The sequence below is a fragment of the Indicator indicator genome, chromosome 1 (genome assembly GCF_027791375.1).
Source record: "Indicator indicator isolate 239-I01 chromosome 1, UM_Iind_1.1, whole genome shotgun sequence".
Taxonomy (NCBI): Eukaryota; Metazoa; Chordata; class Aves; order Piciformes; family Indicatoridae; genus Indicator; species Indicator indicator.
In genome coordinates this window covers 46,800,757-46,939,336 of record NC_072010.1, presented here as the reverse complement: position 1 = coordinate 46,939,336, position 138,580 = coordinate 46,800,757, and the positions used below count along the sequence as shown (strand labels likewise).

Genomic DNA, 138,580 nt, shown 5'->3' with positions numbered 1-138,580 from the left:
ATGGGAAGTGAGGTTGCATCAAAATTTTCAGAACAGTAACATGGAAAATGCCACATTAATACCTCTATGATGCCTGTTCTATCAATTTGATCTCATATTTGGAATTTTAAGGCATTTTTAATGCATTTTAAAACAGTTTTACATTAGTTCACAATATGACTAAAGTAAACTTTGTATGTCACACATGTAAACTATCACAGCCTGATGAACTATTGGACTAGTCTATTGCATTTTTAAATGTTGTGCCCATAGCAGTAGTAATAAAAGCCACTGAGCACTGATGGAAGTATTTTTGCCTTTTTTTTTTTTTTCTGATGTGGACTTCAGTTCATAGCAATAGAAGTTTGAAATACAAATCATGCACTGCTCACACTGATGAAATTATGAAATGTAATAAAAATACATGTAAGCATTTATCAAGTGGTATTCTTAAAATGAAGTTCTAGTGAGAAATGGTTTTGAAATTTTATATTTTTTTTACTTTAATGGTAATTTTAGTATTTCGTAGTTTTAAATTTTGTAACTTTTGTGACCATTTTATATTAATAGAAAAGCTTTTTCCCCAGGTATTTGAGAATTTTGTATTTTGACAGGATATTGAAACAGACTGTGATGTGTGAAAAGAACCATGAAAGTGATAACTCTGTTTCAACCTCCATAGGTTATAAAGGTGCTTCCTGTAGGTGTAACTACTAAAATTGTCTTGTTAAATCCGTTTACCCAAATTTCGTCATGTTAAAGAACAAAGAGTTAAAGAATATGGCAAACTCCTTAATATTTGCAGCTCATTACTTAGTATCTTGGAAGCATTTAATCTTTATAGAAGTGTTTATACTTAAGCTGAGGTATTTCACTTAAAAATGTCTTCATAGGAAAAACAATGTATCACAAAATAGGTGAAGTTATTAGATATATGTTTACTTACGTAAATTATACAAGAGTTCAACATAAATTATGTTTTATTTGACTGAAAAAGAATAAATTGATATTGTAATATCATAAATACAAGTCAAATGCATTTAAAAGACTCATAAACACATCTGTACATACATGGGGTTTTTTGCTGTGTTTACATACATATGCAAATATGCATACATTTCATAAGCTAAAATGTTGGTCACAGTAAAAGAAGCACAAAAATAAAGAAGGTATAATTTGGAGTAGAAATCCCAGCAATTTCTAGTATATATGATTTGCCTTTACCTACTCAATAGCTTACAGCGTTCATAGAAATGACAGTCAAGTTTTCCAATTCTGTGTCTGACCATGATTACTGCAGACTTTCCAATTAATTTTAAAACCAGGAGTACAATCATATTTCATGGCACTCCTACAAAAGAGCAGGATTGCCAACTGTGGGCTCTTGGCCAAATTCCATTTCAAATAATTGCAATCTGTTTCCTCTGTTCCTCTCTCTTCCCATCAACTGCAGCGTGGCTTAGAGGAGCATACCGCCCTGTTCTGCAGTTTTGCACTTTGCATGGAGACATCTGCTCTGTCTCATGCCAGAGGTGACTGCATTTCAATGCTAGGAAACAGGAGCTTTCCAAGCCCTTTGTCAGTTTGCAGAGTATTTTGGGTTGTTCCAGAATGAAAGCAGAATTCAAATGTAAAATCAGTATCTCGACGCTCACTTTCTTCAGTGTATGTCAACTCAATGTTAAGTGGATCTAAATCACTCCTTTTTTTTTTTTTACTGACTGTTAAGGAGTTTTATAAACACACGTTTTAAAAGGCTTTTAAATCTTTGTATATCTTTTATTTACGTAGTTAGAAAGATTTATTATGATCTGGAATCCATTAAATAGTACTCAAGTACTATGAATAGGCATTAGGCATGTCTAGAAGGTTGAGTGTAGAAAACCATGAGCTGCAGAGTTCAGTGAGCACCAAGCTCAGGCTTAAGGCAGTTGCATTGCTTCCACAGCAGACCTGTCTAACTTCTCTTCAACTCAAATCTTGGGTAGAGTGAGCCAGTGTCATCTGCTTCCATCCATGCAGGTGGATACTAAGTGATGTGTAACTAACTAAGCCAAGACTAAGTGTTTGAACCATTAGACTGTAAAACAAGACCATCACCATTTATTTGCTTTATGAAGAAAAATAAATAAATAAAAGGCTTGCTTTTAATTTCAGAATCCTGAATGGAAAACAAAGAATTTTCCATCCAGTCATATTTGTGAAGTAAAAGGTGGCTTAGAAAGGAACTGGAGAAACTTCTTTACAGTGAGGGTGACAGAGCATTGGAACAGGCTGCCCCGGGGGGTTGTGGAGCCTCCTTCTCTGAAGACTTTCAAAACCCACTTGGATACATTCCTGTGCAGACTACCCTAAGTGATCCTGCTCTGGCAGGGGGGTTGGACCTGATGATCTCTTGAGGTCCCTTCCAACTTCTGATATACTGTGATACTGTGATATTTATTTGAAAGAATCAGCTAAGAACTGACAATTTCATTACTTGAATGTACTTTTGGAGCATCTGAAAGACAAGAAGTTGAGAGAGATGGGGCTGTTTATCTTGGAGGAAAGAAGGCTCAGGGAGGATCTCATTGATGTGTATAAATTCCTAATGGAGAGGAGTAAAGAAAACAGATCCAAATGCCTCTCAGTGGTGCCCACTGAACAGACAAAAGGTAGTGGGTGCAAACTGAAATACAGGAAACGTGATTTATAAGAAAAGCGTTCTGTGGTAGAAAACCGGAACAGGTTACCCAGAGAGGTTGTGGAGCCTCCATCCTTGGAGATACCTAAAACCTGATGGGGCATAGTCCTCAGCAGTTTCCTCTGTAGGTGACCCTGTGTGGAGTAGGGAATTAGAGATCTCTGTAAATCTCTACCAATTTCAACAATTCTGTGAGTCAAATGTAATCTGTAGGGTTGTTCCTGAGAATTGTAAAACATATTGGGCCTGATCCATCAAGTCCCACCACGGTGAGCTGAAATACAAACTGACAGACCAGTTTGCCAGGAGTGACCACTGCTGCAAGTGTACCAGAATGGCCTTGATCTGCCAAACCAGTGGCTATTTATTGAGAGGTTTGTACATGCTTTACTTCACTTTCCCACCACTGACCACCCTCCCTACCACCACCCACCCTCAAGCCCACTGATTTGTGTTATTCTAACACCCTTTTTTCCCGCAACTGCTTTTCCCATTCGCTTCAAAAATAGAGCATTTCATTATCTCCACCTCCCATCCTTTCTCACACAGTTCCAAGGTACAACATCCCTTATCACCCCCGGGCTCCCACATTGACATGAAGACTAGCTAAACATTCCATTAACTATTCCCTTGGGTCCCCACAGTATTCTATCAAGTATGTAATTCCTATATGAACCTAGAAATGCTGCCACTCTCAGAGAACGGGTGTATGATCAGACAGACAAGCTACCACATTAAAAAAAGTGGAGAACCCATTTTTGCCTTTACTTGTTCCTCTATAGTGCTGGTAAAGTCTTTTTGTTAGTCACTCTTTTTTTTTTTTTTACTAAAAACGTACTGGGAGATTATAGACTAAGAATTGATGTTTTGATGTGCTGGTTTGAGGCCAGACAGATCCTCTCTTGCCCCAAGAGGGACAAAAGAATGACACTCACACAAAAAGGATTGGAGAGTGATGGAAAGTTTAAATGGAAGAGCAATTGGTGATATTATAAAAACTACAAGCATAGTGGCAAAGACATCCCAAAGCATACAGAGTCCCTTACACAACACCCAAAGACCTCCCAACTCTTCCCTTCTCCCCACCTGAGGGTATACCCAACACCCCCAGGGCTCTTTCTTCCCCCCCACTGCTAGGCGAGTCTCAGGCTGGCCAGGTCAGAGACTGCCCCCACCCCCACCTTCTCCTCCTGGCATTAGGTCTAGACAGGCTTAAGAGGCCTAAGATACTCCCCCACCATTACCTGATAGAGAGCATCTCCCACAGGAGCAGAGAGGGAAGAAAGAGGAAGAGAATGACTTTGCAGATGGATTTATAGGGGGCAGGATTTCTGGGTAGAAATACGCCGTTTCCTGTGTCCACCTTATTGGGTTGGACGCTTGGGACACTGGAGGAGTAGCTTATGTGGCAGTAACAGGAGGCATCCAGCCTGAACTGCCACAGATATGTAGCATTAAGTGAGAATAGATGCACAACAGCAAGAGTCAGAGGAAATTTAGGAAAGCTTGCCTTACAGTGCATCAAAACTGACCTCCTTGCAGAATAGCTGGACCACCAAAGTCAATGGAAGTTTGCCAAGCAAATGTGTGTTGATGTGGAGAACTCTTAGAACTCTTAGAAAAGGCCCTTCAGGGCCATAATGTGTTTAAGGGTATCACGGGAGGGCTGTGCTGTGGTTGACATGCTGATTTTATGAGAGGAACAAGCTGAATTCCACTGATTGATTATTTATTTATTTATTTATTTATTTATTGTAAACAAATGCATGTCAGGTATACTGCTAATAATACTAAATATGTATGTTTACTTTTTAGTTTAAAAAAGTCTGCATGTCTTTCTGCAGACCCTAGCATAGGTGGGATTTACCTATCCTTTTGTACCCTTCAACAGGAATTAAGTTATGATTGCGTCTCTCATTGCATTAACTCACTATACAGTAAATATGAAACCATGATCCCTTGAGATTTTCAGAACTACATTTTTCTGTAGTCTTATTTAAATAGAATCATAGAATCATAGAATCAGTCAGGGTTGGAAGGGACCACAAGGATCATCTAGTTCCAACCCCCCTGCCATGGGCAGGGACACCTCACACTACATCAGGCTGGCCAGAGCCTCATCCAGCCTGGCCTTAAACACCTCCAGGGACAGGACCTCAACCACCTCCCTGGACAACCCATTCCAGGCTCTCACCACTCTCATGGGGAAGAACTTCTTCCTCGTGTCCAGTCTAAATCTCCCCACTTCCAGCTTTATTCCATTCCCCCTAGTCCTATCACTACCTGATAGCCTAAAAAGTCCCTCCCCAGCTTTCTTGCAGGCCCCCTTCAGATACTGTAAGGCCACAAGAAGGTCACCTCGAGCCTTCTCTTCTCCAGACTGAATTGCCCCAACTCTTTCAGTCTGTCCTCATAGGAGAGGTGCTCCAGCACTCTGATCATCCTGGTGACCCTTCTCTGGACACATTCCAGCATGTCCATATCCCTCTTGTAATAGGGGCTCCAGAACCGAATGCAGTACTCCAGGTGGGGTCTCACCAGAGCTGAGTAGAGGGGGAGAATCACCTCCCTTGACCTGCTGGCCACACTTCTTTTGATGCAGCCCAGGATCTGGTTGGCTTTCTGGGCTGCAAGTGCACATTGACAGCTCATGTTGAGCTTCTCATCCACCAGCACCCCCAAGTCCCTCTCCTCAGGGCTGCTTTCCAGCCAGTCACTGCCCAGCCTGTATTTGTGCTTGGGATTGCCTCGACCCAGATGCAGGACCCTGCACTTGGTCTTGTTGAACCTCATAAGGTTGGCTTGTGCCCACCTCTCCAGCCTGTCAAGGTCCCTCTGGATGCCATCCCTTCCCTCCAGCATGTCTGCTGCACCACACAGCTTGGTGTCATCAGCAAACTTGCTGAGGGTGCACTCAATGCCACTGTCCATGTCACCGACAAAGATGTTGAACAAGACTGGTCCCAGGACTGATCCCTGAGGGACTTTGCTTGTCACTGGCCTCACCTGGGACATGGAGCCATTGACAGCCACTCTTCGGGTGTGGCCACCAAGCCAGTTCTTTATCCATGTCATGGTCCACCCATCAAACCCATGTTTCACCAGTTTGGAGACCATAAGATGAACCTAGTGCATCTTTCAGAGGGCAAGAAGTAGAAGAATATCTTATTTGTAAGGTGACACACTAGTTATGATGTATACTCTTTCCTCCATTTTGTCCCATTAACAATTGTATGCATTTAGAGTGACCTTGAGGTAGTAATTTTGTTGTTCAGAAACCTTTGATTTTGCTGGGCTTCTTGAAAAGTAGGAAGGAAGTTGTGAAACACATCATATATATACAGATGTTAAATACATTCAGTGAAGATAAGCAGATGCATTCCTTAATAGAAATTAAACATGAGAAGGCAACACATTTTCCACTCTGATTAACAGTTTTCAAGGCTCCCTACCTGACAAGGCATGTCAGTTCCTTAGCTTCATGTATGCCATATGCTTTTAAAATTATTCCTTTAAATATGCATCACATTACAAACAACACCAGATTCTATACAATACAGTATTATAGGTTTGCAGCTGCAACAGCAATGTCAATACTTAAGACTGTGACTTACTTTAATGCAACAAGTTAAAAATAGACCCTGGGAAACTGCTGCATGGTATCCAAAAGATATTAAAATCAAAGTTATCTCACACTGGAAATATAAAACATATTATTGTATGTATGACTCTCCTTTTAATATGTCTGAGAATGAGATTTTTCTCTTTTTACAATGGTAAAAAAATTAAATAATCTGGAATCACAGAATCTGCACTTTGATCTATTGCCACTCCCTGATCTTCCTTTTATGAAATTTCGCACCCTTGTCTGCATACCACCATACTAGTCTCTGATTCATGAAGACAGTTTTGAATTCTAATATCAGCTCGTAGTGTGCTTTCATTTTCTGTTTCATATGAAATTCATTGTGTATACTATCTATAATCAATCCAAATGAATGGTAAAAGTACTGAGCAGATGATCTCTAAGGTCCCTTCCAACCTAAGCCATTCTACGATTCTATGAACAGAACCATGATTGCAAATGATCCTTGCAAGGTCTTACTTGAAATGATCTACCAACCTGACAGAGGTAGCTCCTATGTAAGGATGGTTAAAACCATAGATGGTTTTAAAAACATGTGAATTTAGAGGAAACTTAATAGTGAAGACTTTCTAGATAATTCATCATCTCCTTGGTCACCGTTGCATATAGAAGGTCTCTTTCACAGACCTTATTCCTGTTCATGCTGTTTCCAAGTGATACTGTGGTGTTTTCTGTCAAAACTGCATTCCTGCTCTGAGTTTGGACAGCGTAGATTGTAAAACCTATAGAGCTTGGAAATCTGTCATCAGGGCTGACACATGAGCAACTCACTGAGTGGCTGAAAATACAATAGAAAAACTTTCTTGGGGGGGGTGGGGGGGGATGGGGAAGAGAGGGAACAGTTTTTGATGTGGCTGCTTTGTAAATTATGTCCGGTAGCTCATGGCTCTGACTTTAAAAGGCATGTCTGTCCTTGCTATCATGGAACATAGCACTAGGTACAGCACAAAACCTACTTTGCAGTGCCACAGTATCTCTCATTGGCATTCGACTGCCATATGTCTGTTAAATATGCATTGAGAGCTGTGTGATGGTGTGGGCTCCATAGGTTCACATGCTAACATCTCCATCAAACACTGGAGGACACTTTGAATAGAGATGGATTTCCTTTCTACTTCTACTTTGAAACCACTGAAATTGCTCTAAGAACCAAACCAAATCCCAGCTAGTGAAGATAACCAAGGGGTTTATTTTAATGCCCACCCTACTGCTCTGAGCCAAACTGCTGCAGACAGAAACGGAAGCATTTAACTTTAGGAAGACTGATTCATGAGGCACATAAAATATAGATACAGATTACTTCCTTAGCCTACCTTGATTCAATCTATGTATGCCTTCATTGGTTTTATATCCATCCTCAGCTTTTTCTACTTTTTTTTTTTTTTTTCAGATTATGAAAGAGTTTCTACACTTGCATTTAATGAGTGAGCTGTAATTTTAATTCTGAGTGTTCATTGCATATTTATATATTGGGATTGCTTATTTGGAGAAAGCTTTTTAAAAAGATGTTCCAAGTGTTCTTTAAAAAGAAGTTCCAAGTGACTACAATATCTAGGAAAGGCAGAATATATAATATACATTCCTAGCCCACAGAGGTAGCATGGGATCAGAGAAGGTGCCTGGAAAACCCCAGGGATGAGATCCAATAATGCAAATAGTTGCTTGCATGTTGCAAAAATTTATTTGAGTAAATAAAGAGTGAGAGAGGTTCTGGTGCATTGACTCACCTACTGACTGAGATGATAAACAGTTACAAACAACTATGAAAAGGTCTCAATTAGGTTTTTGGGTTTTCACAGTTTTTCACAGAAGAATTATTCATTTTCTTGTCATTGATTTCCTGTTCTCAGTATAAATAATGTCACAATAAACCCTCTGTTAAATGTTTCTCATTAAATGATACAAGTAGGAACATCATGCACATTAGAGCTGAAAAAACAGCTAAGAAAACCAGGAATAGTATGTCATAGTGTGTCTAATATGTTAAAAGAAACAGACAACCTGTAATGTCTCAGCTATCACTGGTGTCCAGATACATAAAACAGTTTAAAACACCACAATGCAACTTACAGTAATGGCTTTATCTTCATTACTTTACTGCAACCATGTTTTTAATGCATGAAAACATATTTGCTAAGAGTCTATACTGAAATGTATATACATCAAACAGCTGCACAGCCCTGGTTGGTGTAGAGCCAGTTCCACAAAGGGAAGCAGCATAGTCATGTTACCACAGATGATTGACCACCCCTTCTGTGTGACATGGTTAATTAGCCTGAGCTCATCACCAAAACAACATTGCTGTACTGCTTATCAGATCTAAGGTGGCACCATTCATATGTCATAGACACAGATACCAGGTCTCTCAGAGCACAGTGAAGAATGGACATATACATACAGTCACAGATAAAGGGTAGAAGGGCTCAAATATTGCTATCCAGGCTGATATCACCAGTGACAGAGTCCACAGAGTTTCACAGGGTTATTTCTGCTTCAGGGTAAGTAGGCTCCTGGAAAATGAAAACTTTTCTTTGGAGAACTGTCCAATCTAGACATTTTAAAAGCTGTCAGTGTTGCTACACCTCTCTGGGGAGTGAATTTAGCCACTAATTTGATACATGCTTAAGAAAAAAGTGCTGTATTTTTGTTTGAATTTTTAGCTTCACCTTTTTGACAGAGGAGCTTGTCAGACCTCTGACTGAGGGATTTAAGAGCTCTTCGCTATTTGTCCTGCTTTTGTGTACTGTGACAAGTTATTCTTGAGTCATCACGTTGACAAGCTAAGTAGATTGAACTCCTGGAGACTTTCCAGGTCTTTAATATTCCCATGGCTTTTCTTTGACCCTTCTCCAAATCATTCACATCCATCATGAATTCTGAGCACTGAACACGCAATTCCAGTAGCAATTGCTTCTCTGCCAATGCAGCAATGACTTACCCTTCCACTCCTGTCCAGAAGTTACACCTAAGGATAATATTTTCCTTTTTTTGTCTATGTGGTCTCAATAAAGGGTTGTAACATGTCACATGTTCGTATATAACCCTCCAATCAAGGCTTATAACATGCTCTTTTCAGAATCGTTGCTTCACAAAAAAGTCCTCTCCCCTGCTGGATGGCTTTCATTTTTGTTCCTATGTTAGACCCACTATTTTACTGTACAGAAACTTCATTTGTTCATCTATTCTTGCTTATCTGGTGTCACTGGACACTCTTTATCACTGACCTGTCTTTTCTTAATTTTTTGCTCCTGATATCTATGTGCCATCACCAAATTTTTCAGACAAAATGCTGTGTTCCTTTCTCCAGTTAGTGGTAAAAATGCTCAATGACATAGAGGCAAAAATAGTTCTTTTGGCATCTCATGGTTAATAGTCATAGTTAATCAAACAAGGCATACATGTTCTTATTTACAACCACATATGGAAATAAACAGGTTTTCATCAATGTCATGTGTGATACACTGACCAGTGCAGTGTTCATGAATGTGTCATGCAGTATAAAGTCAATCTACCAGAAGTCTCTCAGTTCTCTGGTCAAAGGTGGATCTTCATTCAAAATATTCAGTAACTTTGGAAAGATCTATTTCTCTTGATTTCATTGATTGAAATTAATCATAATAATATTCCTTAATATTTATTAATCAGTACATGCACAATCATCCATTATTTAGCCTAATACTATGGCCTGGCTGCCAGTCCTGCATTATCCAGGCCTGGGGTTTTATTCATTTTCTGTCTTAAAATAATGGCACAGTGTTAGCTTCTCTCCAGTCCTCTGGACATTCCAAAGCTTCCTGAAAATAAACACCAGAGGCTCTTTGTATTAATCTCAACACTAATCTCGAGAAAGGTTTAGTTATACAATTATTGGAACTGCTAACTTAAAATCATACGATACCTTGCACCTGCTAGCTATCCTTAGTGCCACTGGAGGATATTAAATCATCACCACACAACAGGAAGACATTATTTTTTCTTCCCAGTCCATAATACATAACTCTAACACAGAATCCTTCTGCCTTTTCTGTGTCAGCCGTTGCAATTCTGCTAGGATCATCTAGGCTTTATTATTGTTAGTATTGGCTTGCTATGGATCTACTCAGAAAATATTTTATCTGTAACTCAGAGAGTCAAAGCCTTCCTCTTCCATTTCTGAATCTTCTTTCATAAATTTTCTTTATGTGCTGACTTCTATGCTGTTCACTGATATCACTCATAAATATCTTTTTAATTATTTGTTCTACCCTGATTTCCCTTATATCCAGACTGCTTCTTTTCTTAGATTCAACCCATTTTCATCAACTGTAGCTTTTTCAATGTCTAGTAAAGTATTTCTAAGCAGGTCCTAGTTATCATTCACATTTCTTCTTACTGTATATGCATATTATATTGAACGCAAAGATACAATACTCTGGACACAACTATGATGCTTAGGCTGTCAGAGGCTGTCATTCTTAGATGAATTGGACATCCTGTCGCTTCTACCATCTGGAGATGGACCAGCAATGGTTTAATGGGAGCAAAGAAACTCAAAAGGATCTACTTATCATTGTTTTGTACATAAAGCAATGAAAGCATCACCACCACCACACAACAGTACCACCATCATGTATGCAGACAAAGACATACAGGAATGTTATGTTAAGACTAAGAGACTGAATTCACAAATCTATGGCGTTCAACCTAACAGCATCCCCAAGACCAGTGTCAGACCTGAAAACAATTTTTATTTCTGTTAAAAGACAGTTGCAGTCCTTGGTAGTCTTTTTTAATAAGATACAGTATTTGTTCCTGCTTAAAACATGTGTTCACCTCTGCAAGGAAAAAAATGGCAACTTTGTTATTTAGATTTATTGCCTTCTTTGAGGCATATAGAGGAAGCAACAAAAATAAATAAAAATAAAACAAAAAAAAACAACAAAAAAATCTTGCATAAAATATTGGTTTGGGTTTTATTTTGGTCATGGCAAGAAGATGCTTTTACTGTGCATGTTTGGATATATATGTGGAGGACAACTTGCCTTGCTGTCTGATCCCAGGAAAGGATCCTTTCTTTTTTTTGGCTCCAGACACTTAGGCTACCAGCATGTACATTTCCTATATCACCTCTGCAAACGTAATTTCAAGGATTACAAATCCCACTTGTCCTTTTGATGTGCAACAACAGTGTTCTTTCAGTTATCTTTTCATGCTAACTTGTTTTCTCAGCACTGGCTTCATGGCAGACTGGCATGGTGACAGAGGCCAGATACACCAGGGGGAATTAATCTCCACTAACTTTAGTTAGATGACTGCAGTATTTTCAGTAGTCATACTAGGTTAGACTCAGGTCCCTTCTACCTGTTTCAAGGATCTGTATAAGAACAGCAGAGGGGGCCTACTGTTCTCCAGCAATATAGTTTGTATTTGAGTAGTGAAGGGAGTTTAAGAGGAATAGCTCAGATGCAGATGTTTATATTTGGTTCAAAGATATCACTGACAGCAGTCTTACAGCTGCTTTAGAGGTAGATGAATGATTTTCTTAAAATATCAGAGCTGTGAGCCTTAGGTCTCATTCCTCTAGTGTGTCAAAATCTTACCTAACCCTGCACCTGAGCTTCTGTGTGCAGCTTGAGTTTTGCATTTAGTAGGAACACAAAATACAATAAGTTTTTCTATAGGGACAAAATATGTTGCTCTTTTTTAACATGAATGGAAGTTTAATATTGTATAAAAATGACAGAACTAAGATCAGATTCGGCACTAGTATTTTAAAATGTAAAATTTTCTGAAACGTGTCTGCATTTTCCTCCTCACACCTCCAGCTAGGTGAGTTATGCCTCAGATTTACAGCTTCAGCAGTGAAAGTTTTAAACCCACAGTTTTTGTTAAACTTAGAGTGTTTTATTTTGGGGAAAAAAAAAAAAAAAGTTGTGCATATACAGAAACTCTGAGATTCTTAGCACAGAATACCTACAGTGATAACTGTTACTAGTGACTAGGATGATTTGGCAACTGACTGATAAGAAAAACAGAATAAACTGAAGCTTAAACACTTGAAATAATAAAACTGCAAACTAAACCCCCTCGTCTTTTCTGGTACATGATAAAATCTATCAGTAAAATAATTTCATGTCTTTAAAAAAAGCACAGAATCAGAGAATCACTGAAACATTCAGCTTGGAAAAGACCCTCAGGATCACCAACTTCAATCAGTAACCCTGCTCTGCAAGGTTTGCCCCTAAACCATATCCTCAAGCACCACATCCAAATGACCTTTAAACGCATCCAGGGTTGGTGACCCAATCATCTCCCTGGGCAGCACATTCCAGTGCCTGACCACTCTTTCCATGAAAAGAGTTTTCCTAATGTCCAGTCTAAACCTACCCAGTCACAGCTTGAGGCCATTCCCTCCTGTTCTATCACTAATTACCTGGGAGACCAGCACCAACCTCTCACAACGTCCTTTCAAGTAGTTGTAGAGAGCAATGAGGTCTCCCCTCAGCCTCCTTTTTCAAACATCCCCAGCTCCTTCAGTTGCTCTTCATAAGATTTATTCTCCAGGCCCTTCACCAGCTTCGTTGCCCTCCTCCGCACTTGTTCCAGCACCTCGACATTTCTCTTGCCCAAAACTGAACACAATGCTCGAGGCCTCACCAGAGCTCACCACCTTCCTACTCCTGCTGGACACAGCATCTCTAATACAATCCAGGATGCCATTGGCTTTCTTGGCCACCTGGACACACTGCTTGCTCATATTCAGTTGCTTGTCAATTAGAACTCCCAGGTCCCTTTCTGCCAGACAGCTTTCCAGCCACACTTCCCCAAGCCTTCACAAAGGGCTGCGCATCCATCCCTGCCAAACTTGGTTAACTTCCTTGCAACTGAACTTCTTCATACTCTGCAGAACTTGGCACTGAAATAGTTGAAGAACATTAACAGGTTTTAAAAGTTATATATTTATTTTGCCTTTTATATATATGCCTTATATGTGTGCCTTATCTACATACATGCCAGCACTTCCAGAGATTCCTTCCTCTGTTTTAGTGACCCGCGGACACTCACTACTCTGCCTTTTCTCACACAGCCAGTCATTTTATTATGGAAGCTATTTAGACCCCTGGTAAATCACATTCTTGTCCTCCACATGTCTGCAAATGGTCTCTAGGAGGATGTGCTCTGTAACTTCCCCACAGACTGATGTGAGACTGACTGGCCTGTAGTCTCCTGGATCCTTTCTTGCACTTTCTGAAGATGTACATGGCATTTGTCTTTTCCACATCTTCAGGAACCTCTTTCATTCTCTATCACCTCTCAGAAATGATGCTGAGGAGCATCACAATGACGTAAACCAGATCCTTCAACAATCTTTCATTCTGTCCAATTTGTTGCCTTTCCTATCTCTCATAAGGTTAAACTCCACCCAGGCTTTGGCTTTCCTAACCTCACCCCTTCAAGCTTAAGCAATTATTTCCATACTTCTCCCTAGTCTGTCCTTGCTTCCACTTTCTGTGTATATCCATTTTGTATTTTAATTCAGCCAGGAGTTCTCTGTTCAGCCAAGCTGGCTGCCTGCCACACCTGCTGTTTCCTGCACAGCCGGATGGTCCTCTTGTGCTTTGAGGAGCTGTCTCTGGAGATCACTGGCCTGCTCTGTGCCTTTGGGCTTGCTATGGAAGGCACTGCCAAAGATTTTAGCATGTCGACAATTCTTCTAGAAGAACAGCTTATATTAGAATTTCCTAATCCACTTCAGACAAAGCAAACCAGGTAAACTGCTTAAACTGAAGAAATCAGTCCAAGTAATTTTTCCTGAAATGAGTTAAGGAACACTCACAAATCACTTTAATGGCTGGCTATAGAGAAGTAAATAACATAAAAGTCGTAACAAACGGCTGGAAGGAAACAGACCTCTGTAACTCAGTGAATATACATCTTTAAACCAAGCTTGCATTGTTAATATTTAGAGCAAAACCAGGAAAGGTTGCTCTAGAGCCAATCAAAGCAAACATTTTTCAAGTTAGGTCTCAGAACCACCACCCTCCACACAAAAAATCTAGATACATATTTATATACATGCAATAGCTGAAAAATTTTAACATCATTTTGATATTTTAAATTCCTTGTGTACCTCTGGGATATTCTGATATTTTCTCTTAATGTTTCTTCTTGGCACTGTTTTCAATTTAATACATCAATATTAACTCACCAAACAGATTTTAAGACAAATGAGTGGCAGGAGTTCAGATCATCTCAGACTAGGATAATATATTGAAGTTACAATTTTATGATCTGGATTATGAGACAAGCCTTCAACTTTCAGAAAAAAAATAGACTCACTTTTCCTTCTGTTTTTGTATGAATAAAGCCCTGAAAAGATCTGCAAACTAAAAATTATCCTTATAATTACTACTTACTCATCTTGAACTAGTTGTGTCCCCTCCTTGGCGTTCCAGAGGACATCAGTATTGCTGGAGCTAAGCAGGAAATTACTCCAGGAGTGACTGTAGTGATTTCTAGTTGTGTTCACCCTGCCAGCAGGCTTGGGAAATGTGAAGAATAGCAGAGGCAGAAGAAACTCTCCACAGGTAGAAGTGGGCCTGTGCAAAAGTTCCTGGACTTTAATATGTCGATGCCCTATAACTGAAAGTGTCTCACTAAGAGATGTGCCCGACTGATCATCACTGTCAATTTTGTCATGTTCTCACTTGGGAAGGGTTTCTCCTATACCCTTACCAGCCATGACTCAGAGTTTTTACCAAACCCTTGCTGGTGCACTTTCTCCATGAGTGGGCTGAGTGTCAGTTTATTAGGACGGTGGTGGCTGTCATGGTAGGTAAAGGTTGGTGGTCCCCCTGGGTTTGGGCATATGAGCCCTTTAAGAGACCTCTGCCAAAATCTCATGAGATGGCCAGGGTCCTGATCTATCTGTTAGCAATTAAATATATGTTAAATTTCCAGTTAATTTCAATATCTTGCAAATAACCACACGGATGGGGCAAAAATATTATTTGGTTATAGCCTTATATTTATTGTAATGCCTTTTATAACATTCAGCCACAAATCAAATATAAAGAGCGCTGCTTTGGAAAACAGTTAGATGTAGCAATTTTTCTCTTTATTTCAAATGCATACACTTCTTTTTCAGTTGTTGCCTGGCTAAAAAAAAATCTGATGTTCTCTCTGCTTTTTTTTTTTTTAAATGATTTTGCCATTGTTAAGTCTCCTCCCCTTTACTGGAAATAACATTTCATTTTTCCCTCTCTTCAAACATCCTAGTCTGCAGATGAGCAGGATACAGAAAAAGACACACCTACATACTGAATCTAAACATGTTTGAGTTATCATGACATCTTCAAAGTGCTCCTCTTCCTTCCACTCTGTCCCCCACCCTTGTTGCCACATACATACTACAATTGCTTTTGATGTCAATGTGTCTGGATTCCTGGTTCTAGTGTCAGCCATCATCTAGGATACTTAAAAGAAAAATTGAAAGAGGAAGAACAAGTCAGACTAGGTCTATGTTTTGTTGTAGGAAGTCTTGAGAACATGAATCATTTTAGGCATGGGAATAATTGGATTAAAATCAGGGGGTTTTAAACCATTTGTCTTTAGAAGCTGTGAAAATACCTTACAGGACCAAAGGCTACTCTGACCAATTTCAGCCTTGCAAAATCCCAGGTGGTGATTTTCAGTTGCCTAAACACAGGTGACTAGAATAATTTGAGATGTCCTTCACTCTGCTGCTTTATCCCAGTGGCTCTTTTTATGTACAATGTTGATGTGCTCAGATTGCTACTATTTTGGCACAGCTAAGTATCTCAGCATATATCTCACATTAATACATAAAGAAGATTTAACATTATGCCTGTTTCCAATAATCCCTGTCTGGCAGGCAGACTCTCTGCACACATGAAACACTTATAAGGCATGAACTCCATGAAGAATAATAGCAGTCTTGACCGTATTCCTTGTAAAATTCAAAACCAGGGTATTTGCTATGCAAAAAACCTGTATTTACTATTCAAAAGAATAAAGGTTATTCACTGTCTTATTTATTCCCCTCCAGTTAACTCAACAGATATAGCAACTTCTAAAAAGCAGTGGTGGGGACCCTTTTCAGTTGCCTGTTTGCTTTTTCTCACCTCTAAAAAGTGTACCAGATATCAGGCTGCAGGCTGCTGGTGTCAAGAAGCAAAGACTATCCTTCTCTGCTGTTCATCTCTGTCACTATACAAAAAAAAAAAATGCAGCCAAGATTAATTAGTCTGGAGAACAAGCAGAAAAGTGATTACTCTAGCAATTAGGACACTCACAAATGTGAGGTTCTCATTCCTATGCCAAAGTCTGACATGAAGCAGTCACCAGTTAGCAGGAGCACTGAGTGCCTTCATTATTTCCTTTTCTTGCTAAATTATGAAAAGCCCTGAATGTGAAGAAAAATCCCCAATAAATTCTGTCTTCATCAGAATGAGAATATCTCATGAAGACATTACAAGTCACCACAAAAAAATCTGGATTTGCTATCTGTGACTAAATAGCATCTATTCAAATTCTTTATTTATCACAGAATAATAGAATGGCTTGAGTTAGAAGGGACCTTAAAGATCATCTAATTCAAACCCCCCATGCCATGGGCAGGGACACATCCCACCAGACCAGGTTGCTCAAATTCTCATCCAGCCAGGTCTTAAACCCTTTCAGGGAGGGGGCATCCACAACATCTCTGGGCAAGCCATTCCAATGTCTCAGCAACCTCGTAGTAAAGAACCTCTTCCTAAAGTCTAATCTGAATCTAACCTGCACTAGTTTAAAATCATTGTCCCTTGCCCACACATGCCCTTATAACTAGTCCCCTTCCAGCTTTCCTGTAGGCCCCCTTCAAGTACTGGAAGGCCACTATAAGGTCTCTCTGGAGCCTTTTCTCCTCCAGGATGACCGGTCCCAACTTACTCTTAGGAGAGTTGCTCCAGCCCTCTGATCATCTTTGTGGCCCTCCTCTGGACCCCCACCAACAGATCCATGTCCTTCTTGTGTTGGGGGCTCCAGAGCTGGACACAGTACTTCAGGTGGGGTCTGCTCACAAGATCAAAGTAGAGGGCAGAACCACCTCCCTTGAGCTGCTGGCCATGCATCTTTTAATGCAGCCCACGATATGGTTGGCTTTTCTGGGCTGCTGGTGCGTGTTGCTGGCTCAGTGTCAAGCACCTCATCAACCAGCACCCTCAAGACCTGTCCTTCCATTCAGGGCTGCTCTCAATCCAGTTGTCACCAGCCCATATTTGTGCTCGGGATTGCCCCTACCCAGGCGCAGGACCTTGCACTTTGCTTTGTTGAATTTCATGAGGTTGGCATGGGCCTGCCCCTCCAGCATGTCAAGATCCTTTTGGGTGGACAACGAGGGTAAGGCCACTGCGAGTCAGTAGTCAGAAGTGCTAATTCAGAGATCAAATTATTTTGGATTGCTATTTGTATTTCTTGTTATATATGAAAAAGAGCAGCAGTCCACGAAGCTGTAACTTGTGAGGGAGGCTAGAAGTTAGTTTTAAATTTAGATTTATAGTGTGGCATAGCTGGCAAAAATACATCAGTGTTAACATTGGCACAGATACCCACAAATCTGAGATTGCTGATGGGCAAAATCTTTTCTTCTACCAAATGGCAGATAAGACTGAGTCTAAATGAATATCATATGAAAGATTACCTTGAAACTCTGGAATTTCTGTCATTGTAATCATGTTTGTTTGTTCTTCTGCACTTAGAAGATTTTCTAAAATCTGTCTGGGGGTTTTAATATGTTAGGTCTCTACAAGTACAGCACAGAAAATATCTTGTTTAGTAGGCCAGGGTTGAAAGGGCTCCCTGGGAGAATCTGCATTGTGGTTCATTCATCAAAAAATTATGTAATTAATAATTATTAATAAAAAGTGGTTGAGGAATCCCAGCAGAACAAAGATGAAGCCAGGATGCCCTCCTTTCACGAATTTCTCTTCTTGCAAGGATTCAGAGTTCAGGGACCTAGCTGACACATGCTACCTCACAGACTTTTTCTTTACAGAACCACAGAGTTGCAGAAAGTTTGAAACGGACTCTGGAGGTCATCTAGTTAGCTGCCCCTGCCTGAGGAAGGCCACCTACAGCCAGCTGCTGAGGACCACGTCTAGAAGGCTTTTAAATATTTCCAGTGAGGAAGACTTCACAATCACTGTGGGCAATATGTTCCAGTGGTCAGTCACTCTCACAGTAAAAAAGTTTCTTGATACTTCAGTTTGTGCCATTGCCTCTTACCTTGATCCCTGCACAGTGACTCAGCTTTAACAGCAAATGAATTCTGTCCCTTGCATATTTACTTTGGCAGTAATTATATTAAATAACACCTATGGCTTCAAAGTGCTCATAAAAAGAAGGACATGCAAACCAAAGCTCCCACTTTCCAACTATTTCATGAAAGCCATGTCCTGCCTGCAGCTACGTCATGAACTGAACCCTGTGTTGTCCATATGCTCGAGGGAACATAGGCATCTATCAACTCCAACTCCAACAGAATTTCTCTTCATGTTGTGCAGTTATCAAAGGACTTTCAAAATATATAGGTGTTCACAGGAGTCCCTTCAGTACAAATGGCAGGCTTAATATACCTTTACATGTTTTCTTTGGCCTGTGAATTGATCAAAGAATGCATGAATAGAAGACAAACATTCCTTTACAGTATCAATGCTGAAAAGTACCTTATAAAATAGTATCTAGTAAACACATCATGTCTTAAACACTATCTTACTTTATTGGAATGTAAGAAAGATTAGAAGATAATTAGCAATTATAGTAATAATTTTGTTTATTGCTTACTGAGTTACTTCAGTCATTCTGAATGAGACTAAATAACCAGTTTGACAAGTCTGTCTGAAAAATGGATAATTAACATTTAACAGAAGCAGTATTAGTTTGCCCTTTAATACCCCCTGTACTTGAAACCTGACAGTAGTTCAGCATTCCACCTCCTCTGCACTCAATCTAAATCCCATTAAAGTCAATGCAAGTCTCTCCCATTTTAATGGGATTTAAATCACACCTTTAATCCTCAGTGTCTGTGTCACTGAGAGACAAAATTATGAATGTGGTTTTGTGATGCAGATACTGATGCAATGGGAGGTGAACAGTAGCAATCAGTGCAGATTGTATGAAAAAAATCTCTTTGTGTATCTTCCCTGTTGATGAGACCACAAGATCTCATGTCCTTTAAGAAAAGTTAAAGCAAAGTAAATATTTAAGATATAAAATTGTGATGCCCTTCTCTCTGCCAAATCTACACCTCTGAAGGAACTTATCTCTCTTAATGAACCTGCCTAAAAATTGGAAGCTAATCTTTCAGGTTCCCTTCACAGTAAAAGGAAGAGTCACCTCCAGAGGGCAATTCATCTGATCTCTTAGACATGTATTTTCAACTGAGATGAAGTCTTCTTCTGATGCTTGTTTCTTGTTTCTGATTATACTGGGAGGTTTGGATAACTGAGACTTAGATATTTAATTTTTAGCTACCTTATAATTAAGGCAGATATTTCTCACCCCTTACTGTTTGTTTTCTTTCTTTTTTTTTTTTTTTCTTTCTTTTTTTTTTTAACTGTGAGAGGTACCCCTTAAGCCTGGAAAGTAAATAGGTCACATCTACTGGTGCTGGTGTTCAGTTCCATTTCTGAGGACAGATGCATGCTAGTTTGACTTCCCTAAGTAGGTTTTGGGGGTTTGTTTGTTTGTTTTTAACTAGAATATATATTTTAGTCTAAATCAACTCTTCTTATATACATATTTAGAATTATGAATATACCATCACATCACTTGTTAGATTATCACTATAACTAATCATCCTTACTGTTAAACATATTATCCCAGCTCTGGCAGAACTTCATCATTTCTTTAGTGTCTTATGCAAATGCTCTCTAATGTTGTAGTTCACAGTCCATGTGTTCAAGGCTGGCATTAGCCCTTTTAATCACAGCTGTATGTGAAGAGCTCAGATAATTTGATGTTCACTGAAGGTCCTTAGTGATTTCAGGCACATTGCTTCTCAAGGCACATATGCTTGAATAGAGCCTGTATGCACTTTTCATACAGTGAATGTTGCATAATTAGCTGTATTATAAATCTGTGTCTCTCCAGTAAAGAGATTCTGTGAATTTGCTCTGCTGGCAGAGCTGTTTTAGCAAAACAATACACTAAAGAATTTTTTCCACCAGTGTATCTACCACACCTACTTTAACGACTAGCCAAGACAAAATTAGGGCTGCTTTTTGTGTGAAGAGATATACATGTGATTAGAGCACAGGACTTTTTCCCCGGCTCAGTGGAGACATCACACCACCAGAAAAGCTTTCTAGAGCAGACACATATGTCAAATTTTGTCCACAGAGCCTTACTAATAGAGTTATTGTAGGGAAATAAACCCATCCAAATAAAGAAAATGTAACTTAAACATAGCTTTTCAGCAAGACGTATTTTGGGGCATACAACTTGGCAAGCTGCCCAAGCAACCACACTTTATTCCCATGTCACACGTTTACACATTGCAATAGTGCCTGATTTCTAAGTCTCTTGTTGTTATAGAAGTGCCATCCCCTAATATCAGTCCCTTGTTGTTACCACAGTGATGAAGTGTTTAAGACCTGTTTGAGCCTAGCTTGCAATATGACCTGTATGAATGACTTTTATCTTTGCTATTTAGTTGTTAATTCTTCATGTTATTGCCAAAATATGATTTCTATAAAAAATTACTTTTGTGAGACTTCAGATGTAGACTGCATGATGAGGTTGCTTTGATGTAATTATTGAACCATGAACTATTTTGTTCTTTTTCTGCTTTGTATTTGAGAAAAAAAATACCAAAATATTGAAGTTAGGGTTGTGTAGAAGGATGGTATGTTTTTCATGGATTTTTCTGAAAGTATGAAAAATACATGCCTAGGACTGAATTCCCACTTTTAGACTATACACTGGAATACATCTTAAAATAGAAAATTACATAAACCTTTGAGTCACAGAGAAAATATATAGTTTAAGCTAAGGGAAGAGTTATGATGACATAGAAACTTAAGAATCATGAAGAAGTGAGCAATTTTACTACAATGAAAAGGTCTTTTTTATAACTCAGAATAAAAAGAAGGGTTATGTGTGGTTAAAAGGCTCGAAGGTCTTTTTAGTAAAATGATCAACCAAGCTAACCCTAGGAATGAAAAAACAAACAAACAAACAAACAGAAAATAAGAAAATGAACAGGAACAGCAAAAAGGGAAAGGGAAGGGGAAAGGGAAAGGGAAAAGGAAAAGGGAAGGTAAAAGGAAAAGGGAAAAGGATCAAGGGGGAAGGAAGAAGGGGGATGAGAGAGGGAGAGGAACAAGTGGGAAGAGTTAAGTAAAGAAAATTCAGAATCAGGAGACAAATTTTAACTCCTGGGACCGCTCAGTGCTTACAGCTATCCAACTGGCAGATGTAACCACAGCACTAGCACTAGGTTGCTTGTGCCTTGTCATTACAATGCTTCCTTTTGTTTGACAGTCATTAGAAAGTCATCCAAGGAAATACTTCCTTTCCATGTACAGGATCCTTGTCGTGAATCTTTAACACTGAGCTTTCTCAGTAATTCAGCTATCATTAGCAAGAGAATAGATTCTTACAGCCTGCCTCTGCCCTCGAGGGTCTTTTATAGGAGGACAGAAGCTCTTTGTTGTCACCCCTTCACACGTTATTAACAGAGGTTTAACAGAAAGAAGAGGGGCTTGTTACATGCCCGCTGCAATTTGTCTCTTCTTTCAGTTCATTCAGATCTTCATCATGTCCAACCATAAAATGGATTAACCCAGATCCAGGGTGACTGTTTCCATACTAAACAGAAAATGAATTTGAAAAAGGCAGACAGAATAATCTCCCCTTGCAAAGGACCAGCGAGACAGTGGATATTCCTGCATGTCAAACATTTTTATAAAGCAAACTGTTGTTCAACAAATGAAAGCAAATTTCACTAATATGCAGATGCATTGTCTTGATAATTTGTCTCTGACGCCTAATTCTTTCCATACTACCTACACGCACAGTCCGTGGCTGACCTCCCCCTAATTGTCCTGCACATAGCACTAATTTTCAGTGATCGCTTCTAATCCTGTTGCATTCGGATCTGCAATCTGATATCTGTGATGAGGCTGTCAGATGGTGTAAAATAGGATTGCTGCAGTCAGGCTGACTCAACGGTAGTTGAGCCTCAGCTTCCTCATTTCTGCCTTTGGCAAGGTCCATGCACCCACAATGACTTGCCACTCTTTACAATTCTAGCAATACTTTTGATGAATTTGGGACCATGTCAAGTATGAATTGTAGGCAACTCTCCAGCACTGCTGCTCAGGACAGGAAGTTGTAGATCTTTCCATAACGGCCCAATGAGTCACTTAGCTTTCTGTGAAAACTGCTGTTGGTTCAGAATTTCATAAAGTGATGATGAATACCAAAGAGACACGTGCATACAAAAAGGATTTCACAACATGGTAGCCACTGCCACACATCCTTCTGATGGACTGAAAACCTCTGTGACTTCCTGAAATTCAGGAGCTCTCAGCGTAAGAAATTCTGAGTGCATCTAAATGCTGAATTTAAAGTTCACATTGCTTAATCACAGCTTATCTAGAAAGTAGTTCATAACCTATCCTTTTCTTAGAGTCCTGCTCACATGATTCATTTAAAAGAAGTCTTACCCCCTTCTATCACTTGATCCCACTCTCCATTGTAGTTATTTGCCCTATGCTGTGCTTGGAAAGCATCACAGAGGTGTGCCAGGTGTCTACAATGAGCTAGGTTTAAAACGAGGCAAAAAAAAAAAAAAAAAAGGGCATACCCACTCCTACCCCTACCTCCTACTAAACAGCTATTGTGGTTTTGAAAAAAAGATGAAGTAGGAGAGCAAGCAGCTGTGGGTGGACAGGAAACTTTCAAGAGAATTTCAACACCATAAAAAAAGAAATCTGTAGTGTCTAACTATGATTAAAGAAAAAACCCAAAAGCGTATCTGTATAGAAGGAGCATTTAAATATTCTCTATCAAGAATGGTATGGGGCTACTGGTCTAGATCACAGGGAACAAGTAGTTAAGGGAAGCTCTTTCCTTACAGAAGAGTTCTTCCAGATATCTGATAGTTTGAGTAACCTCTTCAATTAAAGTAGTTTAACATTCTCAGAGCCAGCACAATTTGGGTCATGCATGTGCAATTCAAGACATTTGTAAACAGCCTGACAAAGACAGCCAGTACTGTCTTTGCATGGTGTAGCCTCTGGATGATACGAAGTCATTTGCAGAGGCAAAGTGCAAAGAACCACAGAAACACCTGAAACATATAAGCAGTAAAACAGCAGGTGGAATTCAATGCAGACAAATGTGAAGTCATGAGGGAAACCTTTACTGAAAAAAAGAAAGATCTTAGTACCACATATGAAAAGGTGATTATATACAAAATGAGCTGACACATTCTGGGAAAAGATCTTGGGGTTAGGCTTGATAGCACTGTGAAAGAGCCAATTTGGTGATCGAAAGCCTGGTAGAATATTAGGAAACATTAGCAGAGGAATACTACACAGGACAGAAGATATCTTTATGTCATTGTTTAAATCAATCATTCACCAGTGTCTTGAATAAATGCTGTATACAGCTTTGATGCCTTCATCATAGAAAGGATATTAGGAACAGACAATGACTTACCTTGGTTTTTCCCTTCCGTCCACGTCCCACACAGAGACACTGCTAGGGCAGGGTACTGTGCTAGAGAGAGACTGTGAACCATTCCTATGCCATTACATGTATGCAGAGTCTATTTTATGATTGAGCTACTGCTAACAGTTCTGAGAAGTGAGCATTGGCAGCCAGTTCCAGCAGAAAAATGCAATTTGGCAGTGGCTTACCTGTTGTATACTCAACACTGTACCTCTATGTGAGGACAGAGGGGATTAAAACTTGATTACAAAAGGAGCATTTGAAACACTATACAGATGTGATCACCTCAAGTATAAACAGCAATTAGTCTGAACAACTTGCTATCCCACCTATACAAAGTTGAATGCTTTTGCACATGGAAGCAGTGCTATTTCTATTCACTAACTGCACAGTACTCTGACCAAGGTTAAAATATGTCTCAAATGTAGTTTCAGTGTCTATGACCGAGACACAGATTATAACTGTCTAAAACATTGCTTTAACTAGGTTATAAAGTATGTTAAGGCTGCTACACAGACAAGGCTTTTGACACCATTCTCCCATGCCCAGCTCAAGCCTACCCCAGCTTTCCCACAGCTGCATCTAATGCCAGCAGTACACCACCAGTGCTGGAAAGCTCACAAGTGAATTTGTTTGAATGCTCAACTATTAACGGTTGCAAATCCCACAAGAAGCTGATTATATCCTCTTTGTATCAGCAATATTTACTATGTGGGAAAGTACAAGCAATTAAAATGATATATTTCTGCTGCTGAAAATAAAATGTCATTTTCAGATCTCTGAAAATATCACAGACTCCAGTAACACCAACAGTGCTCTATTGTTGGTTACAGATGCAAGTAACACATGCCCCATTCACTTGACTCCTCAAACACTAAGGGACATATTCTCCTCTTCACTCTGCTTCCCCTCCACTCAGCTGCTAAAATGACAAAAGGAGGCCAGCTGAATGATACAGGCATTTTTGTGGAGTGTAAAACTAATGCCTCCACATGGTTATAGGCTAGCAGTAGCACAGACACAGCTGCTTCAGAGCAACTAAGCACTACAGAGCTACAAGTTGGACTAAGAGAGATCAGCATCAACTCACATCAGCACTGTGTCTACACTGTCTGCACTGCTTCCTGATCATGAACACAAATGGAACTGATACTGACGACAACATCTTCCTCAAATACATTACTTGGATTAGGAGTCACAAGCAGTTTGCGTAGCTGGGGTCACCGAGTACGGATATTTTGGGTGCCAGCTGGAAAATAGGTTCAAAGTTAAGCAGGGCTTTTATCAAATCAGTAGTGAGTTCTGGTGAAAGAAGGTCTAACTGATATTCAGCAGCAGGGAGAGCAGTTTTCCTAAAGTGGGACCTATGTGAAGTATTTTTTTCAGAAACGAGGAGTTTGCACAATAAACATCAGTAACCATGATAAACCTTCAGCTATATATTTTTTAAAAAGCCCTGCTGTTAGCAAAAAGCAACAAAGTGCAAGATATGTAAAAATTAAAACATCCAGAATAACTGTAGAAGAGATAAGGACAGTTACCTCTGTAACATCATTCACTATACAGGGATCTTAGGCAATCTGACACGCTGAGAAACGAAAGTGCAGCTAAGAATAAAGCAACAGCCTTGATTCATCCTTGTAATGGTGTCTAACCCAGAAATGCACAGTGAAGGGACAGGAAGCTTCCTGATGCACAAGAAGCTGGTCCTAGTGCCAGGAACAGAAGACCCAAATTCTGGGATATCTTCAGCCTCAAAATGTTTTTAGGCACTGCCACCACCTTCTTCTTTGTGTCTTTTCAAGTTAAATTAGTGCTCTCCATGTGGGTCACCAATCTGATAACTGTACATCAGCCCTGATCAAAATTTCTTGAGTTCAGGTTCCCACAGGTCTAGAATAGTAAAATTCTGAGGATACATGGGATACTGCATTTTCCTGTCTAGGAAATTCTACACTACAAGTTTGATAGAATTAGATGTTTTCAAAGGCTATGTATTGCAGAAATCCTTAAATTATCTTTTGAATCTTGGCATCAGAAATCAACATAAATCTAGCTGAATTAATCTCAGATCCCATGTGAACATTCTAATTTGACACTGAAAGTGCTTTTATGACTTTGAGGGTAATCCCAAATTATACCCATTCTCAAAATGCATTAAACCAAAATAGCATTTAGCAAAATAGCAGAGCAGGTGGTATATATAAGATCCTTAGGCGTGCTCTGCTTGTGCTTTTCTCTCTTCCAGGATGACAGAGTTTAGAGAAACCCACCTTTAAATTATTTAATTTGACTGGGTGCCTGAATCTATGTGAAATAAATCCAGAACATATGGCCTGGACAACAGGCTGTTCACAATGAACAGTATCTAACTGAAACTCCATTTAAATATCTTCATGAAGTCAATTGTGTGCCATGAGTACTGTTCTCCAATATCTGTGGGAAGCAGAAACATTCTTTCTACAGAAAAAATCCCCAAACAAAATCTCATTAAAAGCAGAAGCAGGTCATCATAGCAGGCAAAGCGTTCAAGTCTGAACTCAGAAGGGAAAGCATGAAATACAGCAGCAATGACCTCCCTTTTATACTTTAGGAAATACTTCTTTGGAAGAGTTGCATGAGAACATACAGATTTAATGTTTTTGGTTTCTTATCAGGCTGGACCAAGCTCAAACCAACGACCCCAAGGTTAAAACCCCACATGTCTTTTCCATGTTTCTAAACAATCCAACCCTTCCTACTAATAAAATGTCTTTTTTTGTTTTAAGACTACACCACTGAATTAAGGCTAGACAACCAACTGACAATCAGACCATCAAGACCTCAAACAGAGAACATGAAGAAAAGGAGTCTGACAATCAGCTGCTCTAAAGTCTGAGGTTGTGAGGTGATAATTGACAAAAGCAGATAAGGGTCTGGTATTTGGTGTTCAACAGTTTGCGTGTTTTAAGGATAGATCATTTATTAGGTATATACATAGGAGATGTTCCAGAGTGTCTGTTCTTGAATGAGCTATGAACCTCTTAAATTACCACGTCACTTAACATTTTAGCATTTCAGATTTTCCTGTCAGAGATGAAAATGAAACTTATCTTTACCACAGAAATGTTGAAACTTTCATGAATGCTGAACAGAGGTGTGTTTCCTACGGTGCTATTCAATTTTTGTTGAATAATTCTCTTACTGTTTGTGTATCCTTTTTCCTTCCTGTATTTATCACTGATGATTGTCTGATATATGAATCACTGAATTCTGATCTGGATAAACTACTTACTTGTAAGTTGAGTAAGATGTGTTGGTCAAAATCCTCTTCCTTTTGGATACATAAGCTGATCAAATGTTTGAGCTCAAACATATTTTCCCTCCATCAGTCCCAGCACTGTGTGTGAGTCTTCTCTTATGTTTTATGCAGACATCATAGAGAGGTGAGCATTTTTTGCTCCTCCTTTTCCTTGCAACCACGGGATCCCAGATTATGAAAGACTCAGGGAAAAGATGAAAGAAGGAGGTTATGTATCATATGAATACAGCACAAAAACTCTATTCACAGTTAAGTCCCACCTCTAAATATTTGTTCATTCCACTTTGGATGACCTCAGAACCTACAGGTGTGTCTGAGGTCTATGTGAGCAGGGAATTCCTTTGCCAAGAAAAAGGGCTTGTATATGGATACAAGAGCTAGGCCAAAATCCATTTTGGAAATGTATAGTGGGCATAACTAGCAAGGTTTAAGTAGCAGGGGACGACAGGAGTGACTTGTGTGCGAAGAGGCCATGAGCTGTCCCGTACAATTACAGTCAGTTCCAATCAGCTCCTCAACCAACCCAAACTGTGACAAAATCTCAGCTCATCAGAGGTGCACATGATGCCTCTGCTCATATATATGCAAGCAAGGGCAGTAGCTGTTGGTGGCCCAAAGGAAGGCACCTGGATAATGTCATGGTGTCATCTTTCTTCAGCTCCCCACTTATGTGGAAAACATACAAAGTTTCACCCTTTCTAGAAGGAAAAAGGAAAGAAGATGGTGGAAAGGCTATACAGAGTGAACTGCCCTTGTGGCATGACAAGGAAGCCAAGTCCTGGCTGCAGCACTTGTTTCTTTTATATTCAAATGACTTACTGTCACAAATCTGGCATTCCTGTCTCTGTAAAAGGAGAACCCCAACAGTTCAGAAGTTTGACAGAAAGGATATTTCTCTCTCTATCCCAATCTAGGAGCCTCCTGAGGGTGTTATTTTATTTCTGAGCATGATATACAACAAGCATTTATATTCTTTTTCCTTTTTTTTCTTTTTTTTTCTGAAGATCAGCAATGGTGTGAGAAAGAAGGATGAAAGAGATGAGACAACATCTGGCATACAGCCTGGATGTATGTTTCCATTCATGTGTCTTCCTCTGCATTGGCTTCAAATTTCTGAGTCTCCAGTATTTTTAACCTAAAAAAAAAACCCGAACAAACAAACAAAGCCCAAATCAAACAAAAAAAACCCCAACCAAACAACAGAAAAAAAAAAAGGCAGAAGAAAGGGGTAGGGGACTGGACTGTTCTCAGTATGAGTAGTTTAGACAGAGAATATAAAGAGACAAGTTACTATTGTCCATAGCAACCCACAGACCAAGATATCCTGGATGAATCCAAAACACTCAATGTCACTGTAGCATGAAAAAGTACATCAAACTATACCTCATAACAAAGGCATCTCAGAGATAGGGATTTAGAAAAGGTTAAAAGAGAAATTGTCTTTATATAACTCTTTTCCAGGTAGCCACACAAAGAATTCTGACCATTTTGTTACACCAATTAGCTTGACAATACTACTGGGTAAATTACAAAACAAGTCTTCTTTGCATTGCTTTCTCCATACCTGAGTTTATCCTGTAATGGAGTCACTCACTGAAGCATATACTTCATCTGAAAATGTCAATATTTCCATTTTAGTGAAATTATTGTTTTACTAATTCAGTTCTCTGTGTTTGGCTGTAAACACTGAGTGTATTAACACTGAATATAGTTTAGATCAAAATGTTGTTTAATTACCTAAAATGTTACTTTATTACAAAGAAAGGTAGTTCAATATACAGGAAAATGAATGTGCAATTACTAAGATGCTATAATCATCATGATGATGAATGAGCTGAGGGAATGACATTAGCATTAAAGGAACACATTCCAAAAGACATTAGTTGAAAGAGCTTTGTGTCATTAACTTTATTGGGAGCCCTTCCAAAAGACTGAAGTTGAAAGAACTCATGCCATTAATGTTACTGTGAGTCATTCCAAAAAACAGTAGTTGAAAGAGCTTCTTGTAGGATGATTTATTTGTTGGTTTAAGCAGATAAGTTAACTCTTTTTGTATTAGATGGTGATTTTAACAGCAATTCACTATATTAATGGCTCTTGTAAAAGGGAGCTTAAGTATCCTGGACTAATATTTGGTAAATGCTGAAGTTAACTACTTGAAAACAGAAAAGAGTTTTCCTGTCTCCTTCAAGTCCCTTTAAATATTTTTTAAATATTATTTTTAATTACATAAATACAAACTTTTATTTTTCTGGTCCTTCACAGATTTATTCTTCTCTGTTCCCTCTGTCTTGTATTTATCACTGACATGTTTTTATTATTACTTTTTCATTTGTAGTACTCTTTTTCTGCCAGGACAGATCATGAGCCCAAAGACAAATTCTCTTTTTTTTTTTTCTTTTACTTTATTGGGCAGTGCTTCTGCACTGATAGCAGTTTGAAATGCTCACTTTTCTTCCAAAAACACAGTCTTTGCATGACTGTCTCACACAGGGTGCTCTCTGTGTACTGCTATGTGGATCCAATACCAGGAAATTTTTCTGTCTCCTACATGGTGAGGGAGATAGCTTGCATATTTGTAATGCTGGATAACAGTGTGTCATAATTTTATTTCTACTTTTCATACCCTTCCCTCAGCTCTTGTCCCAGATAATTCTGGGACAGGGTCTGTGTTTTCTATGCTTGTTAACAGAGCACTGAGTAAAGAAGAGTTCTGGCCATTGCAGAATTCCAGATAGTTTTGTATTTATACTGCCACATTGCTATGCCCCATGTTTCACATTCAGGTCTTAGCCATTTGATCTTCCTGGCTACACACATGTTATTTATCACCAAAGATCCCATTGTGGGGTTGTGTTGGGCTGGCAGGAGCCTAAACATCTCCCTTGTGAAAAAAAATATTGCAAGCATGAACTGGAAAAGAGTACCTGCCAAGGTTTTGTTCCTATATAAAATACCAAACCGAATCCTGGCAGATCTGGCTTCTTCAGCCTGCAGGCTTCATGGCCTTGTGTGCTCTTTCTGATTCTCATGCTATAGATCAAACCAACATGACTTAGCCTTGGCAATAAGCTTCAAAACATTCTTGCTTTAGACTGTGAGGCAGCCTTCTCATTTGTGTCCATTACTGAGTAAAACAGTGCTAAAGAGCATTTAATCAACTGCCAGTTGGAGGCAGGAGGAGATGAATGCTCATGTTTTCATCAGTTCAAATTCAGAAAACAACATCCTAGGCAAAAGAAAGAAGCTAGAATTTGAGGGAAGTTTTGGTATTTTAAAAACGTACACAACAACTTGCACAGAGAAGTAACTTACCAATATGCTCACAACACCATGTGCTCAGGCAGAGACCTATACAGAGGTATTAGGATCCAAGAGATAGAGATAGGGTGTCTCAGCATCTCCAGACGCTCCAGGGGCCAGCTGTGCAGCATCCCATAGAAGAAGCCTTCAGATGATGGTATCCATGGTTCTGACAATCCTAGGAAGAAGCAGACAGGCACGTGGTCATGGCATTCGTTAATCTCCTCATTCATAAATCATTCTCTACAGGAGGACTGAGGTAACTATAGACCGGTCAGCCTCACTCCCATCCCTGGAAAGGTAATGGAACAACTTATCCTCAGTGCTGTCCTCAGGCATACCAAAGATAAGAGGGTCATTAGGAGCAGTCAACATGGTCTTATCAAGGGGAAATCATGTTTGACCAATCTGATAGCCTTTTATGAGGACATAACCAGGTGGATAGCTGATGGTAGAGCAGTGGATGTGGTTTATCTTGATTTCAGTAAAGCATTGGACACTGTCTCCCACAGCATGCTTGCAGCTAAGCTGTGAAAGTGTAGTCTGGATGATCAGGTAGTGAGGTGGATTGAGAACTGAAGACTTCAGAGAGCTGTGGTCAGTGGGATGGAGTCTAGTTGGAAGCCTGTATCTAGTAGAGTCCCTCAGGGGTCAGTTCTGGGACCAGTACTATTTGATATATTCAGCAATGACCTGGATGAGGGCACAGAGAGCACTGTCAGCAAGTTTGCTGATGACACCAAACTGGGTGGAGTGGCTGACACAGCAGAGGGTTGTGCTGCCATTCATTCAGTGGGACTTGGACAAGCTGGAGAGTTGGGCAGGAAGAAATTGAATGAAATTCAACAAGGGCAAGTGTAGAGTCTTGCACCTGGGAAAGAGCAACCCCATGTATCCGTATGGGTTGGGGACTGACCAGCTGAAAGGGGAAAAGGACCAGCAGGTCCTAGTGGATGGAAGGTTGACCATGAGCCAGCAATGTGCTCTTGTGGCGAAGAAGGCCAATGGTATCCTGCGGTGTATTAGAAGGGGTCAAGAGTAGGTCAAGGGAGGTTCTCCTCACCCTCTGCTCTGCCCTGGTGAGGCCGCATCTCAAATATTGTGTCCAGCTCTGGGCCCCTTAGTTCAAGAAGTACAGGGAACTTCTTGAGAGAGTCCAGCACAGAGCCACAGAGATGATTAAAGGAATGGAACATATCCCTCATGAGGAAAGGCTGAGGGAGCTGTGTCTCTCCATCATCATTACATGTGTCATAAACAGAATATTTACAACAGATAGCATTGACTAAATTTCAAATTACTATTTTCAGAATCATAAAATGATTGGGGTTTGAAGAGAGTTTTAAAGGTCATATAGTCCAATGTCCATCTTTAACTACATCGGGTTGCTCAGAGCCCTGTCCAACCTGACTGGGAATGTTTCCAGGCATGCAAAGAAATGGAGCATCGACCACCTCTTTGGAAACCTGTTCCAGTGTTTGACCACCTTCACTGTAAAGCATTTATTCTAGTCAAGTCTTCTACCCCTAGTTTAAAACTCCTTGTCCTAGTACATCAGAGTTTGCTGAAGTGTTTTTCCCCATCTTTTTTATAGGCCCCCTTTAAGTACTGAAAGGCCAACAGGATGGCATTTATCAAATCCAAGTGCTGGGCTTTGGCCACAACAACCCCATGCAGCTCTGCAGGCTGGGGTCAGAGTGGCTGGAGAGCATTGCTTTACAGTCTTTCAAGGGCAAATGAAACCAAAGAAAACACTTAGTAAGCCATTGTGAATAATAAGTGACTGTGTAATTTATTTTTCCAACTGACTGCCTTTTCCTCCTGAGCCAACAGGCAATACACCCATCCATATCTAAATTACAGATTGCACCTGAATATAAAGTTCAGTAGTCAGGTCAGAGAAATGCTCGTCAGGAAGGGAAGTAGTAAGTAGCAGCATGAACACAGGGATGTGAAATGTTGTGTGAGTTTTAGAATAATTTCTAACAGGCTTTGCATTAAATTACTTAATTCTCAGGAGGGAGGTTGTGGAAAGTGAAACAGCAAAGGCAGTGTGGGGTAGCAATGAAACAAGTTCAGGAAAGGAGAGCACAGACCTGATACAGACACCCATACTCCTCCTTGCTACAGGCTGGAGTCAGAGTGGCTGGAGAGCAGCCAGGCTGAAAGGGACCTGGGGGTACTGGTTGACAGCCAGCTGAACATGAGCCAGCAGTGTGCCCAGATGGCCAAGAAGGCCAATGGCATCCTGGCCTGCATCAGGAATAGCGTGGCCAGCAGGAACAGGGAAGTCATTCTGCCCCTGTACTCGACACTGGTTAGGCCACACCTTGAGTACTGTGTCCAGTTCTGGGCTCCCCAATTTAAGAAGGACATTGAGATACTTGAATGTGTCCAGAGAAGGGCAATGAGGCTGGTGAGAGGTCTGGAGCACAAGCCCTATGAGGAGAGGCTGAGGGAGCTGGGGTTGTTTAGCCTGGAGAAGAGGAGGCTCAGGGGAGACCTTATTGCCATCTACAACTACCTGAAAGGAGGTTGTAGACAGGTGGGGATTGGTCTCTTCTTTCAGGCAACCAGTGGCAGTACAAGAGGACACAATCTCAAGCTGCACCAGGGCAAGTTTAGACTCAAGGTGAGGAGAAAGTTCTTCACAGAAAGAGTAATTGACCAGTGGAATGGGCTGCCCAGGGAGGTGGTGGAGTCACTGTCCCTGGAAGTGCTCAAAAAAAAGATTGGATGTGGCAATTGGAGCCCTGGTTTAGTTGTCAGGAGGAGCTCGCTACTAGATAATAGGTTGGACTTGATGATCTCTGAGGTCTTTTCCAACCTGGTTGATTCTGTGAGTCTGTGAATAAGGTCTCCCAAAGCCTTTTCTCCTGCAGGCTGAGTATTCCCAGCTCTCTCAGCCTGTCCTCACAGGAGAGGTGTTCCAGCCCTCTCATAATTTTTGTTGGTCCTTTTTTGGTTTATGTACAGTACTCTTCCTTGTGGTAAATCATTCACCATACAAGACACATTGTGACAAATAATATATGTAGCATGAGATTACAATCTTTCAATGACAATTTACATCTTGGAATAATTTTCAAAGGAGGATGCAGATATCTGCAAAGTTAAACATGAAATCCTGTTCTGTACTCTGTTTTTCAAGGCCAAAGTATATTTGCAGCTGTATTCAAATAGGAGATGCATTAGTGATAGCCCTAAGATTAATCATGTGTATCAAGACATAAGAACACGTATCAAAGAAACAACTTTTTGGTGTCCAGGATGTAGCAAAGTGCTGCTTTCCCTTTGTCATCACAATCTCTGACACCATGCTTTCCCCCTCAAAGTTGAATGTTGGTATGCATATGATTGGCATGAATATACTCTTCAGACCTAATATTAGAATGTCACACTCTGCCATAAGAACCATTAAGAAACATGGAATTTACCTTAGTTGTATAAATATATAATCAGAGAAAGTTTCAGGACCACAGAACACAGAAAACATATACACGACAGACAGTAAAGTAAGAATATGGGAGCACAGCAAACAATGAGCTAAGAGAGCATATTAGCTCTGTTAACATTGTTGTTATTGGCTTCATTTGTTGCTTAAATATTTTCAGTGGATTTCTGAGAGAAATTAGGTAGGTGGAAAACCAAAAGGATAGGGGTAAATCTGTGAAAGCAAATGGCAAATCTGTATGGACAACACTCTATACAGAGTTAAGACAGTGGAAATAAGTTTTTAAAGTCATCACTGGCTTAACGCTTTAAGCTTCCACAGTTTCTGCAGTGTCTCTGTCTCTTTGGCTGGCTCAAGTCTGCTTCGTCTTTTGTAGGTCTTAAAACCTGTATGGCAAAGGAAGGCAGAAATCTAAGCTCTGCCCAATTTGCCACCTGGATGGGCAGTGCTGTACTCCCACAGTGTGTTTAAGCACAGTAACTTCTGCTGGGCCCTCGTTCTTAGCTTTCATTGCCATGTAAACTGAGAAAGCTGTTGTATTTTTGCCATCTCAGCCCTAGACGCACTTCTAGCCCTGGTCATCTAGACATAACCCTAGTGATTCCTAGTGGTGGTAGTTTTAGACCATGCCTCTAAATTTTTCACAGACTTTGAACAGAAAAGTAGTAAAACGCAAATAAATCACTATTGGGTGTTAAAAGGAAAATAAAGATGATTCTAAACAATTCCATTGGCGAGATATCTACCCTAAGATCTGGCTCCCAAAACAATCCTGGGAGCTGTTCTCCGCTCTCTTCTCACTTCAGGCTGGGAGATACTAACTGTGTGCTTCTGCTGGCTTCTGCTTGACCCTGGCTGCCAGGTTTTGCCTGGTATGAACTTCTCTGCTTCTCTCTCTCTTCCCTTGTATACAGGGGAGTAAGGGGGAGGCAGGGAGAGAGAAGCTGTTGCAGATCCCCTGGTCTTTGACCAGGGGGGTTCTAGTGGTGTTTGTTAATTGTAAATACCTGTAAATATTGTAAGTACTGTATATTTTATATATATTCATTGTATTCCATTGTTGATTGCAGTTTTGCCTGTAAATACAGCTTTCATTTGCTTCCACTGAGCTGGTCTGGCAAAGTTAATGTTGGGGGGGTGGAATTTGCAACCCACCACACTAGTCCATAGTTTTCAATTTGGAATGTTCTTCAGATTATGAACAAAAAACAAACAACAAAAAGATTAATACTAGCTAAGGATAAGACTTGTTTTTTTTTTTGTTTTTTTTTTTTTAAATGGCAATTAGCAGAGGGTGGTCCCACCAGCCAGTTCAAGTGGGACATTCACAAACAGACAGAATTTTAACTTAAGGATAAAAAAAAGGTCATTCTTGCACCCTTGCTTAAATGACCATCCAGGTCATTTAAGGATTGAAAAATCTAAGAAGAAATGCTTTATATTGGCTCAGATGAACAGAGATATTGAGGAAACTTCTGAGATGTGTTGTACATGCCAGAAGAAGGAGCCAAGTCAAGCAAAAGAGCCCATGTTGGTGGCACAGAAAAAAATGTTCTCCTGGAGCAACATAGGCTTAGATTTGTTTAGATTGGCCAAGAAAATAAATGTACTTTTTTTTTTTTTAATTGTGTGGACTAAGTTTACTAAGAAGCAGCATTTTGTGATGTGTGGGTATAGACAAGTTACTGCTAGAATGCCTTTAGTCATAAGCTAGCAGTGACTTTGAAAAAGTTTACTAAAATTAAATTGCAGGATATAACAACTAAATGCAGGTTGCCACTTGTGGGTATTTATTTTAGTAGACAGGGAGAATTACAGAGTTTTCACGGATGATAGAAGTTGATGTCAGAGTTTTGTGAAAGTATAAATACAGCTATATGTGATATGACCTGATGGTCATGGAGTTCTCCATAATCCCTTCACCTGAAGAACCATGTATGCACATGATGGAGATCAATGATCAGAAAACAATGGAGATGGAGGAAACACAAAGTCCAGTTAAAAGTGCCTTATATTATGCACTCTAACCATATGACAGTTGACCACATTTTCCCAAGTTCCCATCTCTTCCTATTTATACTGTAGTTAGAGGCGTTAGAGACAGCCCTGTAAACCTCTGATACAGTTATTTCACATGATTATGAGATTGACATCAACAGACAAATGCCAACATCTCCACTTTCAGGAGAGAAGGTAAAAGTCACTCATTTTGAACATTTCTTTTTCTTTGAGATAGTCATTATTAGTGGTTGTTACAACAGATAAGGTAGCTAGATCACAGGTCCTTCATACTATGAAAACCAAGCACTTACAATTTTCTATTAATAGCACTTTCGATATTTCAAGGGAGACTTCCTAGTGAAAGGCACATCAGAGACTAGTCTGGTTATTAATCTCAGCACATGATAACCAGATTATTTAGTAGGCTGATTACAAATACTTGGAAGCAAATGCTATACATGTTGTTCAAGGATCAATATTTTAAGTGTGTTGGTCAGGAGGCTGAGAAAAGATAAGCCTTTAAGAGAGCTATGCATGCATGGAAGGTCTCTTACATTAATGCCCCTTTAGTGGCATAGAGGAAAAAAGGAGGGAAGCTGGAAGAATGAATCACTGAGCATGCTCAATGAACATGATTATGTTCATTTTGTGCTGTGTATTTATCTAAAATTCATACAACCAAAAATACAATGTAACTGCAACTCTAGTAAAAAGCCTTCTATACCTTCACTTGACTTGAAGTAGCAAGAGAATCTTTGGAAGCAGGCTCGCCAACTTAATCAGGACATTCAATTAAAGTTCTTAGGGGGCAGGGTTCAACATGGTAATGTGTGTGCCATTGCAGCCAATGGGAAAATAGACCAGACCAATCACAACAGTAGCAGGAATCACCATGGTGGCTCTTACTCTTCTCCAATACCACCTTCATACTTCATTAAGTCTCTGAAGTGTCCCTGTGCCAATGCGAGAAGCATGGGGAATAAACAGGATCAACTAGAAATCTGGGTGTGGACAAAGGGCTACGATCTCATCACAGTTTTAGAGACATGGTGGGATAGAACCCATGACAGGAATGTTGTCATGGATGACTACTTTTTAGGAAGGGCAGACTGACGAGGAGGTGGAGTAGCTCTCTGTGTGAGTAAGCAGTAAGAATGCATTGTGCTTAACTCAGAGTGGGGTAAAGAAAGTGGTTAAAAACTCTTACGGGTAAGAGATAAAGGACATCCAAACACTGGGGACACTTTTGTGTGTGTCTACTACAGACCACCAAGCCAAGAGGAAGTTGTTGATGAGGCCTTTTATAAGCAGCTGAAAGTAGCCTCATACCCTTGTATATTAGTTGGGAAGATCACACAGCCAGGCACACTCAGTTCAGAAAGCACCTGCAATGCATTGATGACAACTTCTGATGCAGGACATTGAAGAACCAATGAGGAGAGGACTGATGCTAGACCTTGTATTAACAAAGAAGGTCTGGTCAAGGACTTTAAAGTAGGAGGCAGCTTTGGTTGTAGTGACCATGAAATGATAGAGTTTAGTATTTTTAGGGAAAGAAACAGGGCAAATAGTAAAACTTCTACCCTAGAGCTTAGGAGTGCTAACTTTCTCCTATTTGAAGAACTACTTAAAAGTATCCTGTGGGCTAGGACTCTAGATGTTAAGGGGGTCCAAGAGAGCTGGTTAATATTGAAAAACCACTTCCTCCAAGCTCTAGAAAAAACATATACCTTTGCAAAAAATACAAAACAAAAACAAAAAGCAAACAAAAACAAACAAAAACAAACAAAAAAACAACAAAAAACTAGTAGAGGAGGCAGAAGACCTGCATGGATAAGCAAGGAGCTGCTAGAAAAAAAATCAAATGGAATAGGGAAGCCTAAAGTAAGTGGAAAAGGTTCTGGGCAAGTTATCCATGGGACAGCAATGTGTCTTGGTGGCCAAGAGGGCAAATGGTGTCCTGGGGTGCATTAAGAAAAGCATGTCCAGTAGGTCTAGGGAGGTTCTCCTCCCCCTCTGCCCTGGTGATACCACACCTGCAATATGTGTTCAGTTCAAGAGAGACAGGGATCTGCTGCAGAGAGTCCAATGAAGAGCTATAAAGATGATTGGGAGACTTGAACATCTCTCTATGAATAAAGACAGAGAACTGGGGCTGTTTAGTCTTGAGAAGAGAAGGCCTCATGAGAGGGGATCTCATTAATGTCTATAAATATCTGAGAGGTGGGTGTCAAGATGAAGGTGATGGACTCTTTTTGGTGGTGGTCAGTGATAGGACAAGGAAGAATGGGTACAAGCTACAGCACAGGAGGTTCCACCTAAACAAGAGCAGACACTTCTTCTAAAAAAAGGTGATGGAACACTTTGGACTAAAAGTGGACTAAAAAAAGGTGATGGAACAGGCTGCCCAGAGAGGTTGTGGAGTCTGCTTCCCTGCAGACTTTCAAAACCTGCCTGGATGTGTTCCTGTGTGGCCTGCCCTAGGTGATCCTGCTTTGTCAGGGGGATGGACTCAATGATCTCTAGAGGTTCCTTCCAGCTCCTAACATTCTGTGATTCTGTAATTCATTCTAAACTGGGAGATATAATAGAGCCCTGGTCTTGACACCTGGATGGTCCAGATGTAAATGAGATGAAATCAAAAGTCAGAAGCAAGTAACCAGAGCTCTAAAACTCTTGCTTGAAAGAGAACTCAAACTTGCAGCTGTGTACTTCAGGGAAGGAGCTGTGCATTGTTCCTGCTTCTTTGCTTCCCATCCCTCCCTTCCTCCTTCCCCCCTTTCTGCAAATCAGTTTTAAATTAATCTATTAATTTGTTTGATTCATCACATACATATGCAGAAATATTTGTACAGACAAAGTAGCTTTATTTTCCCAGGTTTCTAGGTCAATATTTAAATATGTTTTAGAAAAGAGACTTCTAGAAACTTTTTGCTGCTGCCATTAAGGCCTGACAAAAGATTACTATCGTTAAGAATTATCTGGGAAAATAAGCTGTGGTGTATGAATTCTAACCTTGAAGGGGTTCATCCTGGGAAGGGTGTCACAGATCACAAAGGCTCTAACTCCATTACCACAGACCCTGAGGTTATATCTAAACTGCTCAATAAAGTCTACTATGGTGGCTGGCCTGAAGGCCAGGTGGCACCAGCTTTCTTGTCTCAAGCTGGCTTAAGATTAACCTCCTAGAGATTTGTCTTGCAGACAGCTAGTTGATGCAGCCAAAAACAAAGCTAGGAAATGAGGTAGGAATTAAGTGACATAGAACGTCTTGGGTATGGTGCCTGAGCTCCTTCCTCAACTGTCTTCTGTTCAGCAGTGATGTCTATGTCCTACCCTCTTCTTTCAACATCTACCATGGAAATGACATGGCACTAACATACAACTAATGAGTGCCTGTATCCTTTTAGACAAGGCTCAGGACAGACTGGTAGGTCTCACCACCTGCCAGAGGGTTTGGGCAGACATTGAGTCATAGAGTTTCGTTTTGTGCTGCAGGACAGAAAAGCAAAGACAACAAAAGGAGCATAGTTCAATGCTGCACCTGAGGTATTAACCAGAAATGAGAGCAAATCCAGCACCAAAATCTAGAGTGTATCAAATGCAAGAGAGACTAGATTCTGTCCAAGCAATGTGGGAAGATTGATTACGAGCTCATACCACCTTGAGGCATCATTGCCAACTGCAAAGAGTTGCAGTGATACAGGTCAAGAATGCAGATGAAGTCACTCAAACTAGGAAAGAACAGAGGAGCTGTTTCAGATGGCTCCTCAGAAAGCTTTGATTATTCCAGGCTATTACCTGAACAGAGATCCTAGTATATGACACTTAACTAAGGCTGTCAGACCACAGCTCTGCACAACTTTTTACTCCTCTGTATGCAGTGTGCTGCATCATTCACAGGACATACAGCAAAGTCCCAGGCAGTCTCCTGCAAGTAGTTCTGTAGAAGCTGACACTGACACAAAAGTTCCTGAGTTCAGTTAGCAGGAATGGCATTGACAGCTCTTTGGACAGGTCTTAAGATTAAGGATCCCAAGACTGTCAGCCGCCCTGCCCAGAGCTGGCTTCAAATGATCCCATTGCATTTGTCTTTCTAGGTCACCTTCTGATAGATAGTTTGTTTATCCAGATAGTCTCTCTTTGAGGGCAATTATTCTGTCAAAGTGAGGAAGTGACTAAACTGTCACCTCAAAGCCTGTGCTATACTGGAACTCTTGGTTTAATTCAAATTAAAAAAAAAATATTTCAGGAACCATAGAGCATCTAAAGGACTTCTAGGCTGTAAAAGAGCACATTTCTGGACCAAAAGCTGCTGGAAGTAATACAGTTTGCTTTAAGTTTCTATCCTATGGTATTTTTTTTTTTTGAGACAGAAACATAGAAACAACCAACCAAACAAAACCCAACCAACAAGCCAAAACCCTCTGCTGTGTTAGCCATACTTCTTCCAGACATTATTAGCTGTCTTCTGTGACAGAAAAATATCTTTCCTCATGCAAAAGTTTCTTACAAACATGACCTAGAGATTTTTTTTAACTAAAATTTTATCATGACTTCAGCCATTACCTTTCTACAACAGTTTTGCAAGTACAAGATGTACTTTCATGTCAGAGAACACCACCTGACTAGCAGTAAAAATAAACCTCTGTCCTGCAGAGCTGATTGAGGCACTGCATAGCTTAGTATAAACAACCTAACATATATATATATATATATGCACTGATTAAAACCTACCACTTAAAATTCAAACAAATACAAATAAAGTGATCATGAAAAAAAAAAAGTCTTATGAGCTAAATAAACCCAAAGCCACTGTTGTTTAGAATGAACATGTTCAAGTTCATCTAACTGGTGCTAGATCGAGTACCTGAATGCAGAGCCCAGGTCTGCCATCTATAAACAGGTTGAAAAGTTTTCTTAATTAATAATTCCACCTCTCTCAAATGAGACTAACCACTACAAAGCTCCTCCATATGCCAGCTAATAAAGAATTTGTCTTCCACAAGTAAGGCCAAAAACTGTTATAATCATTGATTCAATGATTCATTAAATAATTTGTTTTCTGAAAAATTTCTATCTAGCTCTCCAGACACCATTGACAGTAGTAATTAAATGTGCTTTGATTATAAAGGGAGCAGAGACAACCAGTTTTCAAGAAATACATTCAGGCATCTACACTCTAGTACTAAATCCCACTCCTAAATGTCTTAAATGGGGAAAACGTGAGAAGTTAGGATTCCATCCAATAGCTTAAATACAACAGGGCACCATGCTGGGCCTCCTGCCTTCCATTAGGGAAGAGTATAGGCCTTCCATATGTTCTGTCTTTATCTACCAGTTTCATATGGATGGCTCAAGACACTCTATGTCAACAAGAAACTACATTTAGACAACTGAATTAGTTCCTCCATGACAACCTCTAGATGAGATGGACAATGTCACACAAGTGCCTGCTTCTTTCTACTGAGTATAGAGGAAGAATAGCTGGCAGCTCAGGTATTAAAACTGAGCACAAGAATCCCACTGCAGAAGATTTCTGTAAGAGCAATGGTTACTCAATTGCAGCTGGAGGACAAACTTTTCCCATCTGAAAAATCCCAACATGGAGGTGGGTAAGTAAAGTTCACCTCAGTCTTTGCACAGATCCAGACATATACCTTGTCTTGAAGGTACATTGAATGTACCTCCTTGAAAGGAAAACAATGTAATTTCCTATCTGTGGGTCTCATCATGGAGATAGAGGACTGCTCTTATTACCAAGCTTACAGTTTCCAGGTACTTTTGAGCATTTCCATGTGGCAGTAGCCATGGATTACCTACTGCTGTACTGTTTTCCTGTCATGTTTTCCCTGGACTTATAGGATGACTGGTCCAGGTACTCTTCAGGTGTAACCTCACACCAAGGAACTTGGTCTTGAGCCCAGGCAGCCTGTGGTTTCCAAACCTCAAGTCTAACAGTTAAGAATATATATATATCAGAAGAGCTCTGGGGAATTACTGTTGAAATTTATTGAAAATAAAAACTCCAAAACCACCAATAAGCAAGTGACTGCATCAGCCATATGTAATTTCAAAATAGCAAATGTAGCAAAGAACTCATACAGACATGTAAGGAACACAGTAAGATGGGTTCTGTGGTGTGCTATATCAGAAATCAGAGGTTAACGAGGATGGAGAAATCACGTATGTTTGTATGCACTGAAAGAAGCTAACAGCTTTCTCACATTCATGGAAAAGCATCATGAAAACCAAGGTAAAGGGGCTGGGAAAATGTGGGTTTCACAGTAAGAACCATAGTTATAAAACTCACAGTTAAAAAAAATTACAAAAATAATTCATTCATCTGATAATTAACATCTCGTGTTAGTCCCCATGAAATTTGATGTCGAACCTTCCTTTTATATCTTGACACCTTTTTCAGATTATGGTTTTTGAATTTGCTTTAACCTAACTGCCAAGACTTTCCATTTTCTAGAATTAGTCTTTGTGAGGAGAATTAAAATTCCAGCACTGCTTTTTCTCTCAGCCCTCATTCCCTCCTACCGTGACAGAAAATTTGTTGGCTTTCATTGCTCCCAGTAAAATCTCAAGGGCCATCATCCCACCCTGGAGCTATTTTGTGATGTAGAATTTGTCTTGATTTTGCTTCTCTGTTTCCTAAAAATAATTCTGTTTCCTCAGGCTTTTAATCAATGGTTCTTTCATCTGTAACAACATCATGGATAATGTAAAGTATTTCTGCATTCTCTCTCTTTCCCAAGTCCTGTCTGCTGTTGTTTGCTTTGAATTCTCCAAGTTCTCAAGGCATATGATAGCAGCTACATTTTCCATTTTCTTATCTGGCCACCCTTGACCTACAATAGATACAGCACTTTGTCAGAATATGTCACATAAAATCTCAATATACAATAACTGTGAAGAATCATCACCCATAGTTATGAATACTTAGGTGAGGAAACTGAGGCAGAAATGTGAATATTTGATGCTTATCTGTAGTCAATGGAGAGAAGTAAGCATTTCAGAAAGACTGAATTACCTTCCTAATGTGTACTTCCTTCCTTTTATTGACCACCTAAGGATATTACATTCGTATTTTGAATACTGTAGTTAGATGCCTGACTTCTATGGGTATGCATTAAAACCAAACCAAAACAACAACAAAACCAAACCAAACCAAACAAACAAACAAACAAAAAAACCAACAAAAAAGCCTTTTAATATAAAGTAAAATGATCAAGTTATATCTATTTATTTATTTTGCATATATTACAGTAGGCTGAACATGAGCCAGCAGTGTGCCCAGGTGGCCAGGAGAGCCAATGGCATCCTGGTCTGTATCAGGAATAGTGTAGCCAGCAGGACAAGGGAGGTTATTCTTCCCCTGTACTCAGCACTGGTCAGGCCACACCTTGAGTACTGTGTCCAGTTCTGGGCTCCTCAATTCAAGAGAAATGTTGAGGTACTGGAACGTGTCCAGAGAAGAGCAACGAAGCTGGTGAGGGGCCTGGAACACAAACCCTATGAGGAGAGGCTGAGGGAGCTGGGGTTGTTTAGCCTGGAGAAGAGGAGGCTCAGGGGTGACCTCATTGCTGTCTACAACTACCTGAAGGGAGGTTGTAGCCAGGTGGGGGTTGGTCTCTTCTCCCAGGCAACCAGCAGCAGAACAAGAGGACACAGTCTCAAGTTGTGCCCAGGGAGGTATAGGCTGGATGTTAGGAGGAAGTTCTTCACAGAGAGGGTGATTGCCCATTGGAATGGGCTGCCCAGGAAGGTGGTGGAGTCACCGTTCCTGGAGATGTTCAAGAGAAGACTGGATGAGGCACTTAGTGCCATGGTCTAGTTGATTGGATAGGGCTGGGTGATAGGTTGGACTGGATGATCTTGGAGATCTCTTCCAACCTGGTTGATTCTATGATTCTATGAAAAACAAAGTGATTGTACTGCTGTTAGGCTGAGGTAGCTGGCGTAATTAACATCAAGCCTTGAATGTTGAGTTAAGATCTTAAAATATTTTTTAAAACTCTTTTTATGAAAGACAGAAAACTGTAAATTCCTAGAGGTATTACTAACTTCCATATGAAATATAGACTTCTGTATTGTCTGGCTCTTCCTCTTACATAAATATGAAGTAGATAATTATTAGGTTTTGTGTACTGAATTTGGATAAAATAAAAACTCAGTTCCCAGAAAACTTCTTTGCAGTAAGGAATAAAAGGTAGATAACCTGATTGTATTCTCTCCCTCTTTCTTTATTTTTTTGTTGTGAGTACTGCTTCTTGTACATAGCTGTTATTTTTGTAAAGACACTACACATGAATATAAGATGTGTCCAATTTATATCTATTTAGGAATGCACTAGTGACTTTATCTTCTGGGGAAGCAATTGGCTCACATAACTCCAGGAATTAGAAGTAAACAGTCTGCAAGCAGAGACCATGGAGGAATGTGCCTGTGTGGTGGAGAGGAACGGGAACAGCAGTAAGTGATGATATTTTGACATTTAAGGAGAAGAGTACAAATTTGGCAGAGCATTGAAACCAGGAATATGATTAAATTAATCTAAGGACAAATGTCTTACTGCTGCTTAATTAGTATGATGAGTGCCTCCCCTGTTGTCTATCAGCACCTTATTTCTGCACAAATTCTAGTGGTTACATGAATAGCTACAATGCATCATACTTGCTTTAATCTATCTAGAGTAACTTAGCAAGTGTGATACTTCAAGCATAAAATATTTACTATGCAAACAGTATAAATATTATATGTGAGTACCTGTACAGAGAAGACAGAGGAAGTTTATCTTCCAGTGCCATTCAGGTCTTTCCAAAATTGCCCACGGGCACATATCAGAAGATACAAAATCACTTATTTCAAATGTATAAACCCACTTTCCACAGCTGTCACTGGGAATACAAGCAGCATTTGGATAAAATGTACCTTCAGTATGACAAAAAAAAAAAAAAAGAGTAGTTTAATTCACTTAAGAGCTATTGCGCCACTGAATCTTGAAAGCAGGAGGGGTTAGACTCGAGGATCTCTTTGGTTCCCTTCCAACCCCTGACATCCTGTGATCCTATGATAACAGTCTTGCAATTGTCCCAGATGCCCTAAGAAATGGCAGGTGCATGTTTTTAAATTGAGGGTAGGATTCCTCTCTCCACTAAGTCTGGTCTGGTTGTCTGGGTCTTCTCTTTAACAGAGAGAGAGACACTGACACCTCCACAAGGAAGCTGATCGGAACAAAGGTCTTAGTAAAAGAGAAATATCGCTCCAATGAAAAACTTGTCTTTTGGATGGCTAAAGTTAGCTTAAATAAATGATAACTTTGGGAATTATATTTTTTAAATAAACACTGTTTATATCTCAGAAAGAGTGAAGAGCAGAGGATAGAGAAACGTTGATTCACCTCTAATGCCATTGCAAGAGCGGGGAGGGCAGCAGGCCATGCAGGAACCAGCAGTGTGTGCAACCTAGTTGTTCCTTATCAGTTGCTCCACTTGCCAGCTTTTCTCTCCACTTAAATTAATAAATCAAATACCTAAACCATCCTTCTTGTTTTATTACTTGTTTGCAGTGTTTTAGGCTTTTACTGGTGCTGAACTCTGAAAGCATGAAAGCAACAAAAGGGCAGACACATACAGTGGGCAAACATTGCAAATCAAACCAAAGAGAAAGGCCTCTTTTGTATTTGAACAATACCCTAGAAGCAAATTTCATTTTCATACAGAAAGATATGCTGCTGGAAACACCTTGTCATATTTACTAGGCAGTTTGTGCTCTAGCGAGGTTCAGATGTTACTGCTGGTGACTGCTAAAACTAGTTTGCATTTCCACCAACAAGCTGATGGTTTTGGCAGATTTAGGTCAAATCATTGAGGCCATAATTCACACCCAGCCTGGAGAACTGAACAAGCTAAGAAATACAGAAGAAAACCAGCACCGTATTTAAACTAAGGGTCTGGTTTTCTCAGTGCTGTTGTGGTATGCTCACTGTATTAGCAGTCATGCACAAGACACCTGCCTTCTCAAAGACAGAAGAGTTTTCCTTTCTACCCTTTACATTTTAAATCTAAATTTGCTCAACTGCTTTTCCTGGATTTGGAGATTGCTTTGTTTAATCTATTCAGGGTTTGATATAAATTCTTAAAACTAATAAAAACAAATATTACTCAAGAAACATTAGACACATAGAAGCAATGACAATAAGCACACCAAGTTATCTCCAGCAATGGATTTCCTATATTCCTGTGTCTGTCTCATAAACTCTAGGATACTCACATCCAATGGTACATTGCAATATGCATAGAGGACATTGTAAATGCAAAACATATTGCTTGTGTTAAATAAAAAATATTCTGGTACAGTGCAGAAGACCTGTAGGTCCTCTGATACATTCATGTTTCAACTGCAGAGGACTCAGATCCCCTAAGTTCCCCTAGCCCAAATCCTGTGCCCAGAACAGGATGTAAAGTTCAAGCATTTTCAGTGCACGAGAAAAAGCAGGCACCAGACCATCTAAAAGACTCCCCAGACTCTCAAGGCACTCTTTAAACAACTTTGCTCTTCAGCTGCACCAGAGTTGAAAGAACTGAGCTAATCAGAGCTGTGAGCACTGTGCTTCAGCCAAGCTGCAGGTGTTCACTTTACACGATCCTTGTTCAGCCAGCCAAGTGGCTGTGTTTTGCTCTAGCTGAAGTTCCCAGCACATCCCTACTGAGAAAGCTTTCAGTGCCACAGCCCATCACAACAAAAAGGGCATTACTGTGGCGAGATCATTGCACCAAAATTAAACACACTGACAATCCTCTAGAAAACAGAGTATCTCTTTTGTTTTTGTGGCTGTCAGATTAGACCTGAGGCATAAAAGTTAAAAAAAGTTTCAACAATTTACCATTGCTTTACAGTCTTTCAAGGGCAAATGAAACCAAAGAAAATACTTAGTAAGTCAATGTGAATAATAAATGACTGTGTAATTTAAAGAATTTTTTTCTAACTGACTGCCTTTTCCTCCTGAGCCAACAGGCAACACACTCATCCATACCTAAATTACAGATTGCACCTGAATATGAAGTTCAGTAGTCAGGTCAGAGAAATGCTTGTCAGGAAGGGAAGTAGTAAGTAGCAGCATGAACACAGGGATGTGAAATGTTGTATCAGTTTTAGAATAATTTCTAACAGGCTTTGCATTAAATTATTTAATTCACAGGAGGGAAGTTGTGGAAAGTGAGACAGCAAAAGCAGTGTGGGGTAGCAATGAAACAAGTTCAGGAAAGGAGAGCACAGACCTGATACAGACACCCATACTCCTCCTTGCTACAGGCTGGAGTCAGAGTGGCTGGAGAGCAGCCAGGCTGAAAGGGACCTGGGGGTACTGGTTGACAGCCAGCTGAACATGAGCCAGCAGTGTGCCCAGATGGCCAAGAAGGCCAATGGCATCCTGGCCTGCATCAGGAATAGTGTGGCCAGCAGGAGCAGGGAAGTTATTCTGCCCCTGTACTCAACACTGGTTAGGCCACACCTTGAGTACTGTGTCCAGTTCTGGGCTCCCCAATTTAAGAAGGACATTGAGATACTTGAACGTGTCCAGAGAAGGGCAACGAGGCTGGTGAGAGGTCTGGAGCACAAGCCCTATGAGGAGAGGTTGAGGGAGCTGGGGTTGTTTAGCCTGGAGAAGAGGAGGCTCAGGGGAGACCTCATTGCTGTCGACAACTACCTGAAGGGAGGTTGTAGTCATGTGGGGATTGCTCTCTTCTCCCAGGCAACCAGTGGCAGTACAAGAGGACACAATCTCAAGCTGCACCAGGGCAAGTTTAGACTCAAGGTGAGGAGAAAGTTCTTCACAGAAAGAGTAATTGACCAGTGGAATGGGCTGCCCAGGAAGGTGGTAGAGTCACTGTCCCTGGAAGTGTTCAAAAAAAAGATTGGATGTGGCACTTGGAGCCATGGTTTAGTTGTCAGGAGGAGCTTGGTACTAGATAATAGGTTGGACTTGATGATCTCTGAGGTCTTTTCCAACCTGGTTGATTCTGTGAGTCTGTGATTCTATGTTACAACTTCTCTCTAGCTTTAGAAGAGCTAGAGAGCTGTGGGGCTCAGGTGCTCCAGATGCAAGCGACCTGCACAAGATAAGAGGAAAAAGAAAGTGGGATTAAGAAGAAAAGAGAAATGCATAAGTAAGTAAATGGTTTAAGTAAATTTATACCTCAAAGAAAGGAAAGAAGGTACACAGAATGTGCAGAGTGTTTTGCAGTAAAGGAAAAATTTAAGGATGCAAGAGAACTTGTACCCAAACAATCTCAGTGCCACTGAAAAAAACCATTCATGACAGCCTGTAAAGGGCAATGACACAGTTAATTCCCTTTAGCATAATAAAGACAATACCCTCCAAAACAGGAGGGAAGACAAGCTTTAGTAAAGATTAAAAAAAAAAACCCAACAACCAAATAAAACAAAGAAAAAAAAGCCAAAAACTACAAAGCAAGTCACTTTTCCTGTAGTTTTGATAGGAATACTCCTTAAATTGAAAATAAGGAACCACACACCAGTGTTTTTGGGTTTTGTTGTCCCTTGATGGTATTCACTATTGAGAAGCATTTGTTAGATGCCTTAAAATATACACGTACTTTGGCTATTACTGTCCAGGACTAAATGTGCTTCATTATAGCCTGTTGGGTACTACTTGGGTATGTATTATTTTGGGAACAATACCGTTCATTCTGCTCAGATATTTGACAAGCTACCCCCTGTCCTAAAGGAAATGTGATTTATTTCACCAAGTATGAAAGATCTGCAGACATACCTTGAGGCAAATTTCACCATTTGCAGAACCACTGAGGTGGGAAGAATACCACAACCCTACAAACCCTATAGCTTTTATTTTCTGTACACTAGGAGTTTACTAATCCAAAGAGGAAGGAGATACGTATTTTAAGTGTTAGGTGGTAAAGTATCCTATTATCTCAGCATCAAAATTATAAAACTTGTGAGTGTTTACTCTCCCTCCCATCCTCTGCACAAACAAAATGCAGGGCAGTTTACCAATGCTCTGGGGAATGTGTGTCATGCACAAAGCTTTAAAAGTTCCTGTTTATTCTGAGTGGACATTTGAGATCCTGGGACATGGATCATAAAACCAGGCTTTTTCTTTCATACTTTGCCAACAGATTGCTCACTCTCTGTGGTAGCATGCATACATATTTTATATACTTTTATTTTTATATATAAGCTTTTGGATAATCTGAAAATATGTAAATTTAAGTTGTAAGGAAGGTAAATTTGAGAGTCACGTATAGCTTGTTTTACTGTAAATTATGATAGCTATCTACTTAGAGAGTAAGACTGTAAAGATTCTTATGAGCAAATCAGTTCTTATTAAAGCATCCACAGACAGCTGCTTGTATTAAAAAAAAACAAAACCAAACCACCAAAAAACCAAATCCACAATTTCCCTGTGCAGCACTCGTAGTCCTAGTAAAAAAACTAACGCAAACCAAACCAAACCAAACCCATACAAAACTAACAAACCAAAGCCACTAAAGCTTTGCAATATTACTGAGTCATATGTTAGTGTGACAACTCCTGTTTATCTTAACTGCAGCTTAAACATGAAATCTAAGAGGGAGGAAGCAGGAAGACAATTTAGCAGTCAAGAATAGCTGGTGTGAAAGGAAGGGAGGGAGCTTTCCCCTTGAGCTGTGAAAAGATAATTTGCAAAGTCTTGCTCTTTCTTTTTAAATGCACTTAAAATCTGGAATGGTGATTTACTGAATAGCCAGATTCTGGTATTTAAAAAAAAAATATTTATGCCAATAAATGTTTTTCTTTCAAAAAACAATAATCTGCTTTTGTTCCAATTTTTTTTTTTTCAGAAACAGGTTCCATGGGTGAGCTATGCATATATTTAGAATATATAAATCTTATTTTATGTTATATTTTCTATAACAATTTTGAAATTATAGTGGTGCCCAGTAATGGGACAAGGAATAATGGGTAGAAGCTAGAACACAGGAGGTTCCACCTCAACATGAGGAGAAATTCTTTATAGTGAGGGTGACAGAGCACTGGAACAGGCTGCCCAGAGAGGTTGTGGAGTCTCCTCTGGAGACTTTCAAAACTTGCCTGGATACATTCCTGTGCAGCCTACCCTAGGTGATCCTACTTTGGCAAGGAGTTTAGATTAGATGATCTCTAGAGGTCACTTCCAACCCCTAACATTCAGTGATTCTATAGCTCACAATAGCATAAAATGGTAAGATGAACTCTCTTGGAGTTCAAGTAAAATAATATAATAATTTTTTTAAAAGTTTTGTTTCCAGTTCTTAGTTACAATGGTTTTAGAATTTTTATGGTTTTATTTCCTTCAGGGAAGGGAGAAAATATTCTAGTATTTTAGATAGCAGTGCAAATCTCCATTCCCACTTTCCCCCACACCTTCACACCCCCCTTTTTGTTTGTTTCTTTTGTGTTCAGTAGTAGCAACTAGGAGTAAAAATGATCCAGTTGTGCTGCGTTGTACACACACGGGAAGGCATGTCTCTCCTCTCCTTCATGTAACAAGCAACACATACTGCAAGTGGAGCCAGTGTGAGAAAAAAAACATGGAGGTGCTATAGCCCTTCTCATCTTTGCATGAGGACCTAGATGGTATAAATTTGTAATCTGGCCATCAGGTGGAACCATATTTTAGAGTCATGTGCACTCACACACACAGAAGCCACAGGAGCCACCACTGGCAGCCGTTTTCCCACTACAGTAACAGATTTACACACTGTTGTAGCACATCCACTCCAAAATTCATGTGCATAGCTCAAAATGAATCCAGCATGTGATTAAGCAAGCTGATATTTGCAAAAGAAAATTTGGAGCTGCTAGAAAAATGCTCTATGGTTATTTTTATTGGTGAAAAAGCCATGCAGTAATATAGTACTCATGAGAGATGTCTGAACATTTCTTCAGCATTGGTTTTTGATTTATATAGACGCTCACAGGTAGACATTGTGTGATTGTTTGATGGTGACCTCTGATATGACTGCAGCTTTTCCAGAAGGCAGAGTGCTTGGCACAAGCCCAAAAGTCATGAGACTTGCATGAGACTTGCATGAGACTTGAACATTACTATCTGTACCTCTGACCTCTTTTGTAAAGTAGCAAGAACTGCCACTGTTATCCCTTGAATGGTTGCTAAAAAGCTTAACTAATCAGTGAGACTTTCTCACAACATGAATATTTGTTCTCTGGGGCAGAAAAACATAGAAAAAAAAGAGGTATCTTAATGCAGAGTACCGATTCCATCTTTATTTTTTTTTAAGCCTACTAAGACATTCATTGTAAGACTACTAAGACACTCCTCAGAAGAGCCACTTCACTGAAGTCTGATGAAATAATTGAATGCATCTCAGTAAAAGATGTGGTCCTCAGTCTTTAAGAAGAACTGGAAATTAACACATGAGCTCTTTGGCTCTTCAGATTCAGAACAGCCCATCCAGAGAGAGCAATTAAGTGCTTCTTACTCGAATATACACTGTAATTAATGATGGGTACCTATTTACATGCATTTCAGAATAGGATTGATACCAGTGTTCTTTAAGAGCTTTCTCAGTCAGGTTACAACTGCAGTTATTAAAAGAATTAGGTAGGCAGGATGGTTTCAAAGGCTCCCAAAAGGAACTTCATGTCCCCTGTGAGTACAGAAAGATTATCTACACAATGTTCAGTTCACAGAGTACAAGCTCCCTAAACTATTTTGGCAACTGCATTTTCAGAGTGTTCATTTCCCTGGCATCTGGAGTGATTAAAGAGCCCTACTCATCTGCATCAAAAGTAATAATGTTTTTGGCAATATGCTGAAACGCCATTCAAAATACATCTTGAATAAAGGTTCAAAAATGTATCCTCAGGGTAGTTTCCCTTGTTACTGGCAAATACAGCTAGCGTGTGTCTGACAAAGTGGTTTCAACTACAGAAGTTTAATACTGCAAAGAATGTTTGATGATGCTACGACATGCCATCTGACAAACTCAGAGCAACTTACCATCTTCCTAGTACTTGCTACTGAGAAAATCTTGTCAAACATATGGAGATGGATGCCCACTTTCTTCACCTGGCTAGTGACTGACATTTGCAGTCCATTTCCCAACTTCCGCCTCCTACCCTTGTTGGAAAGCCCGAGGATTGTTATTACTTTGTTTTTCTTACTAATACAAGATACAAAACTCCCTAAACTATTTTTAACTGAATTATCAAGATGGTGGTCAATGACTTTTACAATACTGAAGTGAGAAGTAAGGTATGTATTTTTACCAGTAGAAATGGCCACTAGCAAAAGAAAACTTTATCAGGGAAATTATTTCATATCTTTCTCTCTCCCGAGCACTTCAGATCACAATTAGACAAATTCTCCCAAGATTCAGCTAAACAGAGAGGTCAATGGTAAGTGGGTAAACTTGTAGAAAACAGGAAAGATTTTAATCAGCATAGAGTCATTAAAACAAAGCAAAGCAAATCAGGGCAAAGGAATGAAAGTAGAAAGTATGCTTAAATCCATATCAATCCATATCGGATGAACAGGAGGACTCTACTCTCAGAAACGTCCTTTCACAACAAGCTCTGTAATTGTCACTCCAAGTGACATTGTGCAGTATGTAAAGCACTGCCCAGGAGAAAAGAAACTGATCTGGTAATGAAAGATACCTCAGACACTGGAGGCAGGATGGTGGACAGTGTAGGTATGGTTTCTATTTATGGAATTCTAATAGGAATTCTATAAAAACCCATGAATGATATCTCACAACACAGCATTTTAAGTTGTAGCATTCATTCTGTATTCCTCTACTTGTGAAACTTCTAGTTTTCAAAATCACAAAGATTCCTGATGTCCTAATAGTGACTGCTACTGATAGCGTCAGAACCATGGATAAAAGACATTGTGGAGAGGCTGGTGCTAGTCTCTTCTCACAGGTAATTGGTGATAGAACAAGAGGGAATGGCCTCAAGCTAAGGTTTAGACTGGACATTAGGAAAAAAAAATTTTCACAGAAAGAGTGGTCAGGCTTTGGAATGGGCTGGTTGAGTCACTAACCCTGGATGTGTTTAAAGGTTGTTTGGATGTGGTGCTTGGGGATGTGGTTTAAGGGTGAACCTTGTTGAGTAGGGTTATCGTCTGGACTTGGTGATCCTGAGGATCTTTTCCAACCTGAATGTTTCTATGATTTTGTGATTCTGTGATAACAAAAATAAAACCTTTTCAGTTTCATTATTCTTTTGGCTGCTGAAACATTTAACTATTTTAACTGAGAGACAGCTCTGCTCAAAACAGACAACTGGGATCATGCTAGATGACAACCTTATGATCAGCAACAGCTCAATTTCATTAGGCCTGATTTGGATCCAGAGGTGACTCTGCATTGCTGCGTGTAGTCTAATGCTCTCTAATTTATTCAGGGACAAAGAAACTGCTGACATTTTTTTCCTTAGAAACTCTTCAAAACCAATGCATACTAAAAACCTCAGAAAATAGAGCATGACCTTTTTAAAAAACTACTCTATAAAAAGTATTTGCAAAATATTTGTAGATGAATATATTCACCCATGGCTATTACATTCCAGTTTTCATCTACAGAGCAATAGAAAGGAATATGTTCATTTTTGCATGTGGCTTTAAGTATGGCAACAAAACACTGAGGCAATTAATACTAAGGTTTCAGATTGCTAATGTTCCCTTCTGTGATCTTCCCTCTTCTGGTCACATTTTGAAAGGCTAATTCCAACTCTTGTAAGCTATGTCCAGAAGAAAACCAAAATAACACACAGAAACCACAGGCTCTGTCTGCTGATGTTAGTTACTAACATCTGCATAGAGGTTTACTATGCTGAGTACTTCTAAGAGCTGCAGACTCTTCCAGGAAAGCAGCAGTCACAAAGATTATTACAACAAATGCTTTTCAGCCTCTCCTGCAGAACATGATCCTTTCTGTGATAATATACACAGCCTGCATCTATGTCTTGCACACATCTGGTACCTACATTTCTCATCAGTGCTTTTCATATTTGGTGATTTTCTTCAAAGCCTATTTTTATAGAAATGGAGACAATAAAAGGAACTACAGGCCTATAGACTATGTGGCAGTTCCTGTATATAAGAACTATTTAATCTAAAACATGGAAATAGCCCCAGGAAAAAGCAAACAAACAGACAAGCAAACCAAAACCAACACAGTGTTTCCTCTCCCTTAACCACTAGCATTCAAAGTTAGGCAGCAAGCTATGTTCTCTTTCTGGCCTGAAGTTTTTTGTAGGTTTCTTCTGTCCAGTTTAATATGAGCAGTTGAGGGAACCTTGTGTCAGGGGCACTCTTTTGGGACACAAGCTGTGACATACCAGGGACCAGGTCTACTGCTTCTTCAGGAAGCATTATAACCATCAATAGGTATATAGAGGGTTGCTGTCTTAGACTCTGTTTTTAAGGCTCATAGTCCTGCTCAAATCTTACAAGGCATACCTTTACTGCTAAATAAAAGAGCCAGAAATCTAGGTTAAGCAACAAGTTCCCAAGTCACCTGCAGTACTTAAATGTGACTTTATGAACTGGGTCCCTTTTGAACTGCTTCCAGTAACATTCTCCAAGATAAATTTTGTTCCAGAGGGAGCTATCCCTCAGCTGTGTAGCCACGAAATAGTTTGTGCCATTTGGTTTTGAGGTCAGGAATTGGCTCAAGGCCCCTTTTTAATTAGAAGCATAAACATGGCTTTAAAGAGCACACATGGGTGTCAAACTTCATTAGAGGATTTGTGGTTGTGAATCCCAAGTAAGCAGAGTAATTTCTGTTGTAGACTTCGTTCAAGCACCTGCAGTCTAGAAAAGGGGAAGGTTTAGCCTCAAGAGGTGCACTCCTCTGAGGTGTTTCTCTGTGGCTTGGCAATTACAATGCTTCCTTATTAGGATTTTGGATTAACTCCTAGGAGGAAAGGAATGTCCAAGGTAGGTACTGCATTTTATACCATATAGGCACCCACCTCCACAATCAGATCCACCCCTACAATACTTCATGGAGTTTTTCTTATTTTGTTTGTCTTAGACTTAATCTCTGCTCATGCACCCTCTGCTGATGCCAGTTCAGACGAAGAACAGAAACTTCCTGGTTAGGAACCCAAGTAGGCCAGAAGCTCACATGTTAGGAAAAAAAAAAAACACATCAGAAGATTTTAAAACATCAAATAAAAGCATCATATTCCTTTGCTGTTTTTCAGGTCATCATAGATGCTGTCACTCTTGCTCTTTCTTTCCTTTTTAAGGGGTCAGCACCAGCTCAGGGATAACAACAGTCACTGACTCCCACAGTCCTTGTTCTCAGATTTAATACTTCAAGACCATCTTCTGTGGTAAATCCAAATAAAGAGGATGACAAAGAAAGTTGCCAGAAACATTTCCCTTTCAAGGGAATCTAAAATACATCTGAACTGCTCTACAGAAGTACACACAGTTTGTTTTATTTAGCATTATGTTGGCTTTTTCCTTTCCTTTTCAGACTCTTAAACTCTCCAAGGCAGGGACTTGTTCTTGATTTGATCCAGTCTTACCTCCTTAGCAATGCCATTTGCACAGCAGCTGAGCAAGAGGCCTGATTCTGAAGTAGCAACACACTGAACATCAGAAAACATAACGATAATTTTGTTTACAGTCATTGGAAGACCACACACAAAAATACTGATGTGTTTGGTCTGTGATGGAGAGGGAAGGGCGTGTATAACTAACATACCCCATCAGAACATTGAATGTCCTAGCCCAGATGCTCTCTCTCACACACTTGTGAATCGCTTTAATATAATGCAATATAATAAAAAATACATATGAGCTACAATTCTCTCCGTTTTCTACCAGCCTTTCTCTTTCCCTTAATCTTGACAGCTGGATTAACAGCTGGCACAAATAAGAGTGGACACTAAAGGATGATAATTTTTCCTCATTTTAGACAAAAATTTTCTGCTACCTCAATTCCAGTCATATCTGTATCATCCTGTCTCTGCAACATCCCAGGAAAGTCCATCCTTTATAGGAATCAGTATGCATGAGATAAGAGTGAGATACATAGTACCATTTATAGTGCTTTTAAGGTCTCTGGGGATCTTTTAAGACAGCTCTCTGTTTACATCTTAAAGGAAACATCACAGGGTCAATAATCTGGCTCACAGCTATTACTTTTCTATTAGAATTTAAACAACAACATGAAAAAGCTAAACCAGAAAAATATATGGCTTGGGAAGTAAAAAAAATTCAAGTTCCTGCCCCAACCATACTGGTTCTCACTGTTCAGGGAATAGTGATAGGGAAAATGTTTACTTTTCTCCTGTACAGAACTACTTTGGCAGCTATGAAGTTGCTACAGAATCCTGAAACATCATTTCTTCTCAGAAACATGCACTTAACATAAAACCACAAAGGACTTGGAAAGGGGAGAGAACAAACAGAAGGGTTGCTTTAAGCATCCCTTTTTGTGCTGGGATCTGAATGTACTGAGGAAAACTCAAGACTGTGGCTGCACATGGGAGATCAGTATCTACTAGGAAGCCACTGTTCTCATCATTTGGCTTTGTTTCTGATTTTCTTTCTCCCCTTTCCTTCTACTTGTGTTTGTCCTGTTTTGTTCTATGACATGAAGATATGACATCTTCATCAGCCGACAGAATAAAGAATAAAACTGAACAAGCTGTACATAGCTGTACATAGCTGTTTTTTCCTTATGAATACCTAAAGTTGCTACAGAGCTTTTGCTCGTTAACTAAATTCATCGATAATACAAAATAATCTCATCTCCACATTATGCACCTGTAGATGAATTTGTTTTCAAATTTGAATTAGAAAATTCTATTTCCCTGCTTCTCCTAATTTTAAAATAGTTACCTGTGTTCAACAGCATCAGGAATTATTATTTGCTTCAAGGTAGCTCCCTTAAAAATCTAAACAATAACTACATTACACAAAGCTCTATGAGCACATTGCAAATTTGTTAAAGCAAAGACGTTGTTTAAGCAGAGACTCAATTAGGAAAGAACATACAGCCAGCTGAACATGAGCCAGCAGTGTGCCCAGGTGGCCAAGAAGGCCAATGGCATCCTGGCCTGCATCAGAAATAGTGTGGCCAGCAGGAGCAGGGAAGTCATTCTGCCCCTGTACTCAGCACTGGTTAGACTACACCTTGAGTACTGTGTCCAGTTCTGGACTCCTCAATTTAAGAAGGACATTGAGATACTTGAATGTGTCCAGAGAAGGGCAACGAGGCTGGTGAGGGGCCTCAAACACAAACCCTACGAGGAGAGGCTGAAGGAGCTGGGATTGTTTACCCTGGAGAAGAGGAGGCTCAGGGGAGACCTCACTGCTGTCTAAAACTACCTGAAGGGAGGTTGTAGCCAGAAGGGGGTTGGTCTCTTCTCCCAGGCAACCAGAACCAGAACAAGAGGACATAGTCTCAAGCTGTGCCAGGGGAGGTTTAGACTCAAGGTGAGGAGAAAGTTCTTCATGGAGAGAGTTGTTAGACATTGGAATGTGCTGCCCAGGGAGGTGGTGGAGTCACCATCCCTGGAGGTGTTCAAGAGGGGATTGGACGTGGCACTTGGTGACATGGTTTAGTGGTCATGAGGTCTTGGGTGACAGGTTGGACTTGATGATTCTTGAGGTCTTTTCCAACCTTATTAATTCTGTGGTTCTGTGATAAAAATGAGCAGCCCTACAAAAAATGCTACTGGAAGACAATCCTGGGTTTCTGATTTCCAGTTTACTACCCTGTCCCAGAATCAGTTTCTTAATTCTGTTGCAGCTGGAAGACCTTTATTCATATGACAAGGTATACAAATGGAGCTCAGGCAACACCCTCACCTCGACTGCCAGCTGCTTTGGACAAGGCTTTTTGGGTTTATTGCATAAAGTCCAACTTCCTTCCAGCCCACAGACACAAGCACAGCACAAACATTGAATCCTGTTACACAAGCGCAGGCATGCCAGGCAGATTTTCTGTTAGTACTGAGGGTTTTAGAAAGTGTGTTCATTTTCATTGCTCTGTGGTTTTGTCAGCACGCTAATACATGTCATGAGACAGGTTTTCCTGTATCTTTTTTTTTCCCAGAGGGAAGGTGGGGAGGGGGGGAAGTGCTATTTCACAATAAACTTATTTGCACTGTGGAACTAAAGAAAAGTTTCAAAACTGAGGGCAAAACTGCAGTTTATGGCTTCACAAAGGATTAAAGGAATACACAGGAGATGTACTTTATAAGTTCTCTTCAAGGAGATGGCTTGCTTTTATGTAAACTGCCTTTCATCTTATCATATATTGTTCACAGTGAGGATATAAAGTAGACAGGATATTGAGTGAGGCTACAAAACGATGCAGAAGGAAGCAAAGCTCTTTCCAGAAGTTTATATTCTGAAATCTGACCGAAATGCTCCAAGATTTCCACATCTCCATTTCTTTCTTGGAAGTATACTTATGCTTCTGTAAACCCAACAAGCACCTGTGATTTATATTTTGGAACAAGACACGAAACTTCTTAAGCAAACAGTCGGTGCGTTCAGTAGGGAAGCACTAAGCCTACTCTACCACATTGGAGTCCTCTGCTACATAAATGACCCTTGGGCATAGTTTTTCTGTGCTGCCTTACATAGTCAACTGGGACTTTTATGAATACCTGAGACTTTTTTAAGGAATACTGGAATTTACACTCAATTCTGTATAAAGCATTGGTGCCGGGGAAAACTCTCCTTCTGATTATCTGGAATAACTTGCCAAATAAATAGCACTTTTCTTCCTGTTTTCTTTGGGAAACTTCTCCTTGACGATGCAAAACAATCTAAAACGTTATTTTTAACAGAATGTTCTGTGCACCCAGTTTGGAATTCCACAAAAATGTGGAATATCCATGTCCAGAGAGTGAATTTTATTCCAAGCCATTTTTCACTCAATGCTTTCTGAAATAGACCTTAAAATACTGTTCTATGAATATATAATAATGAAAGTTCATTATAAGCTGGGTAAGAGAATATCAGGAAGATAAAATTTGCCCAGTGTCTGATTTCAGAGGTGCTAAACTTGAGCTGGATGCGGTGGGAGCTGCAAGCATTCAGTGCTTCAGAAAAACATGCCCATGGTGTGAGACTACATAATTACATTTGGCTCTTCATCAAAGACCATCACTCAGTAGCTCAATTACAAACCATAGGCCAGATTAAAAAAGCCACAGATTTGTTATGATCTATCAGGTACCAGGCTGATAGTACTGAATTAGGTAAAGCAGATGCACAATCTCCTTCAACCCAGCAACAGATCCCGATCTGCATGAGATTGTAGCCAAAGTAACAAGATATTTTGAGAGGAAAAATAAGGTCCACTAATGCCCAGCATAGCCTCTGGATGAGTCCTCGCTTAACATCAATTAGATGAGAGGATACCTAAAAGAATTTGAGCCCGACTGCACACACTCAAGTAGCTCCATCTGTAAAAGAAGGGGCATAGAGCCAATTTTTTAACATCAACACTGTTTCACATTGATTGAAAAGAACAGGTGCTAAAACTGTTCCTTTTTCAGAGGCAGAAGTAGGTTATTTAATGTGAATTCCAACCCAGTGAGTAGCAAGTCATTGATACAGCAATGTCAGGTTGTCTGATGCTTTTTCCTTCTCTCATATGCCAAAAATTCATTCCTGGTGCATATTTATGCATAATGAGATTTGTATAATTCAGTGCAGTCAGTGACTGCCTAGAAAAAGCATAGATTAAATCAAAACACATTTTAATGATTTTACTTGGTTTTAAAAAAAATACTTTTTCTAAATTGATTTTTTTTCTGCTGAGTACTTGAACTTCCACTTAAATTACCTACATTTTAAATGAACTGAATGGGATATTAGCAAAATTATTTAAAGCCAATTGATTATACCCTGATGTCGGCATTGGAATACCTCAGTTTTAGAAACCTAAGTTTCTTGAGGAGGTGAGTAGCCACTGAACATTTTACTAAAAATTAATTCAAGACATTTGTATTGGATCAGTGAAATTCATAACCAGAAAGTAAAAAGCACTGATCAAGGGTATCTGAAAAGGAGCCTGTTATAGCCTCCTGTTGGAAAAGGTTGAAAAGCAAAGTCATAGAAACATATTAGTACCTTTTTCATTTTCTACTATTAAAAAAAAAAAGGGGGGGGGGGGATCCAAATAGCTCAGTTTGGTGTATTTAGTTGACATCTACATCATATTTTCTTCTGTTTCTATTATTGAAAAGTTCAGTCTTGGATACAGATAATATACCTTATTGGGTGACATCTGTGGGCAGACTGTAAACCATGAAGGCTGGCTGGATTGCTAGAACTCAGCTTGGGAATCCGGCTCAAGGCTCATTCTTTGTATGGGTCTGGCCACAAGAACAAAGGAATAATATTTTCTTTTTCTAGGGGAAAAACTGAAATCTCAGGGGCAAGAAGTAAGTGAAGAAAACAGAAACAAAGAAGAAATATTATTTTCATTCTGCCAATTAAAAAAAAGTCATAATAGAAAAATATACTAAATATATATATATATATACACTAAATATAAACACTAGAAAAATATAATACTAAAGAAACGTGGCATAGTCAGTCAGTCCATGATGTGGATTGCAAACTGGCTCGACAATGAGTCCAGAGGGTTGTTATCAGTGGCACAGAGCCAACTTGGGGGCCTGTGGCAAGTGGTGTCCCCCAGGGATCAGTACAAGGTCCAGGTTTGTTCAATACCTCTATCAACGACCTGGATGAGGGCATTGAGTGCACCCTCAGCAAGTTCTCTGATGATACAGAACTGGGGGGGGTTGGCTGACACCTGTCAGGTTGTGCAGCCATCCAACGTGACCTGGACAGGCTGCAGAGCTGGGTGCAGGCAAACCTCATGAAGATCAATAAGGACAGGCTGACAAGGCGAGGTGGTGGAGTTGCTCTCTATGTGAATAAGCAACTGGAATGTGTTGAGCTCAACCCAGGGGGAGATGATAAAAGTGTAGAAAGCTTATGGGTAAGAGTGAAGGGATGTACAAACATGGACAATACAGTTGTGGGGGTTTACTACAGACCACCAAACCAGGAAGAAGCAACCGATGAGGCCTTCTACAGGCAGCTGGAAGTAGCCTCAAGATCAAGTGCCCTGGTGCTTGTGGGAGACTTCAACCCCTCAGATATTAGTTGGAAAGATCACACAGCCAAGCACAAACAGTCCAAAAGCTTTCTGCAGTGCACTGATGACAACTTTCTCCTGCAAGTAGTTGAAGAAACAACAAGGAGAAGTGCAATGCTAGACCTGATATTAACAAACAAAGAAGGACAGGTTGTAGATGTCAAGGTTGGGGGTAATCTTGGTTGCAGTGACCACAACATGTTAGAGTTTAATATCAACAGACAAAGAAGCAGGGTGATAAGTAAAATTTCAACCCTGGTCTTTAAAAGGGCTAACTTCCCCCTCTTCAAGACTCTACTTGGAAATATCCAGTGGACTAGGGCTCTGGAAGGAAGGGGGGCCCAAGAGAGCTGGTTAATATTCAAACATTACCTCCTCCAAGCTCAAGAGAAATGTATTCCCTTGAAAAAAAAAAATCACGCAAGGCAAGCAGAAGACCTGCATGGATAAGCAAGGAATACTTAGTAAAACTCAAAAACAAAAAGGTGGTTTACAATATGTGGAAAAAAGGACTAGTCAGTTGGGAGGATTATAAAGATGAAGCCAGAGAATGCAGAGATGCAACAAGAAAAGCCAAGGCCCTCCTGGAACTGAATCTCACCAGAGGGGTGAAGGAGAACAAGAAGAGTTTTTTCAAACACATCAATGATAAAAGGAAGAGCAGGCAAAAGGTGAGCCCACTGCTGAATGAGAGGGGAGATACAGTAACTGATAATGCAGAGATGGCAGAGTTGCTGGATGCCTTCTTTACCTCAGTCTTCACTCCTAAGACCAGCCCTCAGAAACCTCAGTCTCTAGAAGCAAGGGAGCAGATCTGGAGAGATGTGGACATTCCACTCGTCAGTCAGGACAGGGTTAGAGATCTCCTATACCATCTGAAGACAAACAAATCCATGGGGCCTGATGGGATGCATCCACGAGTGCTGAGAGAGCTGGCTGATACTGTTGTTGAGCCTCTCTCCATCATCTTTGAAAAGTCATGGAGAACAGGAGAGGTGCCTGATGACTGGAAGAAAGCAAATGTCATTCCAGTCTTCAAAAGAGGCAAGAAGGAGGACCCAGGCAACTACAGACCTCTATCCCTGGAAAGATGATGGAGCAGCTCATCCTGGAAGTCATCTCTAACCACATGGAACACAAGAGGGTTATCAGGAGTAGCCAACATGGATTTACCAAGAGAAAATCCTGTCTAACTAATCTGATAGACTTCTGTGAAGTTATAACCAAGTGGGTAGATGAGAGAAGAGCAGTGGATGTCATATATCTTGACTTCAGTAAAGCTTTTGATACAGTCTCGCATAACATCCTCATAGAAAAGCTCAGGAGATATGGCATAGATGGTTGGTCAGTCCATGAGGTGGATTGCAAACTGGCTCCACAACAGAGTTCAGAGGGTCATCATCAGTGCCACAGAGTTAACTTGGAGGCCTGTGGCAAGTGGTGTCCCCCAGGGATCAGTACAAGGTCCAGGTTTGTTCAATATCTTTATCAACGACCTGGATAAGGGCACTGAGAGTACCCTCAGCAAGTTCACTGATGATACAAAACTGGGGGGGTTGGCTGACACCTGTCAGGCTGTGCAGCCATCCAACATGACCTGGACAGGCTGGAGAGCTGGGTGCAGGCAAACCTCATGATGTTTAGAAAGGACAAGTGCAGGGTCCTATATCTGGGGAGAAATAACAACAGGCACCAGGACAGGTTACTTTTAAATGCTCCACTTTAGCAAGCAAAGCAATGTCTGGTACCTCTGCAGAGGATGGCAGACAGTGGTGGCTGTGCACCTGGGTGCCATGTGCGGCAGGTGCTGTGCTCTTGGGAAGCAATGGGGCTGCTTAGAGTGGTAGATCCATGCTGCAGTTCCACACTGACAAATCTACTCTGTATATAGGAGCCAGAAGGTGTTTTTTTCTGCCCAGCTGCAAGAACAACTCAGGTGGCTCAGTTTCCGATGTCCAACTTCTCTCATTAAGAGTGCTGAATTCAATAGTGCATCACCAAATACCTAATGAGAGAGCAACAGCAGGGATGTAGTTGTCATCATTCTATGTGTTTGTCACTTTTTCCTTCAATTAAGAGTAATTTTGTCATCTGTGAATGTAATTTATTGTCTATCTACCTGTAGCATCATAAAATGTTGATAGGTGCATCTGGGGATTGTGCACATCTTTTGACTGCATTAGATACCAAACTCTTCTCCACCTGCAAAGAGTCAAGATGGATTGTCAATAGAAGAGTTCAACTTTTTAAGTATTTCTCTACATAAAGTTCAACCACTGCTCATTGTCCAAACTTCTTAATATGCTTTTGGGAGTCCAATTTATAAGTCTATCCATTTTGCACATGAACCAGTAGAAAACAAGATAACAAGTTGCTTTTGTATATAGGTACCTATAACCGCTATCATTGGATATGCTCTGTAATGCACCAGTTAAGAAATGTATTTAGTACTTACTTAAAACACAAAGAATGCACTAGTCACCTCTTAAGATCTGGGTTAGTGTGTTGTCAATATGTCTATCGATCTCAGAAAAAAAAATTACATTCCCTTCTCAACTCTCTCTTCTATTGGTAGTCATAAACATCATTGCACTATCCCAGCTTCCTTTATTGAGGAATAAAAGCTGCTAAAGTCAGGATTACACTCAAAAGTACATTTATGCTCACTCAGTATGAGCACTAGAATGCTCACAGTGCAAGGTGAGCTAGTCAGAAGCATATGCTTCTACATGAATAGTTGAGAACAGGTTTTCCCAAGTAAAGTAAATTATTAACAACACAGAAACCGTATAGTAGTTTTCAACTAATGTTATGCTCAAAATACCCTGTTCTGCCTCTTACTATGCCTGGACTATTAAAACCTCCCATGTATATGCAAGGAAATTGGCACTTATTTACACACACTCTCAAATGGCTCGGGAAGCCATATGAGCTAGTCATGATGAAAAAAGTCCAGGATCTGTGACATTTCAAATATGCAGAGCCCAACAAAACTTCTGACCTTCCACCTCTCCCTGTTCCCTTTATGGGCTCATGATACTTAAAATATGCTACCACAATGAGTGCTGCACTCATGAATACACATGCATGAACAGCATGGCATTGCCAAGCCTTCTGCGGTGCAGTCACAAACACCCCATAAGGATGATGCCAAAACCAGCACTTAGGCACCCGACCACTCTTCATAACTCCTTTTCTTCTTTTTCTTTTTTTTGTTTTGTTTATGGGCAAGAGCTTTGTAATGCCAAAAACGACCTAAATCCTTGGCTTACATAAAAGAGGAATGAGGTTGCAAGAACAAACCTATTTAATCTCTCCCTTTCTCCCTTCCTTCCATAAGATGCTTTGCAAAAAGCATTGTTGAACTGCAGATAGAAAGATAATCTCTCAGACCTCTTCTGGTTGAAGCCAACCCCTTGAATTGCACTTGGAACTAATGGGCAACCTGTCAGATCAGAGAGTAAAGGTACAACCCTACTGAGGGATCACCAACTCTGGCATTAATTCCCACTCTGTCAAATCTATTAGCATACCTTCATGCCTTAAACTTCCTTTCCACTGTGGTTAATTTAGATTAAGTGAAACTGCTTACCTTGTAAGGAGACAGGAGATGCACCAAGAACCTGCTCTCCAGTTTGGTGAGCGAAAAGAGCTGGGTAGAGGTACTGCATTTGCATGGCAAGGTGTTGGTAGTGGAGGGGCTACAGGCTGGGTTCTAAGAAAAGCTGTCTGAGTCTTCTGCCATATGCAACAGAGCCTGGAGAGAGGAGTGAGAATATGTGAGCAAAACAACTCTGCAGACACCAAGGTCAGTGAAGAAGGAGGGGAAAGAGGTGCTCAAGGCACTGGAGCTGAGAGTTCCCTGCAGCCTGGTTAAAATCATGGTGAGGCAGAATCTCTCTCAGCAGCCCTCAAAGGTTAATGGTGGAGCAGATATCCATCTGCAGCCCTTGGAGGACCCCACACTGGAGCAAGTGGATGCACCTGAGGAAGGCTCCAACCCCACGTGAAGCCCACACTGGAGTAGGTTCTTGGTGGGACCTGTGGGCCTGTGGAGAGATGAGACCATGTAGCAGCAGGTTTGCTGGCAGGAGGTTTGCTGGAGCCATCACTCTGTAGAAAGGACCCACAATGGAGCAGTTTCTGAAGAACTGCTGCCTGTGAGAAGGATACATGTTGGAGAAGTTCCTGGTGGACTGTCTTCCATGAGAGGGACCTCATGTTGGCGTAGGGGAGGAATGCAAGGAGTCCTCGCACTGAGGAGGAAGGAGTGGCAGAGACAACATGTGATGAACTGACCACTACCCTCATTCACTGTCACCCTGTGAAACCAGAGTAGAGGAGGCAGAGAATTCATGAGTCAAGATGTGCCTGGGAAGAAGGGAAATTCATGAGTCAAGTTGTATCTGAGAAGAAGGGAGTGTTGGGGGGGAAGGTGTTTTAAGATTTAGTTTTTACTTCTCATTATCCTGATTTGATTGGTAATAAATTAAATTAATTTCCCCAAATTGATTCTGTTTTGCCCTTTATAGAAATTGGTGAGTGATCACTCCCTGTACTTATCTCAACGTTCGAGCCTTTTGTTCTATTTTCTCTCCTCTGTCTAGCTGAGGAGGAGAGCAATAGAGTGGCTTTGGTGGGCACCTAGCATCCACCCAAGGTCAACCCTAGCTGCAGTGACAAATACAAGGAAGGGGTAAAGGTTTTAGGGAAAAAGGTTGATTCATAACTGAGGCGATCAGAGTTGAGCCCAAACTACAGTTTAGACAGAAGGTAGATCACTTTGGGGATGCAGCAACATGATACAGGAGTAGGATGTGCATTCATGCATCAAAAGATAAGAACCAAAGGGGAGGGGGGCAAAGAAAGAGTTCTTAGATGCTCTCTTATAATTAGAAACCAAACTATGTTTGTGAAAAATAAGTTTGAGCCTTAATTTTTAAAGATAACCATATGGTCTTACTGTTTCCCATTGCTCTGGAGGAGATTGTCTGACAAAATTGAGTGTGTCAGAAGTCAGGTTTTGTTGCATATTGTGAAGTAAGAGACACTGAGCACTATGCACTAGTATCTGGTTCATCAGTGTTACTCTGAGGGGAGAAAGTCATCTCCCTTAGCTACAGGCAAACAGCAGCAGTACCATAGATGACAGTTGAAATGACTGATTCTGTTGATGCTTTGAGCGTAGAAAAGAGATCAAGCTGCTCACACCTTGGCTTTCCTTCTGAAACACCAAGTGTGACAGATATTTGACAAAGCCACTTCAAACAGCAAAGCTGTGACTTCCAAATCCTGATACGATGAAGAATGTATTGCAAGGGAACAGGATGATTAGAAAAACAACTGCATCTTCTCAGACTGCATTACATCCAAAATGCTCATCTCCCCAGTGCACAATACATTTTGTAGTGCAAAAAGTAAAAGTGCAAATCACAAACAGCTGAACACTTTCTTTTAACAGGTTCCCATCACACACAAAACACCAGGAAGAAACGCTCTGGGCTCAGCCCAAAAGCCTGGAAAACCAGGGACCTTTATCTATAGTCAAAACACATTTTTCAAAGCATATACTGCCCTCTAGTGTACAATTCAATTTTACCGCGAACAATTGCAACCTATTTCGAAAGCTGATTAATGCACGGCTGCCGTGTCCCAGAAACAGAGATAAAATCCTGGCGCTATGGAACAGAGTGAAGAGACATCTCAGATCAGGACTGGTACAGCCAGCAATGAGCTTCTGCTACTGGCCTCCAGCCATCTTTTATGAAAAACACTGCACTGGTTCCCTAGCACCAGAAGAGTTTATCAATTTGGGAGCTTCTGCAGCCCTCCATGTCACAGACAAATAGCAAAGCACCTCCCAAGCTGGCTATGATGAATCGTTCAAGAGAACAGAGATTGTCCACAAATGGCTGACTGCTTTAAACAACAGCAGTTTCTTCCAATTGAAGTTCCTTATCACAGAATTAAAGTATGCTAAGGGTTGGAAAGGACCTTCAGAGATAAGTCCAACCCTCCTGCCAAAGCAGGATCACCTAGGGCAGGCCACATAGGAAGGCATCCAGGTGGGTTTTGAGTATCTCCAGAGGAGATCCACACCCTCTCTGGACAGCTCTGTTCCAGTGCTCTCTCACCCTCACCATAAAGTGTCTCCTCAAGTTGAGATGGAACTTCCTGTGTTCCAGCTTGTACATGTTGTTCCTTGTCCTATCACTGGGCACCACTAAAAAGAGACTGTCACCTTCATCTTGATACCCACCCCTCAGATATTTATAGACATTATAAGATTCCTTCTCAGCCTTCTCAAGACTAATCAGCCCCAGTTCTATTTCTTCATAGGAGAGATGTTCCTCAGTCATCCTCATAGATCTCTGCTGGACTCCCTCCAGCATACCCCTGTCTCTCTTGAACTGGGGAGCCCAAAACTGTACATGGTATACCAGGAGTGGTTTCACCAAGTAGAGGGGGAGGAGAACCTTCCTAGACCTGCTGGACACTTTTATTGATGCACCTCAGGATGCCATTGGCCCTCTTGGCCACAAGGGCACATTGCTGTCTCATAGACAACTTGCTGCCCACTAGGACTCCACGGAGTCTTTCTCCATGGAGCTGCTTTCCAACAGGACAATCCCTGTACCCTCTGTACTGGTGCCTGGTGATATTCCTCCTCAGATGCAGGACCCTGCACTTGCCCTTAACTTCATGAGGTTTGCCTGCACCCAGCTCTCCAGCCTGTCCAGATCTCACTGGGTGGCAGCACAGCCTGACAGCCTGTCAGACACCCCTCCCAGTTTCATATCATCAGCGAACTGAGGGTACACTAAATCCCCTCTTCCAGGTCATTGATGAAGATACTGAACAAAACTGGACCCAGTTCTGATCCCTGGGGAACACCACTTGCCACAGGCTTCCAACCAGGCTTCGTGCCACTGACCAGATCTCGCTGAACTCCGTTGTTAAGCCCGTTTCCAATCCACCTCACAGTCCAATCATCGAATTCACTTTTCTTGAGTTTACCTACAAGATATTATGGGAGACAGTATCAAAAGCCTTGCTGAAGTCAAGATAGATTATATCCATTGCTCTCCCTTCGTCTGTCCATTTGGTCATGCCTTTGTAGAAGGCTATCAGATTAGTCAAGCACTATTTCCTCTTAGTAAATCCATGCTAGCTACTCCTGATAACCTTCTTTTCTTTCTTAAGAACAAGATGAGTTTGGCACATTCCTGCTGAAATACTTACCTGTGCAGAGGTAATTTCCTTGGTCGAATACTTCTTGATACCTTCTGGGGTTTTTTTGTCTCTTTTTAATGGAATTTAACTGGATTAAAAGAGCTAAAGTAGGAAAAATTAATTGATTCTCTCTGTTAAAGTGTTGTGATGTGCAGGGATAATACTACACTACTATACAATCACTTCTCAGTGTAATGAAGGTTTTACTCACTACTAAATACTTCTCCTTTGCTTTTTTTATTTTAGCTTGCCCTTTTAAGAAAAGCAGGTCCTCAAGCAAAATTCAAAGGAAAACTAAGAGCAAATTCACAGCCAGGGAGAAAGACTCACTTGATACACACTCTGTTTCCCATTGCAAGCTACATTTGCACTTGCAGAATCTGAACACTAAATTGAGAAAAATTCTTAAGATTTTAGTAAGATTAATCTTAAAATAATACATATTTGTCTTCTATGCACAGTATGGCTTCATAACACACAAAAAGACGTTCCAACATGTTCAAATGAACTTAGTATTTGCAAAAATTCAGCATAATCTTTATCAATGCTAAATAATAACAACCTCAGGAGCTAAGTGTATGTCAGTTGCTACATTCTGACAATATTTACACTGTACACTCAAGACCAACATTATTGCTGAAATAGATTCTTTATTTCTGAAACATTCCAAAACAGCAGTATACACAGTTGTAATCAAATATTAAATCATATGCCGTTATAAGAAAGCATTGATTAGTGCAATTGGATTTTGTAAAAGATCTATCAAAAAGATTTATTCACATTAAAACTCATTTTCCATAAGCAACTGTTAATAAAACATTACCATTTTATTCTTTGTAATAAAGTACTGAAAATCAACTGTAGTTTTAGAGATCGCCGTATATTTGTAAGTGCAATGTGACTTATGCTGCCATTTTTCATACAAAACACTATGACAATAAATTAACAATTGAACAAATAGTGAAAGACCAACAAAACAATATTGACCCAGCTGGATGGCAATTTCCAGTGAATGCTACCTTTTTTGTGCTTCTGCAACATAAATATACTGCTTTGTATTGCCAATGGTAAGATTTTGTCAGATATGTTCCTAGTGCTAAAAAAAAGTACATTAGCCCAAAATATTATTTATGGCACAGAAAATTTAAATTATCTCTCTGTTGCTGAAGGTTCAGGCAAGTTTAAACAAACTTAAGTATATAAAATAAAATGTACCAGAAACACTAGAAAAAGAAAAATTCAAGCACATACGTAAGTCCCCTTCCCCCGAATTCAAAACAAAATGCATGATGCCTTTACATTGAATAAAACTAGCTTAGAATTTCAGTACAGCAAAGCTGCCCAAAAGTATTATCTCCTAGCTCTTTCCAAGGAAATATGGTACTTTGCACATATATAATACTTTCTTCAGTTCCAAATGCCCACACTGCCATTGTTACTCTGATAACAACGCAGCTGTTCAGGTGCCGGATTAAGTGCAATATTTAGTATTCGATAAGATGTTCATTTTCAAAAAAATGATATTGCATTATGGATGGTTACATAGTAAATTCCCAGGGGGAAATAATACTGTATGACCTTCCTTTCCCAAATCATCGTTACCCAGCCAGCTGGGTATTGAAATCCACATTATTTGTTCTCCGTTGTTGATGGGTATCCTTCATCAATAGCAGCCATCTCTCCAGTTCCCATCCCGCATTGTGCTGAGTGACGAAAGTGGCTTTGGAGGTTGAAGAAAACTGTATTAAACAAAAGGACAAAAAAGGCAAAGGAAGTCACATTCCACTTGAAAGATCAAGGCAACAAACATCATTTACATCTGCAGTGACACTGACTTTGTGGTTTGCTTAGAGACATCACACTGGTTTATTTCTGGATCCATGCTACTGTGAATGTAAAGACTTACAGTGAAATTAAAGCCACATCCAATGCAATCTCATTACTGTTACTGGTTTTAACAGGGTAAAAGGTTTGTAGAAAGAATTTGACCGTCATGATGTCAATCCCTTGAAACAGGAAGATCTGTTTTTTTCAGAGCTAAAGACAACAAAAACCTATCTTTGTCACTACAGACAGCAGAGCTCTAATGGGAAATATTCTCCAAGAAGTTGTTGTGCTCAGCATGCTCATGAAAAAAAAGCACTTTTATATAAACACTACGCAAGCCACTAAAGTATTTTGGCATCTTATCAGTTGAAGAACTCTACCAAGCTCTAACCTCCTATTCAAGACATGTGATGATGCATTTCCATCCCACACCCAAAGAGCCACCAGTGACAGTACCATCACCACTCCTGCAGAGAATGTGCCATTCTCTAAGTGCCCACCCTCACACCAAGGCTGTGTCTCTGATGAGGGGAGACTTACTATAAAATGCTTGTCGACCATCTTCCCTCCAGGTACTACTCAGGTAAGTGTTTCAAATTAGATTAAAAAAGGTAAAACAACCACCCAACTTGATGTGACTACCAACCCATAGGTGACAGGGCAGGCTCTCTCTAATTTGCTGCAATCATATTTTAGTTACACCAGAATTTGCTGAGAATAAAGTGCCTCAATTCTGTGAAACTGTTTCTTATAAAACCAGCTCTCAAGACTTATTCTCACATTTCTCTGTTTTTTTTTTTTTTTTTTTTTTTTTTTCCTGTGATTTACTGATGCCTTCTCTCTCTTGCAAATGACCCTGGCTGGAAAAAGGCAGAAGTATGTTGTAAGAGGTACAGTCAGTAAAAGCAGCTTTTCACTTCTCTGTTACAACTTTACAACTGCTTTTTTACTGGCAAAAATATTGTATTAAAGTAAAAACAGTTGGTTAAACTTGGGTTCAGTCAAGGTGCTTTTGTGCAACTCCACTTTGTTGAAGGATCACTTATCAAGTATATAAATCCAGTTACTTGAGACATAGAACAACCTGCCACTGCTGTTTTCCTCAACTTCTGCTTTCTTTTTTTTTTTCCAGAAAGAAAGAGGGAAGTATGTTTAACAATCTTCAAGAAAAAAGAAAAAAGGAGATGGCTAAAGTAAAGAATAATTAACTAAGTAGAAAATAACTGTAGTAACTATGCAATAACTGAAAATAACTATGTAACCAGAGGTGATTCGCTGCTACAGGGCAATGAAGAGGAAAACGCACATGTTGAAAACAGTTTCAAACAAGCACAATTTGTCAGTATGATGTCACATGGTTTGAGGTAATGAGTTTTGGAGGGTCTGTTGGCCCCTTCTACTTTTCCATTACCAGCTGGATTGCAGCAAGAACGAGAAAGCTTCCCATCCTGGTTCCAGAGCTATGTTCATGTTGCTGTTATAATACCTGTGCCTGGTACCTGGGAAGATCCAGACTCAAAGCTGCTGACTGACTTCTTGGCTTTGACCTGCTGTGACCTGCTTCAGCACTGTGGACTTGTCTGGAGACTGGGACTCTTAGCTGACCCTGGTGACCATCAATGCTGCCGTTAGCTGGGCACTGTAGCTCCCAGCTCACCTTGCCCCACAGGAAGCTGCCCCTGCTGTCCCTCAAATTGTGTAAATACAGAAAGTGGAGGAGTGGAAGGTAGGGGTCCATAAGATGCCCTGAGCTTGGAGCTGGAGATTGGATCCATTCAATAGGAACAAGAAAAGGTGATGTCTCACTTGTGAAGCTAAGAATAGATAGACTGTATTCTTACAATCTCTTACAATCTCTTTAGACTGCTTGTGGATGCATGAGTCTTTGACAACAAAGAGAAAAGCAGCTAATATATAGCCAAGTTGGTTATCTTGGCTGTTATCTTTTTGTTTTACAAATTATCAAGAGCACTCCCTAATCAATTCCTTGTTTGATTCTATACAGTAAATACTGGAGTTCCTTAATGCAGGGCCTACATAAATTGTCTAACATCTATTTTAAGTATCTAAAATACCAATAATTTTCCTACCTAACAGTCTGTCCACAAGTATAAAGACAAAGTTTTGCTCTGAATGTGCATTTCTCCCTGAATATTTGATTAAAAAATCTCCACAAAAACCACAAAAAAAACCCAACCCAAAACATACCATTTTTTTTTCTACTTTGAATTGAGTTATGATTAAAAATACTTTAATTTTCAGTCTAACAGAAGTTAGACTCTTAAACTGATAATCAGAAATACCATTCTTAGAAATTACCATAGTGACAAATCTGATAATGCTGGCTGAATTCTTTCCATGAAAATTCCACATGAACTGAAACTGAATAAAATGAAGGTCTTAAAAGAACTGCAGGCTGAGGTCAAATCTGTCTGTGCTTTTAGAGTGCTATGAGCTTGTCATTCCCACAGTGCAAAGACCATTCATCTTCAAGGATCATTGATCTGGCTCTATGGCAACATATGATGCTGTTAAGGTACAATTGGAAGTAAGAAGACAGGAGCCCAGACTTTCTGGACTATAAATAGCTTTATTACTGATTTGAATCAGCTTCTAATAAAAACAATGTTGAGAGCACATTGTGTCACCTACCCACTGAAACCTTTTACTTTTGTTTTTCTTTAACATTGTCTGTTGTGTGAAAAGTTACAAAATAGCAAGGGACTGGGCTTCATGGCCCAGAAGCCTTTCTCACACGTTGGTATGAAAAATTAAAGAGCTCTGCAGAAGAGCATGAAGTGGAAAAGAGGGGGGGAAAAAGAAAAGAAAGAAAATTCTCTACAATAAAGGACTCTAAGAGAGAGAGTTCCAGCAGAGAGCAAAGGAGGTTATAATAGAAATCTCACGGTACAGTCTTCATCAAAGAAGAAACCTGACGGCTTTTTATCAAAGTTTCACTGCAGTTCATCAAAATCCGTTGTCAGTCACATTGGTGGTAATCCCTGAGTAACTCACCCAAAAAGAGAATGCCAGCAATTGAACTTACTCTAGATCTAGCCAGTATTCAGTGAAAAGAATAGAAATAGCAAGACCTGAACAGCAATAGTCCATTCAACAGAAAACCAGGTGGTCATGCGGCAGGCCCTCAGAAGGGGAGGGATGTGTGCAATGGGAAGAAATAAAAGAGCTGACAAAAGTTCATCAAACTTTCTCTGAGAAAATTCACCACCTATTAATTACAGAATATACAGCTAAGAGTTTAATTCATAGCTGTCATAAGGTTATTAAAACAGAGTCTCTTTCCTTGAGCTTATTTTATTGCTTGTCCTAAAAAAAAAAATATCTGGAGACACAATTAACAGTATAGCTTAGTGCAAGCATATGATACTCCAGGACTCCCTATTTGCCTATTATCTCCCAGGTGGAACAGAAAAGATGCTGGTTCAACCCAAGACTGCACTGTGTTATTCCTCACCATGCTCTAATGTCACAAATTCCATTTTTACAGTCTACTGCCATGTACAACAAGAAGGATGCAGCTCTACCTGAGCACTCTAAGATTTGCTCGTCCTGTGACATTGAAATAGCTGTTGGCACAAATCTAGAAGGCATCAAGTCACATATGTTCATGATATGAGATTTCCATTTGTTTTGGTTTCTTATTAATAGGTGGCAATCCATTCTTATTTATATGTGATTACATTCTCTCACTATTATAGTTTACTAGGAACTACCAAGAGACATTGTCCACCATTATTTCTGGAAAGTGACTTTCACCTGCTATCACATAATAAGCTAGAAACACTCCTTTTTCATAACCCAGCTTCATACCTGGAAGAGAAACAAATAGCCCATGACCGAAGCCAAAGCTAGGGAAGGAGGCCTGTGTAACTCTTACCTTCGAACTGGCTGTGCAATTTTACTTCTGGGTATGCCACTCCCATTGATGGCCAGCGACGGTCTTGGAAGAGCACTGCGCCCTACAATCCCTTGACTGGCAGTCTTGTTTGGCATTGGAATCCCAGTGTTAGAATATAACTGTAAGTTGTTGGTCATTGGAACACTGCTACTACTACTACTACTACTACCTTGTACTGTTGGGCTTACGTAGGCAGTAGCTTTGAGAGGCTGTCTGACAGACACTGGAAAATGTCCCACACTGTGAACTCTGTGTTGAAGTTGTCCTGGTGATGGAACTGTAAAGAGTGGTAGAAAAGGAAGTAACAAGGTCAGCATGCAACAGATGTGGCCAGCCACTAATGCTCATTTTTACATGATCTGAACAGGGATAAATACATCAGTATACAATTTACTTGCTAATTATAGACTACTGAACACCCCCTTGGATCCATTAATACTGCACTGAACTAAAATACCCTGTTCCATCCATATCCTGAACAAAAATCTCACCTCATATTCATACCTCTTTCTCTCTTGAAAAAGGCTTTATTAGCCATTACAAACACATTAATTCCACCTACGCAATTACAGCTTTAAACAGGTGAGGTAGCTGAAGGTATAAATTAATTACTGTTAGATCATTAAGGCTTTTGTAAGGTTGCTTGGAATAACCACATCTTGTTCAAGGAACACTGCGTTAAAGCATTATAAAACATCACAGAAGTCTAAGCTTCATGTATAGAAACAATATAAAGGCTACTTAAAAACTCTTGAATTTAACAACATATTCCAAGGCTGATGTTACGTAAACTATCATTTAAAATCAATGCTATGGGTTTCAGAAGCTTTATGTAGAGAGATTTTCCTACACAATCCTGCCCTCTGGTGTACATCAGACACACATCTGTTTCAGAGCTCACATATCAAAGGCAAACTGTCAAAAGCCTGAAGCATATAAATTAATACACCATATGCAGGCCAATTCTTTCTCAAGTCTTTGAAAAATTCCATCTTAAGATCATTTAAAGACACAGGAGAAAACGCGTGTATGATTCAATTAAATAATACTGGTAATATGCTGTTATGGGACTCTTCTAACACAGCTCCTTAAATACCCCAGCACAGCCACTTGTTAGAAATGTTTTCAAGGAATTATTTCATAAAAATCACATTTTGTACACACAGCTATGTATATATACACATAAACACCAAGAAATATGCATTTCCAAAATGGGAAATAAAAATCTAACTCTCAATGTACTACCACACAAATTCGAGTGGGAACCTAAACAACTACTTCCGATCTTCTATTCAAACAGGACAAAAATAAAACAAAATAAATCCAACAGTCAAGTATATCTTCCAAAAAAAAGATGTAATTTAAAAGTTTTTAAGACATTTGTAAATTCTGCTTAAATTTGAAAGAAAACACCCAAAGAAAAACTTTTTGTCAACTTCTCCCTCTAAAATCCCACAGGATATGGAAGGCTTAAGTTAAATCCTTTCTCCTGCCTGCATCCAAAGAAATTAACTTTTTCCATTCCCTCTCAGAGTACCTCAAGCACCACACTATAAAAGATGGGTTTGGATTTTGATCTGTTCTTGTTCATGTTCTACATCAATAATTCAACATTCACTATATCAATACTCCCTTCATCCCTCCAACAAGAAGTCATGTAAATTAAACTAATTAGAGTCACTTTAATTCCTCCACTTGACAAGCAGTCATACTTGAGCATATAACCTTGTCTATCACATTTGCTCAGAAGAAAATAGCAGTAAGAGAGGTCATGTATTTTCAGATATTTAGATAGTGTACTGTAAAAAACAGCATTGTATAAATTACCAAGAAAAGCAGTTTTCAATTTTAATGTCAAAAGCCAAAATGTAAGCATATGTGAATTAATTACATATTAATTCACTGGTGCTTCTACTACACTACTACTACTAATAATTATTACGAATAATGATAGTGAATAGGCAAAGAAAACAATTAAAAAAAAAGTGATGAAACTCTCAGTACTGCATAACAAGACTGGAAGAATTTGCTTTCTAAAAGAGAAACTTTGAAAATCCTGAGCCATATTAAAACCTGGTGCAAAGAGAACACAGTCTGCTTTCAATTTTTCATGAAGCAGTGGATCAGTGACTGGGACACGTATTTTACCATTCTATTGATTCCTTGTGTGCAGCTGAAGAACACAGGTACTTACTACACGACTGCATCCTTGAAATCCCATTACTTGCTCCATGCAAATTGGAATCAAAGCTCTGACTGTTCCTCACAGTGACTGGAGAACTGGCAAAGCCAGCATTACTGTTAATGGTGGGGGTACTTGGCATCCGAGCGAGGTTAGGCATGCTTCTTCGAAGTTTATCTGAAACAAAAGAAGACAACATCCACAGTCATGTCAGAATTTCCAACAAGCACAAGCAGCCTCTGAATAATTTCTGCAGAAAATCAAAATGAAAACAAATTACTTCCACACAAAGAAAGGTTTTGCTCTGTAGGATGAATACGAATATGCTTACTAATTGAACTCTTCTGACAATTTTAACAGCATGATTACTCACAAATAATTGTAAAGACACCAATAGGCAGTACATTTTCAGAATAACAAGGATTTAATCACTGAAGTATCACAGTAAGGATGAGTTTCACATAAATGTGTAAAGTAGGTCAGATGAATCATGCCCTAAATGTGCCTGCTTCTTTGCAGTGAATACAAAGCAAGGCTGCAGAGACAGACAGAGTATATACTGTGGATGTCTAAGGATGGGTGAGATGAATCCATGCTAAGTGACTAAAGTCTTGCTTTCAAGTGCCAGTGATATGATAAAACATTCCATTCAGTACCTAAACTTATTAGCATGTTAAGTTTCGGCAGGTGGTCATATAAAAAAACTGCTAAATCTTGATGCTGATCAGTCACTTGGAGCCCTGGGTTGACACAAAGATTTTCAAATCTGTTGGTTCTCCCTCCTGTGGTGCCTGATTTGGTGGGCATTTTCAGAACAGGCCCATAGAGCCTTCTGCAGAAAGAAAGCTGCATATGTCCCTAATATTTCTGGGGAAGGTTCAATAGCTAAGGCAGCTAAGGGGTCAGAAGATGCCTGCAACTCCACTCATGCTGCTTGATTTGGAGAGAGAAGCCAAAACCAAGTTTGACATCTCAAGAAGACCTCCCAACCACAACAGCATTAGGCACTCTAAGGTGAAGCTCCTTCAGTCTCTTCTGCCACAGGGCCACAGAGAGATGGCATGGTCACAGAACCACAGAACGTTAGGGGTTGGAGGGGACATCAAAAGATACCTAGTCCAACCCTCCTGCCATAGCAGGATCACCTAGGGTAGATCACACAGGAACACCTCCAGGTGAGTTTTGAATGTCTCTAGAGAAAGAGACTTCACAAACTCTCTGGGCAGCCTGCTGCAGTGCTGTGTTATCCTCACAATGAAAAAGCTTTTTCTTAAGTTTATGTGAAGCCTCCTATGCTCCAGCTTGTACCTCTTGCCCCTTGTCCTATCACTGGATGTCACTGAGAAGAGCCTGGTTCCCTCCTCCCAACATTCATCCCTCACATCTTTATAACATGAATGAGGTCCTGTACAACCAGGAGAGACTGGCAGTGGCAGACAGGCACTCCCTGAATAACCTGGTCTGAACTGCCTCCTGTGACATGACAGACTTCAATAAAGCACTACGTGAGGAAACAACAGATCATTCATTAATCTGTCATTAATTAATACTGCTAGCACCATTAATAACTAATAACACCATTAATAACACCACTAACCTCTTAGCCAGGTTCAGGAGCACAAATGCTGAGGTAGTTACATTTTTCCTGTTACTGCAGACAGCATGGAGGCCACTAGCTCCCACCCCTGCCATAGGTTGCAACACCTGTCTGCCTCCAGTCCTCAAATTGCAACAGAAAGCACGAGTATGCTCATCTTCTAACAGGGACTTATGACTGCTCTCTCCAACAGCAAGAAGGCATTTCAAGACTGACATTTTGGATTCATGCACAGGAACAACATATCACATGCAGCTTGGAACTGCCGTTTTAGGTCGACCTCCTAGCTCATACAAGGCAAGCCCAGTCGACTGAAACATTGAACAGACTTAGGAATCTCTGTTTAGCAGTTCACATAAATATATAACCTATTTAGCACCATCATGAGCTCCTCTAATCCTTAAAGCTGCTAATAACTGACAAGTAATACGAAGTGACAGTAGAGTTCTATCTATACAAGGTATTAGTTGTCACTAAAGTAACTTTAATATATGTGATGCCTATGTGACTCCAGCAAACTGAGTCCCAGCAACGCTGCAGCTGCTTTTGTATGGCAGGTGCTAATGGTAAGAACTAGTACAGAATCCTGCAAATAGTCAAAACATCCCTGTACTTCAAAGGTCCAATATTTCCAGTATCTTCATGTTCCAAGTTCCAATTGCTAGAGCCTACCTGCCCTTGACACTGGATCATGCACACTAGTCCTGTAATGATGAGACCTTCTTCTCTTCCATCTCAGCTAAGGTTGACTTTCAGTTACCATAGATGGTCTGATCCAAAAAAAAAAAAGCTCTGCTGTCTAGGAAATAAATATTCTCATGAATTACATATACTACATTTTCATATTTTTTAAATCAGTGGGTTTGAGAGGTAAGAAAGGGAGGAGTTCAGTGCAGGAAAAGGACATGCAGGGTTTGAGTTACAGGAAACAAGAGTACAGCCAAATCCTGGTAAAGAACCAATTTAAGAGTAATTCTCCATCAAAGATTTAAAGAGTTGTTGAACTTCAATGACTCACCACAGACACTAGCAGCCTGAAATTGTCAGTGGTACCACAATGAACATTAGCATAGGGACTATCAGTGTGGTTCTGTCACAATATCACTGATAAAACAGTTATCTGGCTTCCAAAACTGTCCCAAGGATGTAAACAATGGTATCCACACAGCTACTCTATGTTCTTATTTCTGAAATACTTGGAAACTGGAAAGAGACCTGTCTTTCTATGATCCAATTCTTGACCCAGAGTGGCAGAAAATGTGTGAATATGGGATGCCTGTAGCTATTGTTAATTTTGGAGCTCTCGCATACCCTTTAAAATCCTAGGTCCTGAAACCCTAGATCAGAAACATTACAGCACTTGGCAAAAACGATTTGGGCAGCATGCTGGTGGTAGAGAAGATGATTTTGCATAAAATAGCTTTTCTAATACTATCCACATATCATGTTGTATAAGCTGAATTTCTTGGACTGTACATGCTCTTCCACTTAGGGGCTGCATCAGTCAGTCAGACATGCTCAGTGTGTTTAATTGTCCAGTGGATGCAACCACAATGGCAGGAAAAAAATAGGTACAGAAGTGGCTTGGATTTCCCCCATGTCAGCAGCCCTGAAGAAAAGGACTCAGGGATGCTGTATGAGAAGCTAAACAGGAGTCACCAGTGTGCACTTCCAGCCTGGAAAGCCAATCACATCCTAGGCTGCATCAAGAGAAGCATAGCCAGCAGGTCAAGGAAGGTGATTCTCCCTCTCTACTCAGCTCTGGTGAGACCCCACCTGGAGTACTGCATCCAGTTCTGGAGCCCCTGTTGCAGGAAGGATCTGGACGTGCTGGAGCATGTCCAGAGAAGAGCCAGGAGGATGATTAGAGGACTGGAGCACCTCTCCTATGAGGACAGACTGAGAGAGTTGGGCTATTTAGTCTGGAGAAAAGAAGGCTCCGAGGAGACCTTATTGTGGCCTTCCAGTTTCTTAAGGGGGACTACAAGACAGCTGGTGAGGGACTTTTTAGGGTGTCAGGTAATGACAGGGCTTGGGGGAATGGAAAAGAAATAGAAATGTGTAGATTTGGATTGGATGTTAGGAAGAAGTATTTTACCATGAGGGTGGTGAGGCACTGGAACAGGTTGCCCAGGAAGATCATGGAAGCCTCATCCCTGCAGGCTTTTTAAGGCCAGGCTGGATGTGGCTCTTAGTAACCTGGTCTAGTGTGAGGTGTCCCTGCCCATGGCAGGGGGGGTGGAATTAGATGATCCTTGAGGTCCCTTCTAACCCTAACAATTCTATGATTCCATGATTCTATAAGTTGCATCTTTTGCCTCCTATTCATTAGTCCCTTCTCCTTCCAACAGCCTGCTGTGCTGCTCATTCTTTCAGTCCTGAGGCAGCAGATGCCTGCTGCACCTGTAAATTCTCATCCATCAAGCATCTGTGTTACTTTGATGGATCTTTATGTCTGCTGAGATAAATGGCCCTGAAAACTAACGAAAACAGCAGGTCAGTTTTGTGTTTGGAGAAAATCCAGAAATGTTTGTCTTGATGGCATTTTGCAGCTTTCAGCTCCCTGGATGATAGATCCTTTCTAATATCTGTCTTGAACTTCTGTCACCTGTTCCCTTCATCAGAACAATGGACAGAGTCTTATAGATGTTTTGTTTGTAAATGAAACACTAACTTTTATGAGATTGATATATGGAAGCAGAAGGTAGGTATCATGTGATGTTAATATTATTTCAGGAGGCTGAGACATGACTAGATATGAACTTGCTGGAAATATATAAGAAGAAAACAAAAATGTTTTTCCAAGCTGCTACTAGTAAACCTTCCCTTTCTGGAGCTCTTTGCTCTCCTAACACTGATGGGAGCATTGCGAGTGACGCAGCACAGCTGAGATGTATTCTCAAGTAATTTGCACAAATAGTCCTGTTTATGATGAATGCTGAAATTTGCTAAGGTTTCTGCTATCTCTTCTGCACTAATCTAGTTCAGTGGCAAGCTTAAAAAAGTCATCAGTTGATTGCAGTTCATTCTGCTAGGAGGGTGTGGATATTAACAATCCCAAGGAACTCCAAAGGACCTGCATCTTCTACAGCATCCATACTCTTTGTGACCCACTACTGAGTCTCGACTATAATCTAGGCTAAAACAAAGATGATATTTAAGTAGGATGAAGCCATATGGAGCATCACAGATGTATCTTCACCTTTTCCAGCCTTTTTTGAGATATAACAGTTTGTCATTTCATGAGTGTTTTTTAGGTGTCATACATTGGTTGTCCTCGTTTCACGTACCTTCAGCAAAATGATCCACCACTAGAATCACCTACTGCATGTTTACATTTTTTCCCCTATGTGGCATCCATGCAAAATTGCTTATTGCCTGCAGCACAGGAAAAACTGGAAATTGTGAAATACAGGGTCTTCTACCCTCAACTAAAATTGTGCACGAAAAGACCACCCCACAGCACAGAACATATTCACTACCGATAAGAAATGGGTCAAAAAGCAGGCGAAACTGTCCCTTATTTTGTTAAGCCTTCCACAAAATTACAGTAAAGACAGCACTTTGCCTCTTCCCCAGCTGCTTCTGTTCTGTTTTTTTTTTTTTTTTTTTTTTTGTCCAGGAAGTTCTTCCCCCAATGCTCTTTCTTCTCTGAAGTCAGCCTGGGATCAGCAGCTCAGCTTCTTTCTGGCAGGACACCAGAACAGGCAGCACCTGCCTTCTGTCTTCTGGTGCCAGCACCACCAGTGGCTGCCCTCATTCTAGCGCTTTCTTTTTTTTTTTTTTCCCCTTCACTAATACTCTCACCACCTGAAGATTAATGTCCATGTAGCATGCACACAGACCTTGATGTCAGAGCAAAGCTGCCCCAGAAGAGGCATGCTCTAGCTGGGCTGCCAGACTGAGAGTTCTGTAGTGGTTCTTGATAAGTAGCATCTTCTCTATACCAAAGCACCTCATCCAGAGAGGCTTTCCTAGCGAGGACAGCAACAATTTCCTACAGTGAGTTCTCCATTCCTTACTGAACAAGAAAGTTTATGAGCAGAAAACTCTCTGTGAACCAGTAAGCCACTAAAAGCTGACCTTTTTCCACCTCTCTATTTGAGAAAGAGTTTTGGGTTTGAGAGTGGGAGCTAGATTTTACAGTATTAAAAAATAGAAGTACGGTATTTTATTTTAAAATAGACACACAGCAATTTAAAACAGCATCAAAATCACGGCAGGGGCAGCACTTGGCTACTTGGCAAGAACAATGTGTGAGTTCAAAATTATGGCCTGAAACACAGCTGGAAAACATCTAGGAGTACTCTCACTCCAAGTACAGGCAGAAGATTGCTAGGGTGACAAACCCCAGACAATCTCTCTGCTACCCAGAAGCAATCCTGTGGATGAACAACAAGCAAACCATCAGCTATAGTGAGAGATTAGACACCAGCACTCAAGTCAATGTCCTCACTGACCTCACACCATTTGAGAGACCCTGAGTTGTCTATGGCATTTAAACAGCACTGACACGTGGCAGTGGTGAAGCCAAGCAGGGTGCATCAAAGTACCTCATAATATAGCACTAAGTGCTTGTAGGTGAGCAGCTGAACTTCAAGTCCCTTCATACACATGTGGATACCCACATCTCAGCATCTACATGTAGGTGCTCCTCATCAAGCATCAGTATTATACTCTTAAAAGAGTTAGTGAAGTTTTCCAAATTTATCACACCTTCAGTGTATTTGTACTGATGTTCCACATCTGAGCAACACCAAACAGATTATCCAACACTTCAAAGTCGTTCAGAATAAAAGGCAACTAAGTGGTAAATTGGTCTTTTTCCTTTATACACTTTCTAGTTAATAAACTAGGAGTCTAATATCTTTAGTGCCCTTGTGGGAATTCTAATGGTTAAATTCCACTTACATGGAACGCAAAAAATAAATCACTGCAAAAAGCATTGGGGGACTACATCAAATGATCACAGCACCAGAACTTTCCCCTACTCCTGAATAAAACAATGCCCCATAACCTTCCTTTTTATCTTCCTGACTTTTCTTCCAGCCCATCATCAAGTGCTGTCCTACACTTGTACCTCATCAGCAACAAAACCAATTGTTAAATTAACGTGGCACGCATGTTGTACCAACAAATGTCCACATCCCTCTATCTCCTCTTAAATATCAGCCTTGTTTATATACTGCCACTTCTCAATTATACTCCCATGTCATGTCTGTCTTTGAATGCAAGTGCTTTTGACATCAAGCTGTCATACTATATTTGTCAGGAAAGCAACATCCATACCTGTAGTACCCTATAAATAGCAACTTTGCGTTGTTTTGAACAGTACATTTATTTTCTTGCCCAAGGGTGAGTTACAACCTGTAATGTCACAAACATGACCTGGACTGAAAACTGATTGTTTTGAATTAGCTTGGGGAAAAGACTGAGAGAATAGGAAAGGAAGATGCAGTAGGAGAAAAAAAATTGTGATCATAATATGGAATGAAAGGAAGGTAAGAGTAATAACAGAGGTAAACTTAAGTCTTGACCAAGCACCAAGCAAGAGATCTTCCAGAGACTCTGGAATACATCTCAAAGGCAGTGCAAAACTCAGCAATGGCTCAGGATAGTTTGAGAGCAATGTAATCTCCCACTACTTTAACAGTCTACCCTACCAGACCTGGAGCAGGAGCAGCATGTTGACCCCATAAGCACTCATCATGGATTCACAGCATAGCTACATTAACAGCAAAGCAGGGACTAAGAAAGGGAATGGAAATCTTAAAACCCGGATTTGTGTTTTACTGTATCCATGATGGACATGCATAGGCCAAACTCAAAAACCCAACCAGTTCTTCTCAACAGCTATTAGTCTGCTAAAAGATGCTGCTCTTTCCTTTGTTTCTTCTTTCTTCACTGCAGTCATCCTATGCAGCACTTTAAAACAGACTAAAGCAACAACTTTCACATCCAGGTCACAGATTACATTTTGTAGCAAATTATTTAACAGTAACACACCATAAATTGCTTAAATTGCTTGTCACAATTCACAGACTGGTCTAGCTGTCATGTACTAAATACTCTTGACACAACTTGACCTTTAAAATGGCACTGGTACTTTGCATAAAGAAAAGATCACTTCTCAGAAAAGCATGAAACCCACCTCCATTAATCCTATTTGGCTGCTGCTCTGGAGTCTGGGCTTGAGGAGAGTAGTAGGGCTGTTGATAAGTATTTGAAGGGAATTGCGGGGAGGTAGGGCTCCTCCTGCAGTCCCGGATACTGGAGAAAGTCTGTGAGTGAGGAATCCCTCTCTGGAAGGGGGAGCAGCGAGTCAGGCGTGGTTGTGGAGGTGGGAGGTGGTCAAACTCTTCTTCATCCTCAAGACTATAGCGATCATACTCCTGGTCACCACATGTCCCTTTCTTTCCTGTGTGCAGAGAGACGCCTGAGCTGTGCCTTGACACGGATGCAGAAGTCGAAGCATAATCTTGCCTAAGGCCTGCAAATTCCAAGAAGAGGATGATTCAGCTCTGGCTAAGTGATTAACTCTTAACATGCACTTCAATCTTGCAGGTAAGTAGACAATTTTACAGCAAGAAATGGACTGACAATGTCACTAGGCTGAAGATCTGAAGTAGGATTCATCTGATCTAATTTTCAGTATCTATCTTTCAGGCATTTAAGCCCAAATTATTTCCCTTGAGATCCCTTTTTAATAAAAAAATATTAAAAGAATACATGCATCTCTAAGATGCAGCACTCCTGAGAGGTCTTAGATGCCTCTCTTAACAAAAGATGAATGCCTTCAGGAGGCACCTATTTTTCTGACAACAGAAAGACTACACGAGTATTAATTTTGCAACACTCCTAAATTAACACTTGCTCTATTAGTTTTCCAAATTCATGCTATTAAACTTCATATCCATGCAATGAAAGTGCTGACAATGACATTTCCTAAGCTTATAACCCATGTAAATATTCTGTCTCTCCAACCTTCCTGAACCAGATTTAGTTCCTAGCAGGTGGTCAGTCTCATGGACAAGGCTTAGTGGTAACATCGCTGTGTTTTAGGCAGGTTCACATCCTACCAACCCCTTCTCAGAACGTTAGGTTTTGAAAACCATCCCACTATTAGCACTGCCCTATAAGAGCATGTATCCTCCAGGTAAGTGACAGGGTAACACCCACATGCTTTGTACTTTCCCCCACCCTTTTCTTGTTACACAGTAGTCAGGGAAAAAGGGGATATAGATTGCATTCCCAGAACCTGAGTAACTCTACCAATAGCTGCGGATAACAACTTTCCTAGATTTACCAAAAGCCCTCAGCTTTGACAGATGTCTTTGCTTCATCATAGAAACTTCTTAATATGCTTTCTCCCCCGCCTTTGAGTGGGAGTTTCTATTTGTGGCTGTGAAGAGAGTGTGCCTGCATGCACGTATCCTACTACCATTTTCCACAGGATTAAATGGACAACTACTATCATGTGCTCAAACGTTCTGTACCAGCTGCCACTATGAGGATGAGATACAACCATTACACCTGACACAGATTAGAGGAAAAATAGTGTTTTTCCTTGTAGTTTACCAATGACCTGATTCTTTGAAGAACTAAGTATCTGAAGTCTTTTTTTAAATCTCAGTTTGAAGGAGATGAGTGCAGCTGCCACTTAAGTAGTGCAATCCTTTGATAGTCACAATTTTATTTATAACTTTCACATAATATCAGAAATTTTCCAAGCTGTGACCCTATGTATTTGCCATCTGAGAATTCAGCTATCATGTAAAGTCTCACACTAATTTCTCTGCTGAACATAACAAGGGCCACTAGACACTCCAGCAAGCTCGACTGCTAACAAGCGCATCACTCCAGCCTGCTCAGACTGGTTGCTGCAGCCAGATTTTAGCTCTAATTTCTTCCCTATATTTTATCTTTATTTTATCAACTAGCTTGTTAGTTGGCATTTTCCCTCAGTTCCCATTTCTGAATTGCTCTCAGTTTTCATCTCATATTTTCCTCCTTGATGTCTCACATGGCACTAATAGGACGTGAGAAAGACTTCTAAGTCAAACATCTTTTAATTATGAATAAAGGCATTTTCCAAAAATTGCTATCAAGACAAACTATAATCTATGTCAAACAAGCTTTTGGGCTTAGATTTGTGTGTAATCACTAGTCTTAAACCGAAACAGTACATTTATATGCCTCAATTCATTTAAAAGGGAATTAATTTCAAAATTCATCTGACAATTAAGAAAATCAAACTAAAGGCAAAGAAATTCACAAGAGCTGTTTATTTTAACTTCCTCATAAAATACATGTACGAGACAAATACTTCAGCATCTTCCCTCCACAGAATAACAAAAACAAACAAACAAACAAAAAACCCAAGAAAACAACCCACTAAATTTAATGAATATGGTGAGACGCTGTAATCATCTAAATCTAAATGTACTCAATGGATATGGAACTACCGGTTGGGATTCTATAAAATATAAGCATCAAGTTTTGAAAGATCCAGTACCATTAACCTGAACCAAACAACATGTGCACCCTCTCCATGCAAGTGAAAAGCTTTCCCACCTGCCACTTAAGAGGCAACATTGCTTAAGAAAGATCCACTTGACTGAAACCAGATTAAAGCAGTTTTGACTGCTATAGGAAATCTTCCTCAGTCTATTTTGAAAAAAAAAAAAAAAAAAAGCCACATACTCTCCTCCTGTAGACGAGCCATGATTTGAACATCAGTGAGGTCCTGCAGCTTGTATCCCATGGAGATGGAATCATCCTCCAGCTCTGAGGTGCTCAGTTCACTGTCTATGGATGACTGTGGGCTCAAAGGGGAACTTCTAGAAATGTAACCTATGTAAGAAAGCACAACCTTTAGTCTGTAAATACATCTGGCCATCTTTAATTCACAACTCTCTGCCCTTCATGTTACAGTAGCTTAAAACCTTTCCTGTATAACAGACAAAAACTTTCAAAAGAGTAGTGCAGTCCACCGACAAATAGCAAAGGGCTTTGAGACTCGTGAGAAGTAGTAAGTGAATCAATGGATCATGAATTTCTCTGCTTGTTCCCAAAATAGCATCACATAGCTCAGACAATGAATAATTTACCCAAGGAAGTTCTGATACAGCTCCGATTATTTAGTGTAGTCTTAAACACATTTACATTTGAATCTTCCCTGTGGGACTGTGGTTCTCCCTACTTGCTTCTGAAAAACAAGTGTGTACAGGTCATCAACTTCTGCTCAGTACTCAGATTCTGTACCAGAGCTATTTACCTACATTTTACTATTTTTATCTTAAGTTCTGTATAATCTTCATATAAATCCATGAAAATAGCAATTAAGACCAAACATCATGCCAAAAAAGAGAAAGTATTGTCTCCTTCACAAAGCTACCTTTTGAAAGAGCTCTGGATTCTAAATTTTCCTTGCATGATACTAAAATATAAACTAAACTGCAGTTAGTTGCATAAGCTAGCTGTTGCCCAACTTTAAAAAAAAATTCTTCAAATAAACCAGCAAATAATTTTCTAATATCCTGTAGGGCACCACAGGTCCGCAGCCTGTAAGGCAAAAGCCACTCTGACCATGGGTCACCAGCCATGCTTGTAACCACAGACGTGTTTGCATCCTTTAGCACTGCTCAAAACAGCCGCCTAAAGTTCATCCTACATTTAGCTCTTCTTTAATAATATCTCCAGCAGAAAAGAACACACAGGGGATTACTTTGCTTTGAAAGGATTGTAAGGAGTAAACATCTTTGCCTTTTTACATTTGAAAGTTACAACAGTCCTCAAGGCTTTGCAGAGGTAGTAACAGCCATGCTGTTTTGGAGCAGCAGTGGGAAGATAGACAAAATACCTGAGGCTCTCTAAAATAGCATTAGATGCCTTCAATTAAGGACTAAACTACATCCCATTGAATAAGGGAGCTTAGACATCTCGCTCACACAGACACCTATGCCAGGCACTCAGTCTGGAGCTGTATCTCACCTTCAATGCCCATATCCCTAACAGGCCTTTCTGCCCTGATTTCACACGTTGTAAAGAAAACTGCACACAGATCAGTGTGACACTGATGCTAACTTCCTTACACTATGCCTGCTCCCGCCAGCAATAAAATGTTGATGCCTCTTCCCCAGAAGATTATTTTCTCCACTGCCACTGCAGCTTAAGGAAAGTCACTGATAGAAATAGACTCCTGATACCTGTAGTGAAGAAGGAAAAATGAACTCTGCAATTTACAGCCCACGGAAAGTTTGTATTTTCCCTAAAACTCCTGTATCCCCTGAAAATCAGTGTCAAACATCAAATACATCTTGGATACTTGCAACAATAGCAAGTTTGAAAGCAGATGTGATTCTGCCAGCTATTTTTATTATAGAGAAATTCTTCCTGCAACTTCATTACACAGCTACACAAATGTTTCTGTAGACATAAGGAAGGGGCACTGTGGGGCTGAAATGAGCAGTAAAGAGCAAACAAAGCTGGGGACTGTTTAAGCTGACACAGCTGCTCAGGTAAACCATTATTGAGAAACAGGTCTGTTTACTAGCATCACTTCCCTGTAACATGCTGTGTAATACAGAAAATAACCTATAGTGCTAGTCAATTGACAAATTGTGGATAATAAAAATAAAAATAAAAATAAAAATAAAAATAAAAATAAACATAAACATAAAAATAAAAATCTTCCCCTGCAATGAGAGTCTATATATTAACACCTGAGGAGTGCACTGCTGTTAAATGCTAGCAAGATTAGATTAAATTAAGCAATTATGTAAGTACTGAAATCAATAAAAAGATAAGCATTACCTGTCCGTTCAGGTGTTAGTATTGCTTTACTGGAGGTTTTAGAGAAGCTGGAACTATTAAAGCCATTGGTATATGGGGTGAGTCTTGCAACAGGACTATAAGGAAAAGCCAAGGAGACAGGTGTAGAGAAGAGGTTCCGCCATCGGCTAGCTGTTACAGATGCAAGGGGGGAAGGGGTGAAAAAAATATTTGTAGTTATAAACAGAATAGTGCTTTCACAGACAGAAAAATACTCTCATCTTAATCTGTTCATAATAAACTTTTTACTTAATGCAAAACCAAAACAATAGTCAAAGTTCAGCAGCAAAACAGAGGATCAGCACTACCTTTACACTTGACAGCACGCTCCAGAACGTTTTCTAGCAAATATGTCTCGCTTGCCGTTTTCTATGTGTACTCCATTTTGGTACACATTCATCACATACAGCACTGGGTGCCAGCACACAAAGTAACAGATGAAGTAAAAACCACTACAGTTAATAGACAAACACAGATGAAATTCATAGTGCTCTTCAAGGAATTGCTCATGGCAATCAATCATCACACAATTGATTTAGCAGTCAAATTATCAGTTATGGGAGTTCAGAGACACTGCAATAAAAGACGCTTAACCATCGAGTGCTAAAAACAACTGTAATCCCATAGCAAGCTTTTAAGCCACTATATTTTCCCTTCTCTTTTTACAGCATCAAATTCCTGATTACATAAGCATGATTTTTTTTTTTCATTGCTTTGGAGAATCAACAAAAAAAACAGATTAGGCCACCCCTTTTTCCACATATTCCTTGCAAAAAGATTGCAAAGAATCTGTCTGTTCAGTAGCAGAGCTCAGAACAGGCAAAAAAACCCTAAAGGCTTCATTTACATGTTCTTAGCTCATTCAGGAAAACAGGAACACAACTGTCCTTTGACATGCTTATTTTTTAACAGGAGTTAAAAAGTTCAGATAAACAATATCTACGTGCTCTTCAGAAAATAAATAAATATTAAAGGTGTTCTAAGTAGAAGAAAAAGGCAAAATTTTTAAAACGTACATTTCAGAGAACCCATTCACATATAAGCAAAGTTTGTACAGAGACACATTATAGTATCACATATTTATTTGTGATAGAATCTGCTTTGTCCTGATAGATGCTGTACAATGACACAGGGAGGAAGCTAGCAATATACCTATACCTAACTTAGAAACTGATGGGATAACCTTGATGCTTGACATGTGTACTTTGTGGTGTCAGATGCCACTAACCAGTTTTCAAAACTAGAAGGCCTCACAAGCCTTCAAAAGCTATTTTCCACCCCATGACTAGTTAATACTACATACCTGGCAAGTTATTAGGAATCCTCATTCCATTCAAACACTCAAAGATACTGAAATAATATTCTGGCCCTCTCTATTTTAAAACCTCACTGTTGTCAGAATGACAAAGCAGGACAAGTAAACTTGATTTTCCTTGATGCTAACATCCACACTGAGTAGCCACAGGAATAGCACGGAAGTGTTATCTTGTTGATGGGCTCTCAATCTTATCTCTGTAATCTTTTGGAGTAATTTGTCATCAGTCCAAAAGATGCTATATCCCCTCTGTTCCTTTTGCTTTGACCCACTCAAAGATGATACTGGGTTTGTAAGGAATGAGCAGCCTTTTCTACCCTTCCCACTACTGCTACTAAGCTTGGAGAGAAGGCACTGGTTCCAGCACTGGCACAAAGCAGGGTACTGCAATAAGGGAGTACCTGCAAGGCTCAAGCTCTGTGGGAGGGAGCTAAATTACTGTCATCTTTGTTGTCCCCTCAACATAGAATTATTGCAATTTGCTTATTTCTCATGATTCTATTTCCTTCAAGCTTAAAGAAACCTGAAGGTCTGAGTCTTAACTAAGAGCAGCATCAGCACCACTTCTAGGAAATGGCTTGGCACTAACTTCCCGGCAGGGCTGTTTGTCCTTAACATCCACTAACATGATCAGTTCAAAAGCCAAGCATGCAAGTGCTCCAGGACAAAAAGGAGAGCAAAGGCAGATGGATACAACTCCAGAAACTGCTCATTAACACAAATTGCTGGAGTTGAGATTAAGTCATAAGGATTTAATAACTGCAAAATTATTTGAGGCATTCACTGAAAGAAACACATGTGATAGAGTAGATCTCAGTGTCATATCCACAGCTGAGGTTTGTCATTTTCACTAGAAATCACCAGTAAGGAGCAAGGCAGAAGAGTTCCTTGTGATTTTGTTTTTCTGCCTAACACAAGACCCTGTTTTGTAGCAGCCTGATCAATAGCCAGGCCAATTAGCTGCCAGTGTTTTCTCTCTCCCAGATGTGGTCAACTGTACAGCACAAAAAAAAAAGTCATTCATTACCCTCTACAATAACCCCTGTGAGCTGGCACACTGAGCACAAAGCAACAGTTATCACAACTATGAAAGCAAGAACTCACACACAGAATATAATTAGTATTTATGGCAAAACAGATTTCAGACTCTTCTTTCAAACAGTGTGTGTTTTCAAGGATAGATGGATGAAGAAGCTAAGAAACTGTTTACACTAACCTCTCTACATACTAAATCTCTACATATACCAATGTAAAATACCCTGAATTCTAGAAGTTTTGTTATTGTGTTTAAAATAAAACTTCATAGTGTTTAAGCATCAACAAAGGACTGACACTTTTTAGGTAATCAATTGACTCCATTGTTTAGAATAAAACACAGAAAACTGCTTTCACTAGGTTTCAAATGAAAATGTCAACATGCATATTGAGTATTTCTACAATATTAAAAAAATCACCAAAATCAGTCTTACTGAAACCTTGTGCTAATTCCAAAAACATTTTAAAAGAATATGTAGGAAGCAAGTGCTGTAGACAGGTAGGCAAACAGGTAAATTAATGCAAAATCCCAATATAATGCTATGGATAGTCCTTTTAGGATAGTTATTTTGCTCCAAACTGATTCTGAGACTGTCCTGGTTAGCACAATAAAACATGACTCATAGATGAGACAATGCTGTCAAGACCTTTGACTTCAAAAGCCTGCCTGTAAAGCTCTGAATTTTACAGAATTTATAGCTTTTTCTTGAAGCCCCAGATGAAGTAAGAAACTCAGCTGTCCTTTAAAGACAAAAGAAGTTTCTGACCTTTGCAGCTGAATAGAAACATATTGCTCTGAGTACCTTACACTGAAGATGTACTGAAGGAAGAAAAAGAATCATCTGTAGAAAGGAAAGCAGGGGCATCTAGAGAACCATCAAGAGAAAATACAGCAAAAAATCAATTTGGTTTACCAATGGCAATGAGCTAAACCCATTAACAATTTGACTTCTTGAAGCATGAACTTGATGGAACTAATATTCTACAATACGATAAGTACAAATTGTTCCAGTCATCAAAGTCTACAGTTAGATTGGAAGCACCCAACTTCTGGGGCATTATTTCCTATATTTTGATCAATTCTTAGTAACTAAACCACTGATAATGTACTGTATTATAGAATGTTTATTCTCATAAAAGGATTTGTCAAAATGACTACACAAGCAATCAAGGACTTTCCTTTAAATGAAAAAATCAGCAATAAGTGAGCCCATTCATAACTTAAAAATCATTATTCACACAATCTAATGCTTAAAAAATAATTAAGACTTTATTTTTACCACTTCCCTAGAGATACCAAAATGGTAAAATAGATGATCATAGTAACTCACATAGAGAAATACGAGCAACCACGTAAACACAAATATTCAGCATTTGGTAAGAATTGATGGAAAATTTCACAGGATAGCCTGAAAAAAGTAAGTATCTACAGAACTACATGGCCCCAAAACAATAGAGCACCCTTCAAAACCAAAGCATACTGTATCACATCTAAAGCAATTCCATTACTAAAAGCATTTTCCTATTTAAGATACATAAGGTACACAAATTCAAAGTGAAGACAAAATTTGCTATTTAAATTAATGGGAACATTCATAAGCTTGGACACAAAGTAAAAACTGACAGATGGTGCAGTTACACTGATGTAAAAAGAGATAGATAAGTGCAGGTCCTCCACATGACTGATCAGATATACTTAGAACATTACATTGGCTAAGGATATCAGGATTTCACAGAATCACAGAACTGCCAGGGTGGGAAGGGACCTCAAGGATCACCTAGTTCCAACACCCACTGCCACAGGCAGGGACACCTCACACTAGAGCAGCTTGCCCAGAGCCATATCCAGCCTGGCCTTAAAATTATCCAGGGATGGGGCTTCCACCACAGCCTGAACAAAACTCCTCTTTTCAGCCAAAGTTGAAGGGATACTTACAATAGTGTCAATTTAACACACAGCACTCTCCTGCTAACATGCTTGCTTTAGAGCAGGAAACCCTAACCACTTCCCTTGTGTGCTCTGCACACACACAGCTGCACAGCAGCCGTGCTTAAAAGCAAAATATCTCTTTCAGTACTAAAATGCACAGTCCTGCATGGGAAACAGAACTATTTTGTTAGTCACTGGAGAAATCCAAGAGTGCTACAAGGGAATTCAAAACCCTCTCCTTACCATAGATAAGAATATGTCTAAAGCAGCTCTGAGAAGTATCACCTCAGTGAGGCATATCTAATTAATCTCTTCCTCCTAAATACAGGTATTTAACCTTTGCTTCCAATCCTTGTAAAACCGTGTTCAGAGGCTGAAAACTACTCCTGTAGTCAGATGTACATCTGGGAACAGGCAAGTGTCTAATGTGCCTGAAAAGACAGCCAGAGGAAGAGAAGATCAAGGTAGTTCCCTGAATAGAACCGTTGATAGGCATTTGCAAAGAAGCAGGAAATACGGACTCCTACTGCTCACCAGTCTGAAAAGATTTACTTGGGTCCCTAGAAAACCCAGAGCACCTGTAAGAATTTGAAGCAGTTTGAGGTCGAAGAGAGGTGCTAGATATTCAACTGCAAACAAGGTTGTGATGTTCCCACACAGGAAAAGGTCTTCAGGTAAATTGTGAAATCAAAACCTAAGTAGATACTTTCAAGTACTTCAGTATCTCCAAAACACATGGATCTTAGAAGAAAATAAAATCCTTAGGTATACTTCACAGGAGGAAGCATTTGGCTTCTGCACTCAAAAAAGAAGGACTGCAACATCTTCCAGGATTAATTTGAACCCAGTTCATCAAAACTTTCTGTTGCAATTACAAGTCCAAAAATTCTCCTTTTTGGAAATATTTGTGTTTTTATTAGTTACAAGATTAAAAATTCTGGGCCCAAGACACCACCGTTTTCAGCTGTAACAAATACAAGAGCACTGAGTTGTACCTGTAAAACTGGAAGTCAGTCTGGGGCATGTACATATTCCCATTTTGCTGAATGCTCTTGTACAGTGAACTTCTGGACTATTCAAGCAGCATACTCCCAGTTCTCATAATCATCAGCTGTAATCATCTCAACAGCTTGTTCCAATGTGTACAGTTTCCTCACCACAGCTCCAGCTCCTTCAGCCACACAGCTAGTGGTACAAACTTCACCATCAGCACAGAGCTACACTTCATATGCTTAAAGCACATTTTCAGTCACACTGAATTCGTCATTGCTTGAAACCATTTCCCTGAACTGCCATATCCAACTCAAAAAATATTCTTGGGGCTTGTTTGCTGTTTCTGTCCCTTGATTTCTTGGTCAAGAGGGCCCTTCTTTTCCAGCTGCAACAAGACAGAAATCACTTAAGTGCACAAGGGTACTCCTTTCAGGAGTCTGTAAATTTGGGTCTCCAAAATACAGTTTAGTATACATCTTATCCTGAAACTTGAACTTCCATAAACTGGTCTACAACAACTGAACAAGTATATGCCAACATTTTTCTTTGGCTTTTGTTTTCTACACTCAATCCTATGGTTTCTCAAGTTCTTAATGTAGGTCAGCTAGCAAGAAATTACAAAGCAATGAAATGCCTTAATTTGATTGTCTTTTGCAAGAATGACATTTCTCTACAGTAATCTAAATTTTCACAGTGTTTTTAATAGTCAATACACAGAATTATCACGTACAGTAGCACAGTCCTGTGATACTTTAAAATATGAAAAAAACAATCAAGCTCAGCTTAAAATGTCTGAACTGCCATTGTATTTTGGACACGCAGTGATAGATTAGGAAAAATATAATAAAGACTGCCCACTTTCCCCTAAGCCTAAGAAACCTGAAAAAACAGTGTTAAAGAGTATGAGAGAACTGGAAGCACCTGAAAAAGTTTGGTTTGCAATTCATTCATATAAAACAAGTAATTTTTGAAAAACAATATAAAAGGATCTAATATTTGTGTAGCATAAGAAAGCAGTTCAGTTGGCATGCACTGGCGAACAACTGCTTGGTATAGAGAACCGCAACTATGCATACACCTCAAGAGCTGCCCCAGGAAACACAGCATACATTTTAAGCCTACCTAATATCAGAAAGCCCATCTAATTTGCAGTAGTTTCTAGGACTTTCAGCTAGCACAGCAAGGCAATGCAGTCAGCAGTAGTCTGGCATACTGCAGTTGGTGGCAAACCCATAAATCTAAGATTCTGTAAGTGCTAAGTAAGCACTTTGACATATTTCAGTTGTGACAACTACTACCTATTGGTGTGAGCAGGGAAAACATATTTTTTTTCAAGATATATGCACAGCTACACTATTGCAATGTAACTGAGTGAAAGGCTGACCTGAAAATTCTCTTTATACTGGACAAATGACAGTACTGCTTTCCAAATGCAGGGTGCTGGAGATTCTAGTCTAATCACTGTTCTCCAACCCAACTTAGTCACAAAAAATTATTTTATGACATCAAAGTATTCAAAAGACTAGAAATTAAATGGAATTAAGAGATCTGAGTTACCACCACCAAAACTTCTGAAAAGAATGATACTACACCTTAGGTATGTGCTTCGAAGGGTTGAGATTTCTATTCTCTTTATTACTCTTGCCTTTGTTTTTTTTCAAAGGCAACCTTTTTACCAAATAAGCTATATAAACAGAAAAGTGCAGAGGCTTTGTTAAAAATGCAACTGTCTCAGTGTTCATTTTCTTTCTGTGTGCACAACTCTCCCTGCATGCAGAGAGTTTGCACACAAGCAAACTTTCAGAGCAGAGTTAACAGCCAAACTTGGCTTCCCAGCATCCCATTTCTTGAGAAATTGGGGACAAATATTATGCTGAAGTATTATGCCCTAGGCATGCCCAAGAGCCCAAATGTCTGTTCCTTCCCCAGTTTCCATACTCAGCAAGTGCCATTTTATATGAACTGCCAGTGTGACACATTTTCATTCCATTCGGTGGATTCTTAACCAGAACTCATGAGTATGCAAGCTCTCACATTTCAGCTAGTTTGGAGTAAGATACAGCTTTTTGAGCAGAAGACTCATTCTCATGTATTACTGAATAAGGTAACCTGAAACAAAATATTAGCCCTAGATTCTTCTGTCAAACTATTAGCAATTCATTCATTAGGAAGAGTGTTTGCCTCATTGAATCTTAGGATCCTTCAAATAAGGAATTCTTACCAAAGGACACTGTGATGTAGAAATTTACATGGGGAGGCCACACAAATTCACAGAAAAGAAATCTACCACTGGTTAATAAATCACATCTGAATCAGAGCTGGTATCTGGTTCAGTCAGTCTCTGAATGGGAAGTACAGCTGGGAGGGTGTTGGGGCAGGCAAGTATGCCATTTCCCTGTATTCTCACTGTCTTCCAGTATGTAGTTATGGCACTGTTGGATGCAGGACCATATGTCCCACAGATAAAATAATAATGCTCTTATGTACAGGCATTAATGGCAAGCCTAGTCATCACAAGATGCAATATACCCCAAAGAGAAAGCATGTGGCACAATTCACCTCACCAGCATCTGTAAAGGACATGGCCTGTTTGTCCATGTTGCCTACAACGGCAGTCCAGTGTGACAGGCTCCAATACAGATCTCTGCCTCTACTCAAATGAAACTCACTCTGACAGTATCAATTAAAGGGAACAATAAACAGAGCTTTAGAAGAAGAGATTTCAGTGACTGCATTCATTTTTTCTGAATTCTAAGCAATTAAAAAAAATAACTTTTGTGGCACTCGAGCATCATAATGCTTGCATCCATCCTACTGAAACAGCTGTAGATATCCAATTAAAGTTGTTGAGCATCTTTCTTGACAGCAGTTCCAGTTGAAAGGGGAACCTCTGCTATGTTCCTACAGGCTCATGATTTACTCTAACCCTCCCCCTGACAACTTCTCAGCTGTTTTATTAAACTGTAGCAGTGAGTACAGATGTCATTGTAAGACTTCATACTAAATCAGATCACTTATCTGATCTGTATTAAAAAGACCATTTCACTATTATTTTTCTAACCAAGGAAGAGTTCCTCAATCACCTTTACAAGGAAGATGGAGAAGAGGAGCATTTAAGGCAGAGATAGAGAAGTGGAAAGCAGCAGAAGAAAGATGGGGCTGCTGAAGCCCATGCTACCTCCCAACACTTATCGGAGAACAGCCTCCACAATGTGTATAACGACAGGTGATACGAACTCCATGTCTGGCACTGATTGTTTGCTTACATATACAGTGCAGAACAATAACACTTCCATCATAGTTTAACAATTAACAAAAAAAGGGAACAAAATGGTAACCACCTTAAAATGTCACTCAAAGGATCTATCACCGTGGTGTGCAGAGAATGCGCCTAAGGCCACAGAAACATACTCCTCCAAGTGCCAGCTGGACAGACCTCCTGCCCCAGTCTGCTCTGGCAGTAAATTATCAGGGCTCTGGTTAAGCTCACCTGGCATGTACCAACTGTGATGGGCAAGGAAGGTATCATGTAACTGTCTCAGCCAGTAGATCTGAGTGGGCAGCAATTCCTGTAGGCACAAATGGAGATTAAACAGGACATATATCCTTGCCAAAGAGAAAGTGGGTTACATCCCTGAACAAAGGGATGAGAGGAAGGCTCAACCACAGCTACCTAAGATCATCTTATTCCAAATATAGTGTATCTATGTGGGACTTGCAGGTTTGTTTATACCATACAGCAGAGCATCCAAGAGCCCTAAAGAAGCTCTCAAGAGGCTGGTGCACATACCTAGAGAAAGGCAGGACCATGGCAAGAAACTAGTGTCATCTCCACTAGCATCTAGGTGTACCCAGCCTGAAGGGTATAACTAATTTGGTCTCAAATATTTCAAATAACCTTGCAGAAAGCTCCACAGCATACCAATCAATGAGTAGTGTCTTCACACAGAGATTGCTATTGTAGTCTATGCCATAGAAATCACATTTTACTCACTACCTGCTTAACACTGCCTTCGAATCCAAAAAGAAAACATTTTGGTTGCCAGGATTTGTGACATAGTTTACATTTTCCTTCATAAATCACAGGTGTACCTCCACTCTAATGCAACTGGTGAAAGAGACATTCATTTCTGTAATATCATCATAAGCAAACTGAGAAATCTCATGCTCATTACATAAGTGTTGTGAAACTCATCCTAACCTTATTTTCCTTCTTGAATTCATTATCTTTGACAACTGCTTTGTCTGTATTTCAGTGAGAAGTGTGATACAGCAAAATCCCAGAGACTTCTGAGGAAAGCCTATTTTTCAATTACTCAACACTGGTTTAAATGATCTGTTTGTCCCAATACTCCAAAAATAGCAAAACCGACTAAGTTTTGAACTGAAAAACATCTTTGGGGTTTTTTTCTTCATATGCTGGCTCTCAGGTCTGAAAAACAGAACATCTATAGTGTGTGTCTCAGGACCACTCTTCACCACCTCCTGTTTGCAGCACCCCAACAGTGTTTTTCTGCTGACTAACTTGTACCATTTCAATGCAATGGACATTTACTCCACAGAGCAGCATGGTGTATTCTCTCTAGGTCTGAAAGAGTCAGGGGAATGTCTGTTGATAAGAAACAGCAAGGAGCATGCAGCTGCAGGAATCACCTCCGCAGATTTCATAAATCAATGCTTGCAGCATCCTCATCACAGAGATGCTTGCCCAGGATTCAGCTCTCACACAGTAAGCACTGGAGACCAGCAGTTTAATAACTACTGTGCTAGATTACTAATGCCACAGTTCTATGGAGCACAGCATTACAAAAACTGGAAGAACATAAATCTGTTTTCTCTGACTTAGTATCACTCTACTGTCACCATCTCTCACAGATGTGACTTTAATTTTAATGGGAGCAATGACATATGCCCATGGAGAGGGAAGGAGATGCAGTCTTGACAACTCCACCTGAAATCAGGTGGTTTGTAAGGTTTGTATTTCACAGTTGTCCCTATACAAAGGCTATACACATCTAGAGTGTTAACCAAAATATACACAGTTAACATTTCCTATTTCTGTATAAAATGCATTATTATGTCACTAATTTTCAGGTCTCCTGTGAAGAAACAAAGGAAGTTTAAGTTTAATGCTAGTTCCATAATCTGATCAGGGCATTCAACAAAAACGTTAATTAAATTGCCTTAACTAGAAGGCAGAAATTCCTTACGCCCCAGAAGCAGCACTTGCTGTCCCACTACCAAATCACAAGGATGAGTTGTTCCACTTTGAAATGGAAAGTAGCCACCAGAGCAACTATTTTGAGAGACTTCACAAACCACTTCACATAAAGGATCTGGGGAGCTGTAGCTCTACAGTCCTTCTCAGGCACATCCCCATGGGCATACTGAGTCCTCTAACTCATCACTCATGCTAGCTGAGATTCAGGATAAACGAAGAGAGAAACCTAGTATCATATAAAAGCTTAATAATGCATGTTGGGTTGGGGGGCTTGCTTGTAATATGGGCTTCTGATCATAACTCTGTGCACTTAAGTAAGCACTTCATCATCCTAAAAAGTATCTGGTGGTGCAGTTGACTTAGTGAAATCTGGCCTTCCACTTCTTTGGACATGCTTATCTATTATGCAGGAGCAAGCTTTCAAGCTACTAACCCATCTGGTACACATACTGGGTATGCGACTCTTGTTACAGTCCTCCTGCTCCCAAGCCATACAGCTCTGCCCCATGGGACCAGCTGTATGTGTGCAAGTTTGCCTCAGCATCCAAGGGGAAGGAGCACCAGTTTCATGTTCCCTATTCACAGAAGCACTTCATCCACCCCTGCACAAGTCATGTGGGTGCAGTGACCATCTTTTTCAGTGGTAGCAAAAGCAGGTAAAGGCAAATTTCCGCTGCTGTGTGGTGATTAGTTGCCAGCTGGGGATGAAGCTGAGACTTGCATAGGGGAAGTTCTTTACAATGGGGGTAGTGAAATTCTGGAACAGATTGTCCAGAGAAATGGTGGAGGCCCCATCCCTGGAGACATTCAAGGTCAAATCTGATGGGACTCTGAGCAACTTGATCTAGTTAAAAATGTTCCTGCTCACTGCAGCAGGGGATTTAATGGCCTGGAAGCTGTTATTGGTTGAACTCACACCTCTTATGCCCTGGTAGAATAACCTGAGGGCAGAGAGGGCAAGACCATCACTACCCTGGGAAGAAAACAAAATCTCTGTTTCATGGGTAGATTTGACAGCAGTAATTCTCGACAGGATACTTTCAGAAATCCTTTACTACATTGGACCTTTGTAAACCTCAAACATCTAAAAACATGTTAAATTATCCTTGAAAACACTAGACAGTGTCTGCTAAACTTCAGAATTAAAGTGGTTTTGAAAACCGGTAGTTCCTCTTCATCTGCAGCCAAATCATGCTCTGGGACAAGGGTAAAGGCCTGACCAAACAATTCCAAATAATTCTCTATATACGTGTGCCCATTAAACTGAGTGAAGATACTTCACACAGAGTGTGTTTCAGTTAAAACAGCCCGATCTTGGTGCCTGAGCGAGCACATTCCCCATAGCCAGATTGCTGTTGTAAACCAACAGCATGATTTTATTCAGTGCAGGAGGGCTGGACACGATGACCCTCGAGGGTCCCTTCCAACCCAATGCATTCTATGGTTCTCAGTCTAAATGTGATTAAATCAGGTAGTATGAACCTTGTCTTGAAAGCAGTTATGCATGTTTAACACACAGAAACAGAGTCAGACATGGTAGCTAAAGCAGATGTGACCTGAAAGTTGTAACGGAAGGAGTATCATGCCATTCACTATGGTCAGATCCAAGTGGCAGTTACAGCAGTATGTGTCATCCATATGGCACTGCACTGTGATACGTGGGTGTATTGGAGCAAGGCTGTTTGGCACGTCTGTGCATGGTGTAGACAGGTTGTATGCGTTGACAGAATTAACTCTTAGGGTCTATTTATGTTTTGATAACATAAGAAGCAGGGGTGAGGTCTTCTGCATGACTGTATATGCACAAGCACACCCTTCAAGGCTAAGAACATAAGAACCTTTAATCTTGACAGCAAGCTGCTTTATACATAGTAAAAAAGCACAGGTCTTATGCATTTTCTTGCTTCAGTCTAAGAAAGAAGTCTGTTTCCAAAACCACTTAACTAAATAGTGGGTTTTTATTCAGAAGTCTTATTTGCGTAATCAATCTCTTGCAATTTTACATTAGACTTCCCCAGGCTAATCTGTCAAAAAGCAGTTTTAAAACTCCAAGGACAGCAGCATACCCACTCTTTTGGAAATGCTGCTTTCATCCCTTAGAGAACAACAGCTGCTTTGTGACCTCTTGAGCCTTTGTGTCTTTGCACTGGTAGGTCTAAGATTGTCAGTGCCACTGTATTTATCTTCCTATGCATTCAGTACAGGAGTTGAGTCATTGCTATCACAGCAGTCCCACAGAACTCTGCTGGACAGGCTCCCTTTCTCCAGTTTTGTCTCAGGAGCTGAATGAAAGATGAGAGAAGACCACAGTAAAAGTGCAATTCCAGAAAAAAAAAATTGCATCAACTAAAACTCTTCACAAATATGTAATAATTAGCACAAACATTCAACAACAGTGCAAACAAATTTATTAAAAAAAAAAGTTGCAGGAATTATTTTAGAGAACAAATCAGATTTTTAAATTAGATTTCTAGAAGGTCTCATCTGTCATTCACAAAACATAGGAAGACGGGTGCCTTCACCTTTTCACTCTCTAAGTACACACTTAGGGAATTCCTCTAGGATGAGGAATAAGCTTACTTATCCCTTCTCTGCTTGATTTAAAGAACAGGTATTAGTTCAACTCCCCTTGCAGATCAGAGCTCAGCTATTACACAAGGTACTCTCACACTCTTCTAATGAAGATGTCCTGTTCCTTTAGTGTATTCATTGGACTAGAGGTAAAATAAAAAAAGACTAATAACTAGTGGTTAGTGTGCTACTTCAGAAGAGGCAGGTAGGGTTTTGCTCCAGTTAATAAGAGAACTTCATTACCTCATGCCACACAGGATGCACAACAGTTCCCCTAAGTGGATATGTACTATACCACGACACAGATATGTTAGCAACAATTCAAAGCAAAAATGTAAGTATCTGCTCAGGAGAACAGGTGGCTGGAGGCAAAATATAGCTAATTACATTTCCTAGAAAATTCAAAATTTCTAGTAGCATACATAATTCTTTTCTTTTTTGTACATTACCATCTGCAAGGGAGGTAAGCATAAAGGGTAAGGGATCCATTCTGTATAACTCATAGAAAGACAATTTCTCATCCTTCTCCTAACTGCATGGACTAACAATTCCATACCAGGTGAACTTAAGACTCTGGCCAGAGGGTTTTGCAAGAGAGCTTCATTGTCTATGGTTACTGGCTCTGACACCCTGTTCCAAGATGTCACACTCCTTTTTCTTCGCACAAGTACATCTGCTGCCTGTATTGACTCAGACTGGAAAAGATAAAAGCTAGGCTCAAATCAAGGTCAAAAGCAACACTTACCCTCCAGGACCCCCATGGCCTCTAGATAAATATAGCAGGTGTCACAGTTAAGTGCTTATTATGTGAAAGTATTAACATTATTACCCAAAGCAGAGAAAAGATACAAGTCCCTTCAAAAATAAAAGATACTGTAAAATAGTTTCTTTACGCTTCTAGGACACCGAACAGGGGAAAAATCATGAAAGGTTAGGACTAAGAAGACTCCTGATAGAGGTTTATATAGTATAGTATTAAGAATACATATCCTCATGTAGCATTATGGTTCAACACCAACCTAGAGTCAAATTAAGAAGTACTAACCAAATAATTATTTCTAGGAAAATGAGTAAAATTAAATGTTTGCTATCGATACCATTACCACTGTAAGTACTGTCACAGTGGTTAGAGCTTCTGCAAAAAAATTTTAGCCTAAGCATACTAATCTCTTCAGACTCTAGAGAAAAATTGATTTCTTCTGGCACTAACTCAGAGCACATTCCTAAATTTAAGCTCCCCTAGGGGGATTTCAGACATTGAGAGAGACTCCTTAAGTAAACTTCACTTTGTAAGTGTCTCTCAGGAGGTACCCACACTGCAGCGAGAATTGTGCAAGCATTTAACAAAAAAGACAATACTTGCTCCCCACAAACAAGTGGCATAGGTATAAGATGACAGAGGAAGACAGGAGTATGACATTATCAAGCAAGAATACAGCACAACACAGAAAGCATGAGAAAGGCACAAGAGGCAAGAGTCAGAGCACACAACTTGCAGAAGCACCATCAGTACAATTATTATACTGCTGCAACATCCTTCTGCCCGCACCTTTTCAGTATAAAAGGCAACCTGTCATGGCCACAGTAAACAGAAATGGGCTTATGCAACAAAGTTCAAGATGTTTCTTCAAGCTCCTCCACAAAAAAAAAATTTGTTTCTTCTCAGTAATTGTTTCAGATCTATCAGCACCCACCTATGCCAAAAATAAATAAATAAATAAAAAACAAAAACAACAACAACAAAAAAAACCAGCCCCCAAACTTTTCTGGGACTAAGTCCAACAAAGCAAGAACATATGTGCCTACTTACAAACTGATTTTTTTTTTTTTAATTTGTAAATAAAGGTCCATTTGTGATTACAGTGAAGCATTTCACAGCCAGTGTTTCAAAGACATTAAAAAACAAACATGAGACATTCTTATCATTGGCTATACAACTGCAATATGAGGCAGAAATGGCAAACCAGAAAACTGGTGATGCCAGAGAGGAACAGGCTGAAGCTCTATCACTCCATCCTGCCATGTTTTATGCTGGCCTACAAATCACTCTCACCCGTACATTTTGTACAGATTGGGAAGGAGGAACAAAGAACATAAAGAAGGCCTGCTAGTGCTTCACACAGCTACTTGAGAGGGACATGGCAGACCTCTAGGAAATAAGGACCTTAAGGAGTTAGGATGCTGAGCCCAGTCCTCTGTATTTGCAGTTAACCACACAACGGATGATGATGTTGCAATCACCCACACGCTACAGGCCACAAAATCCTTTCCTGCACACAACAGACTTAAGATGCTTTATGAAGAAAAAAATTGCCTGAAGCCAGAAATCACAAATACATCAAGTACCAAATAATTCTAAAACTAAAAAAAAAAATTACAAAGTGCTACCAGTCAGATGCAACTTCTTAAAACTTAATTTTATTCTTTTGCTAAGGCTATGCTGTGGTAGTACCTTGAGCCCAGTGACACTGGAATTACATTACATGAGCCTCTCCTGAAGGATAAAACAAATGACAGTCCCCAGGTCTAAGAGCTTGCTTTCATTTCTGACACAGATCTTTACATGGATTTCAAGTGACTCCAAAACAAGTGGCAAGCAGTTAGCAGTTAATGCTACCTAAAGTCTATTCACATGCTAAAAATATGCAAGTGCAAGTTTGCATAACTTATTTTCTCTGTACCGCTAACTTTTCAATGACATAACAGCACCAATATAAAATGCACGCTGAATTTCTTTCTATGCAAAAAAGCAATCCAAACAGACAGGACAAAATAATGAATATGTAGTGCTGTATGATACATATGCCTTGAGAGGCACATGCCAACATGCTAATAATCTAAAAGCTATAGATTGAAGCTACATCCAGAATGAATTAGAAAAAATTTCCTTCTAAAATTCCTAAAGTACTTCCATCAAACTAACAGATTATATATTTATGTCCCAGACAATGTTAACATATGTATTGTTGAAAATACTGATTTTATTACCAATAAAACCAATGTTTATTTAAAAAGCACCCACTCTAATACATACTACATAACATGAGGCATTACAGGACTGGACATGAGCTATGATTGTTCAACACAAGAAGGAACAGCCTATGAAGCTGCCAAAAGTGACCAACAGCACCACAAGAAATGACTGAGTGTCACTGGGGGTTGAGGAGGGTTACATGAGACAACTGAGTACCACATGCAACTCCATGGGAGCATCACAGACCTTTGAGGGTAGAGTCCTGCAAGGACAGCAGTGTCTTAGTAATGCGACCCATAAACCATGCAAGGCTGCAATGACTTGGATAACAGCACCAGAAACACCAAATATGAGTACAGATGTACCAAAATCATGAACAATGAGCAAAAAGTAATGAGGGACAGGTTGCTTATTTAGGAGGAGACCAGGACAAAGAAAAGAGGGAATGAGAGTGAATGGCTAAGGAATAAGCATGGGAAATAAAGAGAAGTGGGATGAGAGGAGCTCAGTCACATGGAAACAAGCTGTTGGTCAGTGCACTGGCCTGAGCCAGTCCTGCACCTGATCAGTCTCTTCCTACTTAGTAATCTCTTTTCCTAACTTCTTCTGTGCAGAGTATGTCTTCTGTGCCATGTTGTGAGTAAGATTCTGGCAAACTTCAAACCATGCTAGCCAGTGAGGTAGTGGGTCTGGAAACCCACTATTAAGCAACCGTGGGTCTACAGGCTGGACACTGGAAGGACTTTCAGTCTAGGCACATACCTAGGTCCATATAAGTATGCAGGTGAGATGCCAGCAAACATCAAGTCAGACTACCATTGGGTAGGGCTGGAGACTTGGGGGCTGGATACTGCAGGGAAAAGAGGTTTTAAAGGTCAGTAACAGAGAATGGGGTCTGCATTTGAGGGACCACAGGTCTGGCCATGTACAAGCGTGGATGTAACAACTGCCAGTACGGCTCAGCTTTGCAGATGACTGGACCTGCAAACAGGGATGTGCAGCAGTCTCACACCTAGGGGACCAGAGAGAAAAAGTCTCCTGGGTCCGAGACTCCAACTTCAGCTCTGGAGAACTGGATTGGTACATTCCATTGCATCTTGAAGTCCACTGGATCTGGCCACTCTGAACATACCTTGTTTCTCTAGATGGCCAAATTTCAATACTCTGAAGCAAAGGTATTGAGTTGTCTAAAACCAGAATGTAATGATGTCTGAGATGTTCCAGCTGGTCCAGATGTGTGACACTGTTGTGCAATTTCAGTATCATACCCACCTGCCCCATCTGGATATCTCAAGGAACCAAGTACATGTTAAATTACACTTAGCACCTTTGTTAAGATAAGCTAATCAAAGCTAAAGTGATTGTGCTATTAAATTAGATATACCATACACATGTCTAAAATTAGGTGCAACAAATCAGGGCTATATCATGTTCTATGAATTCATATAATAAATTTCTAAGACCCAAGGACAAGGTACTTATATTCAGATACTACAGAAACAGCTCTGTATCTGGCTCTAGTAACTGAGACAAAAGAAAATAAATCTTTTCAGGACAGATTCAATGGCCCAGATTTCCCTCTATAATTCAGATACAACCCCATGTATTTCAGTTAGGACCAGCAGACATATTACAGCATTTATACCAACTACATCTCCAATGCAAGGCCTCTGGCACAAATTGTCATGTCTAACTATCACAGAAATATTCAGATAAATTATTAGTATGAGAAAACACACATAAAACCCAAGTGTCCTGTTTATCCCCATTCTGGAGAATGAATTTACACATCTAAACAAATTATTATAAGCAGGGTCTGAAGTGCTATGACTGAAGAAATAGGTGACAATTCAATCTCTGAATGAAAGGCATCAGGGCTATTCTTCAAAAATGTTGAGGGCGTTCAACACTTGTTGGAAGCATGAAAGAATATTGTAATCTAATGTTAAGCGGTATCCAAGTCATGGATTTTTTTAGTATCTCCAGACTCAGTTTAAACAATTGCTGAAGAATGGAGGTGAAACAGGTTAGATAAAATGCCCTTTGACTTTTTTTCAGAGTCAATGGGTAACTATTGCTTTCCATGTACCTAACTTTAGTAGTTAGATTAAATTAATCATAACTTTTAGTACCAACAACAAATCTGTTTTCCAGCAGCTGCAGGCAAAACTAAACAAAAGATGCTAACTGATTTTTTTTCTCCTATGTAGCAGAAGATAAAACTCATGATCTCTTATAGTGGAATATATCCAATTACACGAGGACATCTTCAAAGTTAGCCACTTCTAACTCTACATGTAACTCCATATTTCATAACTGCACACTTTCACACGCAAGTCATCTCACTCTGAATTAATACAGCACTGGTAGCAAGATCAATATTGGTCCTAAATAATGAAGACAAGTGAATCCAAAAAAGCTGCCTTTCTTTCCAGAAGTGGGAAAACTTACTTGTTCCAAGTCAGAATTCATTGCAATGTCCCTGTACCACATAGAGTTGAGTAGGTTCAGCCATCATCTGCACTTCCATGCATTTTCCCTGCATTTGCTTTCAAGAAAAAGTTATCCCAAAACAGCGCTACCATACAGATTTCCTTGGTATTAGAAGGTGGGTACAATCTCAGCTCAGACAGTTCTAGTTCAGTAGAATCAGTTTTCAGGTATTTTACATTGCAGAAGTGGTGGTGGTGGTGGTCCAAATTCATGCCTTGTGTCTTGGTTTACAAGACTTTAATTGTGGTAAAACAATTCAATAAATAAATAAATAGAAATTACAAAATAAAACCTAAGCTATCAGCTTAACATCACTTTAAAATCAACTGTTGCCCTATATCAGTTTTCCATAACATCTCACAGCCAAATATTGCAATCAAAAAAACTCAAGAATGTGAAGTCTATTTTGTGACTTATTTTCTTATGATTCCTTAAAATCACTAAAAATACAATCACTAAACTGCTGCAAATGTTTTCCAAACAATTACCTAAGTCTGTGTTTTATTTTTTTCCTGAAAGATGCAATTTTTAGAAAAGTACTTCAGGTGTGCCTGCAGGACTATCTCAGCCTTCTCAGAAGAGTGAAGCTTTTAATTAAGTATTCAGTTACAGTGTGTGATGAAGCCACAGTCAAAGACTAAGAATGGCTCAGTAAAACTCCCAAAAGTGAATACTCTACCAAAAAAAAAAAAAAAGAGGGCATTTTCTGTAATTAAAAATGTTATAATTATATCCTATCCAAAAGTAAAATTACAAAAAAAAAAATCATATTTTAGGGAATGTTCATGAAAGAAGACTTATTAAAAGACTTGGGAATTTGATTTTTATAAATCCATGTCTCTATCATTCATACTAACTTATCCCTTGTTTTGCAACATAAAAAAGATCAAGCAAATCTATGAATGCTTCACAAGTATTCAGATTAGAGTTCACTGGCTACATTTCATTATCAGGTAGAGTCCAAAAAGTTTTCTAGTATTAAAAGAACTTTTGCATGATCCATAGCTAAAACTAAATTACTGCTGTAAATGTTTTATTTTCACAAAATACAGACAGATATGCTAGATGTGGAACACTTGGTAAAGCAAGTGCAGACAATCTACTTCTTTCTATTATATTAAAATGTGAGGTCAGCTGCTAAGGACTGTAAGACATATTTACAGGACTGGGGGCTATATTCTGAAAGAAACAACTCTTGAAAGATACTTAGGGGTCATAAAATAAATCTGAACAAAAGTTTCCCAAAAGATGCAGTGCCATGAAGACAGTAACCTAAGTACTCTCTGAAAATTTTAGTAAAGTAGTGCTACCTCTGTAGACCACATGAGGGAGGCTCCTCTACATTCTGAAATGTTATTCCCAGCTCTCTTCTGCAGACATCAAAAACAGGCAGTGAGAGGAAGTCAGAATGGAAAGATAAAAGCTATAACAATGATTTGGAAAGTAGCAAACAATGACTATCAGGAGCAAAACTGAAATGAGAGCTTCCAGAATAGCCCATCAAAAACTATCTTCAGAAGATAAGCTTTCAAGTCTCCCCGGGTCCATTAATAAAACCTAGGTTTTTGTTTAATTTCTATCCAGGAAAGTAGCTGTGTACATTAGAAACAGAAATAGTTGTGCTTGTATTTTTGGTGTAACTGCTTTTAGACATATGCTGCATTATAGCTTCTGAGCCTATATTTCTAGCATAAATTATTCTCACTTTAAATAAGCCTACTGAAATCCTCACGTAAAATGTGACATTATTTCCAACACTCACCATGAGCTGAAAATTCCAGCTCAGTAGCTATCATGGATTATTAGAACACTTATACTCTAAACAGAGTGGGTATCTTCTCAACTGAGGTAAGAGCCAACACCACCTCTCTACCACCCTTTACAGATGCTGAATTCCTAACGACAACCAGAAATCAGTTCTAAGGACTTTTTTAATTATGAGCTGTAGGACAATCAGTCCTCAAATATGATATTATATTCTTAAATAGTATACATTACAATTTATCAAAAAGTACAAGTCATAATTAAGAACTACACTAAATAGGCATATCTGTGAATGATCCATGAAATGAATCAAGGGAAGCATCTGATTCTACAGTCCTGCTCTGGCAGGGGGTTGGACTCAATGATCTCTGGAGGTCCCTTCTAGCCCCTAACATCCTGTGATCCTGTGATCCACCCATTTGTTGCCACGAGGGATTTCAACCAACACTTCTACCTTGAGTAGAAATGTTCCAGTGGTAGAAAGAAATAGTCTGCTGCAAATGCAAGCACAGGCCTGTATGTGGAATATCAAAACTATGTTTTACCCCAATTCAAATATATAAATCAGCAGCAGCAATGGTGTTAGAAAAATCCAGTGATACCAGTATCTCAAAGACTTCTAAGAACTACTTGAAATTACATAGCTGTTACAACAGGTTACTTCAAACAAAGGAAATCTAACAGGAAATAACTCCTCTGCACGCTTGTGTGCTCCAAGCACTAGGCTTGTGCTGCAGCAGAAGCCTGCTATGCATACAATGGCACATACATTCTCCAGAGGTGATCAGATGCTGATAGGAGTTAGTTGCTCATTAACTTTTATTATCAGAAGCATACTACAAAAAGGAATCAAAGTGGCTGTGCCACTATTTCTGTTCATTTCAGAACTTTCAAAATTTTATGATCGAAATACAATCCAATCATCTGCAACCCTCAGCACATTCTCATTTGCTACCCCAAAAATATTTTACATCAAACTGTATTTTCCATTACACGTGAAAGATAAGGATGAGAAGCATGTATTAAATCTTATTAATCCAGTCCTGAGTGTTAGCACACATCTCTGATACACCAGTGGACAGCATATAAACTTAAATCTATTTTTAAAATAATAAAAGAAACCCACCCAGCACTGGGTGCAGCCCTGCATTCAGCATACAAAACAAAAGCTTTCATCCATTTACAGTCTTTTCAGTTTGCTTCTGCTGTTAACAGACTACAGACGAAAAGTTCCCTAAGACAACAGACCTTAACAATTGGCAAAATGTATTTTGTATCTTAGACTCCAAACAAAATGAATGCACTATGAACCATTGCGAAATGGAAGAGAATTAGGATAATGGGCCAGAACTTCTCCTCAGATGTAAGCAACAAGTTGCACATCCAGGTCAAATTGCCATACAAGCTGTATTATTATTGTTTTGGGTTTTGTTGTTTTGGGTTTTTTTGGTTTGGTGTTTTTTTTTTACATATATATATATATATATAAAAAAATAAATAACTGTCAAATTTAATTGCTTGGCTTGGTTTGAGAGTTTTTTTTCTCCCCTCTGGTTCTTCTTCTGAGTACGTGTTTGGACATCAAACTTAATTATCACATGACACTGGGAGTCAGCGAAATCAAGCCTAAAATTTCACTGATGGGATTCTTGGGTTTTGTGAAACGATAAGCAATTTGAGACAAACCACAATGTATTTGTTTCAGAATATACCTTATCATCCAGAGGAGACATAGCAGCATTTTTTTCTGAAGCACAGGACTTACTTTAAAAAACAAAGCAGAGTTTAGTTTGAAGACTATATATAAATTACTGCAGCCAATTGCAAAACCTACAGACTTCTGTTGCCTACTCTTTTTAAACATCTCAAGTAAGAATTTATCTAAGCCAAACTCTCAATCTAGCCAATACTTCATATTCTCCAATAAAGAGGAGCTTTCTTGTCTGGAAGGCTGAATTGGATGATATGCTTTGAAGCCCTGCACAGAAGCTGAGCTCCTACAGCCTGACTCCTTGCTAAGCCTCTTAACTTCTCAGTTCATCCACCCGCCTGCTCCACAGCATTTTACAGAACTGAAGATATATAAGGTATCTTAGCCAAGGTGTCAATCAACACCATCTCATCGATTGGGCTTGCTTTACTGAAGTTTAGACATCACATCTCTCTGCTCACTGGGCTTGCTACTGACATGTCCCAACATCTCTAAGTATTACCAAGAAAATACAGAAGAAGCTCCACTGCGCTGTTAAGGATGTGATGTGGTTCTGTTAATTTCAATTAAAGAAATAAACCAGACAGCAATACTAAAAACAAAATGGAGAGGTAACTGACACTACAGTACATAGAAAACTGCTGTAAACAAAACAAACCACAAGGGTTTCAAACAAAACATGACTGAAGAAGAGCAAAACTAAAGAAATAATCCACATCAGGCCACAGAGGAAAAATAAAATAACCACAAATACAACCTCAACATTAGAACTGCTCACAGAAAACACAGTAAAGCTGAGCAAAGATCTAAACATGGGACTACATTTAAGCTTCATCTTTCTTAAAGCTAGCACACTTGATCCACAGAAACAGGGCTTCTAATAAGCCTAGTCCATCATAAAATAAATAAGAACTTTAGGAGTTAAGTGGTAGATTGGAGAAAATTCAAGAAAATTGTTCAAGTTCTCAAAATCTTTCACAGCAGAACCACATGCTGGAGACCACCATTGTGCATAGCCTTAAAAATCTATGCCAAGATGGAATCTTATTTCTGACCTGAAATACTTAAACCAGGCATTTTCATTAAAAAAAAGAAAGAGACTGGTGAGCACAACAACATGAAAATTTAACTAGCATCAGCCAAGTGAGTGTCTAGTCTGAAAGACCAAATAGTCACTGTGTTATTTCATCAACTTGGACAGCTTTGGCAGAATTCTTTTACAAAACCTTCAGCCTTGTTATGAGCTCTTCTGTTGCTGGGATATTTCAGACAACAAATCAACACTTTTATGAAAATCAGGCTATAATGTAGTGTGGAAAAATTACATAAGCAGGAGTAGAAGAATACAGATTTTAAAATCATAAGAACAGGAATTACTTAAAACTCAGAAAAATAGCCTAGCCAATCTTTACTACGTGTGCTTTTTCAGGTATGCTGACTTTGCAAACAAAAAGTCAATTTTTATGGCTTCTTATTACTATGCACACTGTAGTGTCACAAGAGCTATGGGTAATCTAAACCACTAATTTTTGGCTAATGCACCATGGACAAAACTATTAAGCAAATTCTAACCTATAAGCCCATCAGAAATCACAGAATGGTGCACTATAAAATGGGTTTTGACTCCACAATTACTAATTCAAGTACATCAGCGTTACTGCGGACTCAGTGCCAAACAGCAAAGGCACAACAGTATTTCAAAAATCCCTCTAAAATGTTCTATCAAGGCATCTGGTTAGACGAAAAAAAAAAAATCCTTCAACTTACAAGTACAAAGTTTGAAACTTCAGTACCAGAAAAGAAGAATGCATATTTATACACTAATTGCTAGAGCACACTGCAACATAAAACCCAGAAAAGTCACATTACAGAAACTGTTTTACTTCAGAACAGAATTACTAGATACTTGCAATCTCACATCTGGTTTCAAAATGAAAGAACAAATAGTGTGAAACCAACTTCTACAAAGTTAGGGTATGAAATAAGACATTTGCTTATTTTGTGTTATTTCTAAAGGTATAGGTGATAAAAAGAAAATCTTTAGAAATTTAAGAGTTAATCAAGTCTAACTGAATTAATAATTAAAACAATTTTAGCATAGAATTGCTGCAGTAGAAATACAAGTCCATTCACTTCTTGAGCCTACTGCTCCCATAATGGGTTTTATATATGGCATACAATTTCTCAGAAACTTTAGAAAGCCCAGGAAATCTGTGAACCCATCACCACAAGCAGAACATATTGATCAGAGCAACTCATTATGAGCATAACCTTATGTGACATATATCACTCGCTGCGACTTCTGCATAGAGAGATTAAACTGATAACCAAAGAGTGATTTAAATTTCAAACAGATTTGCCCTTCTAGTCTCTTTATTACCTAATAAATTTAAGTACTACCTTCTAGGGGATAAGTAGGCCGCATGCTCTTCTGGCTTGTTTCAACATACAAATTATGTACTTGATTCAGTTGCCTGCAGCTAAGTGCATTGTGTCTATCTGAGAGGCCATTGAGAGACCAAAAATTATCAAAGGAACAGCATGATAAAGCATAAGACCTATGGAAGGTCTGTACTCATCCTGCCTGGAAGCTGCAGGTCAGCCAGGGTAACTGAGGCCACCTCAAACAGCACTAGATGGCTGTGTGGGACAACCTAGAAGGAGCTTCTACACTGATTCAGCTCCAGACTGAGATACCCTGTACCACAGGGAAGTACACTGAGATGACCAGAGAGGAGTTGAATGCCAAGCACCCATTACCACCAGTAGACTAAAGAGAGCTACTGACTTCATCCTAAAGCAAACACCTACAGTTCTCCCTGGATTTCCTAGACTCTACAAACAAAATTCCCATTGACTGCCACGTATGGAAACTCAGCTGACACTACAGATGCCTGAACTCAGATGTTCAAATCACAAGCCGAATTCAACCCTAAAGCTAGATAACTTCAGGCAAATTATTTCAATTAAATATTACTAGGACAATAATCAATGTAGGATCTTTTACAGACAATGCAAAGAAACAGATGCCTACAGAGACTGACTCAGTTGGATGTATGATTTGGGGTAAAACTAACCCACAGGTACGTATATCCTCCAAAGCACACATGAACATGCTCAGTCGCTCTTAATGATGACTGTAACTATCTTATACAGCCTCATATGGTCATTAGCTTTATTTTCTTCTCCTGTCACATTCCTATAACATTCATTTGCTGTTTCTTTCCTAGTAAGTAATAAACCTTAGGATAATTATCCTATCTTTATCCTTCCTTTAACACCACTTATGCAATCTTAATGGGACCCCAGATGGCAAAAATTAAAAATAATGCTGGCTGATATTTATTTAGAAAATTCAGCAGACCCAGATATAGCTCTAAAAGTTCATTGGCAACAAATAAACATCACATTGATCCCATTACTTGAGACTACTAAGAGCCCTACAAAGCAGTGCTAACAGTCAAGTTACAGCTCTTGGTCTGTCCTATACTTAGCAGTCCCAATTCTACATTAGATGTGGACAAATACACTTTAAAAAATATGCAGCACCATGATAATTTTGGCTTTACAAAAATCCAAAAGCACTGTTTTTCAAATCTGTACTAATCACTAAACCACTAGTCTTCAAATCTCTTACTAATACTAAAGTCAGCATCAACTCTTTCTTTCCAAGAGGTCCACTTCTTTAAGAAATTGGTGAGAATTTCCAATTTATGTGGTTGAGGAAATGGAAAACAATGAAGGAGAACACTTGCCCAGCAAAAAAATAAAATAAAAATTTACATTGTTAGCACTTACATAGTAAAGATTTGCATACACAGGAAAAGAAATGTGTATCTGCCATCTGTGAAGCTTGCTAAATTGTGAAAAACACCAAGCATCAGTGAAATGTCAACTTACTAGTAAAGAAATTAAAAGACTAAGATTACCTTGTTCCAATCTAAAGCACAGGGAACGTTTTGCAGCCTCTATTTCGGGACTTGGATGATCCAGAACACGCCTGCACCACTGCAGAGGGCTCAGTGATTTCTCCGGAGGAGTGAGAATCTTGGTAGGCAAGACGTACAACCTTAACCAAAATACACACAAGTATCAGCAAGATGTGCAATACTTAACTGTTTACTTTTGTATTCTCACTTTTCTGTACCAGTGCAAAGCTCTGCAACATGGTAACAAAAGATACTCCCGAGGAGAAGAGTTTACATTAGTTGTGTTCTCTCCTCAGAAAAGTAGGTGGCAAAATATGAACCTTACAGGTCCGGTACGTCAAAACAAAGTTCAAGGACATTTCCCATTAAAATCTTCCATCTCATCATTACCACTGTTGGCATTTCATCACTGCCCAAGTTCAAATCATGTACCATACACAAACCCAAAGGTGTTACCTGTTTTCCCTTTTATATTTATCTTTACTGGAGAGTAAATAATTTTGGTATTTGATTTTACATTTAAATCATAGTTTCGATGCTACAAATTTCACTCTTTGATCTCTAACAATTTAATCAACTTGTCAAAGTGCTGCTGCTAATTTAATTTTCATACACAGTATGTTCTCCCAAATGAACCAGATGTTGTACAAGTCAGATTTTTAAAGATTCAAAAACATTTGCTAAGAAACATTGAAAATCCAATTCTGATACTCGATTTGGGCAAAAAGAAAAAAAGAAAGGGCAAGAAAAGCTAGTGTATAGGTGTTATTCTCAAACAAGAGTAGGCAACTAATCAGACAATCAAGCACATTAGGAAGCCAGGTATCAAAGCAGATTTCACAGGGAAATTCTTGAAGCTGGGATCTGTGTTGCTGCTGTTGCCCTCGCAGATTAGTGAACAGAAGCAGACACCGGTTCACCTGGGACAGCACAAATCTCCCAGGGAGGCAGCTATTCTTGGCTGCTGTGGAGATAGCTTGTGGCTCTCTGACCTGACCATGTCTGATCGATGGGGCTGCTGCAGACAGTCAGTCAGAGGCGGATTTTCAGGCATCAGCAAAAACACTCCACAGGCTGCAAAGGAATCTGGCCTGCACACAGGCAAAAGGAAAAACCAGGGAAAAAACAAACAAACAAAACCCGGAAACAACATCAACCAACACCCAAAAAACACTCAAGTGAGCTCCTCAGGAAACCACTAACAGGTAGCAGCCTTTCACCATCGGTGTTTCAGCTCAACAGCTACCCAACTCCCCCAAGAGCAACTGTTCTCCCATGTCTGCTCAATGTTGGTTTTTTGTTGTTGGTTTTTTTTTTTTCTCCTTTGAAGTCCATCAGACCCCTCTATCCAGCTCACAAGGAATAAATATCCTTACTGTGATTTTTATCTTTCTTGGCAATTCCAGCAGAGATCAACTATTGAATTTCTCTGAGGAGAGGACTCATTTCCCTCAACTTCCTGCAGTGCCTGGCTACACATCTAAAAAAATGATACTGTGAAAAATGAAAAGAAAAAAAAAAAAGCATCTTTCCATTTTCTTGTGAAGTTGGAGAAGTGCTTCAAAGGCCACACATCTGACTGATGATCAGAGGTTTGTGTAAAAAGCTGAATAGTAAAAAGAAGTTTGACTTGTATGTCATGATGCTATTTCACCAGGTTTTTTTGTAACTGCAGTCAAACAAACAAGCAAGCAAAAAAACAAAACCCAAAGGTATTTAAGGTATAAAATTACCAATCAGCAACTGGGATTCACATAGGTCATTGGCTTTCCCAACAGTAATTTGCTTTAAAGACCGACATTCCAAAAAAGCCCCAAGCAGCTGGCATTACAAAGCTGACCTTTCATGGACAATGACAGAGATTCAGCCTTAAACTACAAACCTTCAACAGTTAAAACAACTCACTCTTTGTGGAATAAATATGTTAACAAGTCCCTGCCACTAAAGTCTTCCTCTGGACAGGTAAGTGTGATACACAACGGTAAGTTCTGCCCCCGTCCCCCCAAAACATTTAGGATTGCTTCCAGGGGGCAAATCAAACAGGAAAGTTTACCAACTCACCTAAATTAATGACAACTTTCCACCATCCCAAAATGTAAACAGGAAAAACATTTTAACAGCATGAGACAAAACAAACCTGATATTCCTTCATGTGAAGGAATACTAGGAGTTAGGGCTAATGTAAAATTTGATTCAAGCATGGACTAACAACCCCAAAACAGACTAATGGTACACAAAATGAAGAAACACTGACAAAATGTCCATGTAATTCGTTGATGATTCCCAAAGGCAAATGTTCCCAAACTGCAGAATGCTATTAATTTGCACCACGAAGTACACACAACCAGCACTCAAAAAATATTTAGATTATTTTTTAAAAATCCTTTCTCTTTAGCCAAAATGAGGAATGTTTAAATGCATCTCAGTTGCATTATACTGTATTTTATTCACAGCTGAGGTAAACTTCAGCTCAATTTAAAAACTGACTGCATAAAAAGCTACACTGAAGATTTTACAGATATTTAAAAGTTATTTAAATACAGATAATCTATATTTTATTGATGACACTTTAGAACAATTGGGCATCGATTAGGTTTAATATGGTTATGTAGCCAATGATTTCCATTGTATTCTAGCAGCATGCCTACAGTGTTTGTCCACATTGCTAAGACAAGTTTTGAGGCATCAGGCTTATTTATTTATATCTCTAGTCTATAAATCCCCCTCTAGCTAAGTGAGAGCTATCTTTCCTCTAGGTCGATTTTATTTTCCGCTACATTCATTCGCTATTCATTTCTGCTTTTACTTCAATTTACCAGTATCCAGCCGAATCCTTTGGAGCTAAATTGGCGCTCAAGGTACACAACCAACCATTTAGATCAATGTCTAGAAGACAAAAGGCCTCCCAAATCCCTTAAAATGAGAGACAATTGGGCAGAGATTTTAGGATGAGGAAGCAGCGCAGCTCAGAGAAAGGCTTTCCCGGCACAATTCCGTTATTTTTAATTCCTTATGTAAATACGAGGGTAAAACTTGGCTGACACCTGAAACTGAAGAGAAACAACCTTCCTCAAAGAGGAAAAGGAACCCAAATGACCCGCCGACAGTGCGATCCCTTAGGCGACCCGAGAGGGCGGGATAAAGCGCCCCCCCACCCCCCCCCTCCCTTGAACCCCATCCGTCCGTAGGGCCAACCGCAGTGATGACACGTTTTAGGGTGAGGAAAAAAAAAATATGAAAAATACAAAACAAAACCCAGGCAGATTTAAGTCTAAGCAGAAAGAGATCAAGTGGGGGCTACTGCTAATCAGAGCCTGGAGAGCACCAGCGGGGTGTGCGCTGCACCAATGGACGTTGCATGTGCCGGCAGCCCGGCCGAGAACCAGGGGACGATGCACACCCGGGCCGGGGGACATCGCTGGGGCGGGGCAGGGACGGGCCGAGCCGCATGTACCATGTATCCTCGTCCTGTTCGCAGCAGCCATCCTCCAGCTCCAGCACCGCAACCTCGTCCAGCACCGTGGCCGCCACCGCCCCCGGGCTGCTGCCGCCGGCAGCTTCCTGCCCCCCGCCGCCAGCCGCGGGCAGGCCAGCCGAGGGTTTGAAATAGGCAAGGGGTTCCGGCGGGCCCAGCGCGGTGGCACACAGCAGGGTGGGCACGGGGCTGGGCAAGCATGGTGTGGCCCCACCGCCCACCACGGATGGGGGGCTGGCGGGGCGCAGTCCACCGGTGGCCGGCGGCGGGGCCAGCAGCAGGTGAGGGCTGGGCGGGCCGGTCGTGACCGCGGCAGCGGCGGCGCGGCTCCGGAGCTGCTCGTTTTGCTTTTCCAGCTTCCGCACCAGCTCCTGCAGCTTCTTCACCTCCAATTCGGCGCTGACGGCGGAGCCGACGCCGCTTCCCTTCACCTCCGCCATCATCGCCGGCTTCAGCAAGGCAGCCTCCATCCTGCCGGTCCGCAGCCACCGGCACCTGCTCCGCCGCGCCGCCGGAGGGCAGCGCCCGGCCCCCAAGGGTGGTGGGAAGGCGGGAGGAGGGCCGGGGAGCACCGTTCGCCGCGCTAGGGGCTCGGCTCGTCCCGACCCTGCGCTGCCCGCCCCCGCTCCGCCGCCGCTCGTCAGCAGCGAGTAGGACGCGCGTGGGATCTCCTCCCACTCCGGTAGCCGGGGTGTCGCGCACACGCAAACACGGCGGGAACAAAGCCGCCTGGCTACCCCTCCATCCACTCAGGGGAAGGGGGCAGCGAGGGCCGCTTCGGCGGAAACCTCCGCGGGTAGCCCCGGGGGCAGCAGCGCTGCCTCAGCGCGGGTCTTTAAACAAAGGTGCCTTCCCCCCCACCCCAGCCGCGGGTTGGACTCGGCCCAGGACGCCGCTCCTCTCGTGAGCCGTGCAATTAGAGCCTGGTGGTGTCAGGGTTGTAATTATGCAGATTGAACGTGTGATGGGAATAAGAATCACAAATAGAGGCTTTGTTGGGCTTGAAGGGAACGAATTTAGCCAAAAGCAGCCGTTTGTGGGGTTGAAACATGCTGATTCTAGGAGTTTTGATTCATAGCAAGGAAAGGGAGGTATTCTTGAAGATACGTTACTGGAAAGCAAGTGTAGAAGAGAAAAATATCATTGTTTATGTTAGGAGAACCCCGGAGATCAAAGATGTCCTCATACTGAAAATGCTTCCTTTAATGACGTTCAGATACACGGGTTTGTAATATTCAGGTCTTGGAGACTTGAGAATAACATTACTCAAGGTAGTGTTTTCACGTTGTCCTTCATTGATTGGTTTTGAAAGAAACCATTGCTTATGACCATTCCTCCCACTTAGCAGGTGAGCATAGATTCAGTGTTGCCAAGGCAGCTTAAGCTGTCACACAACCCTTGTATGTTTTGCCTAAAATTTGCCTAAATACAACTACAGAGGAAACCTCCTAAGTTAGTGCTCTGAAGTCTCCTAAAGCTCTGATGTGAAATAAAGGACGTATCTCCATGAAGCATGTAAGTTACTTGGTCACCCACTACTAGCTATGAGTTGGTCACTGCCCAATTCTTGAGCGGCAACTTTAGGCAGAGCAGTAGCAGTAACAGCCACCACTGCTTTCATGGTAGTTCATTGCTGTCTCAGATGTCTAACATGAGGAGGAACAGGCATGCATTCTCTGCTCAGGCCACAAGTCAACTTTGAAATCATCCAACCCGTAAGTTTTCTCTCTTGTTTATAGTCTGGAAACTTCTGCACATGCATGGGACAATGGCACTATTGTTTTTCAGCCTTTTAAGCACTTTTGCAGTGCAAATAATAGCAGGTACTACAAGAATGGCTGGAAAGGAAGTAGAGCAGGGCATGAAGTATTGAATTCCACATAATATAACTTTTATCACTGAAGAAAACAAGTACAACCCACAGTCAACTACATTGGGACCAGGCAGCACTTAATCCAAAACTTCTGTTTGGTCTCCACCATCGGTTGGAAGAAGTGGAAAAATATTGAAACTGTAAAAACTGGCTCTAATTCTGCCATGCATTGTCAGAGTAAGTAACATAATACTGTTTTCACTACTACAGATAACTGCAATCTTTATTCCCATATGTAGAAGAAGGATTTGGGTTCTACATGGATAACCACAGGCAAAAGCCCTATCTCTCACTGTTACCACTAATAATGGTACTAGCCTTAGTTCTTAGAAATACATATGGCAATCTAGTAAGATTGTAAAGTGATAAAAAGGATAATTCACAGCATATGTAATGTTGAGTTTATTAGACACCAGTAATAAACAATGAAAAAAAAGCCAAGAAGAGGTTTTGATAATATCAGTGCTGGAAAATGCAATGAGGCAAAGGAAATACTCAGATTCAGAATGGAGGAATGACTTTTTCTCTTTGAAGCAAACAAAGAAAGTTATTTATCGGGCCAACAACAAAGCAGAAAATGAGTATCTGTTTTTTCAGACTGCCAGAACAGGACCATGGCAGTGTGGTCAGCATATTGCATCCTTTACAAAAAAAATAATTAATGTCGACACCAGTTGGGAGATACATCAGGAGATGTATTTGGAGACACACTAGGGCATGTGGCATCATCTCATAGAACTTTAAGTCACCATGGAAATGTTTGTCCTCAGTTATGAGTAAAAGTAGTTGAACATTTTCAACTGTACTGTTAGTGCCACCTACATAAATGCTGCCTGTAGCCCCTTGTTTCAGAACAGTTCCCAAGAGGAAAAATCTTAAGACTGAGCATAGTGCCCTAGGATGGGTACAAAAGCTTTTCCAGGCAGTTCAGATTAACTCATCATAGGCAGGATCAGCTCATTGCATCTAGTCTCCAAGATGGCCCAGAAGTTTGGCTCTTTCTTAAGTGAGACTGCTTTGAGCCTAATATCCATTCAGCAGTGTTGATAGAAAACGTTTTAAACTTGTGTGAATTTCAAATTCCCTGGTCACAGTCACTGAGACCTTGTCTTTTCTCCAGGCGTTGCCTGGATAGGTGGATCTAGTAAGGGTGAAAATGTGTTTCACTGTTGTATTTGTTGCTCTGTTTTAAAAACACATGTAATTTCACTAACCATGTGGCTTCATGTAGAGGTGCTGGCAGATAAAATGTGTGTTTATGAACACTAGCTGATGAGTTTGATCATCCCAGATCTCCATGAGCTCTTTACAAACCACAGTGAAGACTTGGTGGTTCCATGTCTTTTTTTTTTTTTTAAAGGCATTTGTAAAATGTTTTAATGCCAACCCCAAACAACCCATGCCCATGAAACCTGTTGTTCCTGCATCTGAGAAAACACCCTAAAGCAGTTAGAGATCTACCAGTGGATGGTACTTACATGGTATTTTATAGCAGAAATTTCTGATTCACTATAGCTGCTAATATGTTCCCAATGAGGAGAACAAAGAAGCAGGAAGTCTACAAATCCCATCTGCTCTTCTCTGATAATAAGCCTGTTGCTTTATGCTGCAATAGCTGCAGGCTTGACTTGCCTTTCAGGCAAGCCAGTAAAGAATTAATTGCAGTAATCCAGTCTGGGCTATACAAAAGACATGTTACAATAAGGTCAGAGCATGGACAGAAAACTCCCAAGTCTGGTGAGATAATTTAAAAGTGCAATTCCAGTCTGAAAAATGACAGTGAAAGTAGTTCTATAAAAATAGAGACACTACCATGCCATCTAATCCAGAATTGTCTCTTTAACAAAAGGCTGATAGTAGCTTTGTAAGGAAAATATATCAGAAACAATAAAAACATTGAGGGATTTTCTCCAGCTTTCAGAAATCACCAAACTGAGACATCTGGGCCATTTATATTTGATAGCCACCAATGTGTAATAATATTACATTCGCCGAGCCCCATTTTTAAATCATCTAAACATTAGGACTCTACAACACCCTGTAGCAATTAGCACTGCAATTTAATTATGTATTGTAAGAAAAACTGCTTGCTATTATCTCCTTTAAATCTGCTGCCTAGTAATTTAATTGGGTGTCCCTTAGTTCTGTTTTTCTGAGAAAGACAGAATGATTAATCATTCTCTATTCAGCTTCTCTTTGTCATTTATGACTACATAAAACTCAGTTACTTCTCTTCCAAGTGACAAGCCCTAATTTATATAGCCTTGCCCCCAGAGAAGCCAGGCTGAACCTCCCATTGTTTCCTGTCTTCCTCCATAATGAAAACTAAATTTTCTAACCCATTCTTTCCGTCTTATTGATAATGTTTTCTTATGTCATGATAGCTTAGGGAAAGACTGTGACAAAAAAAAAAAAAAATCTTGTAAATCCAGGTATACTCAGTTAAAGAAATCATCTTAACCGAAAGCATATTGGCTCCTTCAGAAACATTCATCTATTCATGAGCATACTTTGCCTTAAAAAAGCTGTGTGGACTCTCCTCCAATATATTGTAGAAATCCAGATGACTCTGTCTTCTGTTGTTTATTATGATCTGTACAATTGGCTTGATAGAAAATCAGACTAACTGAAATGGAGCTCCCCAGATCAGCTTTTATGTTTTTTCAAGAATAATGTCCCAGCTGATGCATCCAATTCATTTGGCACCAAGCCTGCTGTGAATGATTGGGTAAATGGCTGTGAGAAGTTTGATGATGTCTTGCTTGGGCTGCTGTAGGGCTTTTGCAGAGGTACTATCTGGTCCTAGCAATTTGTTATTGTTAAACTTATAATTTTGCTTTACAATATTTGGGCAATTAAATACTTTGCTGGAAGTTATAGCATGGATTCTCCCTTCTCAATGTCTCTTGAAAACATTTTGACTTCCTAGATGTTGCTAATTTCCTGCTAATTGATTTTCTCCTTTTTTTTTTTATTTTCCTTTTTAAACTAATTAATATTAAATTGAAGTACATCGGAGTCACTATTAGAATGTATTTTCTATGGGATCAAATCCAAAACTGCATCACTTTCTGTGAGGCAAAATGGCTTCAGAAAATCAGTGGTTATGGCATCCATGGCATCCAAAGATAGTGTCTGTTCATTAAGCTTAGGGTCTTCCAGTTTGATCCATCTGGACAGAACTACCCATGACAGCTCTAAGGTAATGGATTGTTATTTTATTTTGCTTTATCAATTCCATATCAAATCACTCAGGCTTTCAAATCACAGAATCACAAAATGATAGGGGTTGGAAGGGACATCTGAAGATCATCTAGTCTAACCCTTCTGTTAGCACAGGGTCACCTATAGTAAATCACACAGGAACACGTACAGGCAGGTTTTGAATGTCTCCAGAGGCGGAGTCCATAACCTCTGCGGGCAGCCTGTTCCAGTACTCTGCCATCCTCAAAGTGAAGACTTTTTTTTTTCTTGTGTTAATGTGGAACCTCCTGTGTCCAGTTTGTGTCCATTGCCCCTTGCCCTGCCACTGGACACCACTGAAAAGAGTCTGCCTTCATCCTCCTGATACTAATCTAATCCCTTCCCTTCACTACAGAAATCATCACTCCAAGCCTTGCAAATCAGAGTGGGTTGTTTCTTGCTAATGAGTCTTCATTGAGAACAAAGACTAATTATGCTTTCAAAGAAGCTTGAACATTTGCATTGTCTCTAGTATGTAAGTGTATTGGAGAGTATAATTTGGTTCACAGAACATTACCACTGATGAATAAGAAGGGGAAGGTAGAGGGAGAGATTTGGAGTTCAAGGTTGTAAATAAATGAGCTGATAAAGGTTTTGTGATAGGCTGGCTGAGTGTAAAATGACTGAAGTACAGCTTCTCCAGGAAGCTAAAAATCTGTGACACATTTTACCAGGAATCCAGATTTTACCTTGATTCGTTTCCAAGGAGCAATGGCTGTTGACATGAAAAAGTTCCTTATCTCATGATGACATGAATATACTGGTGGGTTCAACTAATTCTGGTTCGGTTTTGTGGGTTTGTTGGGTGTTTTTTTGGTTGGTTGGTTGGGTTTTTTTTTCCTTCTATCATGTTTAATTTTGTCTGCATATAGGTGGAGAAGCAGATTCAGGTGATTCATCAGCTTTGCAATCAAGTGAAAAAAAAAATGTTTACTGTCCATGTTACCAACTCCATCATATGAATAACTCAGTGATCTTTATACAATTTGCAAAACGTTATTAAGTATAGGCCAGCAGACTGAATGCTTTATGACACTGTAAAGTGATTTAGGAGCTACCGTGTTGAAAAACTAAAGAGCAATGTGCTTAGCATTGGTGCTAAGCTAAAGAGCAATATGCTTAGCATGTGAAAAATTAAATATTAACACCCCCCCACCCCCTCAGTCCCACAGTAAATGTGGTTTTTGAGAAGGCACATCAGTGTGGCACTGATGCCACATCAAAACAGTGTGGAAAGTTTGCAAAGGGAATAGTTTCAAACAGTCTTGAACATTTCTTTAAGTTCAGTTTGATCAGGCAAAAATCTTTGCTGAATAGTTGGAAGTGGCCATGTAACTTATTTGTGTGAATTCTATTTTCCCTTTAGATGGGATGTGAAAAAAAGCCTAGTGTGCAAAAACCTATCTGTATCCCACTCGATCACAAAATATCCAATAAATGGCAAAGATATCTAGAGGGAAATGTAGGTACAGTTAGAAAACCTAAATCCAACCTTGTTTTCCAGACCCTCTGTTCTGTATGCTATATAACTAGCAGAGTACTTGAGATCTTCCCTGCATAAAATCATCAGATCAGCATAAAAACCTTTGCCATTCCTCCTGCCATACCAGGTCTCCTGAATCCAAGTAGTGATGAATCTATCAGTCTTTGGGCCTCTGGGTCCCTTTTGTCCATTCTGGAAGTGTGCAGTCAGTGTCAAACACACCTCCAAGACTGAAGGAAAGCTACTCTATAATCAGCCCTTTCTGGGACAGTGCGAAAACAGAAGAAATATGATTGAGCAAAGGCATTTTTTTGAGTACACTCCTTGTTGACGAGTGTATGAATTATGGGTTTACAAAAAGAGCATATTCTTCTTAACTAGGCTTTTCCTTGTGTTTGTTCCAAATCCATTATGAGAAGCAAAATCTCTGCTACCTCCACTCCCCTGTTTCATTTATGTTCCCACTGAGGAGATGCTGATTTTGAACTAGAAGGCAGGGGAGTTTTTAAACAGTTCCAGTTGCCTCCAAGTTAAAAACCAGAAACCAGAGTTCTCAAAGCTTGAGCTTTCCTCTGACTGCATGTCTGAGATGTCTTGCACTAGACTGGAAGAGGCAGAAATATTACTGCTCCTTCCCTGCTTTTCTCCTCCAGATTTCCCCAGCTGTCATTCACGTTAAAACTGGTACACTTACTTCCATGGAGAATTTTGTTGTGAGAAAACTGATGTTTTGTTACAGAAGGCTTTACTATAACTTATCTTCTACTTCAGTAAATGGATAAAAGCAGTGTTCAAATGCCACAAGTGGAAAGAAGTGGAAATTTAAATGGAAGTTCTGTTCACAACTATATACAACAGTACAAAAACATACAAAATACGCAAATCTATAGGCAACCTCAGCCCAGTTCTGCAGTCTGGGCTTACCACAGAACTCCATTAGAATCATAGAATCAGTCAGGGTTTGAAGGGACCTCAGGGAACATCTAGTTCCAACCCCCCTGCCATGGGCAGGGACACCTCACACTAGAGCAGGCTGGCCAGAGCCTCATCCAGCCTGGCCTTAAACACCTCCAGGGATGGGGCCTCAACCACCTCCCTGGACAACCCATTCCAGGCTCTCACCACTCATGGGGAAGAACTTCTTCCTTATGTCCAGCCTGAATCTCCCCACTTCCAGCTTTGTTCCATTCCCCCTAGTCCTGTCACTACCTGATATCCTAAAAAGTCCCTCCCCAGCTTTCTCGTAGGCCCCCTTCAGATACTTTAAGGCCACAAGAAGGTCACCTCAGAGCCTTCTCGTCTTCAGACTGAACAACCCCAACTCTCTCAGTCTGTCCTCATAGGAGAGGTGCTCCAGCCCTCTGATCATCCTCATGGCCAAAGCTATCCACAAACCAGGCCAAAACCCCAGGCCTCAGTTCCCCAAGGCCTCCCCCTGCACCAGGCTGCATTATGCGGCCAGAAAATCATCTTGCCTGCACCAGGCCCCACTCCCCCACAAAGAGATAAGAGAGAGAAGAGCCCACGCATGCTGGGAGAAGAGATGGAGGAAAAGGCAGAACTGACTCTACAGTCGGTTTATATAGAAGATAAAGATGCAGTATTATGGGATGGAATAACATAATTTCCAGAGTCATTCCCCTTGGGATGGACAGACTGTCCAGTCCCCCAGGAGGACCTCTCTGTGGTGGGACAGCTATTCATTAACTCACAGAAAAGTTCTATGGGTGGAAGCTACAACAGACTAACATTTTCTGGAATATTTATCTTACAGTCAAGTCTGAGTACTGATTTTAACAGCACCATTATTTATGGCAACACTATTACTTTCTAAATTCCTATCCCCAGTATTCAAAATCACCAACTCTACTTGTCTTTAATTGGCTTCTTTGCATAATGTGTTCACCTTTTCTTTTATTTCTGCTTCCTTTGGATATTTTGACATGTGAACGCTATTTTTTCCCCTCCTATTAGGAAAAATGTCTTTGAATGCCAGAAAAAACTTTGCTGTTTCTTTCCAGAAATTATTTATTTCTTTTTTTTTTGTTGTTGTTGTTGTTGTTCCTGAGTAGGTCATTTTAAAACGTTGGCTGCCATTGTTTTGACCACAAGAGCTGTATAAGCTTCCTAAACAGGTGTCTGGTGACTGCATAGTGATGCCGAGACTCAGACCAGTGCTTTTGGCATAATTTTTCTTGGATACTGACTCCAACAGGACAAAACTAAACAGTTTTAAGTCTTGACACAGGGTATGAGACTAGCTGTCAATTTATACCTGATGTAGTTACAAAAACCATGAGAAATGGTAGCTTTACAAGTAGTTTGCTTGGAAAGGGGAATGAAATCTGCCTTTTTTTTTTTTTTTTTTTTTTTTAAGCCAGTTATGCAGGTGCAGCAGTACCACCCAGAGGCCACCGCTGTGCTGGGTACTGCATACACAATAGTTCCATTCCAAAAGAGCTCAGAGATTGGAAAAGTGAAAATACTCAGGCTTAGAGGAGATCATTATATGAAGATATTTCTAGTACTCTCAGATGAAAACCCCCTATCTTCCTCACCATCCCACTCCAGCCAAATCTGAGTGCAGACAACTCCTCTAATGTTGCTAGAAAGAATCACACTAATACAGATAAACAGAGAGTCATCCGAGCTGCATTTAATCGTGCATTCGAGCACTCGGATAAAGGAGAGGAATTCCAGGATCTGTTCTTTGCTTCCAGGATTGTCTCTATGTTTTGTATTCAGTAGTCAATAGACACAGAGTGAATGTGCAAGCAGTGCAGCTATTCTGTGGGCCACAGGGATCCACCCTGCACAGGTCTGTGAACATAACAAAAATATTAATGGAAACACCTTGTTTATTTCACACACTAGCCTGTTCCACTGTGTTGTGCAACTTGGTTAAAATACAGCTACATTTGGGGAAGAAGTTGAACTTGACCCTCCCACTTTCTAGGCCAGTGATCTGTTGAAAGAGAACATCACTACCAGATTTTAAAAGGTGGTAGTTAAAAGAAGATTTTTGAGGAGGTCTGATCCTAGGCAGTGTGTGCCAAACATATTTTGAGAGTATCTGCAGATTCATCTCCCTGACATGCAAAGAATGTTTCTAAGTCTCACTTTTACTAATGTAGATTAGAGCCAAGTTGCTCAGACCAGCCAGAGCACAAAACTGGATAGTAGGTCTTTGAAGTCAGAGAAGGAAATATCTCATGACTTTAAGACTTCAGTGATTCTGCATCTGTTGAGCAGATAAACAGAGCTAATTTTGTCATCATTTTCAGATTCAGCATATCAAAACCACCTAAGTATTTAGTGTCTTTGTCCTTCATCTTTACAAAATGAAGGCTGTCTGTGCTGATATGCTGCTGTGAAGAAAAACAAGGTGTTTTGTTGCAACAGAAGGGAGCAAAAGAGGCTACATCTCTCCCTTGTAGTTTGATCTCAACTGAACTGGAAGCTAAAACCATCTCCTGGTGTAACAGAGTAGGTGTAGTGAGTAATATGCAAGTATGATCAGAAAACAAAACCAAACAGGAAAGTGGATACTTTTCATTCTAAGCAACAGGGTTATGTTAGAATATCCAGGGGAGGCAGCGAGGAGAGTTCTGACTTTTGTATGTATTCTGAGTAACTACACTGAACACATGACATTTCAGCATGATCTGTGTCTCCATACCAAGGGGTGAGAAACAGAGCTGAGCTCCTGAATAAAAGTAAAGCCTCTCTGATGTTGACCAGCTGTTTACAAGCCTAGCTAAGGAGGGTTCACCAAGTAAAGGAGAGCATGACTTGCCAAACTCACAGAGATGTTTATTTCAAGAGGAAGAGGATGAGGGGACAATGTTACAGGTGTTTGTCACCTTGTGCCAAGCACTGATAGAGTGGTTTCTCAGGCTAAGTGCACTGTGAGAACCTACAGAATGTATTAATACAGAAAAGCTGTTCTTGAGACATTCCTTGTCCTTGTAAATAGCAGCAGCTTTAAAGCCATCTATGTATTTAACTGCATCAATATGTATTATGTGCATTGACTCTTTTCCTCTTATTTCTTGATTATTCCCTCTGTAGAGCTATTCCCCAGCTTTGTAAAATAAAGTATCCATTACACACTGAAAATATGGGCCTGATGAATCACAAAACCCCACATAATTTAGTGCATCATCTCTCAATACAGCTTTTCAGTCTAATTTAATGCTTTATTGAAGACAACGCGTTCATTAAAACAGCTGCCAGCAAACTGTTCATTTGGATTGTTTCAGGGAAGCACTAGTGAAAGACAAATAAAACACCACATGCTAATGATATGCAAAGAGGACAAAAAACAATTAAGTTTTGATACATTGGTATTGAGATGTTAATATGATTTTTTTAATGAGTACTGCCATGCCTGCTTTTACATGGTAAATATCAAGCACCACAAAACCAGTGTTTCTTTTCAGCAAACTTACAACATATAATGAAAAAATAACAAAAATAACAAAAATAACCAAAAAAAAAAAAAAACACCAAAACCCACAACATGGCAAAATTACGAGGATTGTTCAGCAAGGATGAGTTAATGAGCACAGAATTATTATTTATTGTTTCTTATTGCTACTTCTCTGTCAGTGAGCATTTAAATAGCAGATATTTGGATCCGGAGTTTGCTCCCAGGGTCTAGTGGAGTGAAATTAAATCTCTCATCCTCTCAAACACTAGGAAGCCCTGGAATCTGATGTACTGGCTCAAATGAACATCTATCATCTTCTGTGGCAACTGAGCCTGAGCAATAACTATTGGCCTTTGAATAGGATGAAATTTGTGACCCAATATTAAAATGTTGCCACTAATTTTCTCCACCTGTGTGTAAGTGTCATTTTTTTTTCTGGTAAAGAACAGGGTAGTAATAAATATAGTTTGATTAGAATATGTGATCAGCAAGAGACATACACCAGAAAAAGTATCTATAATAACAGGTTTATTAAAGCTACTGCCATTAATTCATAAGACATTTTCATAAAATTAAGAAAACAAACTATCTACTGTTTCTTGGCTCCATTATGTATCAGTCTGAACATCTTTTAAGACAGGACAGACAGATGACATCATTATTCAGCTGCAGGCTCAATGGTTTCAAGTACACAGATATCCATACCTGCTCTATTCACTACTTGACAGCCATTCAGCAGTCTAATATTAATCTATGGCTTTGATGTTCTTCACCTTTCTAAGCTCTTGCTCAGGACCAGCAGTCTCCAAGGACTCTAATTCTGACTTGGTCCTATTCAAGAAGTCCTTTTAAGAATAGATGTAAGGGAGAAAAGTTACTTCTGAATAACCATGATGGAAATCATCTCATGGAAGAAACTAGTAGTCAACATCTTTCTTTGTGCAGTAAACTACTGAACTATTTTATTATTTAAGGCGAACAAGGCAAAATGTATTATGAGAAAGCATGAACTCTTCTGTCAATTTTTATACTTCAATACACAGACAAAAAGGGGAAAAAAATTACTTTCATTGTAGTCTCAAAGGAAAGAGTTCATCTGGTCTAATGTAGATGTCTAGAAATCTGAACTATTCACTCCAGGTTACTTTGCAAAGCATTGGAAAGTACATTCAAAGCACGATTAATGTCATGGTGAAATAGATGTTTGCAGTCTGACCAATTGAATCACTTCCTAAAAATGTCTACTTCTTTACATAACTATAAAGACAGAATAGATCACGTAACTTAGAAGTAGATGCCTACGCTGTAGATATTTAGGCAAGATGAATTCAACCAAGGTGTTTAGATAGTCAGATTAATAAAGTAGGAAAGATAAATACAACATAATGTCATGCAAAGTTTGCATTTCATGATTTCTTTGCAACTATTACGTGTGTACTTCTTTAAGAAAATGATAATACAATAGTTACCAGAATTATGAATATTTCTAATTAAAACTCTCTAATAACTTTTGTCTAGAATCCCTCCACAGAAATAGGGATGCATTTTCCAAAGATGGCTTGTTCCATCTTATAGTTATCATTCAAGTTACTTGGAAAGGATCTTCCTCCAGAGATTGATGTCTCTTCTCAAAGGTACAGAGTGAATTCACCTCACTTTCTATGAAAACAGTAGTTTAAACCGAATAGCTGACTTTTAAATGACTAATCTGTGATGAGATTAGTCCCATTCATGCTATATAAAGATATAAAGATCTCTCAATATCTAAGGGGATGTGTTTTCAGTAAAGAGAATACAGCCCCTTCACAAATATGTGCAAGTACATCCTGATGTTCAGAAGTTGTCAATAAATTATCAGTAGTTTTCCATACAGTTTAACAGTTTCACAGATCTGATGAATCTACTGAACAACATCTTGTTTTGATTTCTGGAATGTGTGCATGAAAAGACATCTAAATTCTCATGAAAATAATACCTTTGGGAACCATGCGGTAGGCCTTCATTTAAAGTATTTGTTCCTAGCAATAACACTTAATTTTCCGTAATGATTTGAATTAACAAGACAATGTACATAGATAAACACTAGTGGAACTTCTTTATCATGTTCTCTATATGTTAGAATTAGTAGATCCATTTTTCTGAAAGAGAGAAAAGATTAGTGAGAAATACCAAGTCAGTACTCTCTACATGTCACACAAGAAAACTTTAGATAAATTTCTATTTTTTTTTTTAAATAGAAAATCTACTGCAGTCGGACAGTCTCCTCTTGTTGTTTGCTGAAACAGAAGTCCATTTATAAGGCTTAATGTATAGACCCTTGGTATGTATTCTACAGTTTTATAACTGTCACAATGCCTTATTAATTTTATAATATGATTTAACTGCAAAAATTACTCCTCCCACCAAATTTTGTAGTGATATCACACAAAATATTTTTACAAAACAAATCAATATAATTTTAGTTAATATGATCTTATCTTAGAAGTACATAGGTAAAAACCAGCTTATCAGAACATTTGACCACAGATTCACGGGATGTTAAGAGGTTGGAAGGGACCTCTGGAGATCATCAAGCCCAACCCCCCTGCCAGCACAGGACCATAGAATCTAATGCAGGTCACACAGAAATGCATCCAGACGGGTCTTGAAAGTCTCCAGAGAAGGAGCCTCCACAACCTCTCTGGGGAGCCTGTTCCAGTGCTCTGTGACCCTTACAGTGAAGTTCTTCCTCATGTTGAGGTGGAACCTCCTGTGCTGTAGTTTATATCCATTGCCCCTTGTTCTATCATAGGGGGCAACAGAGAAGAGCCTGTCCTCTCCCTCTTGACACCCAGCCCTCAGATATTTATGAACATTTATTAAATCCCCTCTCAGTCGTCTCTTCTCCAGACTAAAAAGCCCCAGGGCTCTCAGCCTCTCCTCATAGGGCACATGCTCCAGTCCCTTAATCATCCTGGCAGCTCTCCGTTGATCTCCAGCAGATCCCTGTCCCTCCTGAAGTGGGGAGCCCAAAACTGGACACAATATTCCAGGTGAAGTCTCACCAGGGCAGAGTAGAGGGGGAGGAGAACCTCCCTTGATCTGCTGGACACACTCCTCTTAATGCACCCCAGGATCCCATTGGCCTTCTTGGCCACAAGGGCACATTGCTGTCCCATGGATAACTTGTTATCCACCAGCACTTTTAGGTCCTTCTCTACAGGGCTGCTCTCTAGCAGATCACCTCCTAACCTGTACTGGTGCAGTTTGTTATTCCTTCCCAGATGCAGGACTCTGCACATATCCTTGTTGAATCTCATGAGGTTCCTCTCTGCCCAGCTCTCCAGGCTGTCCAGGTCTCGCTGAATGGCTTCACAGCCTTCAGGTGTATCAGCCAAGCCTTCCAGTTTGGTATTGTCAGCAAACTTGCTGAGCAGACACTCTGTCCCCTCATCAATGTCACTGATGAAGATGTTGAACAGGACCAGACCTAGCACTGATCCCTGGGGCACTCCACTAGTTACAGCTCTCCAGCTGGACTTCGCACAATTGACCACTACTTTTTGGACTCTATTTTGTAACCAGTTCCTAATCCATCTCACTGTCTGTTCTTCTATCCCACACTTCCTGAACTTGCTCACAAGGATGTTATGGGAGACATCTCTGTTTTCATTTGTCTTTGTTTGGTATAAAGGTACTGATTTATAGTATTATGCCTTAATAAGTGTTGTGAACAGAGAAGACTTAAAATATAGCAACTTCTAGACAAATTAATGAAACAAAAGCTTTCTTCTTTGCTGCCTTGCACATTTTGATATTCACTGTGCTCCTCACAACAGAAAGAATGGTATTCACAGTGTATTTTAATTTTAATTTAATAGATTTTGTATCTTCTCTTTATTGGTCACAATGACTAGATTAGGTGAAAATATCCCAGAGCTCTGGTTTATTAATTTCGGTAGAACAACATGATTCTCACATGGCCTTGCAATTTATTCTTGTCCCTTTCAGGCAAGATGCTCTTGCCTTACTGCAGGTGTCTTCACTGACTGCATAAGTAGGATTCTACAAGTTACAATGAAACTTTAAGAGATCTCCCTCATAGGTACTAAGAAATTATTTTGTCTAAAGACTGGGGCTAGGAGTCATCCTAAACCACACAGTCTTAATGAATGAAATACTTTGAAAAGGTTTAAGTACACAGAAATGAGCAAAAGCAATAGCGGTGTTGCAATATAAGTTAATTGAATGAAGTTCTGCACATTGTTCAGTTCAATATATCTTGCATCTTACCTTTAACCTTGGAATAGCAAGGCTCACAATGCACAGTTTGTCTGTAGATCCAAATGCTATCTCCTGCTTTTAGATCCTCCAGTGGCCTTTTACATACTTCACACTTCACCATACAAGTAAAAGCAATAAGAAAAATTAAAATTTAATATACATACCCAACATGCTGTCTTTTAAGAAGGAAGTAACCTCATACCAGACTAGGGGTTATAAGCACTGCAATATCATCAAATCTGAACTCTGGATGAATAGCTTTGGTGAACAGTGAATATATGAGTTTTAAATATCTAAAAAAAAAAAGAGATACCTAAGACTCAAAAGTTTCCCTAGGTTCTTGTTACACTCACCAACTCCTTACTCCCCCCAGACATTTTCAAAGGGTATATCTTTGTCTTAGCTTAGAAATTTATTCTAAAATAAGATGATCTCCCTTCTGAGATCCTTTTTCTTCACTGAGTAAAGGAAGCATGGTCAGACTTAATGATCCAATTCCGAGTAGATCTTAAAGAATCTAAAGCTATTCATTTCAGAATATATTATGATAGTTTATAATAACCATTACCTACGTCTCTCATTGCAGAATCTGGAGACTGCTTTCACAGAAAGCTAATTTTTAAGATACAGAAGCATCACCCATATTTCACATACAAAAATACACAGATACATGCAGAGATTGACTTCCAAAGATCACAAGGAAAGCCTGCAGTGGATCAAGGAGCAAAGTATTTCAATCTGTAAACCAAAATCTTGATGCTGAGATACGATTTTCTTTTTTTCAATCTAATGAAAGAATAGCAAGCTCTGGGTTTGGGGGGGAGGTTGGGTTGTTTGCTTGGGTTGTTTGGGTTTTGGGTTTTTTTTGGTGTTTGGTTGAGTTTTGTTTTGTCTGGTTTGGGGGTTTTTTGTGGGGTTTTGGGGAGGGAGGTTGGTATCTTATCCTCCAAGAAGTGAAAATTTACATTACTTCTACAGTGCAATTCAGTAACCAAATTGCCAGACATCTCAGAAAGGCTGTAAGCGTTTCCATAACTTTCATAATGGTTTTCTATTCAGATAAATTTTGATTGAAAATCTTTATTAAAATAAAAAATTAACAGTCTTACTCAGAACATCCCTTTGCAGCATGAGATGAGATTGTGGGATGTCAGCATCAGGGACTTAAATGAAACGTGCATGATTAGATCCAGGGTACAGACAATATGTCGTTGCCTTACGTTACAACATGCTCAGTATGAAATTGCAGCTGAGCACTCAGTGTTGCTTAGTATAACTTGTTAGAGAAGTAGAGTTACCTTTTTTTATTTTTCAGTTTTACAGGACTGCATTTTTTCTCTCTTTTCTGTATAAACTGCTAGTATCAAGTTACTAGTAAAACAGACTTCTCTCTTCACTTATTTTCCTTGTATAAACCAGCAAAAAGATGGGCATGCTTTCAAAGCTTTGATAACCAAGATTAGCTAGCATTTTTATACAGTGAAAAAAAGAACACTGCAATTTGGATTATTTACTGACTGAACTTTTGGTATGTACCTTTACAAGGAAATAAGGACCTTATACTGCTGTCAGCTACATGCAAATCTCTAATGGATACAGGGCATTTGTAAGGAGCTAAATGAATATTAATGACAAGAAATTGCGCTACTTAGCTAAATACATAACTGCAGGCATGAAGCACAGACCTACATTAGTTGTTAAATTTTCTGCCAGTGCTTTCATAACTGGGCAGTTAGACAAAGCTTCAGCTCAATTTTGCTGGCCAGACAGGTTCCCACTTGGGAACAGGTAGCAAAAAGAATATAATCTGGATAATAAGATAAAATACTTAACAGATAGTTCAACCTATACTAACATGTGATGCTGCAGCGTGTGTATCATAGGGACATTGCATATTGTCTGGATCCAGGATCTAATCATGTTAACCAACATCCTAACGACATAAAAAGCCCATTCCTCTTTATATGGGCTTGTGTATCTAAAAAGAATGGAAACATAGCAGAGATGTATTTACTTTCAATAATAGTATTGAGGAAGTGTTACATAGTGACTTCCATGAAAATAACTACCTACCTACCTAACTACCTAAATAACTAAATAAATAGCATTTGTAATGCTCACAAAGCTCAGAAAGTCCACATGAAACAAAAAGCATATGTAAATTTCATAGACATTAAGTACAACCTTACCGCTGTATTCTGCTTTGGGATACTTTTCAAGCAATAATTGGGTAAAAGAACTGCTGTCAGAAGCAGAAGCAAAAGCTGTGCAAGACTGGGGAGAAGGATGAGCCAAACTGATGCAGTGATTTTGCCAAGTATTGTTCATTAGAACAACAAACTCTGTGTGGAGATGCAAGCAGAATTAAGACAAATGAGGCAGAAAGAAAATAGACTAGAGGTACCCTGAGAAAAGTTGAAGAGCAAATTTTAGGCTGAGACTTTGGAACAACAAGCAACAAAAGTTTCTTTTGTGCTTCCATTCTTATTGGAAACAGGAAAAGGTGGAGGGGAAGGTTTGCATTGTTTTTAATGAATAAGACTGAGGCAAAGATATCAACTTTCAACACTATTTTATCCCACAGCAGAAACTATGCATAATACATAAATTTTAAAATCTTTCACGCTAGTTGGTAAAATTATTTCACTTCTATGGCTTAAATACTTCTTACTAATATGTTTCGGTGTGGCTTCAGCACAAGCTATGGTTTTAGATGTCAGTTCATCAAGAACATGCACAAAACTTCATTAAAAACAAACAAACAAACCAACCAAAACCAAATAGAATAAAAGACTGCAATATGAAGAAAGTATAAGCATATATATATATATATATAATTCACTGTACCAGACTGGAAGTCTGTATAACTGAAGGCTTATAAATTTGTAGGACATCCAGGATACATTCCACTGCATCCTTTATCCTCATGGCTACAAAAGAGGAGAGACAGGGGGAGGGAGAGTAGAGAAAGAGGGAGGGAGAAATATGGAAAGAAAGAGGAAAGAATTACATCGGGATGAGTGAAATTAGTATTTCCTATATTAATCATCTCCTCTAGTGTGCCAGCATTCCTTTTCCTCCATCTGGAGAAAGTCTGAGATCTAAATATTCTCTTATTATATGTGTAGTTTAATGCATGTATTACATTCAAATTATATTTCTTAGTAGCAGGTGAAATCTTCTTACCTTGAAGCAAGTTGAATGACAGCAAATCTGCAAGGCATCTAAGATCATTTTGGCATCTATGCCCAAGGGCTTCCTGCAGTATGTACATATATCTTTTCCAATTATACTCCTGTGTATAGAATATAACATCAGCTGTCAGAAAAAGAGCTACCATTGAAATCTCAAGAAGAAAATTGATAAGCTTAGTGCGCTACATGGGAAGGACATTTGTACGCTGTAAAATGGCCATAAATGGAAAAATGTCATGTGTATATTCCCTTCATTCTAGCTGACAGGTGTAATATACATGCTCCTGTGGTGGGCAAATTGCTGAGCATAATTGTCAAGTAGCAAGACCACCTTGATAGAAAGCATGGTCTTCTTTGGTGAACTGAATTATTTCAAACAGTGATGAGACTCTGTTAAGCTTCTGAACATCTGGGAGCATGTATACTAAATGGGGATGAAGTGGAAGGTAATGATTTTAATGTTTTAATCACAGAAGTAAATTGGTAGTTGAATTTAAACTGCCATTATTTAATCACTGCGATGCAGAATTCTCCTCTATATTGCTATAGTGCCTGAAAACATTTCTAATTTTCTTCAGAAAAGAAAATCATATTTTCATGGCAGTTATAGTGAGCACATGTATAGCACTGCCTGTACGATGTTCGTAACAACAATACTTCTACAGCGTTCTCAGCTCTTTTTGAAGTTTTATGTGATATCAGTCCATGCTTTCTCTAGATACAACTGTTCATGTTTGTTTTGCTCTACAAAACCAACTGGTCTTGCTCACTTCCACTCAGTGATAAACCATTGTACTGATATATAATAATTCCTAGAGTTCCTTACACTTATATTGAAAGGATACAAGTTTTTCTGATTAGATATCTTCAAGAAATGAAACTGTCCAAATTACCTGAACTGAAAATAGTGGGTGCATTTTTGTTTTTAATTTTTCCACATGAATATTACTGATTGAACAAACATCCTTCTTATATTTGAGAATACTTTAACTGGTGTGAAAACGTAGTTTTGAGCAAAATTTTAACAGTCGTGTGAACCTATTCCTCCGCATCTGTACTTAAAGTTGGTCATTACATTAACCATTCTCTCAAAGGAAGGAAATTTTGCAGGGTAGGCAGCTGCCTGAGGTAGAAACCTACAGAATCACAGTCAACTCTCACTTAAGGCACTGGCTGTTGTGTCTATAGACTTTTTTAAATGTCAGCTGTGTCAAGCCTAACATAATATTAAGCTGCCGAACTGTGTTAACTATTTGATGGCAAGATCCCACTGAAAGAGATCTCTGTATGAAAAGTTACACAACGAGCTTAATGGTGACATCCACTGTTCTCTTTTCTGTCTGAACAGTTGATCACTTATGCAAAGTATTTGTGTCCTTTGATTCTCTGCAATGTTGTTAGTGTGTACTTACTGATCAGAAGTAGAGTAAACAGTTTTGATAGTATTTCCAGTTACATTTTCTTCATAGGCACCATAAGATGATTTGCTGTGAAGCAGAGAGTGCAGAGCAATCACTAAACAGTACTTTTTATTTTTAAAGGTTTCCCTACACTGATGACAACATGCAAATTAAATTAATGTAACATGCTTGTAAAAACAAAAATTAAATCATCATACTTGGTGATGAGGGGCTTTTTCTGTATTTTCACAGCTATCAAGAAAAATATGTCAAATAAAATAGCATAAATTAAAAATATAATGTCCTTAGGCTGTTGTTGAATGATTCTTCAACATTTCAAAATCAAATCCACAAGCCCATGGAGCAAAATCTACATCATGGTATTGGATTTGCCTGTGCTGGTATCCGAGGC

At 39.8% G+C, this 138,580-nt stretch overlaps 1 protein-coding gene across 2 annotated transcripts; it reads right to left on the bottom strand.

The window, feature by feature from the left end:
• Window positions 1-70,174: 70,174 nt before the first annotated feature.
• Window positions 70,175-118,750, bottom strand: SLAIN1 (SLAIN motif family member 1). Of its 2 annotated transcripts, XM_054385990.1 has the most exons (8): window positions 118,260-118,750; window positions 114,806-114,945; window positions 88,852-89,001; window positions 86,740-86,889; window positions 84,188-84,526; window positions 76,452-76,616; window positions 74,237-74,534; window positions 70,175-70,250 (listed from the first exon to the last, which is right to left on the bottom strand). In XM_054385990.1, the coding sequence occupies exons 1-8, from the start codon at window positions 118,748-118,750 to the stop codon at window positions 70,175-70,177; spliced, it is 1,809 nt and encodes a 602-aa protein (XP_054241965.1). The 2 variants fall into 2 exon arrangements, with proteins under 2 accessions (XP_054241965.1, XP_054241972.1); XM_054385997.1 differs by lacking the exons at window positions 84,188-84,526; window positions 88,852-89,001; window positions 114,806-114,945; window positions 118,260-118,750 and having other exon boundaries at window positions 86,740-86,800.
• Window positions 118,751-138,580: the final 19,830 nt, after the last annotated feature.

Coding starts and splice junctions, on each gene's coding strand:
- SLAIN1 (XM_054385990.1), bottom strand. CDS start 118,750: ATGGAGGCTGCCTTGCTGAAGCCGGCGATGATGGCGGAGGTGAAGGGA. Junction 89,002..114,805: donor GTGCTTTAGATTGGAACAAG/GTAATCTTAGTC, acceptor CATCTGTAACAG/CTAGCCGATGGCGGAACCTC. Junction 70,251..74,236: donor ATTGCACAGCCAGTTCGAAG/GTAAGAGTTACA, acceptor TGTTTAATACAG/TTTTCTTCAACCTCCAAAGC.